Source organism: Papio anubis, chromosome 12 (genome assembly GCF_008728515.1).
Source record: "Papio anubis isolate 15944 chromosome 12, Panubis1.0, whole genome shotgun sequence".
Taxonomy (NCBI): Eukaryota; Metazoa; Chordata; class Mammalia; order Primates; family Cercopithecidae; genus Papio; species Papio anubis.
Window position 1 is genome coordinate 121,851,656 of NC_044987.1, and position 138,710 is coordinate 121,990,365.

A 138,710-nucleotide genomic window follows, 5' to 3' on the forward strand; every position below is an offset into this window, starting at 1 on the left:
TGGGGCCGGGCCGGGGGCCTTCTGGAAGGCTTTGGTTGGCACCTCATTCCAGCCCTCCATGGAAGAATGAGGTCGCAGAGCCCAGGGACAGGCAGGGTGTGCCTAAGGTCACACGACAAGGCGGGCTGGCCCCAGGCTGCCATTTCAAAGGACGGGGCCTGTCCCCGGCCTGCCTCCCCCTGAGTGCTGGGCACTGGGAAGGCTCTTGAAGCTGGAGTTGCTGGGAACGTCCCTGTCCTGCTTTGGGTCCGTGGCTTCCTCTGCACTCCACACCTTCCCCTCCCCGTCCATGTCCGCGATGGGCAGAGCTTTGGGGGCCATGTACAACCCTGGCCCCTGGACATCCATGACCAACTTTTTGCCCACTGGGGACATCTGCAGAGCTGCTCCCTCAGAGGCACCTGAGCGGTTTCCTGCAGGTCGGCGGGCCCACCCTGTCCTCTCCCATGGTGGGGCCAACCTCCTTTTCCAGGCTGGCCCTGCCGGCTCCCCTAACGGAGCCCTGAGCCCACCATTGTGGTTACACATGGCTCAGTCCGCAGGCCTGGGAAGCCTGTGCCCACCCAAGTCCTCGCCCAAGCCAGGGGTCCTGAGGGGCGCATCTGAAGGTGGGCATGCCATGGCCCTGCACTGGCCCCGGGTGGCCAGCAGGGGAGGGTGCTGCCCGCCCAGCTCCTCGGGTTTTGGCAGGCACTCTCCGCCCAGCCGGCTGAGGTCAGAAGCACAGGGCAGGTTTTATTTTGGGTATCGGCGACCTCCCGCTTAGGGCGCTGGGCCTGAGGCGTAGCAGGGACTGCACAGAGCAGGCACCAGCGGCCTCGAGGGTCTGCACCAGGTAACCTGCGCCCTGCTGCCATCTGGCCTGACCGGGGTGGTCTGAGAGAGGAGGCAGGGCAGGGGCCACTATAGACCTGGGTGGGGGCACGGCACAAGGGAGGCCCAGCCTGGGTTGGGGACGCATTTCCATGCAGGAGGAGTCTGAGGACGGACCATGGGGCCTTGGCTCTCGGGCAGTTGTTGGGGGATGGGGAAGTTTCTGAAACTGGTGAAAGCTGAGCCAAGCCCAGGGAGTGGGGAGCAGGCTGTGGGAGGGAGGATGACCTCCTGAGTGTCTTGGCTTCAGCTCTCTGCCTGGGTGACCCCCAGATGGTGGCCGGGGTCCCTCAATCTATGTCCCAGCACCCAGTACGCATGGTTGGGAGTTGTGGAGACCAAGAGGGTCCTGAGCCTCTCCTCATGCCCTGAGCTGACCTGAGTGCCCAAACTGGTTCCAGCCTGAGGCCACTCGGCCCAGTTGTGGGCTCAGACACTGCCAGGCCCAGGACAGGAGCAGCTGACACAGCACTTGGGGACTGAGCTGCTCTAGCCCGAGGTAGCTGCCTCCCCACATGCCTAGTGCTTCTGATTGTGCAGACTAATTGACTCATTCTGCAGAGATGATGGCCGTCTTCTGTGTGGGGCTGGCCTAGAGGCCTGTAGCAAGGGTCACAGGATGTCAGGTGGCTGCTCTGGCAGATAGGACAGAGGTTAAGGGCTTCGTCTGCCATCCCTGGCCAGGGGCCTCATAGGCTGCAGCCCTTTTGAGCCTCCTGACGTCTGCACTGGGCATGGCCTGACCTCCAGGCTTCCAGAAGCAGAGGCATGGGGTTGCTGTAACCATGGAGGGGAGGCTGCACCAGAAGCACAGCAGGGCTGAGGCTGGGCAGAGCTCAGAGGGACAGGCCCTGGGTCCTTGTCCTCGAGGCTCAGCTGAGGGGTGCGGAGGATCTGACAAGAGGCCAGGGCTGGTCGGGGGCCGGCGGGGGCAGTGGCTGCCTCCTCAGCACTGCTGACCCCAACTACCCCCTGCCCCTGGTGCTGTCCACTCTGCACCCCAGTGCTGAGTGCCCAGCTGCGGCCTTTGGGCCTGCCTCTGCCGGCTGCCCTTGGTCACCGTCCCATCCAGATCGGGTGGGAAAGGAAGGGAGTGCTGTCACCGGGTGGTTCCCCAGCTGGGCAGGGTGGCCTGGATGCTCTCTCAGTGGCTGGGGCATCTGAGAAAGGATGGGGACACATCATCTCCCTTGCGTGGGTGGTGGCTCTGTCGAGGTTTTGCTTTTCTGAACTGTGTGTATTCATGAGACAAGCAGGGTTTGACATGAAACCTTCAGAAAATAGTGGCTGTGAGGAGCCAAGGGAATGGCAAAGAGAAGTCCAGAACATCAGAGTTTGGGGGACCTGCTCCTCAAAGGGATTTCCCAGACACTGAGGGCAGGGCTGAGTCAGGCCCCAGTGCAGGACCTGGGAGAGGAGGGACAGGAGGGAGGATGTCCCCAGGCTGTCTGCTGTTTCACAGTTGTGCATTCGTCCACCCATCTATTCATTCCCATGCATTCACTCACTTTCACTACAAAAAAGCGCCATTATCGACGCGATGAAATGATTCGCGCGACGTGATTGAGATATTTATTGACGATGCCGAGGATTTTTCGATATCGATTCTTTTCGACGAAACGATCGAGCCGATCGATCGATCGACGAGAGGGGAGCCGATGATGATCGACGACGACGATCGATCGATCGATCGACGATGATCGATCGACGCGCGATCGACGATTTACTGATGATCGATGATCTTTTCGACGGATCTTTTCGACGCTATCGATTGACGCGATCGATCTTTCTGCTGATCGTATCGATCGAGATTCTATTGATCGATCGTGACATTTACTGACATTGATCGGCTTTCGATGCCGACGCGCCGGATCGATCCCTTTCGAGTTCGAGATCGATTTTACTGACGATCGCATTTATCGATTTACGATTTACGACGATTCTTCGACGACGACGAGATCGATTTACGATGCATTTACTGATTTATCTTATCGACGCGATCGATCGACGATTACTTCTCTACTGATATCTTATCTCTTCGCATTATCGCATTTATTCATTTTATCTGCCGGACATCGCATTATCGCGACTTAACGTGATCTGTCATCGGTCACCGGACGGTAACGATCTTCATCAATAATCTCTTCGACATTCATCACTTTATCTATCTTATCTTAACACTTTGTTATCTCTTTCTTCTCGACTCATTCATCACGAAGTTACTGCATTTATCTATTACTTATCTCTTCCTTTCATTCTTCTCATTGTCTATTTCATCGAGCTATCTTTTGTCCATCCATCCACCATTCCACTTCCACCACCAGATATCCTTCCATTCATCCATCCTCCTATCCATTCACTAACTCCATCCATCCATCCATCCATCCATCCAGCCAGCCAGCCAGTCAGCCAGCCATCCTCCCACCCACCCATCCATTCACTCACCTATTCACCCACTGATTCATCCATCAATCCATCCATCCACCACCTGCTTACCCATTCACTCATCCATACATCCCCATCCACCATCCATCCCCCATTCGTCCACCCATCCTCCACCGCCCACCTTGTGCCACGCATCCACCACCACCTACCCATCCGGCCCCACCCACCCCATCTCCACCAATCCACCACCCCATTCATTCATCCATTCATCCACCCACCCACCCATCCATCCACCTACCCACCCATCCATCCATCCACCCACCCATCCACCCATTTGACCGTTTTACCAAACTTCAACACTTGCAACTTGTGTTAGAGGTCTGAGGAATCTCATTCCCCTCAGTGGGTGCACAGTCAGGGCACAGAAGCTTATATTGGGCTAGTCATGGTGGGGGTAGGGATATCACGGACATTCTGGAAAAAGAAGCCTGGACCCCACCCATTGTGTGTGCTCTGACTTAGGCCACCAGAGAGCTTACGTCCTGGAGGCTTACACTGCAAAGGCCATGAGACAGGTCAGACTGCCTGAACCCAGAGGCCACAGAATGCTGTGCAGTGTGGGAATGGGCTGGCCACTGGCCCAATCTTTCCATCCTGGCCAGCCCTGCCCCCTTAGTGAGTACAAGACAGCCAGCACACGAGAATACACAGGGAGCTTTATTATATAAAATGGCGGGGTGGGGGTGGCAAGCAGAGTGCGGGGGGGATGCAGCATCAAGCTTCCTGCGTGGCCGTTACCAGCCCTTGACCTGCAGTTTCCCCTTGGATCTGGGGGGTGACCCGCCCTCTCTGCACAGGCTGTGCCTCAACCTCCTACCTTCCTAGAAGGCACTTGGCCTCTCCAGGGGTAAGTCCCTTTGGCCAATGATCAGGAGTTTCTTTCCTCCCCCAGGTAGTGAGAAGCAGAGCTGGCGGGGGGTGGTTGGGGTCAGAGAGAGGAAGGGCAGAGAGGCTAAAGGGTCCAGGAGCAAAAGGAGGTGGCAGCGGGGGGCGTCAAAGAGGCGAGGGTAGGTCATGCTGGCAACAGGAAGCAACTTCTTAGCCAGGGCGGGGGTGCAGGTGTCTGGCTGGGATCTCCCCTGGGTACATGGAGGGTGTCGCCCGTCTGGACCTGCAGACCCAGGAAGCTGGAACATAGGCATGGGGTGCAGGGGGCATTAGGCTAGGGTCCAGGGAGGGGCCACAGACCTGCCTCCTGCAAGCCCACAGAGCCTGCTCGTTGCTGGCCTCCCTGCCTTGCCCACACTCCCACTCCACCACGGGAGAAGATGTCCTGCCTCAGAGGCCTGCTTCCCAGTGTGAGCACTTGTGCCCTGGGTCAGGACCTCTGGCTGGAGACCTGACTCCAGGTGGAGGGAAAGCAGCCTGCCCACCCCGGGAGCTAGAACTGGGGTTCTCGTGGTTCCTGCCGTCCCGGCATCCAGAGGAGGCCGGCAGCTGAGAGTGGGTCCTGGGCAGGCTCCTTCCGCCCCCACCCCTCCAGCAGCTCTGTTCTTGCCTTGGCAGAGCCAGCCCCCACCAGTAGCAGCCCCCAGGACTCCTCCTTCCCCAAACCAGACAGCCTCTGGCTCAGAGATGCCATTTGTCAATGTCCTTGCAAACACGTGGTGCCCAGAAACCAGGGTGGGCGGCTTGGCCGGACCACCCCAGACAGGAGGTCTGCGGGAATATCCCATTTAGCATAGCTCAGCGAAAACTGCTCCCACCTTCCTGCCGATCTACCTCTGATGATGCAGCCTCAGCTTTCCCGAGCCTCTTGGCCGCCACCCCTCACCGCTGGCTCGCAGCGGACGCGCCTGTGGTCGGGCCGGCGACAACGGGGCGCCCCTCACGTGTCTGTGGGCAGCCGCTCTTCCAGCCGTGGGCCCGGCCAGCAGCTGGCCAGGGGCATGCCTGTCACTTGGAGCTCACCCACGTCTCCCACCCCAGCCCACACGGCACTGTGGCCTGACCCAGGCTGTGTACTTGGGGCCTGCTTTGTGCTGGGGTGGCATGGAGGACAGAGACCTGGAGGCAGGTTCTAGCCCCATCCCTGGAGGGACTCGGTCTCTGTGGCCTCATTTCTACACAAGGGTGATGGTCGGGCCACCCCAAAGTCCCCAAGGCACAGTCGAACTCAGGACGGCCCCGGCAGGTTCTGGGTGCTTAGGAAGCCGAATACTCAGGCCTCCACAGCCCTGGCCCCAGGTCCTCCCTGGATCACAGGAGGCACAGGCCTCCCACCTCGGGGGGGAGGGGGGCTGGCCTGACTACTGTCCCTCCCACCCTAGGACACAGCCATGCTCATCTCAGCCGCGTCGATGGCACCCGAGGTGGGTGGTCCGAGCCTCCAGGGAACCCCTGGACCCCCACCGCCCGTGCTGCCCAAGCCAGGAAAGGACAACCTGCGTCTGCAGAAGCTCCTGAGGAAGGCAGCCCGGAAGAAAATGATGGGGGGCGCGCACCTCGCCCCACCCGGGGCCTTCCGCACCTCCCTGTCCCCCGTGAGTGAGGCCAGCCACGACCAGGAGGTCACAGCCCCACACGCTGCTGAGGGCCCGCACCCCGCCGAAGCCCCACGCCTTCCTGAAGCCCCACGCCCCACTGAGGCTCCCCGCACAGTGGCTGCCCTACCCCGCTCCCCACACACCCCCGTCATCTACCACATGGCGTCACCCCTGCAGAAGTTCACGTTGTCTGTCGGCCTCGCCCAGCGCAGGATTCTAGCTGCTCACAAGGCCACGGGGCCCCAGGTTGTAGCCCCGGCCCCAGAACCTGCCCGGCCCCCCAGTGGCTTCGTCCCTGTCTCAGCCCCTGTGGCTGGGGGCACCCACATCACCCAGGTGCACATCCAGCTGGCACCATCCCCACACGACGGGACCCCTGAGCCCCCCAGGACAGCCCCAGAAGGGGGATCCAACAGCCAGGACAGAGATGCCACCCCACGTCTCCCCAGGGCCCAGCCCCTGGTCCCAGTGGCTCACATCCGCCCACTGCCCACCACAGCCCAGGCTGCCAGTCCCCGGCCTGAGGAGCCCCCTGTACCACGGCCGCCACCCAGCTTCCATGCCTCGGTGCCCAGAGAAGCTAGTGCCAGGGTCGTGGTGCCCATAGCCCCGACCTGCCACTCGCTGGAGTCCTCACTGCACAACCTGACCCCTGTGGGCCCTGGTGGAGAGCAACTGGAGGAGCCCCCCATGGCTGGCCCTGCCGCTGAGGCCGAGCGAGTGTCCAGCCCCGCCTGGGCCTCATCCCCTACCCCACCATCAGGCCCTCACCCATGCCCTGTCCCCAAAGTTGCACCCAAGCCCCGGCTCAGTGGCTGGACGCGGCTCAAGAAGCAGCTGCTGGAGGAGGCCCCGGAGCCTCCGTGCCCAGGGCCGCGGCAGAGCCTGGAGCCGGAGGTGCCCGCCCCCACAGAGCAGGAGGCGCCCACCCCTGCCGTTCCCCGGGTCCCCGCCTCCCGGGCCTCCAGGATGTGGGATGCTGTGCTGTACCGCATGTCGGTGGTGGAGGCCCGAGGGCGCCTGACGGGGCCCAGCGGTGGGGAGCGCACCCCAGCCGGCCTCACCCGCCTGCCCTTCCTGTACCGGCCTCGTTTCAACGCCCGGAAGCTGCAGGAGGCCACCCGGCCCCCTCCCACAGTCTGCTCCATCCTGGAGCTGAACCCTCAGCCCAAGAACTTCAACCGCACAGCGACTGGCTGGAGGCTCCAGTGAAGTGGCCGGAACGGCCCCCAGGGCCCAGAACCATGAGGTGGACAGAAGAGGGGGCTGAGGTTCTAGCTGGGGGCCCATAGTTACTGCATGAAGATGCACCAGGGCCCAAGGGGCATGGGGTGCAGGGCAGCCTGGGAAGGGCACACGGGGTGCTGAGGGAAGTCTGGGTGTCAGGAAGGTGGTCAGGTGGAAAGGGCAGAGAGGACGAGCTGGAGCCCCTGGGCTGCAGTGGTGTGAGGGGAACAGAGAAGGGGTCTGCGTTGGGATGTGGGATGGGGGCCTTGGGATGAAAACTTTAGGGAAAATGGCGGAGGACCGCACCTATTGACCTAGGCCAGGCTGCTCAGGGGCCTGGGCCTCGCGTTGTTCCTCCCTTTTGCTGTCAAAGGTTTGGGGGCAGATCTCTGCTTGCTGAGGCATGGGTGCGGTCAGGCTGGCTTGGCCATTGGCCTCAGGAGCAGTCAGCAGTTTTGCTGCGTGCTCTTCCTGATGGCAGAGCCAGACCCTGGGACTAGGGTGCGGGGGAGCCTCAGCCAGCGTGAGACTTGGCACCAATACAAGTGCTCAGGGGCAGGCAGGGAGGGGCTCATCAGGGGGTAGAGGAGGGCCCAGCGTGACCCCTCTCATTGCTCCCCTCTGCGTCCCCTACCGGGGCTGACAGCCTGAGGGGCAGAACTCGAGGGATTCACTGGTGGGACAGCGAGGGTCTCAGCATTGGCCACGCCCAGGCTTTGACCGCTGGATGAGGAGGGAGCCCTCAGTCCCAACCCTGTGGGAACAGCCTGGCCAAGCGGGACCGAGAAGGGGCTGTGACCCCAGCAGGGAGAGTGAAGGCGCCCAGTTGGCAGTCAGCCAGGCTCTGGCAGGGGTCACCAACCACAGGAGAGGGACACAGAGGTACCAGAAAAAGCCTCTGCCACAGCTGCTTGAGAGTCAGGGTTTGGCAGGGAAGATGGTAGGAGGACAGTTGCCCCACCCTGGGGTGTGATGGGTGCTGGAAATGGAGCCTGGGGTCCAGGTCACTAATAAATGTGTGTCTAACCATGGCAGGAGTGGCACTGCTCTGTCTGCAGCATGGGATGGGGAGGGCATCAGGACCTCTGAATGACACTCGGCTGGGACAGGGAGTAGGACCTAAGTTCCTGCCCCTCTATGGACCCCCAGCATACAGATGGTCAGGGAACCTGGGCTCCATGCCACCTGCTTTCTTCAATGCTAGCCCTGTGGTGGCCAGGCTGCCCCTCACTTCCCTCATGAGCCCTGCTGGGGCTTTTGGGGAGTCCCAGATGGGAGCCTTGAGCTTCCCTAGTGGAGCAGTGGCTGAGCCGGGCTGTCTCCAGTGAAGTGAACAGAGAGTTTGAATCTGGTGTCAGATGAGGGAGGCAGCATCTGTGCAGGGCTGGGAGACTGAGATGGTCTGGGTTCTGGCCAACTCGGGGTCCACCCTTGCAGCATGCAACAGGGCTCCAGGCCCCCTCCAGGCTGCCAAGTTCCCAGCACAGTGCACGTGTGTGCACCTCGTCCCACTCTACGGGTTGCCGGGGACTCACCGAGACAGGAGGCCTAGGGCGCCGGGCCCCCTTCCACAAGCACCTTCTCATACTTCCCATGCCCGGTGGCCACAAACTTATACCTCTTCCCAGATGGGGTGCTCTGTTGGGGAAGGAGACCAAGAGTGAAGGTGAGAGCAGCAGAAAGATGATGCCTCTGCCTCTGGGAAGCCCTCACAGATGCACAGAGGACAGTCCCTCTTTGCCCTCTCCCGCTGCACCCACCCTTCCTGCACCAACCACATTAAGGCTCTACCTTAATTGTTGATGAGGTCTTGGAGCCTGCCTTCTGCTCCCAGAGGCTTTTCTTGCTCATGTCTCCAGCCACAATATCCTGGGGGCAGCAGAAGGATATGTCACAAGTGCAGACCCCTGCATCTCGGGGAGTAGAAGCCCTGGGCCCTTCTCTCCTGCCTTGCCTTACCTGGTCAGGGGGCCTGGGACCTGCCTACCTACCCTTTTTCTGTGTGATCCCAGTGGAAGTGGCAGGGAAAGGGATAAAGGTGCCATCCACCTCCACTCAAACAACACAGCCTTCTACACCAGCAAGGGTGAACCCAACCCTACTGCAGTGCCTCAGTGTTCTGTCTACCCACATTCATGCTGGACAGTCCCACGCTTGCCTTAACAAAGAAAACTGGCCTGCTGCTAAACTCCCAGGTGCTGGCTCTGCAGCCTAGCCTTGCCCCTGGAGGGGACCTTACCTTGCAGGACGGAGTCTTGGTGGCAGACTGAGCCTGTACCTCACCCGTCTCCCACCGACTCTTGGTACTGGCCACAGCCATGCTGGGCAGCTCTATGGAGGCCTGGCGGGCTAGCTTGGGGGTCCGGCCAGCGGTCTGCAGAGGAGGCAAAGCATCAGGATTACCTTAGTGAACAGCCACCGTGGTCACATCAGAGGGTCACACTGGGCAACCCCTTGCTTTGTGTTCGTATTTTCCCTGGGTGTGCTTTCCCAGTGCAGCCCTAGAGTGGGGAATCACTGAAAACATGTGCCTTCCTACATTCAATGCAATTGTGAGGCACCTCCCGGTCCTGAAGAGCATCAGGGAGATGATGGCGCACAGGACAGATGTGGGTCTGCCTCCATGCTGCTCATGGGGTAGGGCTGGGGGACCACGGAATGGATGGAGGGACATTGAATGGATGGAAGCACAGTGGTTAAATTGCAGAGTATTGGTTGGATGGAGGAGCATTGATTAGATGGAGGAGTATTGGTTGTACAAAAAGGTGTTGATAGATGAAGGAATATTGATTGGATGGAGGGGTACTGATTATATGAGGGAGTATTTGTTAGATGGAGGGGCATTGATTGAATGGAGTAGTATTGGTGGGACAGAGCCATATTGGTTCAATGAAGGGGCATTGATCGCATGCAACGACATTGATTAGATGAAGGAGTATCGGTTGGATGGAGGGGCACCGGTAGAATGGAAAGGTATTGACTGGATGGAGGAGCACTGAATGAATGAAGGAGTATTGATTGGATGGGGAAGTACTGGTTGGATGGAGGAATATTGGTAGGATACAGGAGCATTGATAGGATGGAGGGGTACTTGTTGGATGGAGAGGGATTAATTGGATGGAGGAATATTGGTTTGATAGAAGGATGTTGGTTGGGTAGAGGAACATTGATTGCATGGAGGAGTACTGGTTGGATGGAGGAGTATTGGTTGGTTGAAGGGGAATTAGTTGAAATCGGAAGTACCGGTTGAATAGAAGGGCATTGATTGGGTGAAGGAGTAATGTGTGGATGGAGGGGCATTCGTTGCACAGAAGAGCACTGACTGGATGGAGGAATACTGGCAAGATAAAGGAGCGTTTGTTGGATAAGTGAGTACTGGGTGGATGGAGGGGCCCTGGGTGGATGAAGGAGCACTGATTTAGGAGAGGAGTATTGGTTCGATGGAAGGATACTGGTTAGATGGGGATGTCCTGATTAAATAAAGAAGTATTGGTTGAATAGAAGGGCATTGATTGGAAGCAGAGGCATTGATTGGGTGAAACTATTTTGGTTGGTTAGAGGGAAATTGATAGGCTAGAAGGCCACTGATTGGATGCAAGGCATTATTGGATGCAGGGGCATTGATTGGATGAAGTTGTTTTGGTTGGCTGGAGGAACATTGGTTGGATGGAGGGGAATTGATTGAATGGAGGAGCACTGAACGAATAGGGGTACTGATTGGATGAAGGTGTATTAGTTGTATTGAAAGGAGTTGGTGGATGAAGGAATATTGGTTGGATGAAGGAATATTGGTTGGATGAAGGGACATTGATTGGATGGAGGAGTATTGGTTGAATGAAGGAGCAATGACTGGATGGAGAGATACTGATTGAATGGAGGGGCTGGCATGTGGGATTGGCATCGGTTACATGGTGAGCCATTAATTGGATAGACAAGTATTGATTGGATGGAGGGTATTGGTCAGATGGAGAAGCATTGATGGATGGAGAAGAATTGATTGGATGGGAGGGGCATTGATTAGATGGAGGGGCATTGATTGGGTGTAGTAGTATTGGATGGATGCAGGAATCTTGATTGGATGGAGGGTCATTGATTGGATTAAGGAGTACTGGTTGATTGACTGGAGGAGTATTGGCTGGAGAGAAGAGCACTGATAGGATGAAAGGGCATTGATTGGATGGTGCAGTATTGTTCTGATGGGGGCATTGATTGAATGGAGAAACACTGAATAATTGGAGGAGTATTGGTTGCAGGCATATTGGTTGTATAAAGGAACATTAACTGGATGCAGGAGCGTTGATAGGATGGGAGATTTTTGGTTGGATGGAATAGCATTGATTGAACAGAGGGGCATTGGTTACATGGAGGGACATTGATTAGATGGAGGGGCACTGATTGGGTAGAGGGGCACTGACTGGATGGAGAAGCATTGGTTGGATAGGGTGTTGGTTGAATAAGGGGGCATTGATTGGATGGAAGGGCATTGGTTGAATGAAGGAATGGTGCCAGGATGGAGGAGGGACCTGGCAGCAGACGGGAGCCAGATCATACCTCGATGGCCTGGGTGTATTGTTCCAGCCGCTGGTCAATCTTGGAGATGGGCAAGTCTGGTTGGGACTTCTTCACACTGTTACTGGAGGGTAGAAGATGTGCCAGGCCCCATGTCTCCCACAAGGCTTCTCCCAACCTGCCCAAGCCTCCCTCAGAGCGCCCCTCGGTCTCCAGATCTCCACCCTGTGACTCCCTTCAATCCCCTCTTGGGGAAACCTAAGATCTGAGCCCAGAAAGCAGATAGACAGACAGACCTCTTCTCTATGGAGCGGTTTAGGGACTCGGTCCTGTCGATGAGCTGCAGAGGGTGGAGAGAGACACAGGCCTGCAGCAGCTGAGGTAAAGCCCACCCTCCATCCCCACAACTACTCCATCCACTAATCCAACCCCCAACCCTTATATCACGGGGCTTTGCTGAGCATCAGGAAATGCGGGGGATAGCAGACAAAAGCCGGGCCTGGGCCTGGTCTTCCTGTGGCTGGCATGTGGGACTGGTCTTTTGGGTATGAGTCCAGGAGAGGGGAGAAGATGGCAGGCTTTGCAGCTTGACCTACTTTGGTGGTGGGGCTCAGGGGAGGTGAGCTGTGTTCAATGGTCCCCTCCAAGATCAAGGGGCTGGGTGTCCTGGGCTGCTGACATTTCTGGTGCTAGAAAAGAAACAAGACAAAACAGACATCCCAGGTGACCCTCTGCTGGTATCCCTCCTGCCCTGCCCAGCACTTGTGGGAACAAATGCTGTTCCTCCCTGAGCCCCAGGTTCTCTGTGGCCTTGACATGCTCCCGTTCTAGAGCTGGTGGGGAGGGACTAGGGAATCTGGGGAAATGTCTCCGGATCTTGCAAGAGGGTCACCGAGCCTCATCCTCTCTGAGAATGTGGGCCCAGAAGGGGCTGCAAGGTCTAGGGGTGTGGGGTGCTGACCCACTTTGGGCTAGACCCACAGGGCCCACAGAGTGGTGCAGACAGCAAAGGCAGGCTCATCCCTGGGGTGGGGGTGCAGTCAGACCCTCTGAGGTGGAGCCATCACCTCCTCCTGCTCCTCCTCAGCCCCTGCAGCCCCCAGGTTGTCCTGGACAGTGTCCTCTGGGTCTGGCTCCTCCTTGCTCAGACTCAACTCCTCCAGGTGGACTTCATCACCGTCCTCCTTTTCACCGGCATGCAGGCCGGGCCTGTGGGTAGAAAGGGAGGCAAAGCCATTCTAGGGCCATTGGATTGCTTGGTTGACCCCTTCCTTTTTCCAAGCCTCAGTTTCCCCATCTGTAAAATGCAGGTAGTCAGGCTAATTGAGTGCCAAGGGATCTGAGACCCAAGCCCATTGGGAAAGAAGGTCCAGCGGCCTCAGAGCCGGCACATTCTGCTTGGGTCCCTGTGTCAGGGCCTGAGGCCCTTGGGGAACTGCCCAGTCCCCGCCAGGCGGGGCTCTACAGACGGAGGGGCCCCCAGGCACTGAGGCTGGGTTCAACCCCAGCTCCCTGGCTGGGCCTCAGCTTGGCAGCTGCCCGCCCACCCAGTTGGTCTGGTGAGGTGCCCGGGGGGGCCAGGCTGCCGGGACCACCACTCCTGCTCGGCTCCCTGTGGGGGCCCTGGGGTGTGTGGGGGACTGGAGGCTGGGTCATTTGGAGGGCTAGGCAGGGGCAGGGGCCAGGCCACTGAGTAGCAGGGCCAAGGGGCTGCCGGCTGCGGGGGAGGGGAGGCCAGCCAGCTGGCAGCTTCCAGCGGCTCTGCATTTGAGCAGGACTGAACCTGGAGGAGAAGATGGGAAATTCTCGAATTTTCCATGATTTCAGGCCCCTGGGTGTGCGTGCCAGCCAAGACCCAGACCCACCCGCCCAAGGTGGGCAGGGGTCTGAGCCAGCAGCAGCCACACAGAGGGCCCGTTCAGCAGCCAGTCTGAGCAGCCTGGCAGGTGCAGGGGGTAGGGCGGCTTCTCGAGCTGGGTTTCACGGAAGAGTCAAAGCGCCCCCTGCTGTTAGGAGCAGCCTGGCCCGCCTAGGCCCGAGGCCAGGGAGAAGGGTGCTGCCCCGGCTCAGAAATGCAGGGCCGCTGACTCCCAAGCGTGTGGGGGAGACTGAGGCCTGGGGAGGGGGCGGCGAGCACTGTGCCAGACCACGACCGGTGCCCTGGTTATAGGAGGACAAGGCAGCGTCGCTCAGCAACACTGGTCCCGAGAGCTCCAGGCTGGTTTAGGACTTCAGAGGGGGCAGGAAGGACCCCGACCAGGGAGAACTGTCAGCCCAGCCACGGGCTCTGGTCCCACTCAAGGCAAGGGGGTCCTGAGCAGGGCTGGGGTCCTAGATGGCCCGGGCCCCGCAGAGCGGGTGGGGCCGGCCCCATCGTGGCCGCAAGTATCTGAGAGCAGCAAGGACCCTGAGCAGGCTGGGCAGGGGTAGTGAGGTGGGGCTTGCACGCAGCCCCCGTTGGGCCCGCTGGGGTTGAGGCCGGCACACACATCCACACATCTGGAAAGTGTGTCCTCCCACCCCACTCTCCGGCATGCACATCTGGAAATACCTGCTCCCCTCCGTGGGAATGGAGATCAGCCAGCCCCGAGGGAGGAAGGGGCGGCGGCGGCTCTCAGCCTCCATTACGGAAGCGGCCGCAGCTGTGTGCTGATGTGGCAGCACTCGGCCTGGCCCCGCAGCTGCCTGGATGGGGCCCAGGGGCCCTGGAGAGCCCCAGAATGAGGTTTCCTCGCGGCCCTTTGCCGGCCACCATGCTGTCTCGCCCTCTTCCTCCCTCCCCTCCTTTCTCCCCCTTTCCTGGCCATGGGGGCATTTCAGGGGCGGCTTGGAAAGGGGAGGATGGGGTGGCTGCTCAGGCGCAGGCTGAGGGCCTGAAGGGAGCCTGCTGTGCCCTGCTCTGCCCAGCGCCCACCCACGAGGCCTGGCAGGAGCCCCGCTCTGCCCACTGCCCACCCTCGGGGCCCTCACTCACTTGTCCTCTTGCTCCCCCTCAGGACTCCTGCACCGGGGGGGTTCTCTGCTGTCCGAGGCGCCCTGGACCCCCTCATGCTCCTGCCGCTGCTCTGGCCTCTGGGACCAGTCGCCAAAGCCCTCGTCCTCATCCAGTTCAGGGGCCTCCGAGGGCTTCAGGCTGAGGCTGAGGGTAGCAGGGGGGAGCTTAGGACTGGGCGGCTGCTGCCTCCTCTGCTCGGGGCCCACACTCACCTCATGGCACCTGCTCAGGCCCTGGGCTCCAAGTGTGGGAGACCCTGTCTGCCACAGAGCTGGCTCTGGGCTGTGTCTCCTGTGGTTAGAGAATCCCTGAGGGCAGGGCTGTGCCTCCCCCATCAGTCTGGGGCAGCCTGACAACTGTGCTTCCTCCATCAGTTCAGGACTCCTTGAGGCTTGGCAGGGTTGTGCCTCCTCCATCAGTCTGGGGCTACCTGAGGGCAGGACTATGCCTCTCCCATCAGTTTGGGGTTCCCTGAGGGTAAGGCTGCGCCTCTTTCATCAGTGTAGGGCTCCCTGAGGGCAGGGCTGGGCCTCCCCCATCACTCTGGGACTCCCTAGGGCAGGGCTGGGCCCCCCCCCATCAGTCTGGGGCTCCCTAGGGCAGGGCTATGCCTCCCCCATCATCCTGGGGCTCCCCAAGGGCTGCCCTGATCCCCAGGCTCCTCCTAAGCGCCTATGTGGCAGGGTGAGCTCCTGGAGAGCTAGGGCTCTTGGCGGGGGTGGCCGAGGGCCTGACCGTGGTGACCGCTGAACCCCACTCTGCCCAAGGCTGCTGACTCGGAGAAAATGGAACAAAAGAGGCCAGGAGGAAGGGGAGCATTATTGGAAAAACAGCCCAGCCCAGCCGCGGAGGCCTCCTGGGCCCAAGGAGGAAGCAAGCCAGCCTGGCCGCCAAGTTGGACGTGGCTCTGTGAGTCATTGGCGGGGGAGTCTGGTTGGGGGCCCAGGGGCTGGCTGCGTGGCTGGGGTCAGAGGCAGTACAAGCAAGGCCCAGCTCACGAGCACAGAGCCTGGGTCAACGTCCAGGAGGCAGCCAGGCATTAGCAGACCCTCACCCAGGGCTGCAGCGCCCCTCACCCCAGGAGTACTCGCCCCCTCCCGTGCTTGCTTCTGGGGGCTCTTCCTTGTTCCCGTGCTGCACTGGGACCCCCAAGCCCAGGCCCTTGACCTCCCCCTCAGCTCAGGCCCCAGGGTGCACAGACAGGGGTCAGAGGCCGGGCATGCGGTGGGGGTTGCTCACAGCATCTCGTGCTCCGGCCGCTCAGGGACATGGCTGCCTCCGTCCACATCCTGGGCCTGAAGCTGCCGGTCTCTCTCCTGCCGGCATGGGTCGTGGGTGGCCTCCTCCTCGTCTTCCACGCTCCACTGAGCAGTGGGCCTGGTGGGGGACACAGAGGGACAGTCACGCCACAGCCGAGACCGGCGCGGTTTTGCACCCACTCCTCCTGTCTATGCAGGGCCTTGCTGGGCCACACAGTGTGGGCAGCCCTGGTCCACGAGGGCAGTCCCAGGCTGGCCCTCAGGCCTCACCTTGTCCATCTTTAAATAGAGGCTGCCCACGTGGTCATGAGGTGCCCTCTGACCCAGGCGAGGGTCCCGGGGCCTTGTGAGGATCTGGGCACCCCTGTGCCCTGTGGGGATGAAGGTGGGACTCCAAGGCCCATTCAAGCCTGAAGAAACTCAAGGACATGACAAAAGATCCTCTGTCCCCCTCTCCCAGCCCACCTCCCTCCCTAGGTAGAGCCAGGACCTAGACCCAGGTGACCCTGGAGGGCCCAGGAAGAAGATACTGGAGTCCAGGGAGACTGGCCACAGTGCGCCGCCAGGCGGCATCTCCACCCTACCTGCTGGTGCTCCCTCCTGCACCCCAAAGGCAGGGTGTATTGGGGAAAGGGGGCCCCACATGAGGTCCAAGGCTGAGGAAAGGAGGCCCCGCACATGTCCAGGCAGGACACCTCCTGTCCCACCACCAGCCCTGCTCACAGAAGCCCAGCAGACCGGTGGGCTCCTGCCTGGGCCTAACCCCATAGTTGGGGGCACCTTACAGGGTCGGCTCACCCAACCCCACCCCATCCTTATTTCAGAGCCCTCTGCGGAGTCTCTCTGAGCTGTTTCTTTTGTTTGTTTGTTTCAGTGTTTCGCTCTTGTTGCCCAGGCTGGAGTACAGTGGTGCGATCTCGGCTCACAGCAACCTCCGCGTCCCGGGTTCAAGCGATTCTCCTGCCTCAGCCTCCTGAGCAGCTGGGATTACAGGCGTGCACCACCACACCCGGCTAATTTTGTATTTTTTAGTAGAGACCGGGTTTCTCCATGTTGGTTAGGCTGGTCCCGAACTCCCGACCTCTGGTGATCCGCCCACCTCGGCCTCCCAAAGTGTTGGGATTACAGGGATGGGCCACCTCGCCCGGTCATTTGAGCCATTTCAAAAATGGTGAAACTGAGGTAAGGGAGTGCTTCTGCTCTCAGAGACTGAAACCATGGCTTCTCGGGGTCCCACATGCCCCACTGGGGGACAGAGGTAGACACAGGCTGGCCTGGACCCAGTTATCAGAGCCCCGGCCCGGCACCTCTCAGACAGTCCGGGTCCTGCAGACACCTCGGCCTCAGCTGTCGTGGCCCTGCCTCCCATCGCCCTCCTAGAGCCTGAGTCGGGGGTCCAGGGTCTCTACACTCCTACAGGGCTTATTATCCCAGACCCAGGGAGGGCGCCCAGGCCAGAACGGGGAGCAGGGCTGGGGTCTTGCCGCTGGGGTCTCAGTTCTTCCCGGCCAGTGTCCGCTGCCTGACCCTGCAGCCTGATCCCCACCAGGCCCCAGTCCCCTGGCCAGACAGCCCTGCCAGCACATGATCTAATCTCTCCTAGGTCTCCCCTAAGCCTCTCAGACAAAAGCCAGGCCCTTCCACAGGCCCGAGTTCAAGGCCCACTCCCCCCACCGAAGCCACAGGGGACTCCAGCCACGCAAACCCAGCCGCCTGTGCACCCCGCCCCCTACGCCCCCGAATCCGCCTGCCTGTCCTGCTCCTCAGAAATGCCTTCAACTCCCGGCCCCCGAGGAAGCCACTTAATTCCCCACACCTGGCTCCCATCATCCGGGCAGATGAGGCCCAGCTTCCCGCTTCTGCCGGCCTCCGCATGGCTGGGGGCTGCTGGGCCTCGTTCCACCTGGGGAGGCAGAGCCTGGGGCGCAGGGGCCCTCATGCTCACTCACGCCCCAGCCCCTCCAAACGGAGGGTGGTGCAGAACTGGGGCAGAGTGTTGAGGAGGTGGAGGGGTTCCATGGAGGGGAAGCCTGGCCATGTTGCTCTCCGTGTTCCCATATCCCAGCCCCTCCATGTGAGCAAGGGCTCAGCTGGGGTGTGTGCCCCTGGGCCTGGGGCATGAGATGGAGCCCCAGCTCCTCCTTGGACCTGGGCTTCCGATGGGTCCAGGGCCCTCATTCCAGCTCCACAGACCCCCTCCACCAAGCCGTAGGGGAGAGGAGAGCTTAAAAGCCCACACTGGTGCAGAGACCCCAGATACTCGTGCGCACACGTTTCCTTGGGTGCACCCCTATGGGCAATGAGTCCGGGCCCCAACGGCCCCACAAAGGCCCTGGCTCTGCTCACAGCTCATGCCCTACACATGGAGCACAGCCGTGCGCGGGCTCCCCAGGCCCGGGGCAAACGCAGGTGCACACCCGACTCACACACGTTCTCCACGAGCCCACACTCCAGCCACACAGGCACACACGCCCGCACCCCATAGGCACATACAAGTACACTCGTGCTCACACACGGGAACCCTTGACATTCACGTGTGTGTGCAAACAGGCTTGGGAACAAGGCGACCACGTCCCCCTCCAGGGATCCCTTCCGGGTGCCGCAGCCTCACTTTAGTGAGGCTGTTTAGTGAGGCAAACATTGACTGTTTGCCTTGCCATTGCCCTGACAACGGCAGTGCGGTCCTGGCACGAGGCCCAGGTGTGTACTCTGGGAACATCATCCCTGCCGAACTGGGGCCCCTCAAAGATCACCCCGACTGAGCTCTCCCTGGCTAGGGGCCTGGAGGACAGAGTGGGGGTGCAGAGTAAGCATCTCCTGGTGTCTCCCCTAAAACCCAAGGCTGGGGAGAAGCCCCGCCAGCCCCTGGCCTCTGACCCAGCAGACTGAGGACGTGGAGGCCTCTGGGCCCCTTCCCCGTCTCCTCCCTTTCCCCTACCCCAGGATGTGAGTCATGCGGGCCCCCTCCCCATGACCTCACCCCCTCACTATTCCACAGCTGGGCTCTGTTCTGGGAACTGAAAGGGGGGCAGCTCTCCTGGGGTGGGGTGGGGGCCTCTGGCCTGGGAAAGGCGCCCCCCGGCCAACGGCCCAGGCCCCTTGGCATGCACAGCAGAGCTGTCAGGACTCTCAAATGGCCGACCCCGCCCGTGGCCCTGGCTCAGCCCCGTGCAGCTGCGAGGGATTTGGTGTTCCTGCGCAAATGCAATTAGGCGATTTCCTGTGTCTGTTCTGGCTCCGAAGCCCAAGGTTCAGCCCAAGGGGCCAGGCAGTGGAGGGGGGCGCTCCATCCACCTCCCACCCCGGCACACCCCCACAGCCTCACAGTCCCAGGCTCCACTTCGGGGCTTGGCTGCCAGCCAGGGACACCAGAATGCACAGAACCCTGATGGATGCCTTGTTCTGAGTGGGACTCCCCAAGCTCAGGTCTGTTCCTGCGTCCTCATCCACTGCCCACCACCCCCCGACTCGGGACGCTGGCCCTTCTTCTCCTTCCTCCACAGACCCCCCCCCACTTCTACCTCCCAGTCCCCACCGAGGGCCTGACAATGTTCGTCCGCAGCTCGGCACTCCCAGCTGCCCACCTCCAACGTCCCCCTGCAGACACTTCCAGAATGAGTGTCCGGCTCGGTCCCCGTCCCGACTCTGCCCCCTGCAGGCAGCTCCTGTGGCCGCCTCACCCGGCTGTTCTGAGCCCAGTGGTCGGCTGGAGAGGGTCCTCTCTGGGGTCCTGGGGAGTGAGGAGGTTCTGGTGAAGAGCAGGGGCTGCAGGCAGGATGTCGAGAGGAGGGGGAACTCCTCCTCCGGGCCGGACCACAGGTCCCCTGGACACCACAGGGAGCTGGCAGGAGGCCTGCAGAGTAGGGCTGGGCCTCCAACCAGGGTGGCTCAGGGCTCCCTGCACAGCGCTGAGGTCTCTGGTCCCCTCGTGAGCCCAGCCTCCCCTGTGGTCATAGACTTGCCCCCTCAAGTCACTGCAGAGCCCAAGAGTGGGAAACACAGCACAGTGTGCCGGGAAAAGGTGCCCACAGGGGCCCTTCATGGCTGAGGCTTCCAGAGGGTCGTGGGACAGCAACCCTGACCCCACCAGGCACCCACCACAGCATTCACAACACAGCTTCGGAGTGTGGGTCTGGGTCTATCTGGGAAGCCAGGGCAAAGGCAGTGGCAGCTGGCAGCACCCACACCCACAGCTCTGGGGCACCGCTCACATGAGCCCCCATCAGCAGGCCCCTTGGTTGTACCACACGCAGGGGTCCCGCCCCAGGGAGGGGGCAGTCCAGGGAGGGGCCCGAGGGTGTAGCACGGGCCAGCTGTCACCCCTCCCTGGAGAGGCAGCTGGGGACGAAGCTGGGAGGGGAGCCAGGAGCAGAGACAGCCCGGGGCCAGCACGTGGGTGACAGGTGGGGCAGCGGGAGGGGCACACACCATCCGCCTGGGGCTGGGGTGTAGAGATGGGAACCTGCCCCCCAGTACCTGGCGCTGGCTCAGCCTGACCCCTGGGCCTCCAGCACCTTCCCAGTTGTGTCTGCACCCTGCTGGGCGTGGAGGGGAGGGAGGGAGTCAACCCCTTTCCTTGTAGTCCTGGGCCAGGGGGCGAGGGAGACGCCCCAGCGATCAGAACCCTCACCTCTCTGCCTGGGGAGGCCAGGTGATGAGCCGCCTGGAGCAGGAGGAGGCCTTGAACTTGGGTCTGAAAGATGAGCTGGGGTTTGCCGGCCAGGTGTGGGCAAGAGCTAATGCAGGAAGGCAGAGAGCCGGAGAGCTTAGAGGGAGTAGCTCTGTGCGGCTGGAGCCAGATGGGTGACCCCCACTCAGGAGGAAGCACTCGGACCCTCTCTGCATGTGCGGGTCCTCTGCCTCCTGCTAGGATCCCCACGCCTAGGTCCTTCTGGGCCGCTGCCGCACAGATCGGGTCTGGAAGGCTCCCTGGAGGAGGCGACGCCTGGACTTGGACATCGGCCTGCAGAGCTGGCTTCCCTCACAACCCTGGGAAGACGGAGCTCCCTGGCGTGTTGATGCGGGGGAGGCGGAGCCTCCCTCCATGGCACCAGCCCAGTGTTGGGGGCGACACAGAGAGCCGGAAACTGGTGGGGGCGGGAGGCTCTGCCTCCCATGGGCTTTACATACCGAAGCCCTCATGGCCAAGCTGGAACCCAGGGTCAGCCCGGGGAGGTCGCGAGAAAGGAGACTGTGGGCCCCACCCCATCACACGGGGAGGAGGCGCTGTGCCCCCGGGGGGGGACAGCTGCCCCTCTCTGGGCCCTCTGGGTGGGAAAAGGCTTGGTGAGGCAGAAAGCCCAGCCCCAGCCGGCAGGGTTGGCTTCTCACAGTGGCAGCGCTTTGTAACCTGGGGGTTCTTGCAGGGCCTCTCTTGGTTTCTCACCATGGGGCAGCATTTGGGGGCCTCTTGAGGGACCCCCTAGGTGCTTCTACTCAGAGCCCCCAAAACCAAGGAGCCTCCACTCCTCTGTCTGCAGCCTCCCCTGCCGGCTCTCGGTACCCAGGGCTCAGTGGCCTGGGGGCTGACAGAGGGGGTCGCCTCTGACAAGGCCCCTCCTGGCGCCTCCCTGACTCATCCAGCCCACCTCCCTCCCACGCTGGCTCAGGCAAAGGGCTCTGGTCACCAGACGCCCTTCCTGCCCAGCCCCGGCCCCTTCTTGGCCTTCGCCCCACCTGGCCTCCCCTGGAGCCCTGGCCTGGGTGCCCGGCCTGCTGGGTTCAGAGCCCCACCCCGCCCTGAACAACCCCGAGCCTCAGCCACCCTCAGTTCTCACCCATTTCACAGCTGGGGAGTGGAGCCTGAGGTCTCATCCCTAGGAAGAGGCATGGGGAGACCAGACCTCACCCCGACACTGCCCCTACCGTCCCCAGCCTCCCTCCTCTGCGGGGCTCCCTGCTCTTCCGGCTGCCATCCTGATGGCTACTTCCTGCCCCACAACCACCCAGCTAGCCCAGGCTTGGTTCCGGCTTTTTCTTCTCAGCCTGCCTGGGATGGCCCAGGGCACGATTCGATTCTTCTATAGCCATAGCCTCGGTCCAGTTCCTTCCTCCTCCCTCCTCCCTCCATTCTTCTCCTTGTCCTTCCCTCCTTCCCTTCCTCCCTTCTCCATCCTCCCTCCTCCCTCTTCCCTCCTCCCTCTATCCTTCCCGCCTTTCCTCCCCTCCTTCCTAGCTCCCTCCCTCCCTCCCTCCATCTTTCCCTAGCCAGCAGTTTATTTTGTCAGGTGCTAGGGACCCAAAGACGGAGGAGTTAGCTCTCTCTTCCCTGCCCTTACAGATCTTAGCAGTTGCCAAGAAACCAGCGCTGACCCACGATGTGGATCAGGAACCACAGAGGGGAGCTGGCAGGAAGTCTCTCAAAGGAGGGGCTCCTGTGCCTGCTCTGAGCCTGGGGGTCGCCACAGTGGGCAGGGTCCTGGCAGGGAGGAAGGGGTGCAGTGGCTGTGCGTTTGTCTAGGACTCCCCAGGGAGGCACAGCCAAGGGGAGACAGAGCCGCTCCCCACCCTCACAGCCCTCCCCTCTCCCCATCCTCCCTGAATCTCAGATGCCAGTCCCCAACTCCTGATGACCTGAGGCTTGTCTGTGTCTCTGCCCCCTGCCTCCACCTCCCCCTGCCTCCACCTCCCTGCCTCCACCTCCCCCTGCCTCCACCTCTCCCTGCCTCCACCTCCCCCTGCCTCCACCTCCCCCCCCCGCCTCTCCTCACCCCTCCCGCCTCGATTTTTGAATTTTTGCCGATTGATTGATTTTGAGTCGATGAAGCTGATTTTTTTGAGTTGATTTTGATTTCTGATGGATTTGTTGATTGATTTTGTTGATGATTTTTTGAATTGATTGATTTTATTGATTTTCGCGACCCACCCTCCTGCCTCCCACCTCCCCTGCCTCCCCCACCTCCCTCTCACCCTCCTCAGCCAGCCTCCACCTCCTGCCTCCACCCTCCCCTGCCTCCCCACCTCTCCCGCCTCCACCTCCCTGCCCCCACCCCCTCACCTCCACCTCCCGCCCCCACCCTCCCAGGAGGCACCACAGGAGGTCTGTTCCCCAGCTCCCACCCACCCAATCCAAACCTGCTTCCCTCTGTCCCCGACCCCTCACTGACCTCTGTTACAGACCCCAGAGGCTGCATGGTTCGGGCTTCTCCTCCCATGCTGAAGTCCCCTGAGCTTCATGGCCCACCCAGGGGCTACAGTGAGCTCCCCCGAGTCTTCCCACGCCCTCACCCAGGATGCCATGACCAGGGAGGAGGAGTGTGGGGTCGGGTGATTTGCAGCCCAGGCCTGCTCCGCCACACCTCCACCAGAGTCCCAAAGGTGCCTGACGCCAATGTGGATCTGACCCAGCAACTCTACTAGTGCCAGCCACGGTGACTCTGTAGCCCAGTCTGTACCGCACACACCTAGTCCCAAAAGGTGCTCACGCCAGCCGGAGACCTAACTTATCACAGTGTGTGGACCGGGTGACTACAGTCCAGGCCTGCCCGCCACACACCCAGTCCGAAAGGTGCCCACGCCAGCCGGACAGACCCCAACTCTACCAGTGCCAGCCACGGTGACTCTTGTGGCCCAGGCCTGCCTGCCACACACACCCAGTCCCAAAGGTGCCCTCACTTCGCTGGAGCTGGTGACCCCAACTCTACCAAGCCACCACTCAGGCCTGCAGGCCTCGCCCCTACCATGGGCCACATCCAGTCCCAAAGGTGCCCCCGCTGGACAGACCCCAATTCTACCAGTGCAGGCCGGGTGACTGGTCCAGCCTGCCTGCCACACACACCCAGTCCGGAAGGTGCCGACGCCAGCCGACAGACCCCAATCTCTATCAGGTGGACTGGGTGACTGCAGTCCAGGCCTGCCCTCGCCACACACACCCGGGTCCCAAAGGTGCCCCACGCCAGCCGGACAGACCTCTAACCTACCAGTGTGCACTGGGTGACTGCAGCCCACGGGCCTCCTCGCCACACACACACTCCAGTCCCAGGTGCCCACGCCAGCCGGACAGACCCCAACTCTACTCAGTGCCAGCCACGGTGACTCTAGGAAGCCCAGGCCTGCCCGCCGCACACCCAGTCCTGCAGCAGCCTATGCCAGCCGGACAGACTCTTAACTTCTACCAGTGGACCAGATCAGCCCAGCCTGCCCACACACACACCCAGTCCCAAAGGTGCCCACGCCATACTGTGGGATAGACCCTGGTCTCACAGTGCCAGCCACGGGTGATTCTTGTGGCCCAGGCCTGCCTCCACACACAATCAGCAGTCCCAGCAAAGCCCTCACTGCTGGACAGACCGCAACCCCACCAAAGCAGCCAATGGTGACTCTGTAGCCCAGGCTCACCACACACACTCCAGTCCCAAAGGTGCCCTCGCCTGCTGGGACAGACCCCACTCCTACCCAGTGCAGGCCGGGTGACTGCAGTCCAGGCCTGCCCGCCACACACACACACCCAGTCCAAAGGTGCCTATCACCAGCCGACAGACCCCAATCCCCAACAGTGACCGGGTGACTGCAGCCCAGGCCTGCCCGCCACACACACCCAGTCCCAAAGGTGCCCACGCCAGCCGGACAGACCCCAACTCTACCAGTGCCAGCCACGGTGACTCTGTAGCCCAGGCCTGCCCGCCACACACACCCAGTCCCAAAGGTGCCCTCGCCAGCTGGACAGACCCCAACTCTACCAGTGTGGACCAGGGTGACTGCAGCCCAGGCCTGCCCGCCACACACACCCAGTCCCAAAGGTGTCTACGCCAGCCAGACAGACCCCAACTCTACCCAGACACCCAACAGGAGGGGTGCCCATGCACCGGCAGACAGTGTTGACCTCAGGGTATCTATGACCCTGGAAACCTCATGGTGTGGCCTCCACAGAGCCCCAAGCCCTGACCCCCTGCTGAGACTGGACAATGGAGCCTTGTTTCCCCAGCCCCTCTACCCCTGGCTTCCCATTAGTCCTCAGAGGCTGGATCAGGGACTGTCCTCAGAGCAGGGTCCAGAACCGGCTTGATGTCCCGCTGACCAGCCCATCACCTCCCTTGCGCTGGGTGCCCTACCTCTTTTGATGTGCTCCGTGGTCAGCCTTGTGCCGGCAGCACCCTCGTCCCGCTCTGCAGCTGTTTCACATCTCTGCCCCATCTGCTGCAACCGGCCTGGGTCGGAGGTTAGGGCCCCGCCCTGTTCGTGGGTGGCCCTGCCTGCTGCATCCAGGCATGGCTGCAGCTCCACTTGCCCCGTGCCTGCTCTTTCTTCCCCCCTCCTCCTGCTCTGCGTGCTGTGCACATGGCTTTCTGTCCTCCTCCGTGTCACTGACCACAATGCTGCCGGGCCTGTGCCACGAGTGAGGCGACCTGGGGGACCTTTCTGGGGCCCTCATCTGCACCCGGCAATCAGTGTCCTGCGCCACAGCTCACCCTCACAGGCATCTACATGCAGCCTCGCTCGGCGCCTGCTTCCCACAGGAGGGGAACAAGGAGCCCTGACACCCACAGGTCCCACTGACAGCCCGGTTACGCCTCCCGCCTTTGCTGGATGGCCCTCGGGAGCGCTGCGGCTCCTGGGCCAGCTGGTACTGCCCTGGCAGAGCTCTCGCCATGCTCACGAGGCAGGTTTTTGGCACGTTCCGGGACACGCGACCAGTCCCTGGCATCGGCTTGAGGCTCTGCCATCCTCTTTCCTTGCCAGCTGGTTGTGCCCAGATGTACCTCACATCCCTGAAGGCTCTGCCCACAGATGCTGCCCAAAGCACTTCCATCCTCCATGCAACCAGAGGCTTCATACATTATTCAGACGTGGTGCCCACCTGGGCGGGAGCCACAGCCGGCACCCACAGAGAACGGCCAAGCCAGCCTGGCATTCAACCACCTGTCTCACTCTCACAGCACTGGGATCTTCCTACCATAGCACCCAGCCACCAAGCTCTCTGCCTGACGCCGCCATGCCATGTCTGCCTGTGGAGCTCTGGGGTGCCCGGCCTGGCCACCAGCCCCTCCCCGAAGCTTTCATGGGTGACCAGCCCCTCCCAGACTCATCATCCCTGGGGTGCAGGGGAGATATCACAGCACAGAAAAGAGTCTGCCCCTGGGCTGGCCCTCCTTCCCCAGGAGACTTCCTGGTGTGTGTCCCCTGGTGCTGTGGACGCCCCCTGCCAACTCCCAGGACAGGGGTAAGCTTTGGAGGCTCCCTGAGCCTCAGCTTTCCTATCTGCAAAATGGGGTATGAAGGACCAGCTTCAGTGGGCCGTGGGAGACTCACATGGCCTTGGGAAGTCCTAGTGGCTGAGGTCAAGTGGACCTGCCCTGGTCCTCTGCGCCGGAGGTCCAGACATCCCCATTTAAAGAGGCACAGCGAGCACCAGGGCAGCCAGCACCTCCGTCCTCACAACAGTTGCCAGGGCCGCAGTCCCAGCATCCCCATTACAGGCGCACACACGGAGGCTCGGAGGTGCGCATCTCATGCGGGGGTCCTAGGGAGCTGATGACGTGGCTGGGGCTCCAACCCCTCAACCCCCAAGAACTGGGTGTGGGGAAGACCAGACAGGGACAGAGGCCGGAAGAGGTGCTGCCCCTGAATGTGAGTGGAGGGCAGGGTCCTGACCCAGGGGGTCCAAGTCCGGGCGCAGAAATTCATTCCTCAGTCCCAGGGAAGCCAGCCCTCCCCCGTGCCCCGTCCTCTGTTGGGCGCTCCATTTTCCTCGCCCGTCCTCTCCTTGGCAATCTCGCCAGCCCTCGCCTGGCCTCACCGCGTTCCTTCAGCATCCATTTCTCGATTCTCTGGTTTTCCTCCCACCTCCCGTCTTTGCAGCACCAAGGAGCTGCATGAGACAGTGGCTCTGCAGCCTCCTGCCCCAGGCACCTGCTAGGTGGGGCCCATGTGGGAGAGACCCCTCCTTTCACGCCTGGGGTCGGCTGCACAGGGCAGTGCCCGGGACCCTCACGCAGCTTCCATTCGCAACTCAGCCCCTCCCTCTGCCCTTCCCCTCCTGCTGCCACCCTGCACCCACTTCTGCTCGCCTCCCCCTCCTTCAAGGCAGCCCCTGCTCTTGCCCTCCCTTTCCACATTTTTCCCTCCCTTTCTCTCATGTCTTTCTCATGCCTTCGCTCTTTCTTTCTTTTCTTTGTTCACTTCTCCCCAGGTAGGGCTTGTTCTCGTTGAGAGACCCTCACAGCCCCAGACACAGTGTTGCCCCCTCCCAGCATCCCTGGCCAGGCCTGGTGCCCAATCTCACCTCCACAAGCACCACCTCGGCTCTCACCAAGACCTCCCTAGTCCGTCATGGGCAGTAGCCAACCCTCACGGCCATGGGTCTCAGCCCACTTGGAGCCTGGGGCTGGGGTTAGAGACCCTCACCCTTCTCTCCGATGGTCCCCACCCCATCCAGGGGGCACCCTTCTCTCCTACAAGCTCCCACCTGCAGCGGCTCGTGTCTGCCCTCCAGAGACCTCTGTGGTCAACCCCAGGCTACCAACCTCTGCGGAGCCGCTCTGAGCCGGATGCTCAGTCCCTGGGGCCATGCTCCCTCCGAGCTCAGGGTGCCTCCCCTTTACGGCTCCAGCAGGGGTATCTGGGGGTCGAGTGCCCAGGGCACCCTGGCTGCCGCTTGCTGGCCGCTCTGCCCAGCTCTGGTTCGCCGGCTGGGACTGAAGCCTGAACCGCAGTCCTCTGGGCTCCGGCCCTGACACCCTGCCCAGGGGGCTGGGCCACTCGGTCCCTGCACCCCTGTTGCTGGCTTGGCTGGGCTTCTGGGCAGGACGGGCTCTGTCCGAAGACGGACTTCCAGCCCTGCCAGGGCGGGGGCTACCCCACCCTCAGGATCTCGGGCCTGGATGGGCCCAAGGCAGCCACGCCCTTTTGGACACTGTGGTTGGAGGCCTGGCTTCCCCCAGCCCCCTCAGGGCCAGCCCAGCAGGCTGCCAGCCCATTCCTGCCCCACTGGCCACATCAGGAGCCCCAGAGGTCCCTGGACCAGGCTACTCAGGGCGGGTCTCTGCCTGAGGGCCTTAGAGGCCTGGGGAGAGCCAAGCACGGGGTGGCTGCCACATCTGTGGGCAGATGTGTGCCGGAGATGAGGGACTGGAGGGGCTCACACCACCCAAAGAGCCATGGCTGAGGTGGGCACAGGGCTCTGGGGACCTCAGTGGTTGATAAGGATGTCTGCCAGGCTGATCCCCAGCCCCCCTCTTCACTCCAGGCCAGGCTACAAGGCACTCACAGCCGGCCTGGTGCCCTCTCCCAAGCCAGGACCCCACAGGTGGCAGGACCAGGCCAGTGGCTGAGTCTGGGTGACCTCTGGAGTTAAGTGGGCTGAGGTCCTCTTTAGGTCCCCTGACCATCCCTAACACTGGCCTTGCCCGAGCTGGCCCTGGGAGAGCTCCGAGTTGCCCAGGGGCAGGGAGGAGGCACAGGGCAGACTCTCAGGTGCCTGGAAGGGCAGACTTGGCAGGGAGGCATTGGGGGGAGGTCAGCCCAGGGCCCGACCCTGCCAGCCAGAAGCCGCATGCTGGCAGAGGCTGGGAACAGCCAGACCTGGAGAAAATGGTATTGTGCGGCTACATGCAGAGCCCCTGGGCTCACACCGGGTGTAGACAAGGAGAATCGCCGGGGCAGGGGTGGGGGACAACGGGGCAGGGGAGGATGGGGCAGGGGGGACACGTTTTCCCACTGGCCCAGAGCACCATTTTTAATGAACGTAAACTGCATTGAATTTGCTCTCTGGCGGCTGCTGGCACCTAGCATGGCCCTTCAGGGCTCATCACTGAGGACACAGCACCCTGACTGCAATGCCTCTCCCAGCCCTGCACCCGGCATGGCGGGACACCCAGGGGATCCCCGTTGAAGGGGTGGGGTGATGTGGGTGGAGGAGGGACCTGGGGACCTGGGCTTACCATGCCCTGCTGAGTGGCCTTGGGCAAGTCTCTTCACCCACAGCTTCTCTGGGCCTGGCTCGCTCCTTTATCCAATAGGGAGTGGGTAGGGGGCAGCCTGCCGGGCCTGGAGGGCTGAGACTGGGGAGGTTTGAGCTATTGGAGACTGCAGAGAAGTGATCATGGCAGTGGTGGTGAGTGCAGCACTGTCCTGGGTGGTAGTGTGTGTGTGTGCATGTGTGTGCGTGTATGCTTGCGAGTGTGCGTGTGGTGGGTGGGTGCGGTGCAGTGGTCTCTGGGTCTGTGTCCTGGAGGGGGTGTGTGTTACTGCACACGTGTGAGCCTTGCTTCATGTAGCTCACCATGATTGTCCCCCATAGCTGGACAAGGGACTCTTGCTGCCCTCTGCCTGGCCCCCGTCAGGGCGAGTTCCCAGGGAGTTCAAAGGGACGGGTCCTTATGCCACCATCCCACTGCCTGACCACCTCTAATGAGGTCCCCTCCCCGCTGTGTCCCCCCCAGGTCCACAGGGACTGGCCCGGAGCCTGGGCCCATGCGGCGTCAGTGCACCCGGAGTGCTGCTTGCTCACCTGGGGCTGCAGTTTGTGCTGGGCCTGCTGGACGGGTGCTCATGGCCAAGCCCCTGGTGACAAGGGGGTGAGCCCCTGCACAGACAGGCAGGGACTCTGCTGCTCCCCCGGGGGCTGCGCTTCCTTCTCTTGGGCCCATTTGTTAAGTAGCACTGGTGAGTCTGGGGGGTTGACCCCAGGCACTCCTCAAATCCCAGGCCACAGAGCTCCTGGGGGACAGCAGCATTCCCTGGGGAAACACAATCCCCGTTGGGCAGGGAGGGGAGGTCCGACCAGCAGAGCCTGGAAGCCCAAGAAGAGGAGGCTCATCGGGGGGCAGGGGTAGGGGGAGGCTGGGATGAGGTGTGCCCAGCCAGGGGCCCACTGCAGATCCTGGTGCTGGTCCTGAACTGGGATGGCAGCCGGAGACCCTGTAGGTGAGGACCGGATCAGAGCTATCTCTCTGCATCTGCATGGACTCAATAAGTGGGAGCTGGGGAGGAGGGGTGAGCCGGGCTGCCCTCAACTCCTCAGACCCTGCTGAGCCCACCCCCATGGGCATCCCTGGCTCTCTGCTCTCTCAGAGTCTCAGCATGGAGTGCCTGGCCTGGGTGGGCAGTGGCAGGCTGACTGATGCCAGCTCTGCCTCCCAGGAGCTTGAGGTCCGGCCAGCATGCTCTATGCCATCAAAGGGAGTCAGAGCAGGGCAGCCCTCCAGGTTAGGAAGAAGCAAGGCAGCCTTCAAGGAGGTGGTGGTGTTTCAACTTGGCTTAAAAACCTGAAAGGGTTGAGGAGGAGGAAGGGCACTACAGGTGGCTCAGAGTGGCTGAAGACACAGAGGGATACCTCTGACTGCCCAGGCTGGGTCCTGAGGAGCCTTGGGCCCTCCAAACTCTGCTCTCCTGCTTGACCCCATAAGGGGTCACACCACTACTTTACAGAGGAAGAAACAGGCGGGGAGAGGGCACCACACTGGCCCAATGCCTGCAGGTAGACAAGGCCCAGGTACCCTCCCTGGCCCTGAGGAGCCTCCCACTCAGGGTTGGTGTGATGCGGCCAAGGCGGGTGAGCTCAGCCCAAAGTCGTTTCATGATCTGTGAAGTGAGGGTGGCAGGAGCGTGCCCAGGGTCTGAAGGACCCCACGGGAGGCTCCAGAGGCCACTCAGAGGATGGGCCCTTCATCCTGGGGGCTCAGAGTTGAGCAGAAGCCTGGGGCTCGGGGAGAGGTGCGAGCGAGCGACAGTGCAGCCGGCAGTGCAGGTGGGACAGGGGAGGAGGATGCGTGGGCGGCTGCCAGGAGCTGGGAGGAGGAGAGGCCTCAAGCAGCCTCCACACTCACACGTGGACACGCAGCCAGCCTGGCACCTTCTCCCTGCCCACTCTTGGGGCAGTGGAGCCCACTGAAGCTGGGGGAGGCCCAGTGGCCCCATGCCCGGGGGCCTGGCCCAGTGCATGTGGCAGCCCAGCACTGGCATCCTACCCTGCCCTGCCCTCCATGCCCAGCCCGGGCAGGAGGGACCTACCTCAAGAGGGTATCCAGGCCCTGTCTGCTAGAGTTCCTCCTCAGTTCAGGACTGCCCATGCTGCAGCCTCTGCTCAGGCGGCGACCTGGCCTGACCCCAGCCCCAGGGATACAGCAGCATCTTCGAAGTCTCCTGTCCTGCTGGTCCTCCTCTCTGCTGCCCTCCTCCCGCACCCCTGCCCGCTATGCCTGGCTGTCCTTGGCTTTCCTGCCTCTCCCTGCCCCTCTCGCTCCTGCGCTTCCTTTGCGCTCTGCCCTGGCCCTCGGTGTCTCACTGGCTCTCACCCCTCCCCTGTCCCTTCTCTCTGTCTGGTGGTCTGCTCGTCCCTGTGACCCTCTGCCTGTGTGTCTTGGCCCCTCTGGCCCCTGGCACAGGAGTCTGCGGGCCGGCTCCCTGTGGGCAGACTGGTCCCTGTGTCCCCATCCCTGTGGGTCTCCCTGACTGTGGGTCTCCCGTTCCCCTCTCTTACTTCAGGACGCCCAGCAGCTGCTTCCCTTTTGTTTCCCCCAGCCCCCTTCTCCTCCCGCCTCCATCTCTTCCACCTCCACCTCCTCCTCCCGAGAAGAGTAAAAATGTCAGAGCGAAAACCCTCCCAGCCCAGCAGAGTGGGGCTCAGCCAGATCTCTGTGGCCCGCTGATGGGCAGCGTGGCTGCCTCCTTCCCTCCCTCCCTCCCTTCCTCTTTCCTTTCCTCCCTCCGCCTCTCCCCTCGGGCCACCTTGGCAGCCGCTGCCCACCTCTCGGTCTCCCCTAGCCCTCCGTGGTGCCCCTGCCCAGGCACTGGGGCCTATTCTGCCCATCGCTGCCTCCCACCTCAGAGTGCCTTATGCCCTCTGCCAGGCCCTGCCCGGGCCCTCCTCTGTTCTTCTTCTTCGTCGGCCATTCTGGTCCAGCCCCCACTCAACCTGCCACCTCCCTCACCATCACCGCAGGCCTGGACCCTTCGCTGGTTCCTCTTTGTCCCGTCCCCTCCTTCCCCGTCTCGCACTCAGCCCCTCTCTCCTCTCTCCTTTCCCTCTGGTGTCTCTGTCCCTATCTCTGTCTCCCTCCCTCCTTCCCTCCCCCCTCCCTTCCCCTCCCCTCCCTTCCTCTCCCCTCCTCCCCTCTCCCCCGCTCCTGGTTCTCCACTTTCCCTTTGTTCATTCCCGGCCTCTGCTCTCGTTGTCACCTCTGGAGAAGGCTTGGCACCCCAGGAACCTTCTCTGGTCCCCAAATGGGGAGGCTGCTGCCTTTCCTGGTGCCCCCCTAACTGACCAGACTGCAGAGATGCCCCGAGAAGCAGAGATGCCACCAACGTGGCGTCTTCGGTTTGGTATTGGGACACCATGGTCCCAAGAGGTGGCCAGTGGGCACAAAGTCGCCCTGGTGCCCTCGCCAGCCAGGCCCCCCTTGCCCCCGTCCTCTGGCCCTGGCCCAGGGAGGAGCAGCCCAGCCCTCTGTTCCTCTGGTTGGGCTTGGCTACTGTGACTCACTGGAGAACATTCGGGGCTAGTGGCCGGGCGAGGGGAGGGACGGGTGGCCCGGAGAGGGGAGGGTCAGGACTCGTGTTCAGGGCTCACCGAGGGTCAGCTCCACGACGGCAGTCTCACATCCGGTGGCTTGCCCAGCTTGCTGACACTCAGAACCACCACTGTACCCATGTCCCGGATGGAGAAACCAAGGTCCAGCCAGCAGCACTGGCCTCCAAGGTCACAGAGCCAGGGCCTGGCACAGCCAGAACCAGAGCCGGGTCTGCCGGCCGCTGGCCACCGGGTTACTGTCCCGGGCCACCATCTGTGCATGCGCAGCCACCCGCCCATGCCACTCCCCATCCCCACATCCACGGAGAGCAGCCCCCTCTTGTTTCCCCAGCTATCATGACTCTGGCCGGGCCAGGCAGTTGGGGCTGCGTAGCACCTTGGGAACACTGAGGGAAGCAAGGGTGAGGCTGTGAACAGATTCACTGCGAGCGAGTGAATCACCGCTGAGGGCAGCGCGCCCGGGGGTGGCGGCGACAGTCGGAAAATTCCACATGGGTCCATAGCTCGGGCTGTGGTGACTCAGGTGGTGGGTTAGCCCATGGAGACTGCGGGGGTCAGGAAGTCCGTCCCCACTCCCTATGCACGCACCAGGATGGGTCTCGGCCAGTCCTGGAGAGAGGAGCCCACAGCATCTCCCCTCTCCCGGCACAACCCAGGAGGAGCAGGGAATGGACACTAGAGACCACGGTGTTGACCCCACATACCCAGCGTCCACAGAGCTGCAGAGACCACAGGATTCTGGAGTAAGCAGGAGGGATGGTGGCCAGGGTTGGACCTCAGGTTGGACAAACATTTAGTAAGATCACCCAGGGGAGGGGAGGTCACCCAGGGGAGGCAAGATCACCCAGGGGAGGCCAGATTACCTTGGAGAGGTGAGATCACCCAGGGGAGGGGAGGTCACCCAGGGGAGGCCAGATTACCTTGGGGAGGTGAGGTCACCTAGGGAAGGAGAGATCACCCAGGGGAGGTGAGATCACCCAGGGGAGGCAAGATTACCTAGGGGAGGAAAGGTCACCCTGGGAAGGTGAGATCACCTGGGAGAGGTGAGATCACGCAGGGGAAGGGAGGTCACCAAGAGAAGTCTATATTACCAAGGAAGGCAAGATTACCTAGGGGAGGTGAGGTCACCCAGGGGAGGTGAGATCACTCAGGGGAGGTGAGATCACCTAGGGAAAGTTAAATCACTCAGGGGAGGTGGGATTACCAGGGGTAGGTGAGACCACACAGAGAAAGTGAGATCACTCAGGGAGGCCAGATCACCCAGGTGAGGTGAGACTACCTGGGGTGGGGGCGCAGTGAGCTTGTGCTTCATTTGTACCTCAACCTGCCTGTTTCCTCCTTGCCTCCTGTTTTGACTTCTGGAGGGAGTCCCAGCCACAGAGAGCCAGGAATGAAATGTGGCCAAGGCGTATTTTAGTTCAAAAGAAGGAAGAATATTCCCACAGGGAAAAGAGCTACCTTGGAATGGCAGGACTTCCCTGTCACTAGGGAATGATCATCTGTCAGAAATGCTGATAGATGGAAAGTGACAAGAACAGATACTTATATGTAGTGGCCAAGACTCAAGGTTTTACAACTAGGACATGTCTTGTGAGGGACAATATGGGAGAGTATTTGATGTCAACTCCACTGTTATGTGTGTGCTCATCCATCCACCCACTCATTCATCCATCTCTCTGTCCGTCTCTCCATTGATTATGAGATCGATCGATGGGATGATCGACGATTGATGATTTATCGATCGATGGATCGATGACGATCGGATCTGATTTATCGATCGACTGACGATTTTACCGATCGACGATGACATCGACGATGATCGATTCGATCGATCGATCGGCTGATCGTATCGATCGATGATCGACGATCGATATTGACATCGACGACGAAGTGACATCGATCGATCGATCGATCGATCGATCGATCGGTCGATCGATCGACGATGATCGACGAAGCGCATTTATCGACGTATCGATGCTGACGACGACGATCGACGCATTTATTTATTTATTCATTGACATCGACGATGGACGATCGACGATCGATCGACGATCGATCGACGATCGACGACGCATTTAGTCGATGATCGCATTTCATCCATTCATTTACCCATCCATTCATCCGTCCATCCAACCACTCATCTATTTATCTATCCATTATTCATCCATCCATCCATTCACCTATCCATCTACCCATCCATCCTTCTATATGAATGCCTGTCTTTTCATGTATCATTTATCAATCATCAATTTCCAATGTATCTATTCATCCAATTATCTATATAAACATAATATATCTTTCTATTTAACCCTTTCAGGCATCCATCCATATAACCATGTCCACCCCCTCTATACATCTATTCATTGAACAAGTATCTGACATCCATCCATCGATCCTTCCATTCATTTACCTAAATGTCTTAGTACATAGAAAACACTTCACATATGCATTCAGTAAGCCATCCATTTAGCCATCCATCCATTTATCTAAATGTCTAAATATGTAGAAAACACTTAGAAGCATTTAGCAAGCCATCTATCCATTTGGAACTTAACCACTCATTACATGCTAATTACTATTATCTACATGTTCACTCATCCATTTGTATGTCCATTTGTCCAGCCAGCCAAACAGTGAGCTATTTATCCTTCTTTAATGTATCTTTCTATATCCAAATGTTCTTCTTTTCTTATTTTCATTTATCTGTCCAAATATTCTATTTCCCTATACCATCCATACATCCATTCATACATCTTTCTGACTATCCATCCATATGCCCATCTATCTTCTCGCCTAGCGAATCCCATTTTCAATTATACACACACATGTGTGTTTACCCTTCTGTACACATGTGTGCCCATCAGTTTGTCTATTAAGTCATCTAAATGATTTAACACTTACAACAGTTACTGGAACATAGTCTGCCCATAATCAATGTTACTTATTATTTTCCACCCACCTATTCACTCAACCAACCAAACATCTATCCATTAATTTCTCCATTTACAAATTTGTATATGAGTCCATCTATCCATATATTTATCCATCCATCTATCCATCCATCTGTCCGTCCGTCCATCCGTCCGTCCAGCCATCCATCCATCCATCCATCCATCCATCCATCCATCCATCCATCTATCTCTCCATCCTTCCATATATTTATTCAATAAATTTGTACTGAACTCAGACACTTTGAAGGTGCTGGGAATTCAGCACTAACAAAGTCCCTACTCTCAGTGAGGATCATGCTTCATTTGGAACAAACACATAAATAAATAAATAAAGGTCAGGATGATGGAAAATATGACAGAAAATATAAATCAAGGTAAAGGCATATGGAGTTCTGAGGGGATTGATAATTTATGTATGATAGCCTCATGGAAATAAGTAATTATTTCCTTGGATTTTTATATATGAAAGCCTCATGGAAAGAAGTAATTCTTTTCTTATTTAAAAAGAGATGAGAGAAATGGGAGAACGTGTTCCAGGAAGACAGTGCAAAATTACTGATTTAGTAGTGTCTGCTCACACATCTGTCTTTCTAATCGTTCACCTAGCATGGATTCAGTTGTCTATTGATTCATTATCTATCCATTTATCTTTCTACTCATCTCTTGTTATATCTGCCCATATATCCATCTATTCTATTCATCTATCTATTACCCATATCCATCCATATGTCTACCTCTCCTGACATCCTTCTCTTAATCTTTCCAATCATTTACATGTCCATATTCCAGCCATCCACTCATCCACCCATCCGTACTTCCATTTCATGTGTCCTTCCACCAATACATTCATTCACCCATCTATACACCCATTCGTCCATCATCCATTCATCCATAAATCCACTCATCTTTTGTTTTGGCATATCTGCTCACTTAGCTATTGGGCTGATGATCAGCCAGTATACACAGGTACAACACAGTTCAATGTATGAATATAATCAGCACCCATTCTCATAGATTAATATTTGTACCACATGCTTTGTTAAATATTCTAAATATCACATTTGCATTTATCTATCCACCCATCCATTCGTCCTTTCCTCCAAACATCCATATACACATATGTTCTTCTGTCCATCAATCTATTTTTGTTCATCTGCTCATTTGTTCATCCATTAATCAATTACTAAATAATTCTTTTTATTTATACATGAGTTATATTCTATTTATACATGAGTCCATCCACCCATTCATCCATCCACCCCATCCATCTGCCCATCCATTCATTCACCTGTCCATCTATCCATGCACCTATCCATCCACTCATCCCTCCATCCATCCACTCATCCATCCATCCATCCATCCATCATTCAATTATCCATCCATCCATCATTCAATTATCCATCCATCCATCCATCCATCCATCCATCCATCCATCCATTTGTTCCTACTTCCTATCACTCTTCATTCATCTTTTCATGCGTTCATACTGTTCTCCATAATTGATTCTTTTCTAATCTTTATTTTTCCTGTCTTATGTGACTAAGACATGGTTCATAAGCTCATGGCCCAAGAACAAAGCAGACCACCATGGCCCAGGAGGCTGAGCACCTTGATAGAGCCTAAGCAGGGGCTACAGGGGTAGGGATCTGTCTTCTTATTGACACATTCTCATCATTCCTGACACATACCTGCAAATATGTGTTCACAGAGCAGCATCCCAGTGCAAGGTGCTTTGAACAAGCCGATGGGGACAGGGGAAGACAGGGTGGTGGCCTCAGTGGCTCCCAAGTGATCCCTAGTAGATAAATGTCTCTGATTTAAAAAGGAGGCAGCCTCCAAATGCTTGGAGCAGGCATCTGTTCAGTGTGGCCCTCTGTCCAAGCAAGCACTGCTGACAGCAGGAGAATGGGCCAGAGCCATGGGTAGGGTCCAGGGTGGTGGGTGGTGGGTGCTGGGTGCTGGGAGCTGGGCGCTGGGGGCTAGGTGGTAAATGTTGGGTGCTGGGTGGTGATGATGAAGCTCAGATATTGGTTGGGACTGAGTCTAGGAGAAAGGCTAAAGGATTGTTTCTAGATTCATCTGGAATGAATTGGCTAGATCCTTCCATCCCAAGTCCCATTGCTTTTCTGAGGAGAGGTACCCTGGAGAAGAGGAGGAGTCAGCCTTGCCTCAGAAACCAAACTGTCAAAAGTATAATTTCCACCCAGGAAGGAGGAGCACAGGCACCTCTGAGATGAGGGGGACGTGCTCTTCTCTGGAGCAGAAAGGAGCAATAGGTGAGGTCCCACCTGCCAGGGGTAGAGCAGGGCAGTGACCCATGTGCAACTTTGAACCCTCATCTGCAGCCCACGGGCAGCTGGAGATCGGGGGCTCTGGGAAGGGCACTGGGTATAGAACCCACCCCCTGCCCCAGTGGACAGGGCCTCCTGGACACCTCAGCCACTCTCCCCAAGCGTGCGGTGTGTGTAGAGGCCCCTGCATCTGCACCCCTGCTCCCGGGGAAACTAGGAACCCAGGAGGGATGCTAGAACCCTTCATGCTGTTGAATGCCCTGCACAGAGCGGCCCTGCTCTAGGCTTCACGGTCAGGGGCCAGAGTGCCTGCCCCCTCCTGCCGGGGGATACAGGTGACTCAAAGGCCCTCCTTGCCACAAACTCCCTTCCCTGACAGAGCACAAGCAGCTTGGAGGCAGTTAGCAGACGGAGTCTGGATAGGACTTGCCTGGCCCCAAGAAAGGGCCAGGGGCTTTCCTCCCTCCACCCCTGCTCAACATCTCTCTCCTCCCTTATCTGCCTGTGTCTGGCACTGGCGGGGCTGTGCTGGGTGTACACGGCTAGGAGGCCTGACTTTCTCAACCCCCTAATCTCCTATCAACCCCACCCCCATACAGCCCCTCGAACCTCTTTGCAGGTCCCTAGATGTTGGGGATGGGGTGGGGGCTGGGCTGGCTGGAGACAGTCTAACCCTGGGGGAGGCACCCTGCTGAGCTGCCCCCTGGCCGAGCCCCTCCAACCCGCTCGCCTCCCTCTCTTCTAAGTATCAATACATCCTCGTCCACAGCCAGGGCCTGGTTCTGTCTGCCTCGGCGCATGCGGAAAGCCTTCTCCGATTGCCTTGTGGTCCTGGGTTGCCATCTCCCAGAAGGTCTTTAGTGGCCCCCCAAAAAGATGCTGAGGGCTGGGATTTGGGTGGGGCTGGGCTAGAGGGAAGTGGAGGACCTTGTTGGTGCAGCAACGCGCAGTCCCAGTTCTGCTTTTCCGGGAGGTCCCTTTGGTTGCATGCTGAGCTTTGGCCATGAGCAGTGCTCGGGCGCTCTCGGGAGCCTTTGAGTCCAGTGGCTGGTGTGTGATGTGGGGTCAGAGAGTCTCCGGGAAGGGCAGCCCGGTCCTGCTCCCTGCTGGTGCCCGCAGGTCTTGTGGGCCCTCAGCACCCGAATCCCACGGGGGCAAGGACTCTGGCCCCTCCCCAGGCAGGGAGCAGCCTTTGGACAACGCACTTGGCCCCGGTGAGCCTCGGTTTCCATCTGTGAAATGGGAAGCTCCAGGGACCTGCCTCACAGCTCTGGGGGATGAAACAAGAGGCTTGGTTTAAAAAGCTTGGCAAAAGTGGGGCGCGGTGGCTCATGCTTGTAATCCCAGGACTTTGGGAGGCTGAGGCGGGTGGATCACCTGAGGTCAGGAGTTCGAGACCAGCCTGGCCAACATGGTGAAACCCTTGTCTCTACTAAAAATACAAAAATTAGCGGGGGGCAGTGGCAGGTGCCTGTCATCCCAGCTACTCGGGAGACTGAGGTGGGAGAATTGCTTGAACCTGTGAGGCGGAGTTTCCAGTGAGCTGAGATAGTGCCACTGCACTCCAGCCTGGGCAACAGAGCGAGACTCTGTCTCAAATAAATAAATAAATATATGAATAAATAACTTGGCAAAGACTGGCATGGAGCGAGTGTTTGGTCTGAGTAGCTACATTCTGAGTGTGCAGATGGGGAAACTGAGGCCTCAGAGGGGTAGGGCTCACTCACCCAGAAAGCACTCCTAGGCCTATAGCAGCTCATGCAAGACCAGCCCTGGGGCCTTGCAGCCCATCCCCCTCCTTCTCCCCCAGCAGTGGGATCTCAGGGGCTGGGACTACAAGGCAGAGCTCACACCCCCACCCCTCACCAGCCTGAGGACTCAGAGCGGGAGACCACTTGGCTGTTTCCACTGCCGACACCCTCCTCTTCTCTAGGGCTCACCCATCCGTCTGGCACCTTCTCAGGGAACTGAGCAGGCTGGCCTGTAGGGTAGTGGAGGGGAGGCCCACCATCCTGCCACCCCAAGGTGCCACCTGCCAGGGCCTGTCCCAGCTGGACCACCTGGCCCCCAGACCCTCCTGGCACTGCCCTTCTGTGGCTACAGGATTGTTTTAGGAGACACAAGGCAACCAGGAAGGGGGCGGGGAAAGGAAGGATTCTGGCTTCTAGAATCAGCGGGGGTGGGGCCTGTGATGCTCCCATTTGTGCAAACAGCCCAGCTGGGTGTCAGCGGACAGCAGCGCCTGCCAGCCCAAGAGGAAGAAGACATCCTTCTGCGTCCCTGGGAAACTTCCAGGTGCCTGAGACCCCTTGCCCAGGGCAGGAGGAAGGGGACCTCCCCAGGGATCCCGGGTCCAGACATCAGGTCTTGACCACAGGAAGGTGTAGGGAGGGAGCCCCAGGGCTTAGACCTCAATCCCAACCTCCCTCAGCAGCCCCTGTGGGGCCAGGGCTGGGGCTGAGGTGGCTTCCCCCACTGTCCCCAGCTCTGCCCTCTTTCCTGAGCAGCCATGGGCACTGCTAGGGGCTCTCAGGGCCGCCTACCCCAGCTTGGAGCATTGTGCATCCTCCGGGTGGTGCCCGGCCCTTACTCGGAGGGAAGGTGGGCGGGAGGGCTCCCCAAGGGCCTGGCTGCCTGGGGGGCTCCATCCCGTGGGTTTCTGCTGCTCAGATGAAGGCTTCCCAGGGGCTGCCTGGGGCCTCCAGGTGAGTTCAGCCCCGTCCTCCTGCAGAATCTAGAGCTCTGAGGCTCTCCAGGGACAGAGTCCAGAAGGGTCCCTGCCAGAGAGGTCCCTCAGGTCATCCTTCCCCTTCCCAACTCAGCTCAGCACATGGAGAAGCGAGGGAGGCTCTGATGGGCCAGGTGGGGCTGCAGGACTGGAGCTGTCCATGGCAGGTCCTGCCAGAGCCCCAGGCAGCAGCCTCCCACTGCGGGCTGGGCAAGCCTTTGAAGGTCTGCAGAGGGGCAGGGTGATTGGGTGATGCTAGGAGGGGCACGTGCCAGGGCTCTGACACCTTCCAAAACTGGGAAGAGCTGGGAAAGCCAGTGGGATGGGAAGTGAGTTCAGCCAGGCCAGGAGGGCCTGGCCTGGCTACCCAGAGCCATGGTCTTTGCCTGTAGCTGGTGAATGGTTCTTTGCGTGGGAGACACGGCCTGGTCATGCATGGGGAACAGACTGGGGGCAGGGTCTTCCTGGTGGGGGCCTGGGTTGCACAGGGGCAGACTGAGAGAGCCGCCAGGGTGTCTGTGGGATGGCATGCGGGCAGGCAGACTTGCCTTCTAGGTGTGGGCATGGGATGGGAGCCCCAGGGCAGCTGGGCCAAGGACAGGCACTGCAGCCACATACGCAGTGTGACCCCAGGGAGGGTGCACCCCTGCAGAACTGGGTTCCAACATTTGGATATGTTGAACCCAAGGTCTGAGAGGGTGTCCTGACCCTCCCTAGCTGTGGGCCGGGACTGCCCCGTCCTCATCGCCTCAAGGCCCCCAAGGCTGGGTAGTTTCTCAGGGTGGGGAGTCTTGCTCTTGGGGGCTATGGAGGGCAGGCGTCCCCCTAGCGTCACCAGGGAGTCCCCCCAGAGCCACAAGGGAGCTCTGTGAAATCCTCGTCCCTGCCCCCAAGGGACAAGGACAAGCTAGTGACTGTCAGCTGGACAACCGGGCGAGACAGGAGTGCCCCCGAGTGGAGGAACTGAAGTCCAGCCTGGCTGGCAGCCGAAGTGGAGCCCGGATCCCGCCCAGGGTCAGGGGACCTGCTCTGGCCTGAGGCCCGGTGGGAGAGGACAGTCCTGTCCTGGGGGCATCTGAAAGGCCACATCATGGAGGGGTGGTTCTGAGGAATTTGGCCCCATCCCAGGCAGTCTGAGGGGAGGGGCCACATCATGGGACAGTCTGAGGGGCTGGACCCACTTGTCCGGCTGGAGGGGCTTGGCCTGCCCTGGGCCTCGTGTGGGGGGCATGTCCTGAGACCGTCACAGCCTGGCGTCCCTGGTGCCCTGTGAGACGCGTGGGGGGATGTCTCATCTGCTTTTCTCCAGCCTCAGCCGAACCCGCCCAGCCTGGGCCTTCCTGGGGACTCCCACGGGGGGCCCCCCAGGCCACACATCCCTGTTTGGGTGCAGAGGGACCTTCTGTCCCATCCTAGACAGGAAACTCCCCAGTTCCCTTAATCACCTTTTGAAATGAGAAGCCTACCCCGCATGGGCTCTCAGTTTCATTCTGAAAGGTCAGGTTTGGCTCCCCACCCCATGCAATTTGGAGGGGCCAGGGATGTCCAAGGAGGGAGTCCAGGCTCTGCAGAGCCCAGGAGAACCATCGTTCTCCAGCTGGAGCTCCTGACAGCCCCGGCACAGGTGCAGCCCTGGCCTCCCGGGATCTGCACCAAGATGCCCCAGGATCATCTGTGCCTTGGCCATGGCCGCCCAACCCCCCACCCTGCCTGGCCCCGGGGATCAAGGCATTTGAGACAGCTGGGAGGGGGTGGCCAAGGATGAGGCCAAGGAGGAAGGCGGGGGTGCCCTAGCCCAGAGGCTCAAGTCCTGCCCTTCTATGGGCATGAGGTGACCAGGAGCAGCACCTCGTCCAGGGCTGGGGGCGGAGCTGACAGGAGGGGCCGTTTTGGAGCCGACACAGCTGTTGTGCGCCCAGCAGCCTGTCTCCCTGTGCACGGCCTGGGCAGGGCATCCTCCCACTTCTCCCTGGGGACAGGCACGGACATCCCGACCCAGCCCCCAGCCAGCCGCGGCCTCTGCTTAGCCTCCACTCCACTCACGGCACGCAGCGTCCCTTCAGCAGCCCCCGCACCTGTGCCCCAGTGGGATTTGGCAGCAAGAAGTCCGAGATGCAGACCCTTCACACACACCAGGCCCACGGCAATGTGACAGCCACCAAGGACACAGACACAGGGCAGTGACTGCAACTGCCAACACAGCACAGGAGCTGGGGCCAGGACCCACTTTGCATGAAGGCAGGGAGGTGGTCCTGCACCGCCCTGGGTCGATTAGACAGGGACCCTCTGCCGACAGCACCCAGGCAGAGCCTGGTAGCAGCCCTGGCTGCAGTTTTGGGGTGTGTGAGCATCACCCTGGGCCTCCTCTCATGTTCATCCTGTGTGACTCCGGGCGTCACGCCCTTTCTGTGACCTGGGCCCCAGCACCTTCCCTTCCGCACACCAGGCCACAGCCCCCGCTGGCCTGCTCCTAGGCTGGCCTCTATCCCCAGCACGGGCCATCCCCTGACCATTAGCATGTCGCCCCTCTGCCCCTCAAAGCCCTGCCTGTCCCCGCACCCCACGCCCTGAGCCCCCCCATCTCTTCTGGGACCTGCACCGGGGGCAACTCAGGTTCCCCTGGCGAGGCTTAGCTGCGATGCCTGGATGCCTGCTGGCCGGCAGCTCCCCCCTGCCACGGAGCCCAGTTACCAGGCCCCTAGCCCTCTCCACCCGCCCCAGCACAGGGCTGGATGCCCATTGGTACCACAGAGTACAGCTGCCCACTAGGAGGCCTTTGGCTGCGGGGTTTTTCTGCCCAGCTCTGGCCTTGGTAGTCCCACACACAACCTCTGCCATGCCCCCTCATGTCCCCATCCCAACCAACACACGGTGGCCGGCACCCAGCACAGGCACCTGTCAGAATCCTGGGCCTTGTCCTTTACAGCAAGTCGGAGGCAGCTTTGGGTGTCCTGCCTTGAGGCCTGCTGGACCCCAAGCTTGGCAGCCTCCAGACCCTCAAGGCAGGATAACCCCTCTCAGATAGTCCTGTGGGCAGGTGGCTGGGCCCAGGCCAGTGCCACCCCTCCCAGAGCAGCTGCTCCCCAGCCCCCACCTCGCTTCTTCCCAAGCTAACAGGGCCCACAGTCCCCAGCTCCTCCCCAGCAGTCCAGGCCACGTCTTGGGGTCTCCCCGCTTCAGGCATCCACCATGGGCTTAGGATCCCACGCGCCTCCCCTAGTGAGTTCAGGGCACAGAGGCAGGCAGAAGAGGCCTCCACCCTTGTTGTGAGACGGGGGTCCCAGCAAGACTTCCTGACACCTGTCTGTGGGTCCCCAGCTTCCCCATTGGACATCCACATTCTCTCATTGAGAAGCCCAGATTCCCCATCAGGCACCCCCGTTCTCCACCATCCATGCAGCTCAAGGACTATGCACCCGTGGACACGGCACAGGGCGCTGGGTGTCGCCACAGGCCCTTACCCCAGCAACTCTTCCCGCTCCTCGGCGCCTGGGTCACTCGAAGCCTCTGCCATCGGCCTGTAGTCTGGACCCCACAGGGTGCTGGCAGATTCCTGGAGTGGGTGTACGTGCTGTGGCTTTCAGGGCTTTCTGGGGCGGCCTCGGAGCCCCCACCCCCCGCCGGGTTTCACTTCCCCCTTCCGGCGGCAGGTTGAGGTTTGGAACCTATCTTGGCTTGGGTCGGGTGTTGTTGTTTTTTAATCTGTTGCTACAAGAGGAGAGGAAGAAAAAAAAAACCCAAAAAACCAAACCACCTCTCAGGAAGCGTTAAGCAAGTTACAGGGGCCTGGGGAACGGAGACGGGGTGCAAAGGGCCGAGATGGCCTCAGGCAGCTCGTCAAGGCTGGGAGGGCGCGGGGCATGCTGCCCCTGGTCCCCGCTAGTAGCTCTGGCCACCAGGTTCAGCTGTGAGTGGCTGGTTCTCCTGCAGCATCAGGGACAAGCAGGTCTGTGATCCCATAAGCACCATGTGAGTGTTGTAGCTTCTTTGGGTGAAATCTCCCCAGAGGCCGACTCTCCTACAGGTGCTCATGGAACTTGGTGGAACCTTTTCTCAAAGCCTGGGGTCATTGCCTTGAGCACCCCAAATGGCTGTGGGTTCCAGGTGGCTTTAGGGGCTGTGCCCGGGACGCCCCTGCATCCTACCCGTCAGGTGCCTTGCTCTGTCTTGGGCTCCCTGGCTGATGCCGAGCTGTTGGGCAGCTGCCTCGTCCCCCCGCTGCCCCTGCTCTCCATGCTCTGGGCGCTGGAGTTGACCATCGAGTGGTTCGTGTCCCCAGGCTCTAATGGGGGTGCCTCAGGGACCCTCCCGAGAGGCACAGGCAGGGCCGAGGGGAGGGATGGAGGCTGTTTCCAGCCCTCACTGCCCTCAGCTTCTGTGAGTGGCCACACAGCGGCTCCAGGGTCAGGAGGAGGCATGACTGCGGGGGCCAGACCCCAAAAGCTGAGGCAGGGGAGGACTTAAGCTGGGCCGAAGTGGGGCAGCCCCGGAGGAGGTGAAGGCTTCCCTGTTGGAAACCTCAGCCCAGGAGAAGGGGAGAAGGGAGCCCTGGCCAGCGGCTGGGCCTGGGAAATCCAACCGGCAAGGATTTGCAGGGGTTCCCGAGGCAAAGAGAGGCTGGAGAGAGGCCAGGGGTCGGGAAGGCCCAGGGCGGAGAGTGTTGGCCCATCAGGCTGGGGCCGAACCAGGAGCCGCCTCCGTGGGAGGCAGCGAGTCCCCCACCCACCAAACACCACAAAGACCGGCAGAGGCTTACTCAGAGCCTCACGAGTGGAGGCACCAGAGGGATCCGTGGCCCAGATGATGGGCAGGGCTAGAACCAGGCCAGGCCCAGCGCTGTGGAGATGAATAGGTCATGCTTGTATCTTCCCTGTGCCTCCTCCCTGGGGGTCCCTAAGGGCCCCCAAACCCCCTTTGCAGAGCAGCACATGGCACAGCCCTGCAGTTCTCACTATGCAGCCTCCATCCTGAGGCCATCCTGAAACGGCTCCCCTCGGGGCAGTAGGATCTCGCCTCCAGGTTGCAGCCACCCTGCTCACCCACCCATCCAAACGCCGTGTCAGCAGTTGCAATGCCCATGTCCATCTGCCCTTGTGTTCCCTCCCCTGGCCTGCAGAAGGGCAGCCCCAAACTCTTCTCTGGGAGCTTCAGGAACCTTGCCAGGAAGAGAACAGGCAGATGGAGACTGGGGTCCACCCCATCCCGCCCTCTACTGCCCGAAGGCTGGACTGGCTGCCTCACTTTTGGAGCTAGAGCAAAATAAGAATGCAGGACCCTGTGGTTCAAAATTAAGAATTTTGACCGGGCGCGGTGGCTCATGCCTGTAATCCCAGCACTTTGGGAGCCCGAGGCAGGTGGATCACTTGAGGTCAGGAGTTTGACACCAGCCTGGCCAACATGGTGAAATCCCGTCTCTACTAAAAATACAAAAATTAGCCAGGCGTGGTGGCACACGCCTGTAATCCCAGCTACTCGGGAAGCTGAGGTAGGAGAATTGCTTGAACCTGGGAGGCGGAGTTTGCAGTGAGCCAAGATCGTGCCACTGCCCTTCAGCCTGGGCGACAGATCTAGACTCCATCTGAAACAAAACAAAACAAAAACAAAAACAAAAAAACCTTAAGAATTTCAAGAGGGAGACACAAAGCACAAAACCACGCTCAGCCCCAGGTCTACAAAGCCACGTGGCCAGAGCGGGAGGCCCATAGGCCCTGGAGCTGAAGGTTGGGGTGATGATCGGCCTGCCCCGGGGCTTGGAGAGTGTACCCTCCTCCCCTCTGCCTACCCAACCCTGTTGGGGCTGAATCATGCCCCCCACAACGTTCATATGGTGAAGTTCTAACCCTACCCCAGCCCAGTCCCTCGGAGCATGACCGTGTTTGGAAGCAGAGTGGCTGCAGGTGCCATTAGCTGGATGAGGTCATGGTGGAGGAGGGTGGCCACTCATCCAGTGTGACTGGTTTCCTTACAAAAAGAGGAAATGTGGGCCGGGCGCAGCGTCTCACGCCTGTAATCCCAGCACTTTGGGAGGCCGAGGCGGGCAGATCACGAGGTCAGGAGACAAGACCATCCTGGCTAACACAGTGAAATCCCATCTCTACTAAAAATACCAAAAAAGAAAAAAAAAAAAAAAAAAATTAGCCGGGTGTGGTGGTGGGCGCCTGTAATCCCAGCTACTCAGGAGGCTGAGACAGGAGAATGGCATGAACCTGGGAGGCGGAGGTTACAGTGAGCCGAGATCGTGCCACTGCACTTTAGCCTGGGCGACAGAGCGAGACTCCGTTTCACAAAAAGAGGAAATGTGGACATGGACACCCATGGTGGGGAACTCCCCATGAGAAGACAGCAGAGATGAGGCTGAGGCATCCACAGGACAGTCACACCAAGGGGCACCGGGACCCCCAGCAGTGGGAGAGGCCTCGGGAGAACCAGCCCTGTCCACCCCGGGATCTCGGACTTCCAGAATGCGGGAGCTCGACATCACGGCAGCAGCAGGGCAGCAGGACAGTCGCTCTGGTGGTGCGTCCCGCAAGCAGGCCACAGTGTGGGGGAACCCTGCCCTGTTCTCCGGGAACCCAGGCTGAGGAATAGGCCACACTCCAGGATGCTCACGATGCTCTGGGAGGCTCTCTCAGCAGATGTGCGCCCTCACCTCCCGAATCACAGAGGACAGGGAAGCCAGGGTGTGGGGTGTCCTCCTGTGGCCGTCCAGCCCTCTCTCCTGCCCACATCACCATCGTGGAGAAGGCAGACTCTTGCTCTCTCACTCAGCTCCTCCTCCCCAGACGCTATCTTGTGGCCCATCCACCTTCCTCCCCGTCCCCCGAGCCTCTCCTCCGTACACCCTCCACGTTGATGTGCAAATCACTCAACATTTTAACAAAGAAACAAAAGTAAAAACCATCCCAGAGCGTGCCCAGTCCATGTGGTCCACCCCCTTCTCACTTCTTCCCTCCCTGGCCAAGCCCCTGCCTCCAGCCCTTCCCTCCACTCAGCCTGGACTGGCAGGCATGGGCAAGGGGGGAGGTGTCCCGAGCAGGGGCCCAGCCACCCCTCAGGCAGTCCGGGCATATTTGTGTGTGTGTGTGTGTGTGTGTGTGTGTGTGTGTTTGTGTGTGTGTGTGTGACAGGGTCTTGCTCTGTTGCCCAGACTGACGTGCAGTGGTGCAACCAAGGCTCACTGCAGCCTCTACCTCCTTGGCTCAAGTGATCCTCCCGCCTCAGCCTCCCAAGTAACTGGGATCACAGGTACATACCACCATGCCCAGCTAATTAAAAAAAATTTTGTGTGTACAGACGGGGTCTTGCCATATTTCCCAGGCTGGTCTTGAGCTCCTGGGCTCCAACTATCCTCCTGTCTCAGCCTCCCATGTACTCCCATGCTGGGAGTGCAAGCAAGAACCACTGCACCTGAGCAGTCCGTGCATGTTTGAGGACCTTGTGGGCCCTGCTGGATGGGAGGTTAAATAGGAACATAGCCTTCCTCTGAAGAGCTAAGAGTCTACCCAAGAATGAGATGCAGAATCATTTCTTCCCTCAGTGCCACTCCCTCCTGAAACTCTAAGGGAGGTGTGTGGAGGGCGGACTCTGGCCCCTCGGTTGTCCTGTCTCCAAATCTGGTGCAGGGTCCAGCGAGCAGCATGGGGACCAGCAAGCGGCTGCGTCAGGCGATGAGTTAGTTTGAATTCTGGGATGGAGCGAGCTGAGGGCATCAGACTCCAGGGGATGGAGCCAAGCAGCAAAGCCCTGAGGGGTCATCCAGGAGGAGGTCTGTGCCAGGCGGGCAGGACACAGGGACACTCCAGGTGCAGAGGCCACAAGGCAGATGTCTGGGTGGTGCAGGGTCTTGCTCTGGATTTGAGGGGAGAAGCCAGCGGTTAGGACCTGTGTAGCAGGCTGGAGGTGCGTGTAGAAGTCCCAGCTGAACTGGGAGAGATCTGGGCAGGAGACGCTGTGTGCTAGCACCATGGGCGGGAAAGGACATCCCTCAGTACAGTACATCCCGCAGCGCCCCTCCCTGGTGAATCACTCTGTGGGCACCCGCAGGTGCTGGAGGGGTTTGCTGTGGGGAGCAAAGCTGGGGGCTGTGCCCTCTCCCTGCACGTGAGCTGGGGTCCCTTGGTCCCTTTCCTTCCACTGACCGTGGCCACTGGTGAGCTGGGGAATCTGGCCCAGGAGTAAAGAGGGTGAGGAAGAGAAGCTCTCAGTGAAGACAGAGACAGACAGGAAAGGGGCGGGGAAGCCTTCGAGGGGGCCAGGTGGATCGGAGGGATGCCAGGAGAGGGCAGTGACCAGAGAACTGCCCCTCGCAGAGTGGACAGGCCGGGGGTTGGGGAGGCAGCACTGGGGGAGCCCAGGGTTCAGGGCCAGCCGAGGGCAGAAGTTTTCCAGCAGACGCAGAGACACAGGCTGGGTCGAACAAGATGGGCGTCGGTTGGCACGAAAGGCCTTGAGTCGGAGAGCTTGGCTATTTATCTTGTTTGCTTTTAGTTTTTACTTTATTTTTCACTTAAAAAAAAATTTCGTAGAGATGGGGTTTTGCTATGTTGCCCAGGCTGGTCTCAAACTCCTGGCCTCAATCCACCCGCCTTGGCCTTCCAAAATCCTGGGGTTACAGGCATGAGCCATCGGCCTGGCTTTCTTTCTTTCTTTTTTTTTTTTCTTTCTTTAAATTCTTAAAGCTTTAATTTTTGAGATAGAATCTCACTCTGTCACCCAAGCTGGAGTGCAGTGGCGTGATCTGGGCTAACTGCAACCTCCGCCTCCCGGGCTCAAGCGATTCTCTTGCCTCAGCCTAGCTCTGCCTCCCTAGCTGGGACCACAGACATACACCAGCACACCCGGTTAATTTTTATATTGTTTTGTAGAGACGGGGTCTCACTTTGTTGCCCAGGCTGGTCCCAAACTCCTGAGCTCCAGGCCCCCACTCAGCCTCCCAAAGTCCTGGGATTAAAGGCGTGAGTCACCACACCTGGCCTTCCTTTTTTTTTTTTTTTCTCCTCTCTCTCTCTTTTAAAATCTTTAGAGCTTGGTTTTGTCTCCACTATTTGGTGGCATCAGAGTGACTGGGGCCTTCACTCATGAGAAACTCAACCTACAGCAAGAGCAGGGCTGGCTGGGACCTGCAGGCAGGGAGCGAACCTGAGTGCCGTGAAGGGCCTCGCTGTGGACATGTGCTCTGGGGGGCGTGGGACACTTCATGAGAGGGCGGTGATAACTGCTGGATTCTATCCCAGTGGCCTCTGGTTTGAGGTGGGGGGCCCGGGTGATTTGGGGTGTGAGTGAAAGATTTTGGGGGCTTGGTGGAGGGGGCGGAGGGGAGGATCAGGAGGAGGAAGCTTGTGGAAACTGCCCGGCCCGATGCCGTGATGATTCTTGGCGGCCTGCTGGAGGGGCGGCTGCAGAGACTCTGCAAGGACCCAGGCCTTCCCGATGGCTCAAGGAGGGGACAGGGAGTCAAGAGCAGCCTGGCAAGGACGGGGAGCAAAGGGAGATGGGAGGGGGTGGTGAGGAGGTGGGGGTGACGGGGCCAGGAGAGGGGGAGGCCCTGAGGCCAGGCTGTGCTTATCGAGGGGACAGAGGTGCTTGCAGGAGGCGGAAGAAACAGGGGGATCCGGGGAGCTTCCTGGTTGGTCACGACCAGCCCCGCACAACGGGGGACGCTGGCTGCCGGAGGACCCCAGTGTACATGGTGGCCCCAGCGTCCTGTAGGGACTGTTAGACAATCCCCATGCAGACGCCTATCCCTGTCCCCAGGTCCCGTCATGGGTGTAAGCTAGCCACTTGCCCCAGCAGCGCTGACACAGCTGCAAATAACTCCAGGTCCCCGACTTTGTGGAGTTTCCCTCCCAGGGGAAGAGACGAACAGTGAACAAATGAAAAAACAAGCCCATGGTCATTCTGGAAAATAACCAGGAGAAGTCACAGAGATGGCTGGGGGACTCATGGAGGGCTTCACGGAGGAGGTGACCATGCCGGAACTAAAGGGTGTGAAGGAGACGGCCACAGGGAGAGTCTGGGGAGAAGCTTCCAGGCCTGGGGCAGAGGCAGGCTTGGTGGTCCTGGTGTGATATTCCGCAGCTGGGTGGTACAGGGGGCCGAGCCAGGACTTGCTGGGGCTGGGGGAGAGTCGGGCTGACTCTGGGGCGCATGGTAGGCGAGGAGCTTACGGAGGCAGGAGGTGCCAGCCGGGTCCCTGCCTACCAGATGGTCCAGTGAGGCAGACGCTCTCATCTCCATGTTCATCGTACGTCTGGGTAAACCAAGGCTGGGCACCCCGTCGGGGTGGAATGGGGGCTGAGCCACAGAGGCAGCTCGAACCCTGGGCTCCAGGGCCGTCTGGTGAGAGCTGGAGCCGGAGGAGTGGGTGAGGTCTGGCAAGCGCCGGGCTCAGCTTTCCAAGGATGGCTGGAGTCAGGCACCGGCCTGCAAAGGTGGGTCTGGGCCCAGGCACAGCCGGTGCCAGGGGAACAAAAAGGACACAGGGCTGGACAGGTCAGGGGCGAGGCACCGCTGGGGAGAGAGCGTGAAGCCCAGCCCTGATCCTGGGGCCCCTCAGTGGAGGCCCAGTGAACCCCTGAGGACCACACAGGGGGTCCAGCAGGTGGACATTCATGGGAGAACTGTGTCCCCCTCTGGGACCCCACTCCTGGCTTCCCCTTGACCGAGTGTGTGAGGGTGAAGGTCAGGGGGAAGCCCCTCTGAGTTCAGCCCTGCAGAGAGAACAAAGCCCCGTGACCTGCCTCGTCCTAGCTCCACCCAGCGCCCACCCTGCCCAGGGCACCCGGGCCTCCCTCCTGCTGTCCCTGAAGGGCAACTTTCCAGCCTTGGATCCCTGGCCCTAAACCTAACCCTAACCCTAACCAAGGTGTCCCCGGAGGCCTGGCACCCAGCCCCGCCCTTGGCCCTCAGCCAGGGGCACACACGCAGTCCTCAGCCTCCCCCACCACCCCCGAAGTCCCCCACACCCTCTGGGGCACCTTTCTACCCACACCTGAGCCCTGTGAGGTCCTCTCTGTTAACTTGTGGTGGTTTTCATGTCATCTGTTTTTGTTGTTGCTTACAAATTGTATTGCTTTAACGTTTAAAGAAAAGTTTAGCTTTGGGGGAAATAATTTCAAACCCACAGATAAGTTTCAAGAATAAGAATTTGACAAGGTGCATCTGTACCCCCCTCACCCAGGGCACACGTCCACTTTGCCATTCGACCCCTGCTTCTCCGCCTCTCAGCCTCTCTCTGTTTCTCTGAACCTCTGTCTCTTTCTCTGTCTGCCTCTGTTCGTGTCTCTCTGCCTCTGTGTCTTTGTCTCTCTGCCTCTCTGTCTCTCTGCCTGTGTCTGTCTGTCTGTCTCTTGTCTCTCTGTCTCTGTGTGTTTCTGTCTATCTCTCTCTCTGCCTCTGTCTCTCTGTCTCTCTGTCTCTGTCTCTCTCTATCTCTTGTTCTCTGTCTCTCTGCCTCTTTGACTGTCTTTGTGTCTCTCTCTGTCTCTCTGTCTCTGTGTTTCTGTGTCTCTCCATCTCTGTCTATCTTTCTGTCTGTCTCTGTCTCTCTGTCTCTGTGTCTTTGTGTCTCTGTCTCTGTGTCTCTGTCTTCATGTCTCTCTGTATCTCTGTCTCTGTGTCTCTCTGTCTCTGTGTCTCTGTCTCTGTCTCTGTGTCTCTCTGTCTCTGTCTCTCTCTCTTTGTCTCCGTCTCTCTGCCTCTCTGTCTCCCTCCTTTCCTCCTAAAGACTTTAAGGTCTGTTTCCTTGGAATGCAGATGTTTTGTGTAACCACAGTGCAGCCGTGAACTTGAGCACGTTCGCCGCGGACGCTGCGTGTTATCTTGTCTGCCAGTCTGTGTCCTGATGGCCGCTCCCATCGGCGGGGGCACAGGGCAGGCCCTCTGCGTCACCGCGGCCTCCTAGCAGAAAGGACATGGCAGGCTCTTCCTGCACGTTTCCTGCCCCGCCCTGCAGTCAACCCTTCTTCCGAGGAGCCCTGGGCCCTTCAGGGGAGGATGGTTTTAGAGAACAGGGCCTGGGGCCTGATGTGCTCCTTGATACTGGGGTGTCTGCGTCTGGGTGGCTCAGTCTCAGAGCAGGAAACGCCCACGTGTGCAGAAGCACCCACACCTGCCCTGCACCCACGCCTGCCTTCCCCGAGGAACCCCTGCCTTCTGTCTCCAGCAGCCGCAACTTCCAGGGGCGCCCCGTGCACTTCCTCCCACCCCTCCCTCCTTGGCCCGCTGTGCCCAGTCTTCCCCAACCCCTTCCTGGCCACAGCCCAGCACGGGTTACCCGGGACTTCAGAGGCCATGTCCTCCCTGACCTCTGGAGTCATGCACAGGCCTGCCCACATCCCCTGCCCTGGGCCTGTCCCCCTCCTCTTCTGGGACTACCCTGGGGCTCGTGGTGGCTGCCCCAGCTGCCCTGGCTGTCCCCACCCTCCCCCTCCTCTCCTCTCGCCCTGGCCTTGGGCACCTCTGCCCATCGGCTCACCACCCAGGACACCCACATCCACATCTCCAGCCCAGCACGGCTCCGGCTGCCTGGGCCAGCTCTCCCCTAGGAATTTCCACAGGGCCCCCAAACCCAGCAGCCCCAAAGTGAGTGGCTCACCTCCTCCCAAAGCCACTTTCTCAGGGCTCCTGCCCTGGAGAACAGTCCCTGCCCACCCGTGCCCCCAGCAGGTGCCTGCCTTCCTCACGTCCCTCAGCCAACAAGTCCTGGGGACCCAGCCCCTTCCATGTCTCCGTTCCTCACTCCCCCGACCCAGCGGTGACTTGCTCTGTGCTCCACCCTGCTGAGGTCCTTCTAGAATGCAGAGCTGGGGGACAGCCACACGCAGCACTGGCCGCAGGCCTCACTTCCAGCAGGGACACCAGCATCACCCGAAGGGGAAGGAGCCGGGCTCAGGGGGCGCCGGTTTGATATCTGCTGGCTTGCTTTCCGCAGGCCTCTCACTTACTCCTTCATTTACTCCCTCACTCATTTGTTGGAAATTTAACAAACACCCGTGCATCTACTATCTAGCCCAAGAATTAAAACATTCCCCAAACCTACATCAGCGTAGGGGTCCTCTCCATTCCGCCCCTGCTCTGCCCCCACCCCACCCACCCCAGAGGGTCACTCTTTGGAATTTCGTGTTTGTGTTCAACGTTTCCTTGCTTTGAAATAAAAAAGATAATCTTCCCGCATAGCACGTCTGCCCCGGCCGAGTTGAGTCTTGAGGCTGGGAGCCAGGTGTGATGCTCCTACCCCAGCTCCTCTGCCACACTCCTCTAATGCCCTGTGGGTTCAGGTCCAGCCCCCTTTCCCGGTGGGCACAGGCTCTGGAAAGCTACTGTGTCCCCTGCAAGGAGTCCGAGGTCAGGCCCCACGGCCGCCTGTCCCTTGCTCTGCCTGCTGCCCGCCTGGTTCTGTATGCGACGTGCTCCGGCCTGCAGCACCCTCTGCCTCCGCACTTGTTCTCCTTCAGGCCACAGCTGAGGCTTGGCCTTGTGCAGCGTCCCCCCCACAGGCCAGGTCTCTTCTGTGCCCCACGGCCTCCTACACCCTGGGCCGCGCCTGGTCCCATCATCCTGACATGGGGTGCCATGCACCTCCACCATGGCTGCACCCACCAGGCAGTGCCCCCTTGGCCCCAAGCCGCCCTGCTCCATGAGTTCCCCTACAGAAGGCTCCGGGAGAAACCCCGGGTGGGGGGTTCGGACTGGCGTGGGGCTCCAGCTACAGAAAAGGTCAGAGCTGAGTGCCAGGGCTGGAGGGTGCCCGGGGGGGCAGGGGACTGCACACAGCCAAGGCCGTTCCAGGCGCCCACTGACGTCAGTCCCTCAAGGCAGCCCGAGGCAGAACTGCTGCTGCACGTCCTACCTCCGGCAGATCAGTCGAACAGACCTCCCGGGGACAAGGGCAGAGCGCGGGCTGGCAGCTCCCCAGAGCAGATCAGAGCACAGGGACAAGGGCAGAGCGCGGGCTGGCAGCTCCCCAGAGCAGATCAGAGCACAGGGACCTTGGCGTGCCTGCTCTGTCAACCTTCAAAGAGCAGGGCTGATAACGCGGCCTTGCTGTCACCGGTCTTGTCAGGACCTGTCAACTGCCTTGTCCTTGGTGGCCAGATGGGGCTGGGATCTTGGGGCTGAGTGGAAAAAAGACTTGGGAACCACACTGGGGCCAGGTCAGGGCCAGGACCAGCCCCTGCCCGATGGGCACAGGTCTCTTGGTCCCCTGGCATGGTGAGGAGTGACACAGCCTGCCTTTCAGGGTGGCAGTAAGGACCAGTGACCAGGCCGGCCAGCCCCCAGCACCATGCTGGTCCCCAGCCCGGAGACTACCAATTTGGCCTGGTCACGGCCCACCATGCAGGCTCGCCCCTCCACGCTCCCCGTGCTCAGCCCTACCCCCAACTCAGGCCTCAGCCCACAGGGCAGGGGGCAGATAGGAAAAGCAGGGAGGCCCCGGGGCTGGGGGTCTGCCCCTAAAGTGATGTGGGAGGGGGATGAGCAGGAGGATCTGGGGGTGGGCGCATGTGGACAGCAGCCTGAGGTCTAATGTAGCCCTTGGCTTCCTGCCTCAGATGAGCTCCCTGAGGAGGGGCAGCTTGGGAGGAATAGGGGGCCGCCCCCAGCACTGCGGCGGCTATGCGTGTGTCACATGTGTGGATCTCTCTGGAGCCCCGGCAGGGCCTTTGGATGACTGTGCAAATGGGAGACCTGCTCATCTCGGGAACTCCCACCCAGACCTGGCTCGGTCCCACAGCCTCTGTCCCCAGCCCTGCGTGTTGGACGTGCCCAGGCCGAGCCCCAGGAACGCCAAGGGACCTATCAGGGCCCTCACCAACCAGCCCCATGCAGCCTGGGGTGCATTCCCCTGTAGGGGCCTTCCCAGGATCACCTCCTTGCTGGAAGCAGCTTCCCTCCCAGCCTGAAATCCCCAGGCCCCGTGTGGCCTCCTCCCGGGCTTTCCCCACTGGCCACTGACCACACTGCAGGTCACAGATGCGGGGCTCCAGAGCACGGCCGATGAGGCTGGGGAGAGCCAGACCAGACCAGCCATGGGGATTCAAATTCTTTATTGACAGTGGAGGTGAGGCCAGCCCTCCCTGGCAGGCTCTGGGTGCATCCTCCTAGTATGTTCTGCTGGGAGCCGGGCACCGGGGCAGGCGTGGGGGCAGTGAGTAGCCTAGGACTCGGACTCAAACATCTTCTTCCGGCCCTCCATGCCAGACTTCTCCTCGATGTTCTTCCTCCAGTCACCCACGTCTCGCAGGTCCCGCTCCTGTGGAGGGGAAGGCAGGAGAGAGCTCAGGCCCACCCACTTATGCGTGCACCCTGGTCCACACCACCTTCAGCTTCAGTTTACCCTCTGCTTTGGGCAGTGGAGTGTCGCCTGCATGGCACCCTGGAGGGGCAGTGGTGCAGGGCTCCTGGCAGGGCAGGTGTGGGAGGTGCTCCCCAGGGACAGGGCAGGTGTGGGAGGTGCTCCCCTGGCAGGGCAGGTGTGGTGGTGCTCCCCCCGCGGCACACACCTTCTCTGTGTCCTCCTTCTTGACCTGCTTCAGGTTGGCCCTCAGGTCCATGCACACCTTGTGCTTGGAGCCCAGCAGGGCCTTGAGCATGGCGTCAGCCGACATGCGCACCCTCCGCAGCGGGGGCCGCTTGAACTTGCCCCGCAGATCAAACAGCTTCTGGTTCATGTCCTCCAGCTGTGGGCAGGAGAGCCAGGTGGAAGCCTGAGGTCCTGGTGGCCTCGGCCTCCCTGGCCCGCCCACTTGCCCACTGGGCCACTGCCTGCCCGCCTGCGCCCACCACTCACCTCCTTGCTGCTCTTCTGCACCCTCACCTCCATGTCATACTTCTCCTCTTCAGCCGCGTCGATCTTGGCGTGCAGCTGTTTGCAGAGCTCCTAGGGGCGGGTGTGGGGGCGGGTGACCGTCTTGACACTTGGCAGCCATGGTCACCTGCCCCTGCCCTGACCACCCCGCTGGCCCTCTTGACAAAAGTGGGGAAACTGAGGTAGCAGGCAGGCCTGCTGCTGGGGAGGCGAGGCGGCCGGGGAGGGGCCAGTACCTGCACTTCTGACATGGAGCCCGGGATGTGCAGTGGCGGGCAATGCTCTGACAGGTAGTTCTGCTTCTCGGCCTCGCGGCGGCTCTCCTCCTTCTCCAGCTCTGTGGCCGCTATCTGCAGCATCACGCTCTGTGGCGGGGCAGGCGGTGAGGGGGCTGCAGCTGGCCCCCCTGCAGACCCACCTGGGCGGCCCCCGGGGAGCCCACACCTACCTTCAGGTGCTGCCTGCGGGCCGTGATGGCCCTGTTCCGCTTCTGCAGGGCAGGGGACAGGGGGCTGAGTCAGGGCCTCCAGGCCTGGAGCACCCCCAGCCCTCTCCAGGCTCCCTGGCCAGGTCAGGGGCTCCGGCTCAGGGACCAGCGGAGCCTGGGAGCTCCCGAGGCCATGATGGGCAGTCTGGGCCTCACTGGCCCCAGACCTTGCTCTGGGACACGCTGTGTGGTGTGTGACACTTTGCCCAGGTGGCACATGGTGCTGGGAGGCCGGAGGTTGGGGGAGAGGAGGCCTCAAGGCCAGTTGGGGGCAGGTCGGCCGGCGAGGTAGGGGCAGGAAGTGCAGGAATCAGAAAGAAGAAGTGATTCCCCTGTGACCAGGCCACAGCTGCACTTCCCCTGCCCCAGAAGGCTCGGGGCAGCCACTTCCTCTCTTTCGGCTACGTCTTGGTGGGTGGGTGGGGTACTTTTGCCAGCGGGGAGGGCCGGGCCATCTTCCCTGGGCCTTAGGGCCTTGAGGCTGTGACCGATGACCTATCCTGAGTTGGGGGAGCTCCCTCCTCGTCCTGTTTTGAGCCCCCAGCAAGTACTTACCTCCTCACTGTCCAGGGAGAGAGGACGCAGGCAGGACGGGGAGAGAAGACAGAGGTTAGGGCCATGTCTGGCGGGGTCGGAGCGTGTGATGGGGTGGACAGGGCAGGAGGTGGGCAGGGTCACTGTATGGGGGTACAGGGGTGCTACTTACTCTCCCATCCTGAGGTCCTGAGCTTGGAGCCTGTGGGGAGAGGAAGGCAGGGGTGTTGGCCGGGCCCTTGCCGCCGCGATGCCTGTGACCATCAGGTGGTGAGGGGTTCAGGCCTCCCGATGACAGCCCCTCCCTCCCACCCCCTACTCTCACCTCCTTCAAGGACAATGTCTTGGAATTCCCCAGGGTGAGAAGTAAGAGGAGAAAGTGTTCCCAAAATGTCCCAGGCATAGCCTGAGGAGCTGCAGCTGTCCCCGAGGGAGGGCGGGATGGGCCAGCACAGGTGGCCTCCTCAGTGACGCTGTTATTTTTAACCCTCTGTCTTTGGCTTTGGGCCTAAGTGCGTGGAAGAAATCGCTCCTCAGTTTGGCCTGGGGGTTCAGGTTCTGGGGTTTCTTGACCCCTAAACTCTCCTTCCACGGTCCCCAGAGATGAAGCCTGGTGGTCAGGGCCTGTCTAGAACCTGCCTCGCACTAGAGCTGCCTCCCCAAGCCTCTCCTTCTCACTCCCGGATCCGTGCAGGCCCCCAAAGAGGGCTGCTGGCGGCATCCCCCAGGCCCCCAGACCCCTGCCCCAGGGAGTCCTCCCTCAACTAGCTCGAGCCACATCCTGTGCCCCGGCCTTGGTGGGCCGGGCTGGGCCTCACCTAGAATCTGGGCAGCAGGGCTGGGAGCGAGGTCAGGCCGGCAGCAGTGAGTTGGGCTGGTGGGCCCAGGGGGAGGGGTATAAATGGCCTCCCCCAGGCTGGGCCCCTGCTCAGAAAGGGCATGGAGTCCTCCTCAGACCAATGGGGGCGCGGAGAGCCGCAGAGACCTCCCCACCTGTCCGGCCGCCTGGCCTGGCCGCGTGCTGCCGCCCAGTCCAAGAAGTCTTGGTGAGGGATGCCATGGCTGGGCTGCTCTATTTAGGGCTTGGTGACGCGCTGGAGATGCCTCTGTTGTTCTTGTAAGGAGCCTGAGGACAGTGTGCCTGGCTTTGCCTGTGGCCTCGGCCGGGCACACGGCTTGGGTCAGCTGAGGGGTCACTGCGAGGATCCACACCTCGCCTCAGCCCATCTCGCCCGAGGTCAGCGTCCAGCCCACCGACCTGGCTGCTTGCTGGGTGACAGCCACAGCCTCTCCCTGCTGGGCCAGCTTCCCCACTCAGCCCCTGCAACGGGCCGCTTCCCACTTCAGCCCAGGCCTGACCCCCTTCGGCAAGCCTGGCTCCCGGGGTGAGGCCTGGACTTCCAGACGTGGCCTTCCAGGCTCCGCCACGTCGGCCGAGGGCTGGCGGGCTGCCCCCTCCTTGCGTGATGCTATCTCCCTGCCTGGGGAGCAGGACCAGGAGTGAGGGGCACGCAGCATGTGCCTCTGGGCCCCTCCCAGCTTTCCTGGAACTGTCCCCTCGCTGGGTGACTTGGAACACATCCTTCAACCTAAGGAGAGTGGCACCACCTGCCTTGGGAGCCTCTCTGACCTGCGGGGGCTTGGGGCCCGCCTGGCTGCCCGGGCAGGCCTGGCATGGCCTTCTCACTCAGACCCTGAGGCGGCCCTCACCCCCTCAGCCCCCAGGCCCCCGCCCTGCAGAGGCCCCCTGGACCGTGACTTGGCACCCTCTCGGAGTGGGGGCTCTTGGCCCCAGCCCTGCCGGCTTCGCAGCCCCATGGGGAGGATCAGAGGAAACAGCAGCGTGGAGGCTCCAGCCGCTAAGGCAGCCCAGATGTGTGGGGCCTGGGAGGGGCATCCGGCCAGGACTGAGCCCCTAAAGGCCCCAGCAACTTCCGAAGGCATCTGCTGCCCCCTGCTGCTCACGCGGGGAAGGCCCTGCAGTGCTGGTCTCTGAGGTGCTGGGGGTCCTCCCTCCACGCTCACCGGCCCCCAAACACCACTGCCCACTGTGTCCCTACAGGGCTGGCTCTAGCTCGCCCCATCCCATGTGGTCCCGACTCTCTGGCCCCCACCTCCCAGGTCTTCCCACGTGGCCCGGGGGTGGGGATCGGTGCTCGTGGGCAGGTTTCCCACCCCTACCGGAGGGTCCGGCAGGGACCAGTCAGAGGCCTCAGGGCCTGGCTGACTCTGGAGAGGAGCCCCTCCCCTGTCATTGTAGGGGGGCCCTGGCGAGTGGAGCCAGGCCCTGTTTCTGCATCCCCTCCAGGCTCCAGCCAGACACACAGTGGCAGGAGAAGGCGTTTATTGCAGTGGTCCTGCAGGGCGGCCTGGGCAAGTGCCTGGGCTCAGCGGGGAGACCGAGGCACGCAGCGCGTTCAGGAGTGGGGCAAGGGCAGGTGCAGGCGCAGGCGGGGCTGCAGGGCCAGCACGTGGTCCACCTCCCTGGCTGGCTGCAGAGGGTGCCACTGGGCAATGGGCCGCCGGGCGTGGGCCAGCATGTCTGCCCAGTGTTGCAGGGGCTGCCCCGAGGCCCGGGCACCCAGGTGCACCTTGCCCACGGGCTCAGCCCGGAGCAGCAGGCCGCGGTCCCAGACGGCCAGCACCAGGTCCACATTCTGTGCAGAGACAGGCCATGTGTCGGAGTTGGAGGAGAAAGACTGTGGTCGTCGTGGTCCGGCACTGGGTCCCGCTCTGCCCCTGCCTCCCGGAGACCCACCTGGACCTGACTGAAGGGCACCAGGAAGGTGAAGGCCTCATTGAAGTAGGGGGCAGCCGTGCCCTTTCTGGTGGCTGTCTTTCTCTTCTTCCACTTCCTCTGGTTCAGCATGAGCTGGACCTTCACGTAGGGCTCTGGGAGGGTAAGAGGTGCCGAAGGGGCATCCCAGGGCTCAGGGCCGAGCACAAGCCCCCGCTCTGTACACCAGCATGGGCAGGTGTGACCCTCACCTGCCAGTCCTGGATGCAGGCCTCGAGCCTCCAGCACCACCACGGTCAGCCGGCCTGAGCTGGGCACGTACCGGAGAGAGAAGCACAGCTCTCCCACCTGCTCGGGCTGCGGGCAGCAAGAGGGGCTTCAGCCCGGGAGGGTGATTCTGGCCGAGTTGGGGTTCAGGCTCCCGCAGCTGCTGCCCACCAGGCCTCAGGGCCCTGCCAGCTCTGCCTTGGGCTGTGACCTGGTGATCAGCGCCTCACCTCAGTGGCAGCCGGTGGACCCAGCGGATACCAGTGCTCCAGAACGTGCTGTAGATCCACGGTGCCCAGTGGCAGGCAGAGCTCACCCAGGGGCTCATGCCCCGAGAAGTGCTTGAAGTTGAAAAGCTGCACCTGCAGGGTGGTCCCCGGCAGCTCCGCCTGCAGGATCTGAGGCAGCGGCGTGAGCCAGGCCCTGCTGCCCCAGCCCAGGCCCACCCAGCTGTCCAGGCCCACCCAACCGACCATCCCTGACTCACGTGGAAGCAGCAGGTCTCGTCAAACACAGGGCAGAGCGTGCCTCGGTGCACCTTTGTCTCGTGTCTGTGCCCGGACTGGGTGGAGACGCTGACCCGCGCATAGGGGTCCACGGTGCCCCCGGGCCTCAGGTCGGCTGCCTGCCTCAGGCCCACCCTGATCTGGGAGCCAGGGGGGTGGGCTCAGCCAAGGGCCCCTGCCCTGTCAGCTCCCCACCACCCAGGGCACAGGATTTGCACTCCACCCATCAACCCTTCCGGAAACTCGCAGAACCGCTGGTCCTGCACAGCAAGGTCCTTCACCTCCTGGCTTCCAAAGTCGTACTCCAGGGACAGCTGCAGGCGCCCCCATTGCTGAGCGCCCCCCGGACTGGACTCCAGGCTATCCACATCAGGCTGCACCTGGAGTGAGTCGGGACAAGGGGCAGGTGGTGATGGCATCATGCCCCATCAGAGCCCTGGCCTCCCGGGCAGCACTACATGACAGGCCAGGCCACCTGACAGGCACAAACCCTCGGCTTCGCTGTGTGAGACCGGCCAAACCCACCTCAAACGTGGGGTCTGTGGTATCCCTTGCCTTCCTCAAGAACCCGCTGTGGCTCCCCTGGGCCCATGGAGCAGCCCCTGTTGCGTGACCTCCTCCTCACCTCTGTTCACCCACTTTCCCTGCCAGGAAGGCCCTCGCCGCCCCTGCCTCTGTGGGGGCTAAACCGTCCCTGGGGCTGAACTCGCCTCACTGTCCTGGGCTCTGGAACCTGGATTTCGAGCCCTCTCTGGACTGAGCGAGAAGGAGCCACTCCTCACCAGGTGGGTGGTGGTGGTGCCACGGGCACTGCCCAGACCCACCGCCTCCTTGTCCCTGGGCTTCTTCCTGTGGCGGCGGCAGCAGCAGCAGGCAGTACAGAGGAGGCAGGAGACGACGAGGACGCCCGCGGCAAGGGCGCCTGCAATGAGAGCCCAGCGGGGCCCTGGGGTAGAGGCCGGGCTGAGTGCATATATGGACAGCTGCAGCCCCCACTTGGCTGGGTTATCCCCACACCCCTCTTGGGAGTCCCACAACTCACAAGGGGTCCCGGCGATGAGGTCTGGAATAAGCCCAGGTATAGCTGTGGTACCAGCTGGGGCCAGGGCACTGGGAGAGTCTGGTGGGTGCCCCATCTTTCCACCCTGCTGGTTTGGAGGAAGCGGCCCAGGAGGCTGGGTCAGCTGGGAGGGCGGCCCCTCCAGCCCCTGCCTGGTACCCCATCTGCCTGGCAGCAACCAGTGCTGGGTCTGCCTGGGCAAGGAAGCAGCCTAGGGTGGCCAGGGGCGAGGGCTCTGCACGGCAGGAAGCTGAAGGGAGGGAGGCTCTGGACCCTGGCCAAAGCTCCAGTTTAGCTGCCCAGGCCCAGCCTCCTGGCCACCTCCCCACAGCCCCCAGCCCCAGCCAAGCAGGCAGGGCCTGGGCAGCCTAGTCCCTGCCTTCACCGGCCCTCAGAGCACCCTTGCCCCCACTGTAGGATGCCTCCTCCACCAGGAAGCCCTCTCCCTCCCTGCTTCTCTCTCCCGGGTCCTGGACCCTGGGCCCTGCCTGGGGGGTCCCATCTCATCCCTGGGGGTCTCATCTCTGCGGTCCCATCACTTCCTTGCCCCTACCCCAGGACCCACCACAGCTGGGGCCCACTATGGTTTCCAGCCGTGCAGGTGGAACATGCTCACTGCAGCCCCCAGGAACATGGAAACCCAGAGGGGTCTGCAGGGTCGTGGGGCGAGGAGCAGGGCTGGCTGTTGGGGGAGCTCACTGAGCAGGCCTCAGCTAAAGGTGCATTCCTGGCAGGGGCTCAGGGCCACAGCGCCTGGGGACGAAGGTGAGGTGGGGGCAGGTAGGGGCAGGGTGCAGCTGGGAGCGGCCAGAACATTCCTCACACACTGACTCAGCCGCCGCCTGGACTCGCCCACCTGCCTGCCTCTGGCCACCCTTCGGCATGTGGGTGGGAAGGAGGGTGGGGTGGGTGCAGCTGCTGGCCCCTGTACCCGCCTTCCTGGGGCCTAGGGAGGGAGCGCACCTGGACAGACTGGCTCCTCCCACCTACAGGCAGGGGAACCAGGGTGCCACATGGGGCCCACGGTGACCCCGGGCCCAGGGTGACTCCCCAGCTCAGCTCTTCCCTGACTCCACCCGCCCCGGAGAGAAGCAGCCGGCCAGGAGACTCTGTTCCTCCACGTCGGCGCCTCCCCTGCTTTGCCCACAAGAGCCTGGGGCCTTCTCGTCATGTCCAAGTCAGCCTGGCCTCAGGGGCCCAGTCCGGGCCATCCCTTTGGGAATAAGCAGCTGTTCAGGCCAGATACCCTCACCTCTGCAGCCCCCCAGTCTGGGGCAGAGCAAGTAGACAGACAGAAAGGGACCCCACCCTGACTCCAGACACACACACACACACACACACACACACACACACGCGTGCACACACGCATACAGCATCAATGCCCCACTCCTTGGCAGGCTGGGAGAGGCAGACGCACTCCCAGAACGGACCCAAACCCCCAGGGTTCAGAGGAGAGGGCTGCAGCTCAAAGAGGGGAGGGAGGGTCCAGGTTCCAGCCCCACACGCATGTTGTCCCTGTGAGGTCAGCAGGCCAGGTGTTTTATAGGCGAGTGGACCATGGCTGGGAGCTCTAGTTTTGTGGCTTTGGAGGCCATCATAGCCCTGGAAGCCCAGCCTGTCCCCAGAGCAGAGGGGCCAGCACTGTGGAGGGATTAGAGGTACAAAAGGAGATGCGGAGGTCAGGGCCAGCTTTCCAGGCTGCATCCTGTGCACAGGGCCCCATGCTCAGAGAGGTCCCTGCTTGGTTTAATGCGTGCTGGGGCCATCTTGAAATTCTTAATTTTGGAACAAGACGCTGCACATTTTCATTCTGCACTGGGCCTCACAAATTACAGAGCTGGTCCTGTTCGGGGGACCCCTTGCGTGAGTCACCTGCAGATGGAGTGTGGGTGTACTGGCCTCGGCAGCCCCTCGGCCCCTGGGGGACACTCCCAGGTGGGTTGGGCGTCCCACACGTGGCTGGCGGAGCGCCCCTACTGGTGGCTGATGGAATGGGCTGGGTCCACAGGGTCCCTGGAGCAGGACTGTGCCAGCCAGATTCAAACAGGCCACTGCCTCCTCCCCACGTGGAGTTTAAAGGCAACTTCTCCTTTTGAAATGTCAGAGCCTGTGTACGTGCTGAGATTAAAGTAGCTTCACTGGAGATTTTTATGGTTGAGATTCCGGATAAGTTGCCAATACAGAATCTGCATCTGTGAGTGCAGGCATGTGTGCGTGTGTGTGCACCCCTCCCCTGTGCCCCTGCTTTGCTGGCATCCCCCCCTCCTTTAGTCTAAGAACGGTCAGGGCGGGGAGGTGAGAGCACCCCTGCAGTGATTTGCTGCAGCCGGCCAGCGGCACTCCTGGGCCAGCCTGGTGACCTTGTCCCCCGAGGAGCACAGGGGCCACCCAGAAGCTGTTCTGGAGTACCCCAGGACCCTGGGGGCGCTGACTGCCGACGCTGAGGGTCCCAAGGCCTGGGGAGGTGCGGGGTCCCTCTGGACCGCCGGGACCGGAAGGAGGTGCAGGTACAGCAGGCGTGTGGCCACCAGGTGGCGCCGTCCACCCCTCAGGACCCGGCCTCCCTCCCGGCTCCTGGGGACACCGCCCTGGAGACCCTTGGGCGCTGGGGGCTCTCAGGTCTCCCGGCCCTGATCTGGGAATTCCCCGCCCTCCCTGCCTGAGCCTCCGGGGCCGCTCTCCCCGTTGTCTAGCTTTGGCTGTCCATCTCCTGTGGCCCTGCTGGGAAAACCTTCTCTGAGAGTTCACACCATGTTTTCCCAGGAAAGGGAGACGGGTCCTTCCTCCCTGGCTCCCCGCCTGGCCACCGCTCCAGGAGGCTCCTTAAGGCTCTGGAAGGCAGCTCCGCTCTCCCCACGAAGGTGGCTGCTCTGCTCCTGCAGCTGCCAAGCTGCTCCGCATCCCCATCCTGCTCGCCCTCCAAGGCCAGTGTGAGCCCATCTCTTCCAGGTAGCCCTCCCTGGTCACCCCAAGGACCTCCAGACCTGCCATGAGGTTTTGTGCTAAATCCCACCCCATTGGAACCCCCAGCCCCCACCAGGCAGAACAGGGGTGAGCCCCTCCTTTAGACTTCTTGTTAGCCCAAGACCAGGCACTGTTTCAGGCTTGCTAATGCTTCCCTTTACGGTGAGTCTACGTGGAATGCTTTCTGCTTCCGTGGGAGCACCTTTCCGTGGGCCCTTCCTCTGGAAAAGCAAGATTTCCCCGAGCACTGGGGCTGGCAGCCCCCCAGGTGTAAAAGCTCTCACCTGACACCCACCGCTTCCTGTGGCCGGCCAGCCACCAGGCCTTCCTCTCAGACACCCGGAGGCCAGTCCAGCTCTCGGACGGCACTGCCTCTGGTGACGGGGAACTCTCTCCTGGGGGAGGAGGGGTGCGGGGGGCAGGGCTGCAGGAGCCCCACCTTGTGGCCACAACTGCTGGCCCGTGAGAACTGGGCAACTCCCCGCGTTAGGAAGGTCTCCCCGAGGCGCAAAGGCCGAGCATCTGGGCTCCAGCCTGTTTCCAAGGGTCTCTTGGGGCTGGGGGCACCCTGAGCCCTACGCAGCTTTGCAGGAGGGGGTGATGGGCCCTTCAGGCTGGCCTTGGTGAGGGGCAGTAGGAGGCGGCCTGGCTGAACCTGGTTTGAGCAGGTTCTGCACGCCGGGAGGGGTCCTGAGGTGCAGGGCCGCCTGGCTTGGAAGAGGGCACCTCAGGTGCTGTGGGTCGTAGGGGAACTAAGTGTGAGGAGGGTAGGGGCCAGGTGGGGCTGCCCTGGGCAGTGTGGGGCAGGGGGCTCACAGAGAGCCAGGAGGGCCTGCTTGGCTCTGCCGCTGCCTCCGCTTCCAGCCCCAGGCACCCTCAGGCCATTCCCCTCCGTGCCTTTGGCTCCTACTGGACTAACCCAACCCCTTGAGTTCTTGGTTTCCTAATGAGCAACCCCCTTATCAGCTGGGCGAGTGGCTGGAAGTCCTCACTCCGATCTAACCTCAGTGCCTCTTGCTTCAGTTGGACCCCCGAGCAGGGCCTATAGCCTAAGCTTCCCTCCCTCTGCTCTGGCTGGTTAGTCTGGTCTGGTCACTCTAATCAAATCCGTGACCCGGGCCTACCGTGGAGTGGCCACCCCAGGCCAGGGCGTTTCCTCAGAGCCTTTATCTGCTGCTGGTTAATGCTTAACGGGAAAACCTGTCCCAGCAGGGCCGGCCCTGTGGGGCTGGTCAGGTAGCACGTATGGAGGACATAGCCCAGGCCCTGAGGATGTTTTTGTGCCACAGCAGGGGGACGTGTGGGCACGCATGTGCACTTCTGGGCCCCTCCGGTCACACGCGGGCCCGGGCGTGTGGGGATGTGTACGTCCTTCTGGTGTTTGCACAGGGCAGGGGTCTGTCTCCTAGTCTGACCCAGTCTGGGATGAGAAGGGCCGGAGGCTGCCCTAGTGGGGCTTTTAGGCAAGCGAGGGGACACGTGCAGGGGGTGGCTCGACGCCGGCCCCAGGGTACAGCTGAGCTACGTGCCCCGCGCGCAGTTCTCTGCAGCCAGCTGTGTAGGGGCTTTGTACCTTCCCCAGTATATGGGCGCCTTCATGGCCAGACGGGCGTCTGAGGTTCCAGGGCAGGAAGGAGAAAACCAAACAGAGCTGGAGCCCGAGGCCAGCCCCGAGGCCCCGAGACGGCGGCTTGGCAGCCAGCAGCTTCGTGGAGACCCTGGTGGGGCTCCTGGACGGGGACGCTTCCTCTGAGGTCGCCTGGGGAATGCTTGAGGTTGGAATGCAAGGCGAACGCTGGTTCTGGGGAGCCAGGAATCACTGGCACACAAAGAGAAGTCTGCTGAGTGAGCGTGTGTTTGCCCGCCCACTCTGACCCCAGCTGCTGCGCCCCGCAGGGCTGAGGCACCCTCATCAACTGGGGCCTGGGATGGCTGGGGATGGGGAAGTTCAGCTTGCCATGGTTCTCTGTGGTTTGGGATGCCCTGTGCCCATTCTCTGTGTCTTAGCTTGTATGTGCCACACTCACCTTTCATGCATACTGTCTGTGCCTCTTCATCCCGGGAGGCTGTACCCCATCAACCAGGCATCTGGGGAGGCTGCACCCCATGATCTGAGCCTCCGGGGAGGCTGTACCCCATCACCGAGTCTCTGGGAGGCTCTGCTCCATCTTGGGCATTGGGACCTGCACCCCACTCCTCTGAACATGGCTGGTGCTGAATCCGTGGGTTCAATTCCTATCCTCTGAGAATTTGCCTCTGGATTTTGGCGATGAAAACTCCACGTCCTGAAGTGTCTGGGTGTCTTCCTGTCACCTGGAAGTCTGGGGGCGTGTAACCCACTCCTCAAATGGCTGCTACTGCAGCCGCCGTGTCAGAGGACGGGAGTTCCCCGTGTCCTCCCCGCACTGACCTCATCTCCCAAGGGCCTTGGGGACCTCATGGCTGGGGCCCAATGCCCCACAGCTCTGTGTGGGCCCCATTTACCTTGTCTGGGGGGGGTTTGTGTTCATCGGGAACCCTGGCATTAGAATCTCTACGCCCCACGCCTGAGAGTGCCTGGGGGACACAGTCTGGGGACCTGAGTGCCTGTGCAGCCCCCTCCCTCATGCCCAGGGTCGGGTGACCTGCCCCTTCTCTGTCTCCTGTTGTCACCAGGGTGCCAGGACCGCGTGCCCCCCACCTGTTGAACCCTCTGAATCCCCCATGACACATGATACTTAAGCCTGGGTGCCAGCGCAGGGCCAGGAGCCTGGTGCCTCATTCCTGTGGTTTTGGACGTCCTGTGCTCCACGTACCTCACTGCTCGTGCACCCCCTCTGCCCTCGTGTCTGCCTGTCTGAGAACTGCTCATTCCCGTGGCTCTGTAACGTGCCTCCGAAGAGCTGAGCCTCCGCCTCAATCATCTGACGTCCTGACACGTGTACCCCATCATTCCAAACACCTAGAGCCCTGTACCCCATCGGTGTCAGCGTGTGGGTTCCTGTTCCCATCAGCCTGAGTGTCTGGGTCTCTGGACCCCATGGCTTAGAGGCTTGGGCAAGTCTCTGTCCATCCGCCCTCTTGACAGTTCTGGAACCGGAACACCAATCACTCGAATACCTGGATGACGGAGAAACTGGGGCCCTGACACTCCACTTGCCTGAGTGTCTGGGCAGCCTGGACCCCAGGACTCTGAAGGTCGTGGTGCCCTGTATGTCAGAAGTGAGGTTATCTGACCCCACAAGCCCTGGCTGTCTCCTTTCGCCCGAGGGCCCGGCAGCCCGTTCTGCAGCTCTCAGCGTAGACGCGGCGGGTGCTCCTCACCTGCGTTTCTGAGTGGTGCGTGTCTGGAATCCTCTGACAGTGTGGGTGACACTGCACTCATCTGCAAAGGTGCTCCCAGTCCCCTGAGGACAGAGAGAGCATAGCCTTTATTCACCCATGTGTCTGGACACTCGCCCTCCCTCCTGGTCCCCCTGCACGGGGCCCTCTTATTGTGAAGGCTCAGGTCCCACGGACCCGGTCGCTCAGACAGTTTGGCTCTGGAACCTCCTTGTCTGAGTGTCCGGCAGCTGACCGGGTGTCCTACCCCCTCCTCCGACAGTCTGAGTAGTGAGGACTTCAACCATCAGCCCAACGGGCACTCTGCCCTGGGTTTCCAGGTCTCTGGACGCTCCACCCCAACTCGCTGTGCGACGGCTTACCTCACCCCATGCAGCGTTGGGGACCGTGCACCCACATTCCGAGCCCTTGAGCCCCGCTCTTCTCTAGCTGCCTGAGGGCTTTGAAGCCTTGTATCCCGTCTGTCAGGGTCTTTGGCAGCCTAGCCCCCACCACCTGCCTTGAACGTAGACGCATGTCCCAGGTCGAGGTCCCCCGGTGCTAGTTCCAAGTTCCCCTGTGTCTTTGGACACCCGCTGCCCTTTCGTTAGCAGCTGTCTCGGCCGTGGGAGCTACATTCGTCCCTGTCCAGACGCCTCTGTGCCCTATTCACGAATTCTCAGCTTCACCACCCAAGCCTCCAGGGGTCTGTGCCCCTTCCTAGAGGCCTGAAGCCCTCACAATCCCAGAAGCATCTGAGACACATGAACCCCACTGACCCTAAAATTGGGGTGCCTTGTTCCCCCACGATCCTGCACTGCCAGCGACATGCCTTTTGCCTGTGACTGTAGATGCCCATCTGGAATCAGGGTGCCGCCACTCATACACCCTTTCTGAGCACCTGGACCACGTGTCCCCGTGAGTCTGAGTGTTGGGGTGCCCTGCTCCCCATTCACCAGGGGTTCTTAGCAGCGTGTGCCGTCAGCCACCTGTGCCCCGCACCTCACACAGACCGAGTCCCAGTTCGAGGGCCCCCAGTGCCAGTTCCAAGTTCTGCTGCATCTTTGGACGCCCCTAGCCCATTCACTGGTGTGTCGGCCTGTATGAGACCATTCAGCCTTGTCTCAGGGCCTGGGTTCACGCGCAGCTCTGGGCAGTCTGCACCCCATCCGCCCACGTCTCAGAGACAGTCTGTGCATTGTAGCCCGGTTCCAAGAACAGCTGCCGTGCAGCCAGCAGGCACATTCCAGGGTTTGGCCAAAAGCCAACACAAACCCTCATGCCGCTGGCACTAGCACCGAGTGGGGGCAGACGCAGGGGCTGACCGAGGTGGGGCGAGAGGGGAGAATGGGGACTCTCAGTTTGGAGCCGAGTGCTCAAAGCCTTCCCTGTACACACAGAGTCCTGGAAACCAGGGGGTGTTGGGGTGTGGGAGCCCAGTTCCCGACTGAGGCATGTCCTGGACTGGCTGCCAGAGAGATCAGTGAGTGCGCAGGCTGGAGGAATGTTCCAGGGCCCTCCACCGCGCTGCCATTTCCTGCCCAGGCTGCCTTGGCCACCCACCCACTGGCTGCCTGGGCTGGGACACATGGCGGCCTGGCTGTCAGATGTGTTAGCATCGGCTTGGGACAGGGTCCCGGGCCAGAGGAGTGGAGGCAGAGGCAGGCGGTAGGGGTGTGACACCTCTGGCGGCTGCAGACCCCGGCCCCCTGCTCCAAACCTGGCTGGGACGCTGGGTGCTGTGAGGCTGTGGCACAGGGAGAGAGCCCACTGGAGCCTGCGCCCCCGCCCACTCTGGCTCCCTTGCGGGAAGGCCCTTGGCTCAGCCTCCCAAGTCTCTTGACCGTGTGCTTCCTGGAGGTCAGAGAATGACGCAGTGTGCATGCCACGTCTCCTGTCCTAGGGGACTCCTGGGGTCACCTGGGAGCTGCCTCAGTTTTCCAAGCCCCTGTGTGAGTGAGAGCTGGGTCCTACCCACCAGGGTCCCCGTGGGAGAGATGAGCAGGCAGACTCTCGGATATGCAGGGGCCAGCCGGGCTCTCTGGGAGCTGGATGAGGGGCTGTCCAGGTTTTCTGGTGAAGAAGAGGAGGCCCGATTCAGGCTCTGTGGTGAGCAGGTTGCTTTGTATCCCTGGATAGAAGGAGGGCACTGGGTCCCGCCCTGTGGGGTCCCCACACTTAGGACCTGGAAGTCCCAGTTGACCCCCAGGTTGGAGAGCCCTGGGGCCCCCGCCTGTCCTGGTGCTGTGTCCCCCCTGCCCCGCCCCCTGCCACTTGCTCAGGACTCCAGCGCCATTCCCACTGCTGCCGGTCCCACACTCTCCAGGCACCCCCAGCTCAGGGGCTGGCCAGAGGTTTGGCCTTCGGAGCCCCCCGGGTTCCTGGTAAGATGAGTCGGGAGCTCCCTTCAAGTAGGTGGGGGACTTGCAGGTGCGACGGGGGCTTTCCCACGCCTTGACCAGGCTGAACCAACGCCCTGTGGGTGCTGCCTGCACCGTGCACGGACCCCCTGTGAACAAACGCCCTGTGTGCAGGTGTCACCGTTGCAGGCCCCACTTTGGGCCGGTGTCACTGTGTGCAGGCCCCACTGTGTGCAGGTGTCACTGTGTGCAGGTGTCACTGTGTGCAGTTGTCACTGCGTGCAGACCTGGGGCAAGGGTTGTATGACTCACAGCAGTCCAAGACAGTGGCTGCTGGGCTCAGAGAATAAGAAAGGAACCAGGGTCACCCACAGCCTCCAGCCCCACCCTGGCCACAGATTCCTCCCTGCAGTTCCAGAGGGGCCCACCAGCCAGAGGGTTTCAGGCCTGGAGCACCCGGCATCCCGAGGGCCGCACTTCTCCCCACTGCCCTCGAGCAGGCTTGGTGCATCTGTGATGCGGGTTGGGGCTCCCCGTTGACCAAGCCCTGACTGGGGCCCCCCACCTGCCTGGCTGGCGGGCAAGGGGTTGAGTCCCGGCTCTCCCGAGTTGCGTCCGGGGTGGCTCAGGATCCAACCCCAAGGTGCCCTCAGAGCCTTTCTCAGCCTCCCCTGTGGTCATCCCCAAGGGCGACTGCTGGCCGAAAAGACTGACTGGCTCCACAGGGCACCTCCGCCGGAGAGGTCAGAGCAGCAAGGCCTGGGCTGCACGGGGCAGAGGTTGCCGGCAGAGCCGGATCAGCTGGACTCCAAGCTCCCCCTGCTGTCTGCTGGCCGCTCCTGGAGGTGGCCTGACCTCCGGCTCCCGCCCGACCCCTGCTCTCCCTCCCTGCCCTACGGGCCAGACTCCGCCTGCTGCCTCCCAGCCGAGCCCGCCAGCCTGGCAGGCGTTCGGGCGCCCCCTTCCGTACACAGGCCTCTCGCCGGCCTCTTCAGTGCAGGCCTGGACCCTCCTCCTCCCGGGGAGGGACATACTAGGACCCCTGACTGTTCAGAACCTTCCTCCTGGGGTCCCTCCCCACAAGGGTCCTTTTTCTAGATAAAAGTCTCTGTCCTGGGGGCCTGGTCTGCACAGAAGCCTCTGAACTGGGGTCTTTTCTGAACAGCCCTCCGCCCTGGGACCCTCCTCCGCCCCCAAACGAGCTCTGAGCAGAACCCGGAGGGTTACCTTAAGTCCTTGACATTGAGGCCTCAGAAGCCACCACTGAAGTCATCCGAGTGGCTGGGAGAGAAGGAAAAAAAAGACCCCTCGAAGCACAAAGGTCACCCCAGCATATCAGGGTCTGTGGAAGTTGGCAGCCCAGCAGGATTCATCTTCCTTGGGATGGCACGGGAACACCAGGCCTAGTCCCACACTTCAGGCAACACAGGTGCACAGACTGCCCATGTGGGGGTCTGGAGAGGCCTGCCCAGCACCAGGCAAGATCAGGGAACAGGGGTGCACAGACTGCCCATGTCGGGGTCTGGAGAGGCCTGCCCAGCACCAGGCATCAGCTTGCAGACAGAGAAGGACAAGAGACACTTTCTGGCAGTGTCAGCCCAGCCCTCGCCTGTGAGTGTGGGCGCATGACCCACACAGCCTCACACACACGCACACACGCACACCAGGCACGGGCACACTGCTAAGCACCTGTGCGCACAATGTATGTGCACACTCACCCACGCACACACATGCTCACTCTCTCCACGTCAGCTCCCCAGGTGACTCTGGGATCTCCGCTGTCGCCCTGATTCTTGCAGCTGCCTTCTTGGTGGAAACATCCTGTAGCTCGTCTAGACTCTGCACAAACCTGCTTTGGAAGGGCCGAGTCTTAGTTCTGCGGCAGCCACTGGCTCCCTGCACCCTGCACTGCCCTCCTGGCCAAGGCACACACAGAGAGACGTCAGGTGCCACCCAGCTCTGTGAGAAGACGCTGGCAGGCGAGGGCATGGGCGGATGCCCGGGCTGCCCAGCGCCTGCAGGTCTCACCACCTCCACCTCTGCTCCTGACCGCTGGCCACTTCCTTTGGCTTCCAGTGGGGCACATGGGGTCCACCAGTGGCCAGCACAGTGTCCAGCCAACCAAATCTGGCCTCATCCAGCAGGATGGGGAGGAGGCTGGGCCCACCCTCCTCTGGGCAGCCTCTGCCCAGCCCCAGCCAGCCAGCGGGCACGGCTGTCCTGCCTTTCCCGCCTCTGACAGCCACAGCATGCTCCAGCCATGTTGGATCATGGGGGCTTCCCGTTCACTTCCATTAAGTCTGGGGTGGCTCTCAGCCTCCAGCCTCTGCCACCTCTTTAGGACCAGATTCTGAACAGAGGTGAAGACATGCAAGAGCCTGGTGCTGGGCGGGGGAGCGCGGGGAACTCCAGAGGCCTGTAGCCCACCTGCCCCCTGGGTATGCTGCCCCTCACTCCAGCCTGCCCTTCCAGGCCTGGCCACCAGCAGCCCCGTGGGCCTCCCTGTCCACACCCACCCTCTCCAGAACTGGACATGGTTAGGGGCTGGTAGGTAAGGGACTCTAACCTTCGAGAAATGTCCTCCAGGGCCAGAGCAGACCCACCCACAGGGCAGCTCATCTTCCCTGGGATGGCACAGGAACACCAGGCCTAAGCCCATGCTTAGGGAACAGGGGTGCACAGACTGTCCATGTGGGGGCCTGTAGAAGCCTGCCCAGCACTAGGCAAGATCAGGGAACAGGGGTGCACAGACTGCCCATGTCAGGGTCTGGAGAGGCCTGCCCAGCACTAGGCAAGAGCCTAGGCCCACAGTGTTTCCCAGGGAAAGAGCGCCCAGCAAGCCTTCAGTGACCTGGGGGTTGTCCTAGGACTGGAGATCGGAGGGCCAGTGTTCCAGGCAGAAGCAACGCAGGCACACGGCAGGGGCGCAGGACCAGCTCACCAGAATCCAACTGGGCCTGTGTTGGCCTGGAAGCTGCCCTGCGGTGACCTGGGGACCTGGAACTTCCCAAGCTCCTCTCCCTCCTTGCCTGGAGACCCTGAGTGGCCCCCAGCTACACTTCCAGTCCACTTGGCTGCTTGTTTGCCCAGTGTCCACAGGGCAGGGTGGGGGATTAGCTCAAAGTAGGCCAGCAAAGGGCTGGTTCCTGCTGAGGCTGCCGGCCGGAAAGGCAGCGAGTCCAAATACAGAGAACTCTGGCGGGCTCAGGGCAGGCCCTGAGGGTAGAGAGGAGGGTTGGCTTGGGGGTGGTGGCAGTGGAACCTCTCTACTGCTGGCCTTAATGGCTTCTTCAGGCCCTAGAGTCACTTCATGGTGACACCTGCTGTTGGCTGGTGTGGCCCAAAGTCAGCCCTCTCCTGGTCACCCTCAGCCACCCCTCCCTGACCTAATTGTGGGCAGGTCTGGATGGCATGAGGTGTGGGGTGTGGGACTGAGGAAAGTTCCTTTAACCCATCCACTCACTGCCCAGGCAGGCATCCTGGTCAAAGAGCCATCTGGCTTTGTGTGTCTGACTGTGTGGGTTCCCCTCTGTGGTTCCAAGCATCTTCCTTGGCTCTGGAGTTTCTGTGGGCCCTGGTCTACTTCTGTGTACTTGTGGGTGTGTCTGAGCTTCTGGGTCATCCATGGGCCCACCTTCTGTCCTTTCTGTGGGCCCATCTGATCTCCAGGGGTTTGGGTAACCCTGCATTTCTGTAGGTGCCAGCATGGCACCCAGAGACACTTGGCGTGGGTCTCTCTGCCTACTAGCTGCAGGATGCTGAGCAAGAAGGAGGGCCCTCCTGTGCCTCACATGCCCCCTCTGCAGTACCCATGTCCAAGGGCTGCCATGAGTTAACTAATAAGTTACCATGTGGGAAGCATGGAGAGCTGTAAGGTGCCTGGGATGTCAGTGGCTATTCCTGCTAGTGTGTGTTCATCTGCATGTCTATGGGGCTTCGCAGATAAGTTCACATCTGTCATTTCCTTCATCCTCTGTGTGCCCCTGTCTATTCTCTCTCTGCATCTATCTAGCTAGATGGATAGCCAGATGGATAGGTAGATAGATCGGTAGCTAGCTAGCTAGCCACTCACTCATCTACCTGCTAATCCACCCACCTATCTATACAACCATCTATCCATTCACACAACTATTCATCCATCCATCCATTCATTCAACCATTCATCCATCCATCCATCCATTCATCCATCTATCCATCCATTCATCCATCTATCTACCCAGCCATCCATCCATTCATCTATCCACCCAACCTTCCCATCCGTCTATCCATCCATCCATCCAATCATCCATCCATCCATCCATCCATCCATCCAACCATTGATCTACCCACTTATTCACCCATCCATTTATCCACTCAATCATCCTTCCATCTACCTGTCTGTCCATCCTTCTATCCATGCATCCATCCATCCATCCATCCATCCGTCCACCTACTCATCTGCCCACTCATCCACCCACCCATTTATCCACCCAAACATCCAACCATCCATCCATCCAGGCACCCATCCATCCATCCATCCACCCACCCACCTGCTCCATTTTGCCTTCTCTCCCTCCTTCCTCTCCTCCCTCCCTCCCATGTCTAACTTTATGCAGCCATGGAGGTGGTGCTGGACACGCAAGCCCCAAGATTCCCATGGTAATGGGGTGTCAGTGGCTGTCATCCTGGCTTGCTGGGTCTGGCGCTGTTCATAAGCTGCCCCATTGTAGGTGTGGCCCCCGTGTTCTCAAGCTCCTATGTCTTGGATGTCTGTTGCAGCTTGTGGCTGTGCTGAGTGAGTCGGATGTCAGATGGTGCAGGAGCAAAGTTTTAAGACCTACTGGTCAGTCTCTGGGTGCGTTTAGGCTGCTCAGGAATGAGGTGTTCAGCTGCCAAGGCCAAGGCGGAGGGAAGCTGGATTGTCCCTTGGGAACTTGAACAGTGGCGCCCCAGGGCCACGTGGAGGAAGGGTCCCAAAGCTGCTGCTGGCTACACTCTGACACACAGCAGCCCTGACTCACAAATGCCCAGGGGCAACTTCTCCGTAACAAGTCACAACCCATGTTTGCCAGGAGTGCTTGGTGGAGAGAAAGCCAGGTACCCACAGCTCTGAGGGGCTCCTGACCCCTGGGCCTTTGCATTTGAAACTTGCCTTGTAGTCTGAAGGCAGATTATTTCCAAACCCTCTATTGGGAGAATTTTACACACACACAGAAACATTCCAAGGCTTCCTTAGATTCCATGAGTACTGCCAAATGGCCAGCCAGTGCCTCCCACCATGCAACTCCATCTCTAGATTCCTTTTATTATAGCAAGTCCCAGTGGGCCTCTGTCTGTCTTCTCATGTTCCCAAAAGATAAGAACCCTTTATCAAAAATCCATTTTCACAGCTAAACAAATACCAGTAACTCTTTAATATGATCAAACCTGGACAGGGCTCAAATTTCCCCCATTGGCTCATAAATGGATCTTACAGATGGTGTCTTCGAGTCACCCCACACGGAGCTCACGTGTTGCCTTGCTCCTGTGCCTCTGGAGCCCCCTTTGATCAATCGGTGCCTCTGTCTTTTCATTCTTGCCACTTATTTGTTGAAGAAGCAAGGGCACTCATCCTAAGGAGTTCCCAACATTCCGGGTTTCACAAGTCGCACCACACAGCGTTTCAGGTGTCTTTCCACACTCTGTAACGCTGAGGCCTGATCAGTGTGAGGTCAAGCCTTTTGGCAAGGCTGCTTCCTGGAGGGAGATGGTACTTCCTTTGTGCATGGCAGGAGGCACTGGATGTCCTGGGATTTCCTCCTGGGATATGGGGCTGATCAGTGAGTGGGTTTGGGTGTAGCCAGCTACAGCCATAAGCCACCAAGTGCCCAGTGGCTTTTCTTTTCATGGTTTTAGCAGCTGCTGGTGACATTTCCTAGACCAGGGGTCAGCAAACTACAGTCGCCCTTGGCCAAATCTTATTCCCCATCTGTTTTTGTAAATAAAGTTTTATTGGAACATGGCCCCCACTCATTCACTTACATACCACCTGTGACTGCTTTTATGGTACCATGGCTGGCTGTGGTGATTCCAAGAAGGTCCCCCTAGACTTTGTGCCCTGATTCCCAGAATTGTGAATAATTCTTACCCTTGCGAATGTGTTATGTTGCCTGGCCAAAGGCATTTTGTGGATAAAGTTTAGGCTGCTAACGGGTTGACTTTAAAATAGAGGATCAAGGTGGGCCTGGTTGAATCCCATGAGCCCTGTAAAAGCAGAGTTTGGAATGTTTTTTTCTCCCCCCGGCTGGTGGCAGGAGAGAAATTGAGAGGGATTCAGTGTGAGAGGGGATTCTCCTTGAGGCAGGCTCTCCATGAGCCAGGGGAAAGGACTGAGCACAACGCCCGCAGAGAGTCACCCTGCCTACAGCCAGCAGGAAGATGGGGACCGTGGCCCTACAACCACAAGAACCGAATTCTGTCCACACTGTGAATGCCCCAGGAGTGGAGTCTTCCCCAGCACCTCCGGTGAGGAGCCCAGCCTGGCTGGCATCTGCTCTCAGCCAGTGAGGCCCTAAGGAAAAAGCCCTACAGAATGCCCAGAGCTCTGGTCCACAGAACTGTGAGCTAACCATGCACAGGATTTGTTTCACAGCTGGTTTGTGGTGATTTATTACATAGTGATAAAAAACAGACATAGTGACAGAGAACAAATGGCCTGCAAAGACAGACATGTTTGCAATCCAGCCCTTGCAGAAAGCAACAACAACAACAAGCCCTAAGTTAAGTTTCTCAGTCTTGGCATTGTGGGCATTTGGGGCCAGGCTGTTAGTTTTCTATGGTGTGGAACAAATTATCACAAACTTAGTGGCTTAGAACAACACATGTTTCTTATCTCTCAGTTTTTGTGGGTAAAAGCCTGGGGCACAACTTAGCTGAATTCTCTACCTCAGGATCCCAAGGTGTCAGCTGGGGCTGCATTCTTATCTGAAGGTCCAACTGGGACAGGGTCTGCTTTGTGTTCACTTTGCTTGTTGGTAGAATTCAGTTCCTTGCGTTTGTAGCACTGAGGTCCTTACTTCCTGCAGGCCACCCGTAGTTCCCAGTCATGTGGGCCCCTCAAAGGCAGTTCACACATGGCTCTTGCTTCTTCAAGGCCAGCAGGAGACAGAGAGAGTGACTCCAGAATCTTATATACTATAATGTAATCCCAGGTGTGACATCTACCACCTTTGCCATATTCTGTTGGTTGAAAGAAAGTCACAGGCTCCACCCACTTTCAAGGAGAGGGAACAACACAGAAGCACAGCCAACAGGAAGCAAAAATCACTGGTTCACCTTAGGGTGTTTCCAACCCAGCCAGATAATGTTTGCTGTGGGGCTGTCCTGTGCACTTTAGGATATTTGTCAGCATTCCTGATCCCTACAGCAACTCTCAGTTACAACAATCAAAAATACCTCTAGATATTGCCAGAGGGGCAAAATTGCCTCCAGTTGAGGACCACTATCCTAGATCCATCACTTAATTAGGGGTTGTGAAATTGCAATTTTCTCAACCTGGTATTTCATCAGCATTTATTTGCAAGAGTTCTTCTAAAGGTACACTTTCCCACATCAAATATTTGGTACAGGGAAGGCAGACAAAATATTGATTATTTTAAATATATATTATTGTGAAATTACAAATTGAAGTATATTACTTAAATGTACTGTATTGAATGTGTGCAGTAATTCTCAATGGCTGTGGAACAAATTGCCACAAACATAAAGCTTTAAACAGCTCCCATTTAGTATATACACTTCTGTGTACCAGATGTCCTGGTATAGCTTAGCCAGATTCCTCATCCAGGGTCTCATCAGGCTGAGATCAAGCTGTCAGCCAGGCTGTGTTCTCATCTGGAGACCCAACTGGGGAGGGAGCAGCTTCCAAGCTCATTTAGGTTTTGGCAGAACTCATTTCCAGGAAGTTGTAGAATTCATGGCAGCTTCCTCCTTCAAAGCCAGCAACAGAGAGAGAGGGTCTCTGCCCCTTCTCTAACTTCAGAGAAGCCCTGGACTCTCTTACAAAGCACTTGCCTATTAAGTCAGGACCACTGGGAAAAATCTCCTTTTGATTAACTCAAAGTCAACTGGTTAGGGACTTGATTATGTCTGCAAAGTCTCTTCACTTTTGCCTTAATCTCTCAGTTAAAGGCAAATCACAGGTCCTGCCCCGCCTCAGGGCAGGGGATTAAATAAGGCCATTATCACTGGAGGCCACATTAGGGTGTGCCTGACACAATGCCCTTCCATTCATTGTACTTATTATCTTTACTGGTGACCATGTTGTCCCACATTTGGTCAATGGGGATACTTTTCAGTTGACTGGTATGACATTTTGAAATGACCCTAGTAGTCTTTGATCGTTTCTTAGCTTTCCGGTGTGATGAGAAGTTCTAGGTTGATCTTGCCTATGTCATGCCTCAGTCTGGAACCAGTCATTTCTCCAAGGGTTCGTGGTTCTTTTCGAAGGGACCTTGGTGGGTACTGAGAGGCCCCACTTTGGGCACCAGGGTCTCATTGCTGCTAGTTTATTTTCATTGTTTCTAAGCCCTTACAGAGGACAGAATTAGGCAAAATCTATTTTTCCAGTTTTTGTATGGTGGTAAAAGATGTGTAACATAAAATTTACCATCTTTTAAGTGCACAGTTCAGTGGCATTCAGCACATTCGCGCTGCTGTCATCCCACCATCCAGCTCCAGAATGCCTTTCGTCTCAAAATGCAGAAGCTCTGCTCCCATTAAATCCAACTCCCCCTCTGCCTCCCCCAGCCCCTGGCACTCGCCTTCCTACTTTCTGTCACTATATATTTGACCACTCTAGGGACCTCATACAAGTAGAATCATACAGTATTTGTCTTTTCTTTTTTCTTTCTTTGACTGGTTTAAGAAATACTTTTTTTTTTTTTTTGGGTGAAGTTTTACTCTGTTGCCCAGGCTGGAGTGCAGTAGCGTGATCCCAGCTCACCACAACCTCCACCTCCTGGGTTCAAGCAATTCTCCTGTCTCAGCCTCCCGAGTAGCTGGGATTACAGGCGTGCACCACCATGCCCAGCTAATGTTTGTATTTTTAGTAGAGACAGGGTTTCACCATGTTGGCCAGGCTAGTCTTGAACCCCTGACCTCAAGTGATCCGCCCGCTTAGGCCTCTCAAAGTGCTGGGATTACAGGAGTGATCCACTGTGGCCCAGCTGGAAAAATATGTTTTTAAAGGTAAATATATCATGGAATCATACTGACATTTCTAATTTACATACAGGATTTTAAGTTTCTTTCTTGACTTCTTGAAGTGCGTACATTTATCTGTCTTAAGTTGAGAATGCTACCCTCGTAGCATTTAACACAATTACACATTTAACACAGACACACATCCACATGCAAACACACAAAACACATATCAACACAGTCACATAATCCACCGTGTTTGACGGAAGTTCTCATACTACTGTGTTTTAAAGTTGTTGCTCAGGCTGTTGGAGATGGAATCTTTAAAGCGGCAATTGTTAAAATGAGGTCGCCAGGGAGAGTCCTAATTCAGCGTGGCTGTGTCCCTACAAGAAGGAGAGGTAAGGACGAACACACACAGAGGGACAGCCCTGAGGGCACCCAGGGCGAAGGCGGCGTCTGCAAGCCATGGAGAGCAGCCTGGGAAGAAATAACCCTGCCACAGCTTGATCTCAGACTCCAGCCTCCAAGACTGAGACACGACAAGCTCCTGCTGCTCAAGCCGTGTCACCCACCTGTGGCACAGTAGTCACCCCTCACCGTGGGTTCAGTTACCAACGGCCAAGTATGGTCTGAAAACATTAAATGGAAAATTCCAGAAAGATGCAATTCATAAGTTCTTTTTTTATTATTTTATTTATCTATTTTTTATTTTGAGATAAGGTCTTGCTCTGTGACCCAGGCTGGAGGGCAGTGGCGTGGTCTTGGCTCACTGCAACCTCTGCCTCCTGGGTTCAAGCAATTCTTCTGCCTCAGCCTCCTGAGTGGCTAGAATTACAGGCGCCCCCCACCATGCTTGGCTGATTTTTGTATTTTTAGTAGAGACAGGGTTTCATCATGTTGCCCAGGCTGGTCTCGAACTCCTGACCTCAGGTGATCCACCTGCCTCAGCCTCCCAAAGTGCTGGGGTTACAGGCGTGAGCCACGGGGCCTGGCCTTGTAAGCTCCAAATTGTGCAGTGTACTGAGTAGCATGATGTGCGCTCGTGCCCTGTGGGCTCCATCCCTTTTGCCTCACAGGAAGACGGGTGAGTACAACATAGGCCACATCTCGTAACTTTGTCGCAGTATACTGTTACAATTGTTCTTTTACTGTCGGTGATCGTGAGTCTTACCATGCCCAATTTATAAATTAAACTCTAACACAGGTGTGTATATAGAGGGTTCAGGGCAGTCTGCAGTTCCCAGTTTCCAGCATCCACTGAGGGTCCTGGAACGTGTGCCCCGGGGAAAGGGACTCCTGCCCTTTGTTATGGCTGGCGGGCTGCCTCACATGAGCCATTGCACTGGGAATATTGTCATGTATCTCTTTAATGTAACTCTGAGTCTTATCTTCAAGAAATCAGATAAACCAAATCTGGCATTAAAACTTGAAATTATGAAAAAGAACCAAAATGGAAACTCTAGAATTAAAAAATACGGAAACCTCACTGGTGGCTGAAATGGACCTGCTAGCAAGGGAGTGCCCCTTGAAAGAGAATTTGTGAACTGGAAGGAAGACAAAAGCATGCAGGAGGCAGACGCGATACATGAGATGGGATGCAGGAGAGCGTCTAACAGGTAGTGGAGCCTTAGAGAATGGAATGCAGGTGAGACGTGGAAGTGGTCACCGCCAAAAGCAACCCCAGCCACTGATGAAAGAAGCATGAGAAACTCCAAACAGAATACAACCGGAAAATGGATAGCTAGACAAGTCCTAGTAATCAATGGCAATGAGAAAACCTTTCTTTTTTTTTTTTTTTTTTTTTTTTTTTTTTTGAGACGGAGTCTCGCTCTGTCGCCCAGGCTGGAGTGCAGTGGCCGGATCTCAGCTCACTGCAAGCTCCGCCTCCCGGGTTTACGCCATTCTCCTGCCTCAGCCTTCCGAGTAGCTGGGACTACAGGCGCCCGCCACGTCGCCCGGCTAGTTTCTTGTATTTTTTTTAGTAGAGACGGGGTTTCACCATGTTAGCCCGGATGGTCTCGATCTCCTGACCTCGTGATCCGCCCGTCTCGGCCTCCCAAAGTGCTGGGATTACAGGCTTGAGCCACCGCGCCCGGCCGAGAAAACCTTTCAAGGAGCCAAGAAAAAAGGCAAATGCCCCCAAAGGGAAGCAACAGGTGAGCTGTCCTGCAACTTCTCGGCAGAAGCGAGGCACTCTAGAAGAAACTGGAATGATGCCACCGGAGACTGAAACACAATCTTCTGACCTAGAATTTCATGCTCACTGAAAATATTCTTCAAAATTAAAAGTAAAAATATCGACACTTTTGGTCAGGTGGGGTGGCTCATGCCTGTAATCCCAGCATTTTGGGAGGCCGAGGCAGGTGGATCACTTGGGGTCAAGAGCTTAAGACCAGCCTGGCCATCGTGGTGAATCTCTGTCTCTACTACAAACTCCAAACGCCATCTCAAACAAACAAACAACAACAACAACAACAACAAACCAGAACCTGTGTCCCTGACAGAGGCAGACACTGTGTAACAGAACAGCTGCCTTTTGTGTTGGTTCAAGGCACACACCACCCCCAGCTGGTAACTTCATTCCCACCTGTTCACTTTTGATTGTTTTCCCCACTGGAATGGAACTCCTCTGAACATTCATGGAATCCCCAGAGTCTCCAAAAGCTTGGCTGGAAGATGGTCATAGCAATATCATCTTGAATAAGACATCACCCCAAATTTCCTCAAGTATGTGACCTTACTTACTTGTTTGTTTGTTTGTTTATAGGTTTGTTTTTGTTTTTGAGACGGAGTCTTGCTCTGTTGCCCAGGCTGGAATGCAGTGGCACGATCTCAGCTCACTGCACAGACACCTGTTTTTGTAACAAAGGTTTGTTGGAATTTGGCCACACTTACCTGTTTATATATGACCTGTGGCTGCTTTTCTGTGACAATGGCAGAGTTGAATGAGTAGCTGCAGCAGAGACTGTGTGGCCAGCAAAGCCGAAACAACTCACTCTCTGGTATTTTATAGGTGAAGTTTGGTAGCCTCTTTTCCCCAGAGCGAGGGCTTCTCTAGATACGTCCTAACAAAACCTAAAAGCAAACCCTGTCAAGGACCACAGAGAAGACAGAGTATAGAGATTGAATCCTCTAAGATAGAGAAGCTTGATAAAGCCTAGATCTGTCCCAACAGGGCATAAAACCAAGCCTACATAAATGCGAAGTAAGTAGCCAGCATTTAAGCTTCCTACTAGAACAGAAATCAACCCTCTTTAGGGAAAGATAACAGAATCTAGCCTCTGACAATGCATCCTCCACTAGTCCAGTATACAATAAAAATTGTTAGGCATGGAAAGAAATTTAAAAAAAACAACAACCCTATAGTCAATAAAATTAGCAGTTAATTGAAATAGGCTCTCAAATGATCCAGATGTTACATTCAGGATAGTTTAAGCAACTATTACAGTTATGTCCAAAGTCTTAAAATGAAGTCTTCATGAGTGAACATAAAGGAAAACTCAGAAGAGGAATAAAAACTATAAAGAACCAAAAGGAAATTCTAGAACTGAAAAGTACACAACCTGAAATGGAAAATTTTACTGAATACCATACGAGCAGTAAGGAGACCACAGATGATGAGATCAGTAAATTTAAAGACAGGCCGATAACAATAATCCAATCTGAAGAAGAGAAAGAAACAAGATTAAAAAGGAGAAGAGATCCAATGGCCTATGGGAACATATCCAATCATCCAAAATAAATCTAATTTAAATATCCAAAAGCAAATAGGATGAGGATGTCATGGAAAAAAGATTTAAAGAAAAATGGATGAAACATTTCCAAATTTGGTGAAAAACATTGACTTAGAGGTCTGAGAAGGTCAACAAATGGCAGTCAGGATAAATACAAAGAAAGCCACATATATGCACTAAAGATAAATAGAATATCTTGAAAAAATCCAGATAAAAAAGACACATGACATACAGCAGACCAAATATAAACTACGGCTGACTACTCATCAGAAGCAATGGAGGCCAGAAGACAATGGAATTATGTCTTTAAAGCTCATTGAAACACACACACACACACACACACACGCACACACAGAGCTGTCAGCCAGAGTCTGCACCTGGAAAAGTAGTCTTCAAAAATATGAGTGATCCTTGCTTGAAGCACCATTATGGTTTCTAGATGGTAATTATGTTGGCGAGTTCTGCAGTAAGATTCTATTAATTGCTCTCTCTTTTCTTTAAGCTTATGGTTGAAGACTCATAAACTCCGCCACCCCATGACAGGCCCCAGGGTGTGATGTTCCCCTTCCTGTGTCCAAGTGTTCTCACTGTTCAATTTCCACCTATGAGTGAGAACATGCAGTGTTTGGTTTTCTGTTCTTGCCATAGTTTGCTGAGAGTGATGGTTTCCCGCTGCATCCATGTCCCTACAAAGGACATGAACTCATCCTTTGTTATGGCTGCATAGTATTCCATGGTGTATATGTGCCACATTTTCTCAATCCAGTCTGTCATTGGTGGACATTTGGGTTGGTTCCAAGTCTTTGCTATTGTGAATAGTGCCACAATAAACATACATGTGCATGGATCTTTATAGCAGCATGATTTATAATCCTTTGAGTACATACCCAGTAATGGGATGGCTGGGTCAAATGGTATTTCTAGTTCTAGATCCTTGAGGAATCACCACACTGTCTTCCACAATGGTTGAACTAGTTTCCACTCCTACCAACGATGTAAAAGCATTCCTATTTCTCCACATCCTCTCCAGCACCCGTTGTTTCCTGACTTTTTGATGATCCATTCTAACTGGTGTGAGATGATATCTCATTGTGGTTTTGATTTGCATTTCTCTGATGACCAGTGATGATGAGCATTTTTTCATGTGTCTGTTGGCTGCATAAATGTCTTCTTTTGAAAAGTATCTGTTTGTATCCTTTGCCCACTTTTTGATGGGGTTGTTTGATTTTTTCTTGTAAATTTGTTTAAGTTCTTTGTAGGTTCTGGATATTAATCCTTTGTCAGTTGGGTAGATGGCAAAAATTTTCTCCCATTCTGTAGGTTGCCTGTTCACCCTGATGGTAGTTTCTTTTGCTGTGCAGAAGCTCTTTAGTTTAATTAGATCCCATTTGTCAATTTTGGCTTTTGTTGCCATTGCTTTTGGTGTTTTAGTCATGAAGTCCTTGCCCATGCCTATGTCCTGAATGGTATTGCCTAGGTTTTCTTCTACAGTTTTTATAGTTTTAGGTCTAACATTGAAGTCTTTAATCCATCGTGCAATAATTTTTGTATAAGGTGTGAGGAAGGGATCCAGTTTCAGCTTTCCACACATGGCTAGCCAGTTTTCCCAGCCCAGAGTCGGGGTTTCTTTATGGGGTGCTGAAAATGTCGTGGAATTACACGGTGGTGATGGCCAAACACAGCTCTGGGAATGCACTAGAAACCATTGCATATTCGATGGTATGCGAATTATATCTCAATAAAGCTGCTTAGAAATCATCACACTGATTTTCCATTCCAGATAGCCAAACACGACAATGTCTAACCATTCCAGATAGCCAAACACGACAATGTCTAACCATTCCAGATAGCCAAACACGACAATGTCTAACAGAGCCACACCGTGGTGACGATGGAGGATATCAAGAACTCTGATTCCAGTGCTGGCGCAACGGAAACTGGTACAAGACATTCAAAACAGTATGGCTTTATTGGGGTATGTGAAAAACACGTGGCGATTCTTCAAGGATCTAGAACTAGAAATACCATTTGACCCAGCGATCCCATGACTAGGTATATACCCAAAGGATTATACATCATTCTGCTATAAAGACACATGCACACGTATGTTTATTGCGGCACTATTCACAATAGCAAAGACTTGGAACCAACCCAAATGCTCACACTTAGCTGGTCATTCTCCTCCCGGGTGCAGCAGCCTAGAGGCACTCCATGAGTGTGTCTGGGACGAGGGTGCATCTGGGACTCATGCTCTGGAATGCTCATGGCTGCAGTGTCCACAGAAGCCCCTGATCTGAAATAAATCAAATCTGTGTGCGAGAGGAGCTGCCGTACAGTGGTGAAGACAAATGAACCACAGGTGCGTCCAGCCCTGAAGAACCTGGAGCCACTCAGGGCAACAGGGAAGCGAGAGGCAGAAATGCACCTGACATGATGTCCTGTATACAAACTGGAAAAGCCAGAGAACTGACGGAGACGAGTTGGGGAGGCGTTCACAAACGGTAGCCAGACGAAAAGGCAAGAGAACGATGTTCACACAATTTAGGATTGTGCCAGATCACCCAACAAAAGATGGCTAACACACTGAAAGCAGGTCTCCTGGCAAAAACAGGAGTATGAAGAACATGGAAGTACATTTCAAATTGCTTGTGGGAGGCCTGGCGTGGTGGCTCACGCCTGTCATCTCAGCACTTTGAGAGGCCGAGGTGGGTGGATTACTTGAGGTCAGGAGTTCGAGACCAGCCTGGCCAACACAGTGAAACCTGTCTCTACTAAAAATACAAAGAGTAGCCGGGCGTGGTGACGCCTGCCTGTAGTCCCAGCTACTCAGGAGGCGGAGGCAGGAGAATCACTAGAGCCCGTGAGGCAGAGGTTGCAGTGAGCTGAGACTGAGCCACTGCACTCCAGCCCGGATGACAGAGTAAAACTCTGTCTCAAAAGCAAACAAACAAAACAAAACAAAACAAAATTGCTTGTAAGAGACTCCTGCCTGCATAGAAACATTTACCCATCTAATGATTATTCAAGACCTGGGAGGGAATGAAGGTGTTTTATTTGCGCACCAAATTCAATTAACTAAATTTAATGGAGTCAAACTAAAGAAACTATTAATGAGTCAATTTCAGGAGGAAATTATAGACAGGAAGACTGATTAAGCGCAAGAAGAAGGCCGGACACTGTGGCTCACACCTCTAATCCCAGCACTTTGGGAGGCTGAGGCAAGAGGATCACTTGAGCCCAGGAGGTTGACACCAGCCTGGGCAACATGCCAAAATCCTGTCTGTACAAAAAAAAAAAAAAATTAGCTGGGGCATGGTGGCATGCATTTGTAGTCCTAGTTACTTGGGGAGCTGAGGTTGGAGGATCGCTTGAGCCCTGGAGTTCAAGGCTGCAGTGAGCCAAGATTGCACCAGAGGGTGACAGAATGAGACTCTGTCTCCAAAAAAAAAAAAAAAGTGAGTTAATTAACTGGTTAACATTTATGTACAATAAAAAAATTAACTTAGAAATAATAAAACAAGCCATATGGGTTAAAAAAAAAAGTAGAAATAAAATACTTGCCAATAATACGTAAGAATAGGAGAGAGAGATTAGAGTTTGAGGTTATAAGGACCTCACATTCCCAGAGAGGAGGAGGAGATTGACTGATTGACAGTAAACTTTTGAAACAATGCATATTGTATCTTTAAATGTAGTTTTGATTTTACAGACAGTGAACTTCACTTGTTTGTGCGTGTACACGTCTGTGAGTTTTGACGAATACATAAAGTTATATAACTTCCACTAAAACCAGGATCTAGAGCAACCCTGTCACCACAAAATTGTCCCTGAAGCTTCTTTTTTGTGGTCAGCCCTCCCACCCTTCACCCCTGGCAGTCACTGACCCATTTTTGGTCCCTATAGTTTCTGTCATTTCCAGAATGTCACACAATTGGAATTGTGCAGCCTGTAGGTCTGGCCTCTGTCATTCAGCAATGACGCATTTGAGAGGCATCAGCGTTGCGGCCTGGACGGACAACTGGTTCCTTTTTTTGCTTAGACTCTGTGCGTGGATCTGTCTCAGTACGTTTATCTGTTCGTACATTGAAGGGCTTTGGGGTTGTTTGCAGTATCTCATGCTAATGAATAATGTTTTAAATATGTGCAGGTGCTTGTGTGAACACGAGCTTTCATTTCACTCCAGATATCTTGGAGTGTGACGGCAGGTCACATCTGAGCACACATTATACTCTACAAGAAGCTGCCGGACCACTTTCCAGCATGGCTGCCCCGTCTCACCTTCCCAGCAGCGATGGGCAAGGTTCCGGCCACTTCACATCCTCCTGGCACGTGGTGCTGTTCATTTTTTAATTTTTCATTTTTCTTTGAGACAGGGTCTGGCTCTGTCACCCAGGCTGGAAGTGCAGTGGCACGATCTCGCTCACTACACCCTCCACCTCCCCGGCTCAAACTGTCTTCCCACCTCAGCCTCCCGAGTAGCTGGGACTACAGGTGCCACCACATCCGCCTAATTTTTGTATTTTTGATAGAAATGGGGTTTACCATGTTGGCCAGGCTGGTCTCAAACTCCTGACCTCAAGTAATCCTCCTGCCTCAGCCTCCCAAAGTGCTGGGATTATAGGCGTGAGCCATCACTCCTGGCCTGTTATTTTCTTTTAACTTACTATTCTAATAAATATGTAGTGGTAACTCATGGATTTATTTTGAATTTTCTTAATACTGAAACCAGCCTAACTGTCTCATAGAGCTGATGTCAATGGTTTCTTTCGAATAAACATAGAGATTGATCCTGCCAGTCTTAAAACTTGAGAGAGTTACATTTGTCCCTTCTCAGGAAACCACCCGTCGTATCTCCCAGATAGTGTCAAGGGGCCGAAACTCACCAGATTTCTGCATTTGGAACATGAGATACTGGACCCCTCACCCATTATGACTGCCTAACCCACCACCCACTTACTGTTGACCAGGTCTTTCTTAGCCCTCTCTAATTCCTGTTTCTCCACACGTGGTTACATTTCTCCCCTGCCATATAAACCCCTGATTTTAGCTGGCTGGGGAGATGGATTTAACACTGATTTCCCATCTCCTCAGCTGCAGCACCTGATTAAAGCCTTCTTCCCTGGCAGTACTTGTCTCAACAATTGGGTTTCTGCGCCATGCGTGGCAGGACCTGGACTGAACCCCTGGATTTTCGGTAACGTACTCATGATGCAGACCATCTTTTCATGTGCTCTGTTGACAGCCCTGTGTCTCTGGTAAAGCTTAAATCTTTTACTCATTGCTTTATTGGGTTTGAGGGTTTTTTTATTGTTATATTTTGAGATTTTTTTTTTTTTTGAGATGGAGTCTCACTCTGTCATCCAGGCTGGAGTGGCACAATCTCAGCTCACTGCAGCCTCCGCCTCCGGGTTTCAAGTGATCCTCCTGCCTCAGCCTCACAAGCAGCTGGTATTACAGGTGCACGCCACCAGGCCCAGCTAATTTTTGCATTTTTAGTAAAGACAGGGTCTCACCATGTTGGCCAGGACGGTCTCGAATTCCTGGCCTCAGATGGTCTGCCCACCTCAGCCTTCCAAAGTGCTGGGATTACAGGCGTGAGGATTACATTCTTGATACAAATCCATTGTTGGACGTAGGATTTGCATGTATTTTCTCCAAGCTCATAGCTTATCGTTTCCTTTTCTTAACAGTGCCATTTGAAGACTGAAAGTTTTGCCTTGATGAAGTCCAGCTCATCGATCCTTTCACTGACGGATCCTGTCTATGAACTCTGCCTGATTCAAGTTCGTGCAGATTTTCCCCCTGTGCTTCTTCTTTTTAAGTTTTTTTTGGTGCTACATGTTACAATTAGATCTGTGATCTACTTTGAATTCATTTTTGTCTAAGTGTGAGGTATAGCTCGAGGTTTTGTTTTCAGTTAATGTCTAATTTTTCCAGCATCATTTAGTGAAAAGACAACCCTCTCTCAATTGATTTACTTTGTATCTTTGTCAGAAATTAAGCTACTGTGTTTGTGTGGGCCTCTCTCTGGACTTTCTGTTCTGTTCCCTTTACCTCTGAGTCTATCCTCCCACTAACTGCACATGGCCTTGATTACTGGAGCCTTACAGTAAACAAATTTTATCTGGAAATGGAGTGGTATGACTCTCCCAACTTTGTAAACATTAATTTGGCTCTTCTAGTTCCTTTGCCTTTCCGTGTATGTTTTGGAATCTTGATGGTGTTTGATTTGGATTGTGTGAAATCTGTAGAGAAATCTGAAGATAGCTGCCACCTTAGCACCTTCGCGTCTTCCGATTACTGGACGTGGGAGTCTGTCTCTCCATTTGTACGAGTTTCCTGTTTCCTCCATCCACGTGCCCTCCCGCCCAGCTAACATATATCCTGCTCAGTTGCCCAGGTGCAGGCAGAGACTCCCAGAGAACAAGCACTTGATTCCTCAAGCTTGTCAGGCAGCGGGAGCTTCACGCTGGTCCTCAAGTCCCCCGGGGGATGACGAACGGCTCGGACAGGTGCTTTGGATGTGGTAGTTTTGCGTCTCAGATGAGGAACCCCAAGTTTAGGAAGCCCCAATATTTCATAAGGACCTGCTATCAAACCTGCCTGGAGGGAGACATTATCCTTATTCGGCCCATAGGGGACCCCATCTTTATTATCCAGGACAGTCTGCCCTCCGCCCCGCAGGGAGACATTGCGTCTGCCGAGGTTCTGCAAACATCCCTGGAAAGATAGTGGATGGTGGCAGAACTCCAGCTCCATCCTCTCGGGGTCCCGGCGCGGCCCGAGAATTAAACTGACGTGAAACAGATCGACAGGAGAAAGGCACGCACATTTATTCAAAAGAAGGTCTACGTGCCTCAGGAACCTTCCTAAGGAAATGAAGAAACAGAAACTGTGCAGAAGCAAGTGAGTCGGGCAGGGAGGCTGGAGAGATAAGAGCTGGTCTAACAAGACCTGTACAGAATTCTTTGATTTCTCGTTTTTGAAGATAAGGGTGTTGCAGCTTTCACACGGGAATTTCAGCTCCTGCTTTTAAGAAACGGCACGAAGTTCAGCGTGATCTTTCTGTACCCGCTGTTTTCCAAGTGCTTTTAACTCATAGTTAATATGCCAGTCAATACAGCACTTTTTTTTTTTTTTTTTTTTGAGTCGGTGTCTCGCTCTGTCACCAGGCTGGAGTGCAGTGGTACGATCTCCACTCCCTGCATTCAAGTGATTCCCCTGCCTCGGCCTCCCGAGGAGCTGGGACTACAGGTGCATACGACCACACCCGGCTAATTTTTTGTATTTAGTCAAGACAGGATTTCACCATGTTGGCCAGGATGGTCTCGATCTCCTGACCTTGTGATCCACCCACCTCGGCCTCCCAAAGTGCTGGGATTACAAGCATGAGCCACCGCACCCGGTCCCAGTGCAGCATATTTTAAACTCCTTCCGTAGTCCAGAACAGAAGCGTGAGCTCGATGCAGAGAGATCTCCCAACATCCCCTTGTTCCTACTGTTGGTAAATGGTTTCTCTCTTTTTAAACATTAGTTTTGCTAGGGTTTTTAATTGATTTGTTAATTATCTTCTATTGTTTTTATTTTTATATCTGCACTGTTATTTCCTTTCTTCCACTAAAGTTGGTTTAATTTGCTCTTCTTTTTTGTTTTTATTTGGAAGCTTAGACAAGTGATTTTAAATCTTTTTTTTTTTCACTAGTAAAATCATTTAAAGCTACCCATGTCCTTGTAAGCTCAGCGTTAACTACACCTCACAAATTTTGATGCATTGTGTTTTCATTTTTATTTGGATCAGATGTTTTCGAATTTCCTATGTGATTTTTTTTTTTTTTTTGGTCAAATATTTGGGAACTTTTCTAGATCTTTTTAAAATTGATTAATTTGGTTTCTAATTTCCACTGGGTTAAGATACAGCAGCCTATAAGACTTCTTTAAACGTTTGAACATCTTGGCATCACACTAATGCTGGTTTCATAAATGAGCTAGGAAATGCCTCCTCCTCTTCTGTTTCCTGGAAGAGATTGCATAGAATTCATCTTCATTCTTTTTATTTATTTATTTATTGTTTTGAGACAGAGTTTCACTCTTGTAACCCAGGCTGGAGTGCAATGGTGTGAGAGCTTCTCACTGCAACCTCTGCCTTCTGGGTTCAAGTGATTCTCCTGCCTCAGCCTCCCAAGTAGCTGGAATTACAGGCATGTGCCACCATGCCTGGCTGATTTTTTGTATTTTTTAGTAGAGACGGGATTTTACCATGTTGGCCAGGCTGGTCTTGAACTCCTGACCTCAGGTGTTCCGCCTGCCTCGGCCTCCCAAAGTGCTGGGATTACAGGCATGAGCCACCGTGCCTGGCCTCATTCTTTTTCAATGTTGAATGGAAACCTCCAGGGAGAAAAGCTGGGCCTGGAGATTTCTTATTTGGGAGCTTTTTAATTATAAATTCGAGTTCTTTAAGAGCTGTCGGGATATGTAGATGTGTCTCGGGGGACATCCTATCTTGGAGCTTACTCTGTGCCCCTAAGGCATGACCCTTGGGGTCTTGACAGACGTCCAAGGCAGTTATCACACCTCCCAACGCCCGTGTGACTCGGAGGCTGAGCGTCACGTGTCCTTGATGAAGGTGGCTATCTTTCCAGCTGCCGCTTTCACCGGGCTCCTTGAGTTCTCTCCGTGCAGATTTGGTTTTTGGGGTCAGAGGCCTAGGATTTGGAATGAGTTTGATGAAGATTTGGATGTCCCCTCCCTGTGGATCCCTCCTAGCTGAGATTTCCTTCCTCACCCCAACCCCCTCATCCTCTGACCCCCAACTCCAGTGAAATTCGCCCTGGCTGCTTGAAGTCCCGCAGCCTGGCTCAGGGGGCTGGAGTATGCCCTTGGGACAGAAACCCCCAAAATGTGACCTTGGCCCAGCCTTTTCCCTCACATTGAATCCTATCCATTTCTTCCTGGTTTCAATGGCTCACTAGTTCCTTTAAATAGTTTTTAAAAATACGTTGTCCAGAATTTATCATTGTTTTCTGCAGAGAGTTAGTCTGACATCAGCCACTTGCAATTTCTGGAGCCCAAACTGATACGGATGATTTAATACCACCATTTACCAGCCTGATCTAACAGACCAGTGGAGCTGCCAGGATCCAACTGTTGGAGAGTTTGAGTTCTGCCCAGGCTCACCTTTGTAACAACTGACTACCTATCAGCCCGTAAAGTAAGTCTCATAAACGCCAATCAATTTGCATCATATTGACCCCTGTCTCTGATCAGATTGCAAATAAATTAGAAAACCCAAACAACAACAAGATGACCTAAAATGCATTTTTAAACATGAAAAAGGGCATTCTAAAATAGCTGGAGGTCAAAGGATAAATCATCTTGGAAATTACATCAAATTCAGAACTAATCCATAATGAAAGCAGAAAATACTATCAGAGCTCGAAGATGCTGCTCAAGCAAACAGTCGTCCCTCAGGATCAGTGGGGACGGGTTCTGGGACCTCCCACACATACCCCAGTCCACGGGCGCTCAAGTTCCTGGTGTGAAATGCTGTTGTATTTGTATATAACCTACACACATCCTTCTGTCTACTTCATATCATCTTTAGGTGACTTACCACACCTAACGTGATGTAAATGCAACATAAAGAGTTGCTATACTGTATTGTTTAGGGAACAATAACAAGGAGAGAACATGGACATGTTCAGTACGGACAGAGCCTTCGTCATACAAACTACGTTTTCCGCCTGGAGTTGGTTGACTCTGCAAGTGTGGAACAGGCACATATGGAGGCTGCTTCCAGGAAAACCAATAGCTTTAAACTGGAAAAGAGGAGAGGGGGGAATTAAGGAGCGAATCATCTCACTTATGAAGTTAGAAAAAGGAGAGGTCGAGACCACATCCGCCCTGTGGCACCCTCCACACGGCCTCCCGTCCACACCTGCCGTCGTCCACACCTGCCGCCCTCCACACCTGCCCCCCGTCCACACCTGCCGTCATCCACACCTGCCGCCCTCCACACCTGCCCCCCGTCCACACCTGCCGCCCGTCCACACCTGCCCCCCGTCCACACCTGCCGTCCTCCACACCTGCCGCCCTCCACACCTGCCGCCCTCCACACCTGCCCCTGTCCAGATTTGTTAAGCCGAATTTGTTTTGTTCACTTGTTAAGCGATCTATTTCGACAGGAGATTTATATTTTCGAGATTTACATTTTTCGATGAAATGAAACGAGACTTTTCGAGATGAAATGACGAGACGAAAGGCTTATCGAGATTTATACGAGATTTGTTTCACGAGATGAGTTTAATTTGTTTTGAACGAGCATTTGTTAAGGATCGAGACGAGTTACGACGACTTGTTTCTTTGTCTATTTACACGACACTTGTTGCTTCTTATTATTGTTACTTTCTCTATTAATTTGTTTCGAAACGATTTGTCCATCTGTTTACTCTTGCGCATCTTCTTAATTTGCCGCTTATTACCTGTAGCCTTATTACCTGCGATCTCCATTAATTTGCCGGGCCTTCGTATTGACTTGTTCTTTATCCAATTCAGCATCTTCCATTACCTGTTGCTGCCCATTACATGTTACTCTTTCCACAATTTGCCGCTTGTCCACTTGCGCATTTTTCCATACCTGTTGCTGCCCACACCTGTTCCCTCTGGCTCCACACTTTACCTTCCACACTTGTTATTGCCCATACCTGTTACCTCCATTACCTGCTTGCCCACACCTGCACTCCTCTACACCTGCTTCCACACCTGTTCTCTTGTCTACAGAAAGATTTGTTTTAATTTGTGATTTGTTGCCGATTTATTTATTATCGAAAGATTTAATTTATTAATTTGTTACATGATCTTACATTTGAGATTTTCTCGAAAGAAAGAAACGAGATACTTGTCTCTGTTGCTTTTGGTTTACATTGTTCATTTGTTAATTTGTAGTTTCTGACTTGTTACGACTTGAGTGAGTTCCAGATGACGAAAGATCTCTTTCCACCTTTGTTCATACCTTGCCGCCTATTAATTTGCTGCTTTCATTTGCCGCTTCTCCACTCTGCCTTGTCCACCTGCCTCCACACCTTGCCGCTTCCACACCTGTTCGTCTACACCTGTTCCCCTTGCCCACACCTGCCTCTCGCCCACACCCTTAATTCTCCACACCTGTTAATTCTCCACACTCTGTTCCCTTGCCCATTACCCCGCTGCCCACTCTGCCGCTTCCACATTCTGCTACCTTCCACATCGCCTCCTGCCCACACCTGTTGCCCACACCTGCCGCTTCTCTCCACACCTGTTCCTCTTTGTCCATTAATTCTTGCTGGCTGTCTACACTTGTTGGGCTTCTCCCATTAATCTGCCCTCAATTCACACCTGTTGCCCCACACCTGCCCCCGTCCACCCGCCACCGGCCCACACCTGCCCTCCACACCTGCCGCCGTCCACACCTGCCACCCTCCACACCTGCCCCGTCCACACCTGCCACCTCCACACCTGCCGCTTCCACGCGCCGTCGTTTCCTTGCCACCTGCCCTCCACACCTGCCAATTCTCCACAATTCCGCTGACCTCCACACCTGCCGCTCGCCCACCTGCCGCCGCCCACACCTTATCCAGCTCACTTTTCGGCGCGGATGATAATATCATCTTGCTTGTCATAGACAGCACCTCTGGCACGTGCAAGGCCAGCTTCGCGGGCTATGATGCCCCCCAGGCCGTCTTCCCCTCCATCGTGGGGTGCCCCAGACACCAAGGCGTGACGGTGGGCATGGGTCAGAAGGGCTCCTATGTGGGTGACAAGGCCCAGAGCAAGAGGCATCCTGACCCTGAAGTACCCCATCGAGCATGGCATCATCACCAGCTGGGATGACATGGAGAAGATCTGGTGCCACACCTTCTACAACGAGCTGCAGGAGCACCCGGTGCTGCTGACCGAGGACCCCCGAGCCCCAAAGTCAACAGACAGAAGATGACCCAGATCATGTTTGAGGCCTTCAACACCTTGGCCATGTACGTGGCCATCCAGGCCGTACTGTCCCTGTATGCCCCTGGCCATACCACTGGCATTGTGATGAACTCCAGCGACAGGGTCACCCACACGGTGTCCATCTGCGAGGGCTGAGCCCTCCCCCATGCCATCCTGTGTCTGGACCTGGCTGGCTGGGACTGGACTGACTACCTCATGAAGATCTCACTGAGCATGGCTACAGCTTCACCACCACGGCCGAATGGGAGATCGTGTGTGGCATCAAGGAGAAGCTGTGCTATGTTGCCCTGGACTTCAAGCAGGAGGCGGCCACGGCGACCACCAGCTCCTCCCTGGAGAAGAGCTACGATCTGCCTGATGGCCAGGTCATCACCACCGGCAACAAGTGGTTCCGATGGCCCGAGGCGCCCTTCCAGCCTTCCTTCCTGGGTGAGTGGAGACCCCCTCCTGGCCCTGCCCACGTGAGGGTCACCCTTGGGGCCCTCCAACCTTGGTGCTGCGGAAGCTGAGGCTGGCCCTCATTTCCCCCTCAGGCATGGAACCCTGTGGCATCCACGGAACTACCTTTAGCTCCTTCATGAAGTGTGACATGGACGTCCGCAAAGATCTGCATGCCAACACAGTGCCATCTGGAGGCGCCAGCAGGCACCCTGGCATTACCCACAGGATGCAGAAGGAGATCACCGCCCTGGCTCCCGGCACGATGAAGATCAACATCATCGCTGCTCTGGAGTGCGAGTGCTCGGCGCGGATCAGCGGCTCCATCCTGGCCTCGCTGTCCACCTTCCAGCACAGGTGGATCAGCAAGCAGGAGTATGACGAGTCCGGCCCCTCCGTCATCCACCGCAAATGCTTCTAGGCGGACTGTGACTTAGCCGCATCACACTCTTTCTTGACAAAACCTTGCGTGGAAAACAAGATAAGATGGGCATGCTTTTTTTGTTCGTTTGTTTTTGTTTTTGTTTTTGGCTTGACTCAGGATTTAAAAACTGGAACAGTGAAGGTGACAGCTGTCGGTTGGAGCAAGCATCCCCCAAAGTTCTACAATGTGGCCGAGGACTTTGATGACACATTGTTCTTTTTTAAAATAGTCATTCCAGACGTTGTGAGATGCACTGTTACAGGAAGTCCCTTGCTTTCCTACGAGCCACCCCGCTTTTCTCTGAGGAGAATGGCCCAGTCCTCTCCCGAGCCCACACAGGGGAGGTGATAGCATTGCTTTTGTGTAAATTATGTATTGCAATTTTTAAAAATTATTTTATTTATTTATTTATTTATTTATTTATTTATTTATTTATTTTTGAGATGGAGTCTCGCTCTGTCACCCAGGCTGGAGTGCAGTGGCGCGATCTTGGCTCACTGCAAGCTCCACCTCCCGGGTTCACGCCATTCTCCTGCCTCAGCCTCCCGAGTAGCTGGGACTACAGGCGCCCGCCACCTCGCCCGGCTAATTTTTTGTGTTTTTAGGAGAGAAGGGCTTTCACCATGTTGGCCAGGGTGGTCTGGATCTCCTGACCTCATGATCCACCTGCCTCAGCCTCCCAAAGTGCTGAGATTATAGGTGTGAGTCACTGCGCCTGGTCTGCAAATTTTTTTTAAATCTTCACCTTAATACGTTTTTATTTTGTTTTATTTTGAATGATCAGCCTTTGCGGCCCCCTTTTTTGTCCCCCAACTTGAGATGCGTGAAGGCTTTTGGTTTCCCTGGGAGTGGGTGGAGGTAGCCAGGACTTACCTGCACACTGACTTAGACCAGTTGAATAAAAACGCACACCTTAAAAAAAAAAAAAAGAAAAAGAAAAAGAAAAAAGAGAATAACCCACGGGCTCCCAGAATTCAAAGGAAACCATTTTTAAAAATACAATAAAAATTAATGAAATTCAAAACAAAGATGTATTAGAAGTGTTCCCAAGATTCACAAGTTAGTTCTGTGAAAAGATTAATAAAGACAAACTGTTAAGACAAATCAAGACTGATCAAGGAGGGAGGGAGGGGAGAGAGAGGGTGAGAGAGAGAGAAGAGAACGAATCTACAGCACTAGCAGTGAAAAGGAGCTACAAGTACAAAGGCTGCCAAAGATTCAACAAGTCATAAGAGGAGGCCATGAGCAACTATACGCCAAACAATTTGAAATTGTAGCTGAAATGAATAAATTCATGGAAAAAGATAACACACAAACTAACTCAAGAAGAAAAGAAAACCTAAATATAACTACCACCTTGGATAAATGAAGTCAGAGTGTGACATAAGGAGGAAAAAGTCAAAGAACAGAAGGTCCAACCTTATACAACTCTTCAAGCAAATATAAAAATAGGCTGTTTTTTTTTTTTCATTCATTTTAGGAGGCTAGCATAACTTTAGTTCCAAAATTAGATAAGGACAGCGTAAGAAAGGGAAGTTACAGACCAGTCTTATTTTGAAGGCAGAAATCCTAAATAAAATACTAGCTAATCACATCCTGAGACAGGAAGCATGTTTTTCTGACCAACTTAGATTGATATCAGGAGATATATTGATGTCATAAGAATGACGTGACATTAGAAACTGTGTTAAAGTAAGGTCACATACTTGAGGAAATTTGGGGTGATGTCTTATTCAAGATGATATTGCTGTGACCATCTTCCAGCCAAGCTCTTGGAGACTCTGGGGATTCTATGAACATTCAGGGGGTTCCATTCCAGTGGGGAAAACAATCAAAAGTGAACAGGTGGGAATGAAGTTACCAGCTGGGGGTGGTGTGTGCCTTGAACCAACACAAAAGGCAGCTGTTCTGTTACACAGTGTCTGCCTCTGTCAGGGACACAGGTCCTGTTTTTGTTGTTGTTGTTGTTGTTGGTTTGTTTTTTTGAGATGGAATTTCACTCTTGTTGCCCAGGCTGGAGTGCAGTGGCGCAATCTCGGCTCACCACAACCTCTGCCTCCTGGGTTCAAGCGATTCTCCTGCCTCAGCCTCCCGAGTAGCTGGGACTACAGGCATGTGCCACCACGCCTGGCTAATTTTGTATTTTTAGTAGAGGCGGAGTTTCTCCATGTTGGTCAGGCTGGTCTCGAACTCCTGACCTCAGGGGATCCACCCGCCTCGGCCTCCCAAAGTGTTGGGATTACAGGCGTGAGCCACCACACCCAGCCAACTCATTGTTTTTAAAACTGACAAAGCAAAAGAATGAAACTTTTTTTTTTTTTTTTGAGAAGTAGTCACCCAGGTGGAGTGTAGTGGTACGATCTTGGCTCACTGCAACATCTGCCTCCTGGGTTCAAGCGATTCTCCTGTCTCAGCCTCCCAAGTAGCTGAGATTACAGGCATGTGCCACCGCGCCTGGCTAATTTTGTGTTTTTAGTAGAGGCGGAGTTTCTCCATGTTGGTCAGGCTGGTCTCGAACTCCCTACATCGCGGCCTCCCAGAGTGCTGGGATTACAGACATGAGGCACCTCGCCAGGCTGGATACAGGTTCTTAATAACAATTGTTTCAGAGTAACACTTGCTTTCTCATAGCACAAAGCCCCTGGCCTGTTCTCTCTCCACCCCTCTCTCTTTCTCCCCCATATCTATCTTTATCTCTATCTCCATTCGTGTCAGAGAATACATAAAATACGTACTAATAAAATGTTCTGTTGGACAATATTGTTCTTTGGCATAAACTTTAGAATCAGCTCAATTATTTTCATTGAAAACTCTGTCACGATATAGAATAAAATTAGGTTGAAGTTATATATCAGTTTGGAGAGAATTCACTTCTTTTCAGTATGGAGCCTTCTTAGTCATAAATACAGTGTGTCTCCCCATTTGTTTACATCTCCTTTAAATCCTTCCAGTACGTTTTTAATCATTTTCTTCACAGATAAATAAATGTATTCCTATAAATCTTTCTTCACTACTATTGTAAAGGATCTGTATTTATAAAGTGTATTTTCCGTTGTTCCTGGTACGAAAGAATGCACTTCATCTTGTTTTTGCTGTTGAATAGCAACCTTTTATCTTGGAGCCTAGCTAAATTATCTTTTTTTTTTTTCTGTAGATTCCTTTGGGTTTTCTAGGTGAATAGTCATAAATCTAAGAGTGATAATAATTTTCTTCCTTTCTTTCCCATTCTTACATTATTTCTCCCTTGCCTTTTTAAATTTATTTAGTCTCTGGAGTTGCTAGGCTTTTTGCTAATATTGAAGGGGGAAAATGGTGTCACTTGGCATTCTTGCTATATTTTATTTATTTATTTATTTATTTACTTATTTAGATGGAGTCTCACTTTGTCGCCCAGGCCAGAGTGCAGTGACGCAATCTTGGCTGACTGCTACCTCTACCTCCTGGGTTCAAGTGATTCTCCTGTCTCAGCCTCCTGAGTAGCTGGAACTACAGGCGTGTGCCACCACGCGCAGTTTATTTCTGTATTTTTAGTAGAGACAGGGTTTCACCGTATTGGGCAGGCTGGTCTCAAACTCCTGATCTCATGATCTGCCCACTTTGGCCTCCCAAAGTGTTGAAATTATAGGCATGAGACACCGCACCTGGCTTCCTATTATATTCTTGATTTGAAAGAATACTTTTAATATTTCACTATTAAGTGTAGTGTTTGCCGTAGATTTTTGGTAGCCGTTACCATGTTGGGGAGGTTCCCTGCAATGCCTAGTTGGCTATTATATTCATTTTTAAAAATAACAAATAGAGACTGAATTTATCAGGAGAATTTTTGCAGCCCATGAGATGATCAGATGTGTTTTCTTCTTTGATCTATGAACGGATTTTCTTTAAACATGTTTAAAATTAAATGTATTGCTTTTGACAAGTAATACGCTCACATGGGCCTAAACTGAAAAGGCTGACAGTAGGAACTCCTTCACCTCCCCTGGAGAGGCCTGTGTCCCATGTTCATTTGTGTGTATCCTGAGATATCCTTTACATAACAGAAAAAATACATTATTCAAATTCTTTTCCATGCACGTTGTATCATAATATACAATTATTATTGTTAATTATTATTATTTTGAGACAGAGTTTCTGTCACCCAGGCTGGAGTGCAGTGGTGTGATCTCGGCTCACTGCAACCTCCACCTCCCAGGCTCAAGCAATTCTCCTGCCTCAGCTTCCCCAGTAGCTGGGATTACAGGCACTTACCACCATGCCTGGCTAATTTTTTGTGTTTTCAGTAGAGACGGGGTTTCGCCATGTGTTCCAGGCTGGTCTTGAACTCCTGTCCTCAAGTGGTGCTCCCACCTTGGCCTCCCAAAGTGTTGGCATTACAGGCGTAAGCCGCCATACCCAGTCCATAATATAGAATTATTCTGTGCCACACTTTTTTTTTTTTCCTTAACAATCTGTCTCAGCCAGGCGTAGCGGCTCAATCCTGTAATCCCAGCACTTTGGGAGGCTGAGGCAGGTGGATCATTTGCGCTCAGGAGTTGGAGACCAGCATGGCCAACATGGTGAAACCCCGTCCCTACTAAAAGTACAAAAATTAGCTGGGCATGGTGGTGGGCACCTGTAATCCCAGCTACTCTGGAGCCTGAGGCAGGAGAATCGCTTGAACCCGGCGGGGGTGTAGGTTGCAGTGAGCCACGATCACACCACTGCACTCCAGCCTGGGCGACAGAGTGAGACTCTGTCTCAAAAAATAAAAAAGTAAAAAATAAAGACAGCTGGGGTTGGCAGGGCAAGGTACCAAGGAGGAGAGCATGGGGATTGAGAATCCCGGAGACCTGGAGAAGTTCCCTTCAAACTTCCAGGTGTGATCAGTGCAGGCAATGGAGGAAACCACCCCAAACTGGGAAGGAATGTCCCAAAAGGAGATACGGGAACAATCTTCAGAGCTCATGCACCACCAGAGGGGAAGCACCGCACAATTCGTAAGGTATTCAGCAGACTACCCAGAAAGGTTTTGCCTTAATAGAAGAAAGATTAGCTCTAGACTAGATGCTGCTTTTATTCTGCCTGACAAGGCTTGAAAGCGAGACCCATGCCATCACCAAGAAGATGAGGGAAAAAAGAAAATAAAAATAGAAAAAAAGAAAAAAAAAGCAATACCCAGAAGCACCAAACATAACTGCCTCCCAGAACAAATGTTAAGAACGGTTAAATGAATACAACAGTATCCGGCACCCAGCAAGGTAAAAGTGACAATGCCTGGCATCCAATCAGAAATAAACAGAAATTCAAAGAAGCACAAAAATATGATCCATCGTGAGGAGAAAAATCAATCTATAGAAGCAGACTCACAAATGATAAAAAGAAAGAATTTGCACATAGGATATTAAAACAGCTATTATAATTGTATTTTTTATGTCCAAGACGTTAAAAGAAAGGATACTTACATTATGCTGCTCTAAAGACACATGCACACATATGTTTATTGCAGCACTATTCTGAAAAATAAACAAGAGACTTGGGAATCAACCCAAATGTCCATCCAGTGACAGACTGGATTAGAAAATGTGGCACATATACACCATGGAATACTATGCAATATTACATCAAAAGGATGAGTTTGTGTCCTTTGTAGGGACATGGATGCAGCTGGAATCCATCATTCTTAACAAACTATCACAGAACAGAAAACCAAACACATGTTCTCACTCATAGGTGGGAACTGAACAATGAAGATCACTTGGACTGGGAAGGGGAACATCACACACGGGGCCTAGCCTCATGGGAGGGGGAGGGAGGGATTGCATTGGGAGTTATACCTGATGTAAATGACGAGTTGATGGGTGCTTACACCAGCAGGCACAATGTATATGTAATAACAAACCTGCCCGTTATGCACATGTACCCTACAACTTACAGTATAATAATAATAAATAAATTAAAAAAAAAAAAAAAAGAGACAAGGAAAATATTCTTAAAACACCCAAGGACTTCTAGAAATAAGAACTGCAATGTCTGAGACAAAAATCACACTAGATGAATTTGATGGCAGTTTGGAGAACTAACTATCCAAATGAAACACAGAGAGAAAGGCCGGGTGTGGTGGCTCACGCCTGTAATCCTAGCACTTTGGGAGGCCAAGGTAGGTGGATCATAAGGTCAGGAGTTTGAGATCAGTCTGACCAATATAGTGAAATCCCATCTCTACCAAAAGAGTACAAAAAAGAAAATTAGCCAGGTGTAGTGGCACAGGCCTGTAATCCCAGCTACTTGGGAGGCTGATGCAGGAGAATCGCTTGAACCCAGGAGGTGGAGGTTGCAGTAAGCTGAGATTGTACCACTGCACTCCAGCCTGGGCGACAGAGCGAGACTCTGTCTCAAAAAAAAAATGACTGGGCATGGTGGCTTACGCCTGTAATCTCAGCACTTTGGGAGGCCGAGGTGGGTAGATCATGAGGTCAAGAGATGGAAACCGTCCTGGCCAAAATGGTGAAACCCCATCTCTACTAAAATTACAAAAAATTAGCCAGGCGTGGTGGCGGGCACCTGTCATCCCAGTTACTCAGGAGGCTGAGGCGGGAGAATGGTGTGAACCCAGGAGGCAGAGCTTGCAGTGAGACGAGATTGCCCCACTGCACTCTAGACTGGGCAACAGAGTAAGACTCCATCTCAAGAGAGAACAAAAAAAAAAACACAGAGAGAAAAAAGACTAAAAGAATCCCATCAAATACAAATGAACAAAGCATCGGTGAGCCACGGAACCACTCCAAGCAGGCTAACATGCATGTAATGGAAAGTCCCCAAAGGAGGGGTGCAGGAATTATTTGAAGAAATGCCAGCTGAAACGTTTTCAAACTTCATAAAATTTACAAACTCACAGATTCAAACATTCCAATGAACCCCAAGCACAATAAACATGAAAAAACGACAGGCGGGCACATCATGATTAAATTGCTTAAACCCAGCAATCTGTGCCAAAGGAAATATTTTGAAAGAAGCATCCGTAGAAAAAGGATACATCACATACAGAGAAACCAAATGAGAATGACAGCAGGCATCTCACCAGGAGCAACACAATTTAGAATACAGTAAAGCAACAGATTTAAAGTTCTGGAAGAAAATAAAAAACTGTCAACTTGAATTTTTATATCCAGAAAAAATTTCTTGAAGGTAAAATAAATATTTTTTTTCAGCTAAAAATTTTCATAACTGGCAGACAGACACACAAAAAAATTTCTTAAAGGACATCCGTCAAGCAGAAGGAAAATTATACTAGATGGAAGCTGATCTACACAAAGCGATGACAAATACCAGAAATGGTAGATTTTTCTTTTATTCTTTTTTCTTTTTTTTGAAGTGAACATAAACTCAAGATTTTACTGTCTTCATAATAAAAGATGACGTTTAGAATTGGATCACTTGGCCCTTTCTCGTCTTATCTCCTCCCAGTTCAAAATGCTTGCATCTTTTAGTAGCCAGCATTCTCTCAGATCTGCAGTTGGGCTCCACACACTCAAGCCTTAGCACAATCTTCTTTGTAGTTTTAGCCTTTTTCCAGAAAATCGGCTTAGTGTGCCCACCGTAGCCACTCTGCTTCCTGTCATAACGCCGCTTTCCCAGGGCATACAGAGAATCCTTGCCCTTCTTGTACTGGGTCACTTTGTGGGGCTGGTGCTTGTCATACTTCTTACAGAACGTCTGACGGGTTTTAGGGACGTTCACCATGTTTGCGTGAGCGCTACTGGCAAGGAAAAGAGATTTTTCAAATCTTAAAAAGATAACTGACTGTTTAAAACAAAAATAATAAGAATGTAATTTGAAGGTTTTGTGTTTTTTTTGAGTCAGAGTCTCACTCTGTTGCCCAGACTGGAGTGCAGTGGCATAATCTCCACTCACTGCAACCTCCGCCTCCCAGGTTCAAGTGATTCTCCTGCCTCAGCCTCCCAAGTAGCTGGGATTACAGGTGTGTACCACCATGGTCAGTTAATTTTTGTATTTTTAGTAGAGACGGGATTTCACCAGGTTGCCCAGGCTGGTCTTGAACTCCTGGCATCAAGTAATCCACCCGCCTTGGCTTCCCTAAGTGCTGGTATTACAGGTGTGAACCACTGTACCTGGTCATAATTTGAAGCTTATAACATGAAGTAAGTGAAAAGTATGGCAACAAGAACACAGAGTCTGGGGAGGGGCAAGTAGAAATACACAGTTGTAAAGGTCCTATGCAATGCATAAAGTGCCAGACTGTGCCCAGCCAGATCCTAAAGTTTATATAAAAAGGCAAAAGATCCAGAATATCCAACGCAGTATTGAAGAAGAAGAACAAAGTTGGAGGACTGAGCCTACACGACCTCAAGATGTACTACAAAGCTACGGTAACGAAGACAGTGTGTTATCGGCAAAAGAATGGAAAAATAGACCAATGGGCAGAATAGAAAGCACAGAGGTAACAGGCTCATATAAATATAATAATCCACTGATATTTGACACAGAAGTAAAGGCAATTTGACAGACAAAAGAAAATCATTTCGGCCGGGCACGGTGGCTCAAGCCTGTAATCCCAGCACTTTGGGAGGCCGAGATGGGTGGATCACGAGGTCAGGAGATTGAGACCATCCTGGCTAACACGGTGAAACCCCGTCTCTACTAAAAAATACAAAAAACTAGCCGGGCGAGGTGGCGGGCGCCTGTAGTCCCAGCTACTGGGAAGGCTGAGGCAGGAGAATGGCGTGAACCTGGGAGGCGGAGCTTGCAGGGAGCCGAGATCCGGCCACTGCACTCCAGCCTGGGCGACAGGGCAAGACTCTGTCTCAAAAAAAAAAAAGAAAAGAAAAAAGAAAATCATTCCAACAAATGGTGCTGGAACACCTGGACGTATGGGGAGAACAAAAGAACCTATGCATAGACCTTACTCCCTTCACAAAAATTAGCTTAAAATGGATTATGGACCTAAAAGCGTAGCAGAACTATAAAGCTCCTAGAAGATAACACAGGATAAAGTTTAGTTGACTCTGGGTTTGGTGATAACTTTCTTTGTTTTGTTTCATTTTAAGATCCAGTCTCGCCCTGTGGCCTAGGCTGGAATGCAGTGGTGTGATGGTAGCTCACTGCAGCCTCAACCTCCTGAGCTTAAGTGATCCTCCCACCTCAGTCTCCCGAGCAGCTAGGACCACAGGCATGCACCACCATGCCCAGCTGATGAGGAAATTTTTAGATACAGCACCAAAATTATGGCCCACGAAACAATAATGTAATAAGTTGGACTTATTAAAATTAAGAACTTCTGCAGCGTAGAAGACATTGCTAAAAGAATGGAGTCACGAGGCACAGACTGGGAGAACATTTTGGTCAAACACACGTCTGATAACGACCTTGAATCCAAAATATACGAAGAACCCTTAAAATTCAGTAACTTTAAAAAACCATTTAAGACAGTGCAAAAGGTAGGAGCAGATGTCCTCCACCCCCAGAGAGGATCGACAGATGGGAAATAAGCATATGTTTAGCAAATCAAACCCCAAAATATGGAAAAAGGATAATACTCATGACCAAGTGGGATTTATCCTGGGAATGCCAGGTTATTTTATCATGTTTTAAAACTCAACGAATTTAATTCACCGTATTAACAGACTGAAAAAGAAAATGCCTGTGAGCATCTCCACAGGTTCAGAAAAAGTTTTTCACAAAATCCAGTATCCATTTCTGATCAAAACTCCTAGCAAACAGAGAAGAAAAGGAAATTTCCTCAACCTGATTTAAAAAAATAAAAGTACAGCAAACCCTACAGCGAGCATCATCCTTAATGGTGAAAACTGAATGTTTTTCTCCTGTGATCAGGAACAAGACAAGAATGTCCTGCTCTCACAGCTTCCATTCAACATTCACTGGGGTTTAGCCAGTGCAAAGAAAACAAAAATTCATCCCGATTGAAAAGGAAGCACAAGTGTCTTTAGTTTTGAAAGACATGATCATCTTCGAAGAAAAGCCTACCCAATCTATGAGAAAGTTACTAAAACTGATAAATTAGTTTGCACGGTTGTAGGATAGGTCAATGGATGAATATCAACTGTATTTCTGTATAACAGCAACAACCATTCGAAGTTGATTTTTTATTTATTTATTTATTTATTTTGAGAAGGAGTCTTGTCAAATTTATCCTGAAGTATCTATTTTCAATTTTCTTCTAAATGGGCATTTTAAACATCAATTTCAGACTGGGCACAGTGGCTCATGCCTGTAATCCCAGCACTTTGGGAGGCCGAGGCAGTGCAGTGGTACAATCTCTGCTCACTGCAAGCTCCACCACCCAGGCTCCAGCAATTCTCCTGCCTCAGCCTCCTTAGTGGCAGGGATTACAGGTGTGCTCTACCACGCCCAGCTAATTTTTTAATTTTTAGTAGGGAGAGGTTTCACCATATTGGCCAGGCTGGTCTTGAACTCTTGACCTCAGGTGCTCGGCCTGCCTTGACTTCTCAAAGTGCTGGGATTACAGGCATGAGCCACTGTGCCCAGCCCGGAATTGATGTTTAAAACGGCCATTTAGGAGAAAATTGAAAATAGATATTTCAGGATAAAAATGACAAACATGTCCAAGATCTGTACTCTGACACTCTAAATACACTAAGCAAAAGTAGAATACTAAGAAAATGGAGAGATACACAGTGTTCATGGATAGAATCAATATTGTCAACATGTCCATTGTTCCCAAATTGATCTATAGGATCAACGCAATCCAAATCTCAAGACAATTTTTGTTTTTTTTTTTTAAAATGGGCCGGTGGCTCAAGCCTGTAATCCCAGCACTTTGGGAGGCCGAGAGGCAGTGAGGATCACAAGATCAGGAATCGAGAATAAGTCCTGGCTGACAAGTGAAACCCGTCTCTACTAAAAATACAAAAAAAAAAAAGAAATGAACAAGCTGATTTTATTTTATTTATTTATTTATTTTTTTGAGATGGAGTCTAGCTCTGTCATCCAGGCTGGAGTGCAGTGGCGAGATCTCGGCTCACTGCAAGCTCCGCCTCCCGGGTTCACACCATTCTCCTGCCTTAGCCTCCCGAGTAGCTGGGACTACAGTACAGGCACCCACCACCATGGCCGGCTAATTTTTTGTATTTTTAGTGGAGACGGGGTTTCACCGTGTTGGCCATGCTGGTCTTGAGCTCCTGACCTCAGGTGATCCACCCGCCTCGGCCTCCCAAAGTGCTGGGATTACAGGCGTGAACCACCGCACCCAGCATGGACAAGCTGATTTTAAAATGTGTATCAAAATACAAAGGATCTAAAATAACTAAAATCAGGCCAGGTGCCGTGGCTCACACCTGTAATCCCAGCACTTTGGGAGGCCGAGGCGGGTGGATCACCTGAGGTCAGGAGCTCAAGACCAGCCTGGCCAACACGGTGAAACCCCGTCTCCACTAAAAATACAGAAATTAGCCAGGTGTGGTGGCGTGCAGGTGTAATCCCAGCTACTCAGGAGGCTGAGGCAGGAGAATCGCTTGAAACTGGGAGGCGGAGTTTACAGTCAGCTGAGATGGGGCCACTGCACTCCAGCCTGGGTGACAGAGCGAGACTTTGCCTCAAAAAATAAATAAATAATAATCAAGGCTGTACAGTGCTGGTATAAAGACACACAAATAGATAAACGGGTCAGAATAGAATGCCCAGAAATAGATCCACAGGCATATGGACAACTGAATTCAACCAAATTGCCAAGGCAATTAAATAAAGAAAAGGCTTTTCAACAAATGATGTTGGAACAACTGGATAGCCGTAACAATGAACTCCAATCCTTACCTCACATGATATACAAAAGCTAACTCAAAAACAAGCCTTATTGGAAGAGATAAAGCTATAACACTTCTAACAGAAAACATAGGTGAAAATCTTACTGATCTTGAGTTTAGCAAAGATTTATTAAACACAACATTAAAAACACTATTAGGCTGGTCGCGGTGGCTCATACCTGTAATCCCAGGATTTTGGGAGGCCAAGGCGGGCAGATCACGAGGTCAGGAGATCGAGACCATCCTGGCTAACATGGTGAAACCTGTATCTACTAAAAATACAAAAATTAGCCGGGCGAGGTGGCGGGCGCCTGTAGTCCCAGCTACTCGGGAGGCTAAGGCAGGAGAACGGCGTAAACCCGGGAGGCGGAGCTTGCAGTGAGCAGAGATTGCGCCACTGCACTCCAGCCTGGGTGACAGAGCAAGACTCCATCTCAAAAAAAAAAACAAAAAACAAAAAAAAAACACTATTAAAGAAAAAAAATAGGCTGGGCACAGTGGCTCATGCCTGTAATCCCAGTACTTTGGGAGGCCAAGGCAGGTGGATCACCTGAGGTCAGGAGTTCTAGACTAGCCTGGCCAACATGCTGAAGCCCCATAGCTACTAAAAATAGAAAATTAGCTCCGGGTGCGGTGGCTCACACCTGTAATCCCAGCACTTTGGGAGGCCAAGGTGGGCGGATCATGTGAGGTCAGGAGTTCAAGACTAGCCTGGCCAACATGGTGAAACCCCATCTCTACTAAAATACAAAAATTAGCCAGGCATGGTGGTGGGTGCCTTAATCCCAGCTACTTGGGAGGCTGAGGCAGGATAATCACTTGAACTCAGGAGGCAGAGGTTGCAGTGAGCCAAGATCGCACCATTGCACTCTAGCCTGGGTGACAGAATGAGACTCCATCTCAAAAAAAAAAAAAAAGTCCACATGTCTTCCATGCAACCCAACAATCCCCCTCCTAGATATTTACACAGAAGAAGCAAGAGCAGGTGTCAACACAGACTTGTATGGGCATGTTCCCAGCAGCTTCACTTGTAATCGCCAAAAACTGGAATCCTCCCAAAATGCCGTGAACAGTTAGATAGAGAAACAGATTGTGCCCATGATGGAAAACTATTCTGCAATAATGATTGAGGGGCTATTGACTGTGATCGGCAGAACAATGGTCCCCCAAAAGATGTTCATGCCCTAATCCCGGGAAGTTGAGAATACATTAGGTTTATGCTGAAGGGGAATTGAGGTTGCAGATAGAATTAAGGTTGCTAAGCAGCTGGCCTTAAATAGGGAGATTATCCTGGATTATCTGAGTCAGCAATGAGATCACAAGATGCTTAAAAACGGAAGAAGGAGGCGGAAGAGGAGGTCAGAGTGCCGGGATGTGGGAAGGGCTAGCCTGGTCAACGCTGGCTTTGAAGATGGAGGTGGGCCGCCAGCCAAGGAACGAAGGCAGCCTTGGGAGCTGGAGGGGCGGGGACGTGGATTTTCCATGTGAGCCTCCAGAGAAAGCACAGTCATTCCTGTTGACACCTTCATTTTGGCCTAGTGGGACCCATTTCAGAATTCTGGCCTCCAGAATTGTAAGGTTAATAGATTTGTGTTGTTTTAAGCCACTCAGTGTGTGGCAATTTGTGACAGTAGCCGGGAGAAAGTGAACACATTGACACGTGCGTGACACGAATACATCTCAAAATAATTATGCCGAACACATTGATACATGCGGTGACACAGTTACCTCTCAAAATAATTATGCCGAGTGAAAGACACCAGAAAAAAATAAGCACGTGCCAGCTGACCTCATCTATACAACGTTCTAGAAATGGAAACTCGTCTACAAAAAGCAGAACGGTAGCTGTCTAGGAACAGGGATGGGGGTGGGAAGGAGGGGGGAACAGGGAGGGGTGGTCAACGGGTCACAGCGGAGGCTGTGGAGGGAAGCTCGTGATCTCGACCACGGAGACGCCTTCGTCAGCGCTCACAGGTCTCGAAACCGGCCGAGTCGCACGCTTCAGGTACATGCAGTTGGCTGTCCATCCGTTATCCAGTCATTCGCCGGGAAACCACAGGAAAATGAGTCCTGAGGCAATTTCATGGTTGTGTGAACACTGCAGAGTGCACTTACACAAACCCAGATGCTGTGGCCTGTCACACACCCAGGCTGCACGGTTGAGCCTACTGCTCCTAGGTGGCAGGCCTGCACAACTGGGTGCTGAGCTGAATACCGCAGGCAACTGGAACACAACGGTAAGCATTTGCGTATCTCAACACAGAGAAGGTAGCTCGTTGTGCTACAGCCTTATGAGGCCTACGACATCACTAGGCGATAGAAACTTTTCAACCCCATTATAATCAGATGGAACCCCCGGGGTCTAAGCGTTCCGTTATACTTCAAATAAAATGATAAAAAGGCTGAGTGCTGTGGCTTTTACACCTATAATCTTAGCACTTCGGGAGGCCGAGGCAGGAGAATTGCTTGAGACCAACCTAGACAACATGGTGAGACCCCGTCCGTACAAAACATTTAAAAATTAGCCGAGTGTGGTGGTGCATGTCTGTGATCCCAGCTGCTCAGGAGGCTGAGATGGGAGGATCACTTGAGCCCAGGAGGTTAAGGCTGCCATGAACTGTGATCGCACCACTGCACTCCACCCTGGGCGATACAGTGAGACCCTGTCTCCAAAAAACAAAAAAAGGCAAAAAAACAGTTTTAACCATGTGAATGTTCATAAGCTAGCAACAGTAAAAATGGGGTCAGATGGTTCAAAAGAAAGGTGTCAGATGTTGATTTGGGCTACGGGGAGACCCAGCCTCATTGAGGGGCTGGGAGGCTTCTCTGGGAGCAGCATCTGGGGCTGGATTTGCGGGACAGTACCGGTCAGTGCGCTGGGAGGAGGTGTCCGTAGACAGCGAGCTGGGCAGAGGCCACATGGGGAAGAGTTCTTGGGGTGAGCGGGGGCCACCAAGGTCAGCAGGGGACCAAGACCACAGGGGACCTTGGGCTCCAGAACTCTGTTCCTGTAGCCAAGTGCGCTGGAAATCACAGAGTCCTGGGGTAGAGGAACGGGGTCAGATGAGCCTTTAAACAAGAGCCTCCGCTGCCTGCACCATGGTGAGCAAACTGTAAGGGCCCCAGCCCCGCAGAGGAGAGAGGAAAGGCGGGCCCAGGTGGGCACCTGCCAGGAGAAGGGGTCTGGGAGAATAGGGGCTGGGAAGGTGTGGTGTTTGGGTTGAGAAGGGAATTGAATCACTGTCTTCGATGGAAACAACACAGAGCAGGTGCCAGTCCTCCTGCCGGGGTGCAGGTGAGTGCAGGGAGAATCTGCTGCAAGGCCCGGGCACCTCGGGAGGTGGGCATGGAAGCCGGGCAGAGGGTGCTGAGGTCCTGTTAGGGGTTCAGTCGTGTCCCCTAAAATTCATGTGTTGAAGCCCTGATCCCCAGGACCTCAGAACGTGGCTTTATTTGGAGATGGGTCTTTACAGATATGAGTAAGTTAAAATGAGGTCTTCAGGATGGGCCCTAATCCTATAGGCCTGGTGTCCTTGTAAAAAGTGGAAATTAGGACAGAGACACACACAGAGGGGTGGCCCTGTTGGGACACAGCGAGAAGGAGGCCCCAGGAGGAGCCAGCCCTGCCCACACCTTGATCTCAGACTCCAGCCTCCAGAATACGAAAAAATATCGATGTCTGTTGTTTAACCTGCACAGTCTGTGGTCTCTGTTCAGGCAGCTCTAAGCAAATCCGCCCACTGCTTTTCTGAACGAACCTCCGAGAGCTAGCTGAGTCCGTCACTAAGTCCAGGTATGACTCTGCCATGGACCTATCGGAGTTGGGGACCAGGAGGACCCTGCTGACCCTGGGCGGCCAACTGTGATGCACAGAAGGTGGCAGGAGCGGATGTGGGTGGGGAGGAGGGACAGCGTTCGAGGGGACAGGTCCTGAGCAGGGTAGACAGCGAGGGTCAGCTGGGAGAATTGGGGTTCATTTGGGGTGGAGCATGGGTGGGGCCAGCAAGAGCCTGCAGCACAGGACGCGGGGCCATCCTCAGGCCCTGGTGGACGCTGCTTGTGTCTCTGGGCCCAGGGATGAAACCGCTGAGGCTGCTTCTGGCTGCGTTGCCCGCCTCAGACAGGGATGTGCCAGGCAGCCTGAGTGTGGGGTGCTGTGGGGGAGCCACCAGAGCCACCAGCCCCAGTTCTGCTCTCACCAGCGGCTGGGAAGGGAGAGACGGGTCACTCTCATCTCCTCCCCCAGACAGCGGGGAGGTGGTGGAACCTCTGTGGAGATGCCTGCTGGGCACCTTGGTTCCCTCCTACGCAGTGGAGGGCAGGTGGGGCTGGGCCCTGGGCCAAGGACTCCTACGTCTCGACCTGGGGGCTCTGCTTAGTGACCAAGTTAAGGAGGATAAGAACAGGAGCCAGAGGGGCCTGGGCAAGCTGAGCAACCACCAGGGCCCAGCCAGGGATGGGGGCTGTGGGGGCCGAGGGCCAGAGCAGGCTGGGGGCCCTGGGCTGGGAGGGGAGACGCCTGCCCACCATGTCACTTGGGATGGGTGGGAGCTCTGGCTTGAGCACCAGGCTCCAGGGTGAAAATCCTGACTCTGTGACTTCATGGCTGCTGGACCTGCCCTGCCTCTGTCTTCTTGCCTGTGAAGTGGGATCAAGTTTCTGTCTCTGTCAAAGGTGGAGCGGATGCTCCATCCTCAGCACTCTCCGCGCGACGTTCTGCCAGGCGATGGGGTGGATACTCGGGGAGGACCGTGAGTGAGTCGGGGCTTAAGGCAGGAGAGGAACAAAGAGTGGAACAGGTGGAGTGACTGCGGGCCCGGCCCACCTGGAGTTGCACGCGTGGACTGACTGCGGTTCCTGGGCTTGAGAGGTGCCCGGACTGCAGGACTTTCGGTTTTACAAAGGTCAGCTGGTCACCCGGCACAAGGGCTGTATTAGTCTCTGACTGATTAACTAAGCTAATATCAAGATGCCTGCAGGGCGTCTCCCTTCTGGAGCCCCTAAGAGCAAATCCGTCTCTCCCTGTATCTCTCATTCCTGGAGGCTGCCAGCATTCTCTGGCTCACGGTCCCCTCCTCTGCCTTCAAGTCCAGCAGTGGCATCTTCTGGTCTCCTGTGGCTCTGACCCTCCCCCGCTCCTATCCTGATGCTTGTGATTGCCCTGAGCCTGTCCAGACATTCCAGAACAATCTCCCATCCCATGTGCCTCGACTTAACCACATCTGGAGGCCCCTTTGTCATGTAGGTCCTGGTGATTAGAACGCAGACATCTTCGGGGACCCTTTTCAGCCCAGCAAAAGAACACAGGATTGGGTAGCAGGAAGGGGCAGGGAAAGACGTGGAGGGGCCGTGAGCAGAGGCTGGGTACTATTGAGGGGTCCAGAGACAGGAGGATGGGGTGAAGGGGGGCTCCTGCCCTGCTCCCTGGTGAGGTGAGGGGCCTGGCTCCACTCGCCGCAGGCCAGACCCACAGAGGTCCAGAGACAATCCTGCTTTGCTGGGCGTTGCGGTAAGCACCTTCTCTTTCAGGGTAGGCAGTGGTGTGTGGCTGGCACCCCTGGGGCGCTGGGGTTTCCCCAGATGAGGACACAGCAGCTCAGGAGGGGCATCCCTGTCCAGAGTGTGAGCTGCTGTGGCGAGGGGCCTGCTGGCTAGAAGGGCATCCTGCCCATGGGGGAGTGTGCGGTGGGGACCCGAGCGCTGTGTTCACTGGGGCTATGTCTGGGGCACAGGGGAGGAGGGCACACGACTGTGGGAGAACAGCGGGGACACTGCCCGTCACCCCAACAGGGATGTGACTTTTGCCAAACTGCAAAGGCAGCAAAAAAGCAAGATCAGGAGGTGCTGCACTGTCCCTTGTGCAACCTCCTCTGTCAGCGTCAGGGTTTTATCATCTGGGGCAAGGGATCAAGGCCCTGCCTGCTCCCCGGGGCCTCGGGGGATGAGACAAGGCAGCGAGTAAGAAAGGGCTTGGGGGCATGAAGCCAACTGCACTGGTGAGGGGCTGGTGGCTGCCATCTGCAGGTGACCCTTCGGGGCCACTGCCTTCCCGGCATCTTCTCCCTCCTTGCTGCTGGGACCGCATTGGAACCTCACCGTGGTCTCCACATGGACACTCTGGGCTCTGTAATGTCACCCTCCCAGCTCCGGTGCCCTGGCCTCCTGAGTCCTCAGCTACAGTTTCACCCCCTCAGGACCTGGGCAGCTCACAGCCCCCTGGGAAGTAACAACTCCCAGCAGTGAAACAGCTGTGACGGGGCTCCCATATGTTGTCTGCACCCTAGGATGAGAGGTCCGTCCTGGCTGAGGGTGGACGCCCCTTGTCATGATCTCAGCAGTGGAAGGACAGGCTCAGCCAGGCCCAGGAGGCAGGAGGGCACTGCCTGTGTGGGCAGAACCTACAACAGAGGCCAGGCAGGTGCACCGATGGGTGGGGCCTCTGCCAAAGGGCGTGGAAGAGCCGCCGTCCAGCTGAGAGGCACAGGCTGTGTGTGCAGGATGGACGGCTGTGGCAGAGAAGAGGGGCTGCCTGGACCACGGTGAGAGGCTGCAGAGCTGGGGAAGCGGCATGGTGCTGTGACTTCAGGCCAGCCTCACATGACAACCCCAGCACAGGGCCGCGGGAGCCACATTCAGAAGGGGAAGGAAGTCACTGGCTGGGCTGCAGACCACAGGAAGGGCCTCACACCATGTGCTCAGAGGTCACCTGGACTTGGGCCTCAGCGGTCGCTGGTGCATGACACTTGGGGAGGGAGTGAACTTTCCCGGGGGTTTCTCTTGCAGGCCAGGGGTCTGGGGTCAGGGTCCAGGGATGCTGCAGACGCCCTCAGTGGCCTCCACAGCCTCGCCTCTGCCTCCCGGTGCTGACTCTGTTGCACCCCACTGGATTAGGGAACACCTTTCCCAGGGTCACAGCTGCCACCCTCTCACCTGCAGGGATTACGCCTCCCGCTGCCAGATCCTTCCAGCAGCTTCGAGCGCATCCTAGCGCATCCTGGCCACCCCGTCGCTTGCCTGCCCCCCCGAGAGAGTCAGCCTCAGACACCAGCTCCCGGCACCTCTTCTCCACCTCCTTCAAACCTGAGCCACTCAGAGCTGCCCCAGCAAGGTCCTGAGGGCTGCACATGGCCGTGTCTGGGGCATCAGAGCACGGACGAGTCTCCCAGTCGCTTCTGGAAGCCCTTCCCGTGCTTGGCCCCGGCACCTCCACAGGAATCCTCCTTTCCCCGCTGGCTGCTCTATCTCTGGCTTTGTCCCCTCCCCAGCTCTTCCTTGCTGCCTCTGTGTCCACCCTGACCCCTTACGATTTCCTGCCACCTCCAGGCTGGAAATCCTCTTGGGCCGAGGGGTTCCATGCGCATCTCGGCCAGGGCGCTCCTCACATCCCTGGACCTGCATCCCGCTGCCCGTCGGCCACACACTTGAGGCCTCGCAGCAAGTCACCCCTGGCAGTTCTGACCGCCCCCTTCAGACAGTCTCTTTCTCAGCCTCCCCTTCTAGAAGACGTCCCCCGATCACCACCACCTCTGCCCATCCAGCCCACCAGCAAAATCTGCCACCTCACCCTGCCTTGTTGGCCACCACACCCCACACAGCCACCCCATCTTCCTCCTCTGCTTTTCCCGCGCCCCATCACACTCCTCTCTCAACGAGCGCCGGTGGCCCTGAGAGGCTGCTGAGGTGGTCCTCACCCTCCTGTTCTCAGCCCTGCAGGTGCCCCACAGGACACTCAGGGTGCAGCTCCCTCCTCTGTGCACTCCAGTGCCTGCCCACCTGCACCCCTGGCCTGGGGCATTTGGGCCCGCTGGGCAGGAGGCTGGCTTCCTCCCTGCCTCTGCGTCCTTACCCGGACCCCAGGCATCCCCAGCAGTGGCCCCACCTTTCCCCTTTACTGCTCTTCCAGTCACCACCCCTGTGTTTGTTACTATGTCCCCCATGTCCCCCATCCCCTACTATTCGCTCCTGGAGGGCAGGGATTTCTGTCTGTTCTGCTCGTCATAGCATCCACATCACGTCCGGCCACAGAACGTGCGACACAAACCCTTGGCAAATGGAGCAGCAAATGGACCAAGAAAGGGGGGGCCTCATCTCCCTGCTGTGGCAGCTCCGTCCCCGGGGCAGGCAAGGGCCTGCACTCTGCAGACAGGACCCTGCTGGGAGGTCTCTGTGGAGACTTTGGGAGCACGGTGCAGAGCCATGGGGAGGGCTGCCTCCTGCCCGGTCCTGGTCCTCCCAAGAGGACTCAGCCTATGCGCACAAGGAGCAGGGGGAGCCATGGACCCCGAGAACCCCCTTTCCCTCTGCCCAGCTTGCACTCTCCTAACTGTTGCCCAGACAGGGGCGCAGTCCCTGCAAACTCAGTGGGGTGAGCAAGTGAGGGGCTATAGCATGTCCCCTGTGGGACCCAGAGAGAGGACCCTCCTTGCCAACACTCCCAGCAGCACCCACCTGATCGCCTGTGAACAGACTCAGATGCACTTACCATGGCATTCAAGGCTCTTCCAGCCTCCCTTGACCTCCCTGTTCAGCCTCCAGGGCTGCAGTTCACCTCCACCTGTGCACCCTCGGTCTGACCAAGCCAGCAGGACGGCGTGCTGGCCTCCCTGCCCCTGCTTGTGTTGGGGGCCCCTGCCTGGGTGCCCTTCCCCCGAGGCCCTGCCTCCCCCAGTAGGCTCCCCACCCTCTGGCTGGCCTCCTCTTGGAAGTCATCCTCCCTGCCTTGCAGGAGCTCCCTAGCCTGGTTGCCAGGCTTCTCCCAGGACCTGTGTGTCCTCCATGGCCCGAGGGGCAAAGAGCCCTGGGCTTCCGTGTGTGGCTGCCAAGCGGTCCAGAGCCAACAGAGGGGCAGGTTGAGGACGGACGTCACCATCCCATTTTACAGATTGGAGACGAAGGCTCAGACAGGTGAGTAACCCACGTGAAGTCACACACCTGGGGTCTTCTGTGTGTCACAGAGCCATGCTTCCTGCTAGCATGATGCAGGGAGATGCGGGGTATCATGCCGGGTGACTCAAGGGACGAGGGCTCTGTATCCGCAGCACCCACTGTGAGGCTTGGGGTCCCTCCAGGACTGGAAGGGGAGGCCTCAGCATCTGCCTCTGGGCAGGGCCCTGCCCCCAGCTCAGGACCCCCATGCAGGCTGGAAGAATCAGGGCATTGTTCACAGAGCAGAGGGGCCACCTGTCCCCACCCACCACTCCCTGCCCATGTGAGTCACTGCTCCAAAGAGAGGGGGTGTCACAGCCCCAGACCCGTTTGTCCAGCTGCCTGGGAGGGGCAGGGTACCACAGAGGAGCTGGCATCCCGAGAATGGGTGAGTGTTGACCGCCACCACCGTCCCACCCTGGGGAACAGGCCTTTTGGCTGTGGGTGGGAGGCAGGCGAGGGCTGCAGGAGGGTGATAAGGCCTTTTCCTCGACTGGGACCAGATCAGCCCACAGCAGAACAGGTTCTCCCAGGAGAGAGGAAGAGCCCATGCCCAGGCTCCATGGAGCTCCGGCTCTCCCCTCCCTTCGCACCCCCACAATGAGTTCACGACGGGGTCAGGGTGGCCCTACCCTGGGGGCTGCACCGAGACACGGGGCAGGGATGTGGTGGCCCTTCCCACTCCCTGTGGCTCTGCTGCAAGGACTTCTCGGGGTGGACTGAGGAGGCTTGGAGGCAGGATGGCCTGGGCCCCTTCTGGGTGGGGAAGTCAGGGCCCCTTTAGAATGGCTGGCCCAGTGTGAGGCTAGAGGGTGGTCACTGGCCACATCTGGGGGTGGAGGTGAGAGAAGATGTTTGGACAGTGCCTGAGGCCCCTGGGGCCAGGAGAGGGCACCTTGCTCCAACACCCTCCAGCTACTGAGGCAGAAGTCATGCCTCTGTTCTGTGGGACATTCAGATGTCCTAAGAGCCCCTAGGGGAAAGCCACAGGCATTGCCCAACTCTTCCTGACACCTACAAGCCCAACATCAGAAACAAGCATCTCCGGCCAACCCAGTGTGTGTGAACTGGGGCAGAACCATCAACCACCAGGACCGCCCTAGCTAAACCAAGCAGCCCATCCCACCCAACCCAACACCAGAGGCCCCATCGGCCCCAAATCACCCTGATGGCTCCATCCCACCAGCTCAGCCCCCATGATCCAGTCTCACTCAGCTCAGTCCCCGATGGCCCCATCCCACCAGCTCAGCCCCCTGTGGTCCCATCTCACCCAACTCAGCCCCCAGTGGCCCCATCTCACCAGCTCAGCCCCCCGTGGTCCCATCCCACAAACTCAGCCCCCATGATCCAGTCCCACTCAGCTCAGCCCCCAATGGCCCCATCTCACCAGCTCAGCCCTCCATGGTCCCATCCCACCAACTCAGCCCCCATGATCCAGTCCCACTGAGCTCAGCCCCCAAAGGCCCCATCCCACCAGCTCAGCCCTCCATGGTCCCATCCCACCAGCTCAGCCCCCTGTGGTCCCAATCCTACCTAACTCAGCCCTGATGGTCCCCTCCCACCAGCTCAGTCCAGCTCCTCAACTCAGCCTCTCTCAGTGTATCCCTCTCTGCCCCAAGCTTCATCGCCAGACACTCCAGTTCTGGAGTAGGGGGCTTCAGGATTCAGGCCCCTCTCCCTGCCCTTACTTCTCTGGCTTGCCCTTGTTTTCACACAGATGCCACCACCAGCTGGTCCCTTCCAGAGCTCCGTCTGAGCTCCACCAGCCTTGTTTCTGGCCTCACCCTGCAGGTCCAGGGGACACCTCCACTTGTGAGTTCAGTCCATGGGCACTGCACACTCTCTCGGCCCCAAATTGAATCCCTCTTCCTCACCCAACATTCTCCATTTCAACAAATGGCAGCGTTGTGGGTAAAATAACGCCTCCTGCAGAGATGTTGACATCCTCATCCCTGACATCGGTGAGATGTGGCCTTACCAGGACAAGGGGACTTTGAGGATGTGACTCAACAGGTCTCGAGACGGGAGATTATCCTAGATTATCAGGGTGGGCCCCCGGTCATCACAGGGGTCCTTTGGAGGGAAAGGCAGGAGAGGAGGCAGAGAAGGTGATGAGAAGATGGAAGCAGATTGGGGTGCTGGCTTTGAAGACGTAGGTAGGGCCCAGCCAAGGCAGCCTCTAGAAATGGGCAAAGCCAAGGAACAGGTTTGCCCTTGGAGCCTCCAGAAGGAACCAGCCCTGCTGACACCTCCACTTCAGCCCAGTGACGCTGAGTCTGCCTCCAGAATTATGAGAGAATGACTATGTGTCGTTTCAGCCACCCAGTATGGGGCAGCTCTGCTCCTGTGGGACTTGTGCTGGAACCTGGCTGCCATCCTTATTTCTAGGAGAAGCAGAGGGGAAGAAGTAAATGCTGCCTTCCCCCTCTCTCCATCCCCCTCTCCTTCCCCCTCTCCAACCCCTCTCCATTCCCTCTCCATCTCCTCTCCATCTCCTCTCCATCCACCTCTCCATCCCCTCTCCATCCCCCTCTCCATACTCCTCTCCATCCACCTCTCCATCCCCCTCTCCATCCCCCTCTCCATCCTCCTCTCCTTAGTCTCCTCTCCATCCACCTCTCCATCCCCTCCTCCATGCTGCAATCTTAGCTCACCTCCTCGAGCCCAGAGGACCCCGGAGCCCCTGGCCACACTGCAGGTGAATCACCACCCTACGCTCAGGCCAATCATTTCTCTGTCCTTTCCTAGTTGACCATTGCTTGGGCTCAACCTTCACCTGCCCTCCCTCCAAAGCCTGCAGACCAGACATTTCAGCTGCCTCCCTGCCGGAGGCCCACCCCTTCACACACCTGGCTAGGCCAGCACCATGGGCCTGTCCAGCATGGCTGCCTGGTTTTCAAACCCCTGCAGGGCGGGACCCTTCCCTTGGGGATGCCTTCCCCGAGCTCATCTGTACTGGCTGGGGCCCTCCAAAGAGACAGAACCAATGGGGTGTGATATGTATACAGGCGGAGACAGAGGGATTTATTTTCTAAAGTTGGTCTGTGTAATTATGGAGGCTGCAAGTCTGGAGGGCAGGCTGGAGACCCAGGGAAGAGCTGATGCTGCAGCGCGAGTCCCCAGTGTGTTGCTGGCAGAATTCCTTCCTCCTCAGGGATCTCAGTCTTTTTTCTCTTAAGGCCTTCAACCGACTGGCTGAGGCCCACCATACCCTGGTGCATCATCGGCTCTACTCAAAGTCGACACATTTAAATGGGAATGGGAATCACCTCTGAAAAACACCTTCACAGAAACATCTAGACGAGTGTTTGCGAATATCTGGATACTGTGGCCCAGCCAAGTTGACACAGAAAATTTCATCACAGGAATTTGCACAGGAGTCCATGTACATTCCTGTCCCTTCCTGGGTGCCAGGCCTGTCTCCCCAGTGAGCCAGGGCAGGGAAGCTCCCTCCCTGGGCCTCCCTGCAGCCTGGCTGAGCCACACCTGTGCCAGATGCACCCCCTGGCTGGTGGGCCCCCATCGCCCCTTTGACCCCACCGCATCACCTCCTTTCCCACCTTCCTAGCCATGGGGGCCTCTCAGTCCCTCCAGCTTATTCCCTTCTCAGGCTGGCTCCTGTCCGTCATTGAGGAAGGCCTTCAGTCATTGCTGTAGCTACCCCAACCTCCTCCCTGTCTCTGAGGCAGCCCGGCCCCAGCATTCCCCTCAGCACATGCCACAATCTGGAACTACGTCTCTTATTGGCTGAGCACTTGCTTTGGCTCCTTGTGCCCCATGAAGGCAGGTCTGCATCTGTCTTGTTTGTCCCCAGCGTGCAGCAGCCACCGGCATCCCAGGGGTGCAGTGGATTTTGTTAAAACATGAAGGAGGAGTCCCCAGCCAAGCTTGGGGACAGTGAGCCACGTATTCAGTTATTCCAGGTGCAGAGCCCAGTGGGCTCTGTGGCCTCCTGCCATAGCGTGCCCATACCTGTGGGCTCCTGGGGTCTCCCACCTACCATGGTGTACCCATACCTGTGGGCTCCTGGGGTCTTCCGAGGCCTCCATGTGCCTACTAGGCTCTCCCAGGGCAGCCGTGATGGAGGAAGGTCATGGCTCAAGGCTCAATCCTTGGAGCTGGAGCCCCTAATCCAGAGGGGTTGTGGGCCACTGGGACCCTGGTCTCCTTTTCATCAGTGCCCTGAGACTGCATCCCTCAGAGACTGCTGAACCCTAAAGCTTTTGGGTTTTTTCTTGTTACACATTTGTGATCCTGGAAGGTCAGGTGCCCGAGCAGTGTATGTGCACAGGTGGGGAGCAGGAGGCAGCTTCGAAGGTCATCCACACCTGTCATCCCAGCACTTTCGGAGGCTGAGGCCAGTGGATCATGAGGTCAGGAGATCGAGACCATCCTGGCTAACACAGTGAAACCCCGTTTCTACTAAAAATACAAAAAAATTAGCCAGGCGTGGTGGTGGGTGCCTGTAGTCCCAGCTACTAGGGAGGCTGAGGCAGGAGAATGGCAGGAACCCAGGAGGCAGAGCTTGCACACTCCCGCCTAGGCGACAGAGCAAGACTCCGTCTCAAAAAAAAAAAAAAAAAAAAAAAAGAGGGTCATCCAGTTCACCCCCCACTGATAACTGGCATCTGACTCTCCTCCACAGCACCCAGGCCTGTCCAGCCCCAGGGGATGCCCAGAAACGCACACCCAGGCAGCCAGTGCAGAACTGGGCCCCCCAGTAAGCTCAGGACTTGGGGGTGCTCATTTCTGGAGCCAGGTAGAGGCTGAGGCTCCTGGAAGAGGACACAGCACAGGCCTCCAGCGACTGTGAGCCCCGCATGCCACTCCTCCTGCTTGGGCAGAGAGCCAGACTGAAGGTCAGGGGCAGCGTCCAGGGTGGGTGAGCTGGATAATCCCATCCTGTGGTCAGGGTGGGGGACTGGGGGGGATCCTAAAGGCACAGTGCACCTTCAGTCAAGCTGGGTCCCTTCCCAGCAAGACACCCAAAGATGCCACGTCCTGGACCTGGAGGGAATCCAGACAGCTGTGCCTGGGCACCCCTCCCCCTCCCCCACATGTACCCAGCACCCCCCCCCCCCCCCCCCCCCCGCGCCCGGGCCCCCCCCCCCCCCCCCCCCCACCTGTGCCTGGGCACTCTCTCCCCCTGTCCCCCACCTGTGCCTGGGCAGCCCCTCCCCCTGCTTTAACTGTGCCAGTCATTCACCGCCTCCACCCTTCCCCCACCAGCCCCAGTCCTGTCCAAAGTCAGCTGACAGAAAGCTAATTCCCTCCCTGGCCTCCTCAACTGCTCTTGCAGAACTAAAGCTGCCTGTGGCTGGAGCCCCAGGGTGCCACAGCCCCCCTCTCTTGAGGGTTATGGTGGCCCCAGCTCTGAGGGTGGGGTGACTCAGTCCTAAGAGGAGGGAGGGGCAGGGCTGGAGCAGGGATGACTCAGCATCTCAGCTGCTCCCCCTCCTACCTCTTGGGGTTGGCAGGAGACTTGGGGAAGAAACCACTTCCCTGCTCCACACCCAGCGCCTAACCCCATCCAGGGAGTCTGACCTTCAGGCCGTCCCTTAAGCTGTAGGGCTGCAGAAGGATCCCTGGTCCCCTTCCTTCCCCACCAAGGAAGAGAAGTTATACACATACACACACGCGCGCGCGCGTGCACACACACACACACACACTGCCACCATGATCAACATCTTGCATTTGTGCAACACATTTGTTATAAATGATGATCAATGATGCAAGGATGCATTACTGTTAACAAACGTTCATCGTTTACAGCAGGGTTTGCTCTTTGAGTGGTACATCCTATGGGTTTTGACAAATGCATAATGTCCTGTTCTACCATTACAGTATCATATACGGCAGTTTCGCTGCCCTAAAAATGTTCTATGCTTCACCTATTCATCTGTCCTCCCCAGCCCCTGGCAACCACTGATCCTTTCACTGTCTCCATAGTTTTTCCTCTTCTGGAATGTCATAGAGTTGGAATCAGACCATGTGTAGCCTTTACCGACTGGCTTCTTTCACTTAGCAATATGCACTTAGGTTCCTCTATGATTTTCCTGGCTTTTTTTTTTTTTTTTTTTTTTTAACACTGGGTCTCTCTCTGTTGCCCAGGCTGCAGCGCAGTGGTGCAATCTTAGCTCATTGCAACTTCCACCTCCCAGGATGAAGCAATCCTCCCACCGTAGCCTCTCCAGTAGCTGAGACTACAAGCTCCCTCCACCAGCCGGGCTGATTTTTGTATTTTTTATAGAAATGGGGTTTCACCATGTTGCCTAGGTTGGTGTCGAATCCCTGGGCTCAAGCTATCCACCCACCTCAACCTCCCAAAGTGCTGGGATTGCCTGCTTGAGTCCAATCCCTGGCCTGCTCGTTTCCTTCTAGTGCTGAATAATATTCCGATGTCTGGATAGACCACAGTTTGTCTGTCCACTCATCTCCAGAAGGACATCTTTGTTGCTTCCAGTTTTTAGTGACAGTGAATAAAACTGCTGTAAACATTCCTGTGCGGGTTTTGGTGCGAACATAAGTTTTCAACTCATTTAGGTAAATATCGAGGCGGACAGTCGCTGGATGGTATGGCAAAAATACATTAAGCCTTGTAACAAACTGCCAAACTGTCTCCCGAAGTGGCTGCACTATTTTGCAGTTCCGCCAGCAACGCATGAGACTTCCTGTTGCTGCACATCCACCCCAGCATTTGGCGTTGTCAGTGTTTTGGATTTGGGCCATTCTCATAGGTATGTGGAGGTGTCTCACTGTTGTTTTAACCTGCAGTTCCCTAATGACGTATGATGTTGAGCATCTTTTCATGTGTTTATTTGCCAGCTGCATTTTTTCTTTGGTGAGGTGTCTAAGCAGACGATTTGCTCATTTTTTAAATTGGGTTGTTTATTTTCATTTGTTAAGCTTTGATTTGACTATTTTGGATACAAGTCCTTTATCAAATATGTTTTGCAAATCTTTTCTCCCAATGTGTGGCTTTTCTTTCCATTCTCTTTGGTGTTCTTCTGTGTGTGTTCTATTTAAATGACAAACCTTTGCTGATTTCAAAATCACGAAGATGGCCTTCTTTGCCTTTTTCCTCCCTAAAGGATTTACCATTTGCATCACATCCCTAACGGATCTAAAATTGAGTGTTGTGTATGATGTGAGGGAGGGATCGAGACCTTTCCATTCCATTGCCTGAAAAGATCACCCTTTCCCCCACTGCATTTCCATGTCGCCTTGATGCTGTGTGCCTGAGACTCTTCCTTCCTGTCCACCCATCTATCTTTGTGTCAATACCACACTGTCCTGATGACTGAATATGATAGTCATTCTCTCTTAAACTTCACCGCCACCACATCACTAAAACAGGTCTTGTCAAGGTTAAATTGTGAAATGTAGTGGCGAATGCTCATCTTCCACAGGCCCATCAGCAGAGCCACTTAACACAGCAGCCACTCCCTCCTTGAACCACTTTCTTCAGCCAGCTCTACCGGCCCCACCCTCTTGGCCTCTCCTGCCTCCATATGGTTCCTTATCTCCTTTGCTGGTGCCTGCTCAATCCTCTAACCTCTTCTTTTTTTTTTTTTTTTTTTTTTTGAGACGGAGTCTTGCTCTGTTGCCTGATGTGCAGATGATCTCAACTCACTGCAACCTCCACCTCCCAGGCTCAAGCGATTCTCCTGCCTCAGCATCCCAAGTAGGTGGGATTACAGGCACCTGCCACCACACCCAGCTAATTTTTGTATTTTTAGTAGAGACAGGGTTTCACCATGTTGACCAGGCTGGGCACGAACTCCTGACCTCAAGTGATCTACCCGCTTTGGCCTCCAAAAATGCTGGGATTACAGGCGTGAGCCGCCGCACCCAGCTTCAATCCTCTAACCTCTTAAAGTTGGGAGGCCCCTGGGCTCAGTCCCTAGACCTCTTCTATTCTCTAGCTACACTCAGCCTGGTGCCATCCAATCTTATCATCACAACCCATGGCACTGATGACTATCTCATGTCCATCTCAGCCCGGACCTCTCCCCGGACTTACAACTCAAATCACTGCTGCCATGCAGCAGAATCACCTGCTCGCCCCACATGCTTTGTCTCAACCTGAAGCATCCAAAACTGAGCTCCCGGCCTTCCTCCCCAAGCCTCTTCCTCCTGCATCTGTTCCCATCTCAGCCAATAAGGCCATCCTTCCAGGGTTTTGGGTAGGCCGTGGAATGTCAGTATTGGCCCCTCCATCACACACTATCGGTCCAATCCGTAACCGCCCAAGGGGTTCACCTTGCCTGCTGCCTAGACAGAGCCCATTCATCAAGAGAGGGGAATTGCAATAGAGTAATTCATGTAGAGTCAGCTGTGCGGAGACCAGAGTTTTATTATTACTCAAATCAGTCTCCTCAAGCATTCAGGAAGCAGAGTTTTTAAGGACAACTTGGTGGGTACGGGGAAGCCAGTGAGGCAGGAGTGCTGATCGGTCAGGGATGAAATCACAGAGTTGAAGCTGCCTTCTTGCGCTGAGTCAGCTCCTGGATGGGGGCCACAAGATCAGATGAGCCAGTTTATTGATCCGGGTGGTGCCAGCTGATCCATCAAGTGCAGGGTCTGCAAAGTATCTTGAGCACTGATCTTAGGAGCAGTTTAGGGAGGGTCGGAATCTTGTAGCCTCTGGCTGCATGACTCCTAAACCATAATTTCTAATCGTGTGGCTAACGTGAGTCCTACAAAGGCAATCTAGTTCCCAGGCAAGAAGGAGGTCTGCTTTGGGAAAGGGCTGTTAACGTCTTTGTTTAAACTATAAACTAAATTCCTCTCAAAGATGGTTCAGCCTACACCCAGGAATGAACAAGGACAGCTTGAAATTAGAAGCAAGATGAAGTTGATTAAATTAGAGCTCTTTCACTGTCTCAGCCCTAATTTTGCAAAGGCGGTTTCGAATAATCCACCTGGAAATTCTTTCAAAAGGCCCTACCTTAAAAGTGCATCCAGAGTCTCACCCCTTCTTACTGCCTCTCTCTGACCTCAGACGGCTTCCTCTCCTCCCCACCTCCAGTCTGGCTCCCTTTGCCTCACGGCCTCTGCTCTCCTGTTCTCCTGTCAGCGCCTCCTGACCAGGCCTTTGGTTCATCACCTCCTTCAAGTCTGATTAGAGGGCCTGGCAGGGTGGCTCATGCCTGTAATCCCAGCACTTTGGGAGCCCAAGGTGGGCAGATCACCTGAGGTCAAGAGTTCAAGATCAGCCTGGCCAACATGGCAAAACCCCATCTCTACTAAAAATACAAAAATTAGCTGGGCATGGTGGTATGTGCCTGTAATCCCAGCTACTCTGGATGCTGAGGCTGGAAAATTGCTTGAATCTGGGAGGTGGAGGTTGCAGTAAGTGGAGATCACGCCACTGCACTCCAGCCTGGGCAACAGAATGAAATTCCATCTCAAAAAAGGTCTGATTAGAAGAGGCTTCTCTTCCTTCAGGGCCCTCATCTGCCCCTCCCTGTGCCCTGCAGCAGACTCCTCTTAGGCATGTTCCACTCTCCAAGCCCTGTGTGGGCCCCCCCACTTCATTTTAATGTCTGCCCCTCCACACACCTCCCCACCCCCACTCCTGTCTAGATATGAACGGCGCGAGGGCGGGAATTTCTCTGTTGTTTTCTCGATTTCCTAGAGCAGCGCCTGCTCTTGGTAGATGCCCGAGACTCACATGTTGAATGAATGAGCAGGTGCTCAGGGCCCCCAAGGGACTGACCCACCCAGGCAGACCCTTCCCAGTCTGGGACTCAGCACTCCCCGTGGAGAGGCAGTGTTGGGCTGATAGCCTCCAACCCTTGCCTGCCCCTGTTAGGAAGTGTCAGCACGCAGTGGGCACCCAGCAGGTCTGACTCCCTTCTCTGCCCCTTCCCTCTCAGGCACTTTGCCATCCTGTGATTCCCTGACTCTCCAAACAGCCAGGAGGCAGCTGGAGAAGCCATGACCCCCGTCCTGTGGTTGGCTTCCCAGAGAGAAGCTTGGGGCCCCTCCGTGGTGGGAAGCTCAATGGGCTGCGATGGCAGAGGCCAAGATGGAGCCTGGACCCAGCCCCCACCTCCTGCCTCCTCTCTCCAGGTGGGCGGAGCACCCCACAGATGGAGCCGGTGTCCCTGCATGTGGTCAGCATGAGGGTGTGAAAGATGAAAAAGTGACCTGTCCCCTGCACTCTGCCAGAGGCAGGGCCTGGACACACTCAGGCGCCCACTGGCCCAGGAGCCCCAAAGGCAGGCCTGGTGGGAAGAGGGTCTCCTGAATTGGCCTGGCAGGTGCAGAAGTCTGGGGAATTGAGCCAGACAAGGAGGTCAGGGGTCACTTCTGCACCCTCAGCTCCTAGCAGGGGCAGGCAAGGGCTCCAGAGACCATTAGCCCAACCTTGACTCTCCAGGGACAGAGGTGAGGCCCAGATTGTGAGGGTCTGCCTGGGTGAGCCAGAGGCAAGAGGATTAGAAGCCACTCCCTTGACCTTCACCCAGTATGCCTGCAGGGTCCCACCCTGCCTGGTGGGTCAGTCCTTCAGGGACCCTGAACACCCAGGCATTCATCCCACACATAATTACTGGGCACCTACCACGCGCCAGACTCTGCTCCAGGAGCTGGGAAGCCGAGGGGCCCCAGGCAGAATGCCCCCTCTGTAATAAACTAACAGATGGTCTCTGCAGTGGGATGGGGCCTCTCCACCCTTGGGGCCCCCAGAGGGTCCTTGCTCAGCAGTGCCCCATTGTCCCAGGAGTTGGTCCAAGGCTCTTAGCCTGGCTAGCACCGGCCCACACACCCCACAGCTCGCCACCATGTCGTGCCTCTGGCCCCACTGGCCATCCGCACTACCCACTGGCTTGCAGCCTCGCCGGCTCACCAGGGCCTCTGGGCGGAGCGTCGGCCACGCGCTGTTAGCATGCGTCCTCACAGGTGCACATCTCAGTATCCTCAGCACCAAACGCTTCATCCACTGCTGGGCCCAGGGACCGAGCAGGGCGGCTCAGGAGACACTAGCTGGGACCATTTTTCCCCTTGCTGGAGTCCAGTCCACCTGGGGTGGGCTGACATCTCCGAGATGCCAGTCCGCTGGAAAGCAGGTGATAACTCCAGGTGCCAGGTCCAGGTTGACCGTGGCCCCCCACCAGCTGGGCGGCTTCTGAGGGCAACGGTGTCTGCCTGCTTGGGCTTCTGTGTTCGGGCTTAGAAACCCCTCAGATGAAGGGCTCTAAATGGGTGGGAAGGCGGGGCTGAGGGGGCGGCCACTCATTTGTGGCCATCAGGCAGACCCTGCTTGGGGGAGGTTCTGCAAGGACCAGGGTCCTGATATATTTGGTTACAGAAAAGGTGGGAATTCCAATCCCGCCCACCGAGAACCACAGAACCCTGCTGCCTCTGTGAAGCGGGGTGGGGCCCGTCTACCTCGCAGGGAGCTGGGAGGAGAAAATGCACCCTGGGTGAGAGCCTGGGGAAGCATCCTTCATTTGGGTCCAGGCTCAGATGCCACCTTCTTGGAGGGGCCTTGCTGCGGAGGTCGCTGTTTAGCACATCCCCTGGCTCCGTTTCCTGTATGACTTGGACCTATCTAAAATTATTTGTCCCAGTATCCCTTTCCTACTTACAGCGGCTCCATCTCCCGCCTGGCTGCGTGCTCCAGAGTATCTGGGGAATGACTGGGCCCTCCCCTCCAACAGGCCTAATTCAGTCCCCCATGCCATGCAGGACCAGGGCACACAAGAATGGTGAAGTCCTGGGGCAGCTGTCACCGTGGCCTCCGCAGGTTCAGTGTCAGGAGACCCAGTTTCTGACCTGGTTCCACTGCTCAGCTTTGAGGTCAGGGCCTAGAGGGACGGTGCCACGTTGGAGATGGGCCTCCAGGGACGGTGCCACGTTGGAGACGGGGTTCCAGGGATGGTGCCACGTTAGAGACAGGCAAGTCTGGGCCAAAGGAGGAGGGCCCAGGGTGGCCAGGGCAGGGCCCAGTGAGGTGCTGCTCTGAGGAGGTGGAGAGTGGGCACTTGGGCAGGGGACACTTGGAGAGTAAGGATGAGGCCCATCTGGGTACCTGTGTATAGGGAGTGTTGACGAAAAAAAGCCCAACACTGTAAAATATTTGAAGAGATTTATTCCGAGCAAATGTGAGGACTATGATCTGCAAAACCGTCTCAGCAGGTCCTGAGAATATGTGAGCAAGGTGGGTGGGTAACAACTTGGTTTCATACTTTTTTTTTTTTAATTTTCAATTTTTTCTGTAGAGGCAGGGTCTCGTCATGTTGCCCAGGCTGATCTCAAGCTCTTCGGCCCAAGCGATGCTCCCACCTTGGCCCCCGAATATGCTGGGATTATAAGCAACAGTCACCATGCCCGGCCTGGTTTTACAGATTTTACAGAGACAGATGTTACAGTCCAAAACCATAAATCGACACATGTGAGGTATACACTGGATCAGCCTGGAAAGAGGGTTGGCAGGGGCGGCTTCCAGGTCATAGGGGTTCAAAGATTTCCTGATTGGCAAGTGGTTGAGTTAAGTTTTGCCTAAAGAGTTGAAGTGGGATTACTCACGCCTGTAATCCCAGCACTTTGGAAGGCTGAGGCAGGCAGATCACCTGAGGTCAGGAGCTTGAAACCAGCCTGGCCAACATAGTGAAACGCCATCTCTACTAAAAATACTATACTATATATGTGTGTGTGTGTGTGTGTGTGTGTGTGTATATATATATGTTAGCCAGGCGTGGTAGCATACGCCTGTAATCCCAGTTACTCGGGAGGCTGAGGCAGGAGAATCGCTTGAACCCAGGAGACACAGGTTGCAGTGAGCCGAGATCGCGCCACTGCACTCCAGCCTGGGCCACAGAGCCAGACTGTGTCTCAAAAAAAAAAACAACAACAACAACAAAGAGCTGACGTGAGTGGCTAAAAAGAGCCCGACCTCCTAGGGAAGGAGCTTCTCTAGAAAATGTGAATTTCGCCCCCTCAAGAGACAGCTGTACAGGGTCATATCAAAACCTGTGAAAGGAATATATTTTGGGATGGAATACTTTGCCTGCCTTCGGGCCAGATGTCTGCCACGTGAGGCTGTGCCAGGGTGAGGTTGGAATTCGGGATCTGGAGGCTACAGAGCCATCGGTGAGGCCTGAGTCTAAGCACAGCGCCCAGAGGGAGAGGGCGGAGCAGGTCCGACCCCCTTTGCCGCAGGGCCTGAGCTGGTTTTCCAGGTTTCTCTGGAAGCCCTGAGCAGGAGCGGAGGGTCCATTCGGTGGGCTGGGGACTCTGAATTTAACCTTGGTGTGCAAGAGGCTTCCACGCAGGAGGTCTGGGAGCGTCTCGGAGGGGGCGAGGGGGCGCCGGGAGGAGCAGGTGCAGGAGCCCAGGGCGCAGCGCCCCGCGTAGGCCTAGACGCGGGGACGGCCGCGGCGGCCGGGACAGGGGTCACCCCGCGGGGCCCTCCAGGCTGGGCCGCCCCACGACCCCTGCCAGGCCGAAACGGGAATCCTCCAGACCCCAGAAGCGGAGCCGGGCTGACCCCGCGGGCGGTGGGCGTGGCGGGCGCACTCCTCGGCGCTGTGCGCGTGCGCGGAGGTCGCCCCGCCCAGGCCCCGCCCGGCGCACGCCAGCCTCGCCCACGTGACCAGCCCGGGTGCAAACACGCGGGTCAGCTGATCCGGCCCAACTGCGCCGTCATCCCGGCTATAAGCGCGCGGCCTCGGCGCCCCGCTCCGACCCGGTGGCCGCCGCCATGCATCCCCCCAGCCTTCTGCTGCTCGCCCTCTGCATCCTGGCTGCGCCTGCCGCCGCGCTCGTCAGGTGAAGCCTCAGGGTCCGGGGCTCAGGGGACGGTCAGGGGTCGCGGCCCCGAGGTCCTGGGGCCTGTGGTGACTTCCGCGCTCCCCTGGGGACCCCACGAGCCCCTTGCGCCCCCCGCGCTGGAATGCACCTGTGCCGCCCTGCGCGGTCTCCTGCACGGCCCACCCGCCTACCGGGCGCCGGGCTCCGGAGGTGCAGGGGACCTGGGGCAGACACCTCTCCCCATGCCACCCTGAGGTGTACCTGGAGGGGCCAGGGGGAGGGGTGAGGACTGCAGACTGACCGCAGCCTCCCTGGAGATGGGGCGGGGCTGGGGGAGGTAGTGCTCATTCGGGGCAGCTGGAATTGGGGGTCTGCGTTGAGCGCCCTTTTTGCTGGAGACCTAGGTGCAGTCCCCAGAGCCCCCGAGTCTGGGCGAGTCCATTTCCTTAGGGACCCCTTTACCACCTGTGAACTGGGGGCTTTAAAAGTTTGCTCCTGCGGCTCTTATCACAGGCCTGGGCTGGAAGGCCCCTCCAGACCCTAGGAGTTCCCATGTCCCTGGGAGAGGAGGAGGCATAGGGAGTGGGCCGGCTCACCCACCCCGGGCCTGGGGCTGTGCTGCAGTGAGGCCCACAGGCTCCTCAGGCCGAGCCACTGTGCCAGGTGAGGCCACCGACTGGGCCTGGATATACCTGACTGGGCCACCGACATACCTGACCAGCTGGGCAGAGGAGGGCCGCTGCTGCAGTCGGCTTCCTTGACTCCCCTCCCCAGCTCTTGCAAGGCAGCCTGCATTCCCAGGAGGGATATGCTGACCCATCCCATTGGGCACCTGCCCCACCCTTGCTCTGCCTTTGTGGGAGACCTGGGACCTGAGATGGGTCCACTGCCCCTGGGCAGGTGGGTGAGGTCAGAAGGCTGCAGAGGCTGGAGCTGGCTGGGCCAGCAGGAGCAGTGGGCTGGGTAGGACTGAGCCTCACCAAAGGCTGTGGGGAACGGCCCGGGGGCGGGTAACCCCAATTAAAGTCGTTGTGGGGGAGCAGCCACAAGCCTGAGCCTGCCTTGACCTTGCCAGCCTATCCACAGGCCTCCCCTCTCCAAGGAGGACAGACAAGGCAGTGGGGAAAGGATCCTGGGGCTTCTTGGAGGGCAGGGTAGCTGAATGCAAGCCCTCACCTGATTCCAGCTCTTGTGCAACTGATACTATTACACCTGCTTCCTGGGTCCCTGGAGGGCATGTCCCTCCCCCAGGACAGAACCTGGGGCTCTTCCAGCCCATCAGCTTTTAGGCAATAATCTCATCTTCCTGGACCACGCCCGTGATGTGCCAGGAAAAGCGGGCTATGACCTTGGACTCTCAAGTCTGTGGGGCAGGGGATAGGTTTTCTCCAGGTGATGAAAAGCCCAGGGGAGCTTCTTTGGAACAAGGAGTTGGTTCACACCAAGGGGAAGGCCAGTGGCCCTGGGGAAGGGGCAGGGACCCCCTCTCTGTTATTTACTTCCTGTCTATAGAACTCAGGACCCCTGACCTCAGTCTGGAACTCCCTCCTGCACCCTGGCGGGCGGTGTGCTGGGTGACAGGGCTCTGGAGGGGTGCCCTGAGTGCAGCTGTTGGAGGAGGCAGGGTGGTGGGTGGGGGAGCACAGAAGCCTCTAAGGCCCCGGGCGCAGTCCTGGACCTCGTGGAGCCGCATGGAGAGAGGAGAAGGGCCAATGCACAGGAACGGGTGTGGGATGAGGGCACTGGACAGCCATAGGGTCCATGTGGAGGAGGATAGGTAGTCAAGGAGGGCTTCTGGAGGTGGCGTGGAGGGCCCATCTCATGGCCAGAGGAGGCCACCTAGGAGGTCAGGCAGAGCTGCCAGTGCCAGCCTGGAGGTGGGGCCACCTTCGTGCTGGTCTCTGGGTGGAGAGCAGGTGTGATGGGGCTGGGTACAGTGGGCTACCTCAGAGCACTTTGGGCAGGAGTGACAGGTGCCCGCCAGCACCCTGAGCAGCCATGCTGGCCACCATCCTGGAGGAGACCAGAGCAGGTGCAGAGGGAGGACTGGAGGCCCTTGGGGGCTTTGGAGCCTCTAGAATGGCTGAGGAGAGGAGGGGTGGGCACACTGGCCCCCAGGTTGGGTGTGTGGGGCCGAGGTGGGTGGTGGATGGCCACTTCCTAGGACTGTGGCCTGTGCAACCTCGGGGGGGCGATGGGTTGCCATTCACTGACGGGGGAGGTGGGCCAGCAGTTTCCAGGTGACAGGCAGGAGTTTGGTTTTGGCTGTGGTGACTTCGAGATTCCCCAGGGGCCTCCAGATGGCTGTGCAATGTTAGCGGCCTCGGCCGGCAGGCGGGAGGACCTCCCTGATATGCCCCAACCCCTGGTTGACAGGATCCCGCTGCACAAATTCACGTCCATCCGCCGGACCATGTCGGAGATGGGGGGCCCTGTGGAGGACCTGATTGCCAAAGGCCCCATCTCGAAGTACTCCCAGGCGATGCCGGCCGTGACCGAGGGGCCCATTCCCGAGGTGCTGAAGAACTACATGGACGTGAGTATGGGGTCTTAGCCCTGCTGGGAGCGGAGCCGCTCTCCGGAGAGCTCCCTGGGACTGTGGGGACACTCCCGCCTCCTGTTCTCAGGGGCACAGTTTGAGTGACTCACTTGGCCAGGGTGGCGTCCAGGCTCAGCCACACTCCTGTCTTCCCCATCCTGGACCTCCTGCCACTGGCCCCTGTGGTTGCAGGATCTCGGGCCTGGGAGGGTGATTGAGGGTGGCCTCGGGCCTCGGTGCCAGCTCGCCCGGGGGGCAGTCATTGGGTCTGCCTGGGTGTGGCCGGCTGCCCTGGAGCCTGTCTTTATTGCTGTCCTGCCAGGAGGCCTATGGTGACTCGTGGCCCCTCTCCAGCCCCTCCCCATCTTCTTCCTCTGGCAGCAGCCCCTCCTGTGCCCACGCCTCCTTCAGGGGGAAGCAGGATCCAAAGGGGAGCACTCTGGAAGCCACCTAGCAAGCTGGGGCTTGGTCAGCCTTGTCCCAGCTCTGTGGGGTCAGTTCGAGGCCAGGGCCTGCTGTCCAGCCTCGGGGCTCTGGCCCACTGTGGGGGGGGGCCTTGCCCTCTGTCCTGCTTGGCCCGAGTCCTGGCTGTGACAGGAAGCCCAAGACTCATAGTCATGTGACTGGGCGGGTTTGGGGGAGGGGGCCTGGGGGGAACCGGGTGCCGTGTGCCTGGTCCCGACCGGCCAGTTCCTGATCGCCCTAGCGCGAGAGCACGCCGAGGCACACACATGCACATGCACACATGGAGATTTGCTGAGTGTCCCCCCGCCAGTGGTCACTTCTGTGGGGCCATGAGTCAGCAGCTGCTGCTGCTCTGTGAAGCCAGGCGGTCAGAGAAACATCGGGCTGGGCTGGTGCCAGGAATCTGGTGGCTGACAGTGGCCCGGGCTCTATTCCTGGGGGAAGCGGGCGCCCAGGCGACCCCAAACTCCAGGACCCTCTTACTCTCTGCCTCCTGAGATGCTCAGTGGGCGTGGGACCCCTTGTACTTGTCTGATCCCTGAGTCAGCACCCCCACCTGTCCCTGCTATCCCTGTGTACACATGGGAAAACTGAGGCCCTGGGCCATTAAGGAAGGGTTGCTGGGCAGGCAGTGACTAAGGCTTACCTTCTCCCCTTGACCAGCTGAACCCCTCTGCCTGGAAGCCCTCCAGGCTTGGAGTTCACCCTGGAGGGCAGGGCAGGCACTGAGACACCCAGAATCAGACCCTGATACGGTCCCAACCTGGGGAGGAAGTCACTTCCCTTCTCAGGCCCTGGACCCCAGGCCACCAGGGGAGTCTTCCAGGCAGGCCCTTCCTGTACCTGGGGCTCAGGCCGAGGGCCACATCTGTCCCCACCCTGGATTGACCTCTGGCCTTGTCTTTTCCGTGGGGAAGTCCTCAGCCTCACCATGTGTCGAGCTGGGGTAGGTGGCAGAACCCACAGGTCTGGAGACCCCAAGCACCTGTGGGCGTTAGGACTGAGGGCTGGGGACCTGGCCCGTCTTCCCTGCAGGCTGAGCCGGTTGGAGTAGGTGGCTGTTGGCAGCTGTGGGCCCCATGATGCTCGTCCCTCCAGCATGGGCCTTCAGGCTTCAGGGTTTGGCTCTGGGGACAGCCGGGCCTTCTGAGGCCTGGTGGGGAGAGAGGGCCCCCTCCCCATCCCTGACGGACCCTGTCCCCTGCCAGGCCCAGTACTACGGGGAGATCGGCATCGGGACGCCTCCCCAGTGCTTCACGGTCGTCTTCGACACGGGCTCCTCCAACCTGTGGGTCCCCTCCATCCACTGCAAACTGCTGGACATCGCTTGCTGTGAGTCACGTACCCCGGCCCCGTCTCCCAGGTCCTGCCCTTTTGGGATGTCGCCACAGGGCTGCCTCAGGAATCACTTGGGCAATGCACTTCTCCCGCCTCTTGGCCCCATGAGCCAGGCCGGCCCTCCACCCTGCTCCAGACACTGGCTTTCTGGCTGAACCACCAGCTGTGGTCTTGCTCTCAGCAGCGCTGGGGCTGGGGTGGCCGCGGAGGGAGCCAGCTGTGGCTGGGAGGGAGGCCCGGGGTCACAGCCCACAGTCCTGGGGCTCTGGCACGATGGTGGGCCTCGGATCCCCTCCAAATCCCACCCTGGGGAGGCAGCTTGGGGGGAGCGGGCTCCATGGTAGACTGCAGGGGGATGGGAGGGCCGTGGCCGTGGCGTGGGCTGCGGGATGACCGGCGGGCCCTCTTCTCGCCCGGGGCAGGGCTCCACCGCAAATACAACAGCGACAAGTCCAGCACCTACGTGAAGAATGGCACCTCATTTGCCATCCACTACGGCTCGGGCAGCCTCTCCGGATACCTGAGCCAGGACACTGTGTCGGTGAGTCCCTCTGGGGCCTTTCCCAGGACTCGAGGGTGCCAGGCTGTGGGGTTCACCCACCGTGGGTATGTGGTTGAAAGGGAGGGCTCGGTGATCCCAGGCCGACCCCAGCCCTCAGGTGGCCGGGGCGGTCAGCAGGATGAGGAGGGCCCTGGGAATGGGCCTGGTCATGTGCAGGCTGGAGAGACAGCCTCGAACCTGGGGGCTGCAGGGGCAGGGGTCCCCGGAGTCAGGCCACAGTGAGTGGGAGGGAGGACAGGGCAGATTGATTGGGCTTTTTTTGGCACATTGGGTTTGAGGTGCCAGCAGGTGTTGAGGGCTGGGCCTGGGGCTGCACAGGGTCCTTGCAGCAGGCCAAGGGGTTGGGAAGATTGGGGTTGGGAGGATTGCCAGGAACCCGCTGTGGGGGCTGCTGGCAGAGAGTCACCTGCAGGAGCCTGGGAGGGTAAGAGAGGGGGAGCAGCAGTGGCTGTTGGGGGCCCTGCCTGGGCTCCACCATCCTCAGGGCCCTGTGCAGAGCTGCTCCCTGCCCAAGGAGAGGGCGAGCTGGCCCTTGTCACACTGCCTGGGCCTCAGTGAATTCTCACCTCGGAGCTGTCTGCTGGGGGTGGGCCAGGCCGCAAAGGGTTCAGGAGTAGTGGGACGGTGACACAGCCCCCAGCTCCGGAGCAGGCCAGGAGGGCAGCAGAGCCCCCCTGCAGGCCAAGGGACCTGAGAAGAGGGCCCCTTCCTCCAGCTGGACCTGCTCCTAACAGTCCGTGCTGGGCTGGAGTCCAGGTCTGTACAGGGGGCTCCTCAGAGCCCTCTCCTGGGCCCTGCTCAGCCTGAACGGGAAATTGCCCCGTCTGCCCTCTTCCGCCTCCTCCGCCCCGTGTCAGCCTCAAGCTGTCGTTCCCTTCCCACATCCTGCTCTGGCCTGTTCTCTTTCTGCAGCCTCATCCAGGGCTGGGGGAGGGGACAGTCAGAGACGGGGACGGGGGCAACATGGCTGTGAGTCTGGGTTGGGGTCGGCGGGTTCCCCGTCTCTCGGGCTCCTGGCCCAGGTTGTCTCTTGTTCCCAAGGCTGAGTGCAGGAGCAGGAGCAGGACCTGCTTGGTGGTGGTGGTGGGAACAAGAGGTCAGAGCAGGGAGCGGGGCAAGGGGTCTCCCCGTCTGTGCTCCTGCCTGGTTCCCATCTCCTTAAAACCAAGCCCCAAAGTCTCCCACGAAGAGGGCTCCACCTCACCCCGCGTCCCCATCCCCCGCTGTGTTCAGCTCACCGTTTCCAGCCCTTTCTGCTGGGCCCTCTGGGCCCCATTGTGTGTGAGATGAGGGGCATCCATTGAGCTGGGTTTTGTAGCGCAGCCTCATGCTCAGAGAGGGGTGTAGGGCTCAGCCTGTCTGCGACCCACTGACGCTGCCCTGGCCTGCAGGTGCCCTGCAAGTCAGCGTCATCAACCGCTGCCCTGGGTGGTGTCAAAGTGGAGAGGCAGGTCTTTGGGGAGGCCATCAAGCAGCCAGGCATCACCTTCATCGCAGCCAAGTTCGACGGCATCCTGGGCATGGCCTACCCCCGCATCTCCGTCAACAACGTGCTGCCCGTCTTCGACAACCTGATGCAGCAGAAGCTGGTGGACCAGAACATCTTCTCCTTCTACCTGAACAGGTGGGCGCGTGGGTTCCCTCTCCCCTCCTGCTCTCCTCGCTCAGCGTTGTTGGGAGGCAGGGCGGGGCTGGGCTGGGAGCCTCCCGGGCACCCCCACTCAGTGCCGCCCCCTCCCTGCTGCTGTGGCCAGAGCTCCTGACCTCTGACCTCGGTGTCCGGGAGGCAGGGGTTGGCCGCCCTTCTGCAGAGGAGTAAGCAGATCGCAGAGAAAGCTGTTTGGCCGGGGTCTCCCAGTGGGAGGAGCTCAGGCCAGGCTGTGGGTCCTGGGACCTTGGCAGCTGGGCCTCCCTCCTATGAGAACAGACCCAGTTCGGGGGTCATGGCGGTTCCTCTTGGTTCAGTTGGCCCGTTGGTCCCTGGACCTGGTGATGGGCATGTGTGGTCCTGGTCCCGGGTTGCTGATGGTGGAGAGGGGGCATGGTGCCCAGGGGCCTGGGAGTCCCTGGGGAGGTGACTTGGGTGGGTGTGGGTCCCCGGCACCACGCAGCGAGCAGCTCTGTGGGTGTCCCCAGCGGGTGCTGGCTGCCCTCTAGGAGGAGCATAGGGGGGCCCTTCCTTCTGGGAAAAAGGTTCTCCCCCAGGGTCCCCACCTGCTGCCACTGCTTCAGCATGGGTGAGCCATGGTCAGGCCACCTTGGGAAGGGGGCCTCGGCCTTAGTTAGTTTCCTCTTCTCGGGCAGACCTGAGTGGAGGGTTCCACATAAGAGGGGTGACTGGGGGTTGGGGGCTTTTGCCCTGGGGGTGGGCAGCGTGTCAGCCGGCGGCCTCCTGCCCTGAGCTGTGCCTGGTCACTGCCCCATACTCTCCAGGGCTGACAGGGGCAGGTTCACCTCATGTGGCTCACTTGGCACTTGGAGTCTCTGGGCCTGACACCTGACCTTGGGGCACTGCTGGCAGAATTCCGGCCGTGGGGCTGGCCTGGCCTCTTTACTCTGTCCGTTGCCTGGGCAGTGAATACTCCTTAGCAACACCCTGGGCTGAGCTGCTCACTGGAGGCCAGGACACAGGTGAACCAGCTGGGCCATTTCCCCAGGAGCCTTGGGGCACAGGCGAGGCAGCGAGGTGAAGAGGGGTCCCCTGAGGGCAAGAGGGCACACAGGCATGAGTGCCCACATGGGGGAGGAGGGCACACAGCCTGAGTGCCCAGGTCGGGGAGGCGGACACAGGTATGAGTATCCAGGTGCGGGGAGGGGCACACAGGCATGAATGTTCATGTGGGGGAGGGGCACACAGGGTGAGTGCCCAGGTGAGGGGAGGGGCACACAGACTGAGTGCCAGGTGGGGGGAGGGGCACGCAGTTGTGAGTGCCCAGCTGTAGTCTCAAGGCAGTGGCTTGGGCAGGAAGTGAAGCCAGGCAGGAGGGAGGGTCTGAGGGCTTCTGAAAGCATGTTTGGTGAGGAGAGGAGGGGTGGAAGGCACTGATCGGGTTTCTACACTTGGGATTGCAGAGGTGTTGACAGGAAGCAAAGGCGGAGGAGGCTGGAGGAGGGCGGAGGCCCTGAGCAGTGCTGGGAGGACTGGGTCAGGCCTGGTGCTGCCTCGAGTGACGGGCAGCGGGATGGTGGCCAGCTTAGCTGCAGATGCCCTGGCGGGATGGCAGGACCACCCGACACAGAGAGCTTCTCTAACGGAACTGGCAGGATTTGCTGCGTTGAAAGCTTGTACTTGAGTCATGTTTGGAAACGAACCCAGGCGACGCGGGCTGCAGGTCCTGGGAAGTGCAC

General features: G+C 56.6%; 7 protein-coding genes across 12 annotated transcripts in view; 3 read left to right on the forward strand and 4 right to left on the reverse strand.

The window, feature by feature from the left end:
• The first annotated feature begins 748 nt into the window (after nt 1-748).
• On the forward strand, nt 749-8,062 carry LOC116269790 (proline-rich protein 33-like). Its single transcript, XM_031653827.1, has 2 exons — nt 749-835; nt 5,589-8,062. The coding sequence occupies exon 2, from the start codon at nt 5,598-5,600 to the stop codon at nt 7,014-7,016; it is 1,419 nt and encodes a 472-aa protein (XP_031509687.1). The 5' UTR covers nt 749-835; nt 5,589-5,597; the 3' UTR covers nt 7,017-8,062.
• LSP1 (lymphocyte specific protein 1) lies at nt 3,958-43,920 on the reverse strand. 4 transcript variants are annotated; one of them, NM_001169066.2, is given in 11 exon segments: nt 3,958-4,445; nt 8,567-8,669; nt 8,823-8,900; nt 9,271-9,405; nt 11,583-11,664; nt 11,837-11,880; nt 12,137-12,229; nt 12,608-12,749; nt 14,515-14,679; nt 15,775-15,912; nt 43,694-43,920. In NM_001169066.2, coding segments are annotated over 10 exon segments (1,020 nt in total). In that variant the 5' UTR covers nt 43,747-43,920; the 3' UTR covers nt 3,958-4,445; nt 8,567-8,579.
• Nucleotides 43,921-55,262: 11,342 nt separating this feature from the next.
• On the reverse strand, nt 55,263-57,952 carry TNNI2 (troponin I2, fast skeletal type). 3 transcript variants are annotated; one of them, XM_009185293.3, is made up of 8 exons: nt 57,880-57,952; nt 57,234-57,263; nt 57,083-57,089; nt 56,489-56,530; nt 56,277-56,405; nt 56,023-56,112; nt 55,736-55,912; nt 55,263-55,485 (listed from the first exon to the last, which is right to left on the reverse strand). In XM_009185293.3, exons 2-8 carry the CDS (start codon nt 57,239-57,241, stop codon nt 55,390-55,392), a joined length of 549 nt encoding a protein of 182 aa, XP_009183557.1. In that variant the 5' UTR covers nt 57,242-57,263; nt 57,880-57,952; the 3' UTR covers nt 55,263-55,389. The 3 variants fall into 3 exon arrangements, with proteins under 3 accessions (XP_009183557.1, XP_009183558.1, NP_001162377.1); XM_009185294.3 differs by lacking the exon at nt 57,880-57,952 and adding an exon at nt 57,387-57,461; NM_001168906.1 differs by lacking the exons at nt 56,489-56,530; nt 57,083-57,089; nt 57,234-57,263; nt 57,880-57,952 and having other exon boundaries at nt 55,390-55,485; nt 56,277-56,399.
• Nucleotides 57,953-60,732: 2,780 nt separating this feature from the next.
• SYT8 (synaptotagmin 8) lies at nt 60,733-61,707 on the reverse strand. The gene is given in 3 exon segments (NM_001168905.1): nt 60,733-60,951; nt 61,354-61,517; nt 61,614-61,707. Coding segments are annotated over 3 exon segments (477 nt in total).
• Nucleotides 61,708-95,668: 33,961 nt separating this feature from the next.
• Nucleotides 95,669-95,992, forward strand: ACTB (actin, beta). Its single transcript, NM_001168720.1, is given in 1 exon segment — nt 95,669-95,992. A coding segment is annotated over 1 exon segment (324 nt).
• A 7,401-nt stretch (nt 95,993-103,393) lies between these two features.
• Nucleotides 103,394-103,714, reverse strand: RPL36AL (ribosomal protein L36a-like). Its single transcript, NM_001168904.1, has one exon. It carries the CDS (start codon nt 103,712-103,714, stop codon nt 103,394-103,396), a length of 321 nt encoding a protein of 106 aa, NP_001162375.1.
• Nucleotides 103,715-130,408: 26,694 nt separating this feature from the next.
• CTSD (cathepsin D) overlaps nt 130,409-138,710 on the forward strand; it is a 10,321-nt gene continuing 2,019 nt past the window's right edge. The window contains exons 1-5 of the mRNA NM_001168903.1: nt 130,409-130,476; nt 132,835-132,994; nt 134,671-134,794; nt 135,223-135,341; nt 136,754-136,986. Coding sequence (NP_001162374.1) covers nt 130,409-130,476; nt 132,835-132,994; nt 134,671-134,794; nt 135,223-135,341; nt 136,754-136,986 — 704 coding nt within the window. The remainder of the gene's footprint in view (nt 130,477-132,834; nt 132,995-134,670; nt 134,795-135,222; nt 135,342-136,753; nt 136,987-138,710) is intronic.

Bases quoted from the DNA above. Each gene is read 5' to 3' on its own strand.
- RPL36AL (NM_001168904.1), bottom strand. From the start codon at position 103,714: ATGGTGAACGTCCCTAAAACCCGTCAGACGTTCTGTAAGAAGTATGAC.
- TNNI2 (XM_009185293.3), bottom strand. The intron at 56,406-56,488 runs GTAGGTGTGGGC...GCCCCGCCACAG, and splicing joins CCCGCAGGCAGCACCTGAAG to AGCGTGATGCTGCAGATAGC. The intron at 55,913-56,022 runs GTGAGTGGTGGG...TCCTGCCCACAG, and splicing joins TGCAGAAGAGCAGCAAGGAG to CTGGAGGACATGAACCAGAA.
- LOC116269790 (XM_031653827.1), top strand. From the start codon at position 5,598: ATGCTCATCTCAGCCGCGTCGATGGCACCCGAGGTGGGTGGTCCGAGC.
- LSP1 (XM_031652778.1), bottom strand. From the start codon at position 43,746: ATGGCAGAGGCTTCGAGTGACCCAGGCGCCGAGGAGCGGGAAGAGTTG. The intron at 11,881-12,136 runs GTAGGTCAAGCT...CACCCTCTGCAG, and splicing joins CCCTGAGCCCCACCACCAAA to CTCATCGACAGGACCGAGTC. The intron at 9,406-11,582 runs GTATGATCTGGC...CCTCCTCTGCAG, and splicing joins AATACACCCAGGCCATCGAG to ACCGCTGGCCGGACCCCCAA.